This window comes from Malus sylvestris, chromosome 10, assembly GCF_916048215.2.
Source record: "Malus sylvestris chromosome 10, drMalSylv7.2, whole genome shotgun sequence".
Taxonomy (NCBI): Eukaryota; Viridiplantae; Streptophyta; class Magnoliopsida; order Rosales; family Rosaceae; genus Malus; species Malus sylvestris.
This window is the reverse complement of record NC_062269.1, coordinates 37,944,938-38,065,988: the sequence shown is the minus strand read 5'-3', so window position 1 is coordinate 38,065,988 and position 121,051 is coordinate 37,944,938. Positions and strand designations below refer to the sequence as shown.

Sequence of the window (121,051 nt, the reverse complement as noted above, 5' to 3'; positions counted from 1 at the left end):
CTATCGGTGCAAGTCAGATGAACACTATTTTCAATCAAGTTCCAGCGACAATATCGCTTTCTCTCGAGTTCCTTTTGAATGAAAAGGAACACCAAATGAGATCAAAGAAACTAATGAACTGATCCCTCAACAAACACCTCATATAATTTATAAAATTTAATCTAAATAATAAATATATCTGATACTACTTTTTAAGAAAAGCCAAATCAAAGCATAAATGCGTATAGTTAAACTTATATATTGTGAACATTGCGGAAGTCACTAGATGAAACACTGGATTATGGCAAAGTTGTTGCTGACGCGATACGTAATTATTTGTCTGCACTATAAACGACAAAACCATGTCAACGTAGTTTTATAGCTTTACTCGTTCTCTCTACTTGGTTGAAGGAAATTTTAAGTTAGACTCACATATATTTATATTCGATACCTAATTGTAATTAATTTTATTATAATTGTATAACTTATTATATGTGCATTATTCTATGCAATGGTGAAGTCAGAAATTATTCGGTAAATGAACTAAACTAAAATTATTACTATAAAATTTATAATTATATAGTAGTAAACATGAAAGTGGTAATTTAAATTTATAGTTCTGCGTAAATAAATTTTCAAATAGATTTAACAAAAGAAAACATTAAAAGTTATAACTGGTAATAAAAAGAAAACATATATCATCAATCTTGTTCATAACAACTTAACAAGTGAAAAAAAAAAAAAAAATTCTTCAAGTTGTGCCATTCAATTTGGAGTTGGATTGTTTGCTCTCTAATTTCCATACTCTTCCCATTCAATTCTTAATGGAATTTATCCTTTGTTTATTTCATCTGAGTGTCTCTATAGCGTGAGGCGTGGGCTACGTTTTCTAGATTCCAAAAATGTCTAGTCTTGTCTGTAATTATGTATAGAATTGAGGAACAACTTTCAAGAGTCATGAGTTAGTAAAGGAGTGGGATTATCTCCTCTTTTATTTTTATTTTCTTTTTTTCTATTTTCTCTTCTCATACATTATTTTTTATCTTATTTTTTTATAAAAAAATTAATATAAGATGTTGACATAACTTAATTATGACCGTTCAAATAGGAAGAGAGGGAACATGAAAGAGATTATGAGAAGAGAGAATCCTCCTCCGTGAGTAAATGGCCATTTATTACAATGGTGAAAAAATGTTGAGCCTTTGTATAACAGCGAGATTCAAATCTCGTCAGTAGCAAATCTAAGATCTAATCTAACAAAATATATTGTTTGACAATAAAAAAGTGATCAATTTTTTAGTATTTAAAATACTTTTATTGTTTTGTATTTTCTTAAAACAAATTTAGATTCTCATCAGAGATGAATTTAAATCACATTATTACTAGTTCATCATAAAACTAAACCCATCACATCACCTTAATGAAAATAGTATTATCTGTTAAAAAAACAAAAAACAAACAAAGTTCAGACTTTTCATTAGTCGGAAGGGCTAGGACAATAAACATTTATATAATAGCCCAACTAATCAGTATATTTAATGTAAAAGAACTCAAATCCTCCCTATGCTATAACCCACTGTTGTAAAATTATATCATTGAAACAATCTTAACGAAACATTTTTGATATTGTTTACTTTTAACGTTAAGGATATTTTTACTGTAAAAATTTATTTATAATACTATTTATTTACAATACATTTTGATTCTTACGGTTAAAACTCAAAATTTTCAATATATTTTCATTAGTTTTTATTTCAAAATAAACCATAAAAATGTTGAGATATATATCTGTTGGTGGCACGTCTAATCATGTTAGATGACAGAGGTGCGCACGTAACAATTATGACTCTGTGATATAATCATATAACTATAGCAAATCAGAGTTGCTTCTGAATTACTCAAATCCAACGGCTTTCACAAATAGAGGCAGATATTCTGCTCTCTTATTTTCCGTGCTCTTCTGTTTGTGTGATTATGATTAAGTCATTTTAACATTTTATATTACTATTTTTTTTATCTTATTATTTCTAATAAAAAAAAAATATATAATATTGACATAGCTTAACTATGACCACACAAAACAGGAGGGCACGAGAAGTAGAAGGCCAAAGAATCTGCCTCCTTCACAAATAGGTTTCATGCAATTGCATGGGTCAACATTTTGACATGCACTTGCAACCTAACAATTTGGTACAAGATTGTGTGCACCGATCAAGTTGTCTGTCCATATAGGGACTGTTTGTGGGAGCTTGAAGGAAAGTATGGTTCTGTTGGTTGGGCCAAAGAAAAAGGAAGCACATGGTCATGGGATTGACCACTCTTAGCACCATCTTTTTGGGGGATCGACGCTGCTTATGATCATGTGCCTGAAGCTTGATCTTCTCAGTACAATAATGTGATGTGTTATACTCATTCATGGATGTTAAACATAATGAACTAAAATTTAGTAAATTAGAAAAAACACAAACAACTATACGTTTTTTTATAAAAATAAAAAAACTGAGAATTATTCCTAAGTCATGTTCTAATTAATTTTTAATTACGACAATGTTTTGGTACATTTCCTCATTGTAAAGTCCACAATATTATAAATAAAAAAAGTTTGAAGTGTTATAATTTTTAAGTGCAATGTTATTGAGGTCTTATATGTGAAAATCCAATATATTTGTCCTATTGATTGATTAGATTCTAATGTGTAAATTTCAATCATGGAAAATAACTTATTAATTATTAAAGGCATACTTTAATCCACTTCATAGGTACATTGTACACCTCATTTGTAATTAAAGTATATTAACCGTAGAAATGTCTTGATTGAAAAATGTTCATTTTCTCATTCAAAATGTTATGTAATAATTTAATCAAATTAAAAGTCGTTTAGTTATCTATGTGTGTCCAACGAACTCATATGCTTGTAACTACTACTTGAAAATGAACCATTAGTGGATACATAGTGTTATTTATTATATGTTTAATAAAAGTAAGTATAGAAGATCCATGTTAGAGACGGACAAATCTTTATATGCACTCTTACTTGGAGACTCGCGTATGCATTTTTTGAAGGACAACAACCGCCATCTCTTTATTATGAAGACTTGATACAATTACTTCTTAAGTTGTACACACTCAAGGGGCAAATGTTATGAATAGCATTTTATAACTAGTGTGACCATGTAAACTTAAAGTAGTAATCCCAATAGGATTAGAGATCAAATCTTAATAGACTTTGTATTACTTGTTAGGCACCATGATGAGCATAAATAAATTCATTAGGCATGAAGACTAATACACATAATTCCTTTATGTCCTTCTCACTTTCTCTCTTTTCTAGCCAGCCCTCTCTTTATTCTCTCTCAATAATTGGTTTCACAACAATGTGAATTATTTGTTTAAATACAATGATATATTTATATGGATAATACTTGCATTTCCTCTTTGGGCAAACCTCATTCCCTTACTTGTAAACAATGTATCTTCATCTTAAAAATTTCACAATCATAATTGTTCAATTTTTTAACCTTCATGTGAAGATTGTCCTTACCAAAAATCATTCGAATCAAATGTCGTTTAGTCATCTGAATGTATCAAATAAATGAATGGTTCATCATTAATATGTTACTTGGTAACTCCTTTTGTTGATTTATTTGATACATCTGGATGACTAAATAATATTCGACTCAAATGTCTTTTGCATGGATGATATTTAAAGGAAGATTAAGAAATTCGACAGTTTGAATTATAAAATTTCTACAGTGAAAATATGTTATTTTTAAGTGGGGGCATGAGCTCATCTGACAAGGGAAAATGCAAGTATTATTCTATTCACATTAAGGGTCGTAATATTAAATGACGAGTTTATACATAGTTGGGCCATCTTTTATTATGGTGAATTAATTTTAAAAATAAAACTTACTCCTCACCCTAACAATTAAATATATTTCGTATCATTTAATATGATTATTTACGTATTTGACTTGAATCTCGTTACACATTAGCAGACCAATTAGTTCGAGAGTGTAAACTGAATTACATTTATTAATTAATAATATTTAAATCACCGTGAGGAGTACATGAGCAAATTTTAAAAGAATAATCCTCATACTGAGATGATCATAAACCCAGCTGACTAGGTCACGTTTTGACTAGATAATCCAAGTTTACACGTGCATCTTCCTCTCAACCAATTGGTGGTTCCCAAATGGCCAGTACTGATCCAGCGTTCACACTACACGTACTCCTAACCCTAAGGCTCCTTCTGCTGCACTAAGATTCTTTCTTAGCCTTTTTTATCTCATTCTCTCTCTTCCTATCATACTTTTTATTTTGTCTTTTTTTTAATATAATATTAATATAAGATGTTGACATAACTTAATCATGATCGTTCAAATAAAATAAAATTAAAAAAAAAAAAAAAAAAAGAGATAATCCTACTCCCCTCTTCTTCACCTTCTTTCTTCTTGTCTTTTTATTTTTCCTTGGCTGGTTTGTGCTGCAGCCCACCCGAGATTTGAGATGTTAGGCCATCTCTACCCGAAGGGTCCAGAGGGCCAAAGGGCCGAAAATAGCCCTAAAACCGTATCCAACCGAGGACTAGGCCAGAGGGCTCGGGAATCTGGGAGGGTCCCACGGGATCGGAGAGGGTTGGAGGGTCTTTTTTTTTTTTAATGTTTCTCATTTCTGTCGGTTATAACCGACAGAAATAACAATTTGAATTCAAACTTCCAACAGCTAGCGCCACTAGCCGTTGTAAACCTTTTTTTTTTGGGAACTTTAACGAAAAGCACCCGGTACTGTTCACTTTAACAAAAAACCACATTTTTACACTAAAAAGTCAATCCTGGTACTATTCACTTTACCCTTTATTTTGTCCTTATCATTAAAACTCAAAGTTTTCAAGCTCTTTTCATTAGTTTTCCTTTTTTTTTTCTTATTTTTTTCTATAACTTCCTATAACTTCTATTTTACAAAATTTGTTTCAATTTTTTTTAATTCTATTTTTTTCCTATAACTTATATTTTACAAAATTTGGTTCATATTTTTTTCATATAACTTCTATTTTACAAAATTTGTTTCATATATTTTTTTAAATTCCATTTTTTTCCTATAACTTCTATTTCACAAAAATTGTTTCATATTTTTTTTAAATTCTATTTTTTTTCTATAACTTCCTAACCCATTATACAACATTAAATTAAATTAAGTAACATGAAACAACATTAAACAATATGAAACAACATTAAATAACATTAACCAACATAAAAATTATACAACACTAACCAACATGATTTTTAAATAAAATTAAGTTGTAGTTTTTAAATAATAAATTATGTTTGGCCCTATGGCCCTTTGGCCCTCGGTTGGAGACGGTTTTTTGTGACAGGGCTAAAACAAGCCCTCTGGCCCTCTGGCCCTCGGTTGGAGACGGAGGCAAATATGGCCCTGTACTGTTCATTAAAATATTAATATCTTGGAGAATCTTGGAGGGCCAGAGAGCTAAAACGAGCCCTCTGGCCAGCCCTCGGTTAGAGATGGCCTTAGCAGTACGTTGAGGTTCAGCCATCTTGCTATACATGATACATCCACTGCCCACCCGATATCGATCTGACAGACCAGTTCGTCTCTTACTCTTCTATCATTGTTTTATACAAATAACTTTATATACGCCCGATGTATATTATATATGATTCTTCTTCTATGGCTGTTGAAGTTGAAGATGTAGAAATAAATAACACGAGGTTTCACAGGTTGTATAAAATTGAAAAAATTCGTAAAAACATGAGACTTTTTCAAAAGTTTAGACGAGGAAAAATTAACTAAAGGTTCAACTCACCCTATTTTTTAATCTTGCATTCGTGCCTGATTGGAGGTCACACTCATACTGAACTGTTTGTATAGATGTGAAAGAAGTATGTACATATTTATTTCCTTTGACTGATCGATGCTTAATTATTGATTAACATATAAATATTCTTGTAAAATACTGAAGAACGTGGCAACATCAAAGCCGGTCAAACCCCTGTTGTGATCATCATGCACCTAAATGAGTTATACAATAGCTTGTGAGTAAATTTTAGGAACTTTAACGAAAAACATTCGGTACTATTTATTTTAACGAAAAATTATATTTTTACATTAAAAAGTTAATTATGATACTATTCATTTTACCTTTTATTTTATCTTTATCGTTAAAACTCAAAGTTTTCAAACTATTTTCATTAATTTTCCTTAAATGTTATGCCACATGTACATTATTATAGTGACGTCATGAAGGCAAAATTTCTAGGCTACATAACCTATTAAAAAACCTAATAATATTGTTTCTCATCTCTTCGACTAAAATATACATTGGGCATAAATGAAACCTTTGTAAAAAAAAAATTAAAAAAATTAAAAAAACTCGACGGCAGGAGTAAATTTCATTAATAAATAACAAATATGTACCTGGTTAGAAGGACATAATTGAGCATCTTCAAAATGCATACAAAAACATACAACAAAAGCAAGAAACAAACATGCAATGCAAATATGTACAACATACTAAGTAAAATCTTAATAAAATGAGAATTCTTCAAAATACTCAACAATTGACAAAAAAAAGTTCAACAAACATAAACAACACAGTATAATCCTAATCACATAACCTAAATTAAGTGAAACACCTAACTTGGGCTGAGTTGTACTAAATCATTACAACTACAACTAATATTTTTAATTTCAAAATCTCACTTGGGTTGCAGCCTAAGGCTACCCTCAAAGCGTCCCTATGTTATGTGCAAGTTTTTCTTTGTATAATAACATTTTGCACAAAACGATACATTAAATGTGAACTCGTGTGAGTGTCATTCAAGCCTTCTCACTAAGTTAGATGATCAATCAAAACCCATGTGGTGCAACCAGACGCTTTTAATGATTTTTCTTTCAGGCTAGTTGATCAATTAAATTAAACACATGTGGTGCAATAAGAATATGAGCTAAGCCCTATATTTATACCAAGAACAAAAAGAAAGTCTTGTTTTATATTAATCTCTTCAATGTTTATGAGCTAATAAGCGATATATATCTTTATACATATTTATGCCAATCCACCGCTGCCGCATGCATATATACATAACGTATTGTCCTAGCGGGACTACTATATCCATACCTGTTGGGACGTCCTGTAGGAGTTGGAGACGACTCATGATCATGCATATATGACTGGGTTGGATATGAATTTAATTTGCACAGCTGATGAATTGCAGGACAAATCTCCTTTGGCAGTGAGCACAGACGACGTACGATTAATACAACCATACAAATATATATATATATATATATCACTATAGTATACATGCATGTAGTAGTCAAGTAGTCCACTACCAAAGGAGTAATTGTCCAGTAATGCATCCATATGATCTTTGACTACTGAATAGCTCGCTCTCTCTCTCTCTCTCTCTGACTATTTTTTTTTTAGGGGGAAGACATGATTGACGATGAACAGATTGGGGATTCAATATGATTATATAAACGGATTTGGATCATATGGACTAGGGAGAGTCTGGAACCGGCCATGCATAATAGCATATTCTGAGCATATCCAATTTTCTAGCCAGTTAGATAAGTTTGTTGAACAGTACAGTGAAGAGAATATGTGGTACTGTAGCTTTTATTCCATCGCCACCACAACCTTATAGTTTGCCTTTAATTCCCAGTATACTAGCTAATATGCACACACGTTTGAATAATAAGAAAAGATACATATGTGTGTGTGTGTGTGTGTGTGGGTATATGTATGTGTATGTGTGTGTGGATATGTGTATGTGTGTATATATGGATATATGTATGTAGTTTCAGTAATTTAATCAGACTCCGAACTCTTTCCTATTTGCATTGTTTGATTTGAATATCGCCAATTTACTAGCTAGTTAGATAAGTTCGTTGAATAGTGCGGCGAAGAGAATATGTGATCCTGTAGCCTTTATTCCATCGTCACCACAACCTTATAGTTTGCCTTTAATTCCCAGTATACTAGATAATATTCACAAATGTTTGAATAATAAGAAAATATCACTACTAGAAAATGTGCTACAGGACAACGTTTTGAGAATACCGTTCTTCATCGGTGGCCTTGTAAATTGGACTGTCACTGTTGTCAAAATTTGGTGTCTTTAACTTGCCTGACACCGATTATGGTGGCTTTAACCTGTGTAAACACCACTCATTAGTGTCAAACTATAAAATTTTTGCGATAAATCTCAATTTACTACCTTCAAGTTTTGTGGTGTTCAACATTTGGTACAAGAAATTTTTTTCGTTCAAGAATCATACTAAAGTGTTAATTTTAGGACAGTCTCATACATCCGTTAGTTTGACTCTTCCGTTAATTGATGATGTGGCACCTATGTGAACAATAATTGGATGCCACGTGTCATTAAGGATCCATGTGAAAATAAAAAATTCAAAAAATAATTATTTAAAGAAAAGTTCATAATAAAAAAAAAAATCCCCACCCGCGCCTACCTTCCCACCCCCCATCACCCGCAACCACTTCCCTTCTCACAGCGCCTCCATCCCACCTGAGCTTGCCCTCCTCCTCCCACTCCACCACCTATGGTCCCCTCCTATCCAGATCCCCCCTCAACTCCTCCATTGCCGCCTTTGACCTTCTGAACTCCCACATCAGAACCCCCGACCTCTTCCTGATCTGCCTGATTTCCGCCACAACCCACTCTGCAGCTTCACCGTCAATACCATGAACGACTCCTCCTCCGGCCAACAGAACACCAGCCCGTATAGTAGGATCATTAGCAGCAGTGAGCTCACGTTCCTCATTGCGTACAAGACTCCCCTGAACCCATTAAACCCATTGAGCTTCGATTCAATGGAGACCCTTTCGTCGAATTTGAGTGACAACGACTGAATTTTCGTCTCCATCAGCCCCCTGTTTTGTTAAGTGGGGAGGGAAGTGGTTGCGGGTGATAAAGGGATGGGGGAAGGGGTGGGTGATAAGGGGATGGGGGAAGGGGTGGGTGATAGGGGGTGGGAGAGTGGGCATGGATGGGGATTATGGGGGAGACGGGGGATATGAGTTTTTTTGTTTCTTTCTTTTACATAATTATTTTTTTGAATTTTTAATTTTCACGTGAATCTTTAATGACAGGGGGCGACCAATCATTATCTACATAGATGTCACATTATCAGTTAACGACAGATTTAACAGTCAGATTAATAGATGTAAGATAAAGTTTTAAATTTAACACTTTAGGTATGATTCTGAGATTAAAAAAATTTCATATACTAAATGTTAAAACCACAAAATTTGAGGGTGGTAAACTGAGATTTAGCTGACACCTAAGTTATTTTACATGTTTTTTCAACTTTGGAACCTGTTTTTTTAATTTCTTTTTCAGTCTTCTTGAGCTCAAGTCCTCGCCTCCTCCCTATCCCTCTCCCTCCCCTGAACCCCTCCCTCTGTCTCTCTCTACCCAAATTCTCTCTTTCTCAACCAAACAAAATCTATGCATCTCTCTTTACCTCTCTCACTTCTCTCAGATCTGAGATTTTCTTTCCTTTTTTTCTTGGAAAAACACCAACAATACCCGTGCATCAGATTTGAGAAACACCAACGCCTCCGCATCTCTCTCTGTCTCAATCGATCCGTCTCTCCCTCTCTTTGCATCTCACGCTCAGATCCCAACTGTCTGTCGTTCGAGAAAGAACTTGAAGAAATGCAAGAGAAGCTTCAGGCAACGAGGCTTTAGAAGGAGAAACCGAGAAGCTCCTGAAGAAGGAAGAGACCTTGAAGATCAAGAAGAAAGAGCTCCAAACAAAGGGCCAAGAGCAAGACAAGCTTCAGATGGAGTTGAAGATGCTGCAGGAGTTCAAACTCGTCGATTCGGTGAAGTCTGAGATCGGATCTGAGATTCTGAGGAAGCACCATCGTCTTCACTGTTCCTCAGATCAATTGTATAAGGAGGTAGTTGTTTTATATTTTTCCTAATTCCACAGTATTTTATTATCACTTTGGAGCAAATCGTGTAAAATTTGTAGTTTAGGGATTTTTGGAGGCAAAAGGGTTTAGATGGTTAAGGGGTTTGTTTTTGACCTTTGATGCCTTGTGATCGATCAACTGGAATTTCAAACTTGGATTGTCTGTATTTTTATTAGCTAGCTGTAGAGTTGTATGATAAGCATGGAGGTATTTGAGCTGATCTCAGTTAAATTTATACTTAATTATGTCCTCTAATTGTTTAAGTGTTGAAAACCTGAGAGAGACAGAGTTCATACCCCTCGGTTATTTGTACTTTTGTCTTTAATTGTGGTAGGAACTGGGCACTGTGTGGGAGCTGCATTAAATGTTCATGAGGGACCTCAAGGTTTTAGCTTTCGATTTGGAAATATGACTCCGTTGCACAAGGGCATGATTGTTAGATGAACCTGGCTATTATGAAGACCATACCTTTGGTAGCTTCCTGCTGTGCTTAACTTCTTTTGAAAAAATATTGAAAGAAAATCCATACGATTAGTTTGTAGTTAGGGAAACTTTTCTCTTGAAGCTAGAGATCTTACTCGTATATACGTGTATCTGAGACTCCGTAGATATGTCTGTGACCTTTGATTCTCTTCTTGCTTTAGTTGTCTAGAATATGGGAAATCTAAATATATATTGAGATCTTGAGACTTGTAACTAATGACAGATATTATAAAAGTTGTGATTTTTTCCTAGTTAATACATGCACTATATGTGGACACATGTGACCGTTGGATTTCATCAGTCACTTAGTTTAAGCCATAGGATCAAATCAAACAGTTAATTAAATAGGTGTAGGCACTGAGTACCTCTTAAGTACTAATTGCACAAGGTGAAGATATTACATGTGGTTCAAATCCCATATATGAAGAAGGAGATAGAGAAAAATTAAGTGTCATCATCAAGTGATTATTTGTCAGGTAAACTGTAAACATTTGTCAAGAATCCAACTAAATAAAGAATATAATGTTCTCTTCTAAATGGAAGAAAATAAGTGTGTATTCTTTGACTGCGTTCACCATTTCCATACATATAAAATCTGTAGGATAGACTGTCATCCAAACTTCATCTCTGTTGGTCATTTTCACTTGTTTGGGAAGTTTATGTATGAAGTTTCTTCTCGATTCACCAGACATACTTGTAAGCTTTAATGGTTCATGGAGTTTGACTAATATTCCTGGCTAGGCTATATATTATCTTCCTTATAACATTCCTCTCCTCTGATCCTGTGGCATGCTTGATCAGCTAGTACTAGTGGTGGCAATTTTGTTGGACTAGATAGATCTCCAGAAGAGGCTAATGCGATCAATGACATAGATCCTCAAGCTGAAGATAAAGAACTCAAAGTTCAGCTTTCGCACAAATGCAGTGGATATTTGGGCACTCTGAAGCAGGAGTTTATGAAGAAGAAAAAGAATGGAAAATTGCCAAAGGAAGCATGGCATCAGTTGCTTGACTGGTGGTGCAGACATTACAAGTCGCCCTATCCATTGGTATATTTTTCATACTCATCTATATCCTTGTTCATTTAGATCCTTACATTCTAAATGTACTGCAAATCCGGAACATTAATTATGTGGATTTTTGTTGTAGTTCCTATCCAGTCTAACAACATAATCAAACGTAGACATACATCATGTTGATTGTTGTCTTAGTTCATATTGATTCTAACAACATAAGCAAACATTATACCACGAATATTGGGTTTCTTGTTGTGGTAGCGCAATATATTATAAGGGGACCTTGTTTATTAAATGCAGGAGGCTCAGAAGCTAGCACTGGCAGAATCAACTGGTTTGGAACTTAAACAGATAAATAATTGGTTCATCAACCAAAGGAAACGCCATTGGAAACCTTCAGAAGACATGCAATTTGTTTTGATGGACCCAACTCTTCATCAACACCATCACTATCCCCACTTCTGTATGGACAATGCAATCTGCAATCCCTTCTCCATGGATTGCACATCTACTCTCCTTTGATCATCACATTTACATGCTAATTATTACTATCGATCATATAAGATAAAGGGCTTCTGTATGCATATGTATTATGTACGCATTTTAAGACTTCGGTGTTAATTTACATATCTAACTAGTTAACTTTTTAATTCGCCAACTCAATTATGTTGCAGTACCAACTTCTACTTTAGTCCTGCCTCTAGCTTCTCACAATTTCAAAAAGAGAAATGATTTACACACTTGTCTTAACCTGTTTTTTTCGTGTGGAAAATTATAGAGAATCATACTCGCAAGTATATGCTTTTTATGCAGGTTGTAGGAAACAATAAAACTGTAAAGGCATACTTTTTTGTATATTTTAGTCATTTGATCCATGTGCGTATGTGTTTGCAGGTAGAGATAGCAATTACTGAGGCTCAAACATTACGGGGAGCATGTCACTCTTAAAAAACAAGTTTGGAGGTGTTCAAGAAACTGTGAAGTCTTTTATGTGGCAATTTCCTTCCAATTTGTTGCCTGTTTGTACTTCTGATGGATAGTTTCATGTTTTGTAGTATAGCTCATTGTTTTTAGCCCTGATTTTAGGAATATGTGACTAGTTATGGAAGACTACAGCAAACATGCAATTTTGTGTAGTCTATTAATATATATATATATATATATATATATATATATATATATATATATATTTGGGTGCCCAGATTAATGGGTCCTTTTAAAAAAAAAACATATTACAACATGGCCACCGATGTATAATAATATTTCAAAGGTGTAACTATTCATTGTGCCACCGTTATCTAATTGGTGGTGATTGTAATAATAGACTTCTATTTAGTGGTTGTATGGTGGCAATTGAGGTTTGTCACCAATGTCAGTGCCCATTCTTTATAATAGACACCAACAAAAAGGATGTTCTTTAGCCAAAATTCTAGTAGTGGATACATGTGTGTGTGTTGTATGTGTGTATTTACGGATATGTGTATGTAGTTTCAGTAATTTAGTTAGACTCCTAACTCTTTCCTATTTGCATTGTTTGATTTGAATATCGCCACAAGTGAGGATTAATTTGGAGAATTGTTCATTGACAACAGAAAGTCTGACCCATAGAAACAGAGTATTCATACACGCTGTCCTAATATGCTTGATTACTTGTTTCGCATACGAATTAAAAGAAGGAAACAAAAAGGTCAAACAAGAAAACTCGAAAGGACTCATGGAGGAAGATCCAAATGTGCGTTACTGCTTCCGTAATGAAGGATGTAACATGCATATGAACTAAAGGAGAGACTGATAACCAGACCTCAAAGTGCAAAGATGGCCAAAAATATTGAGATGGACGGGAGAGGATATTTTGGGTTTGGACCACGATCACATGATGGAGAAAGGGAACCTATTGCTAGCTCCAGGAGGAATATATATTGACCCGCACGCAGCATATGCGACTGTTTACTTCAGCATATCCGATAAATTTTCATTTGTACCTATTTCTGATTTTGTTGTTTTCTTTCTGTTATTGACACTAGCATATGGGCACACACAGTGTGTCCGAGAAAATTTTTTATTTTTGTTTTTGAAATAGAAGAAGAGAGGAAGGGAGTGATAGAGAACCTGGGAGTAGGAAGTTTTTTTTTTAATTTTTTTTATTTTTATAATTAGAGATATGTTAGGATTACATGCAGGTAAAGTTTAAATATAAAAAACAGCAAAATTTGGTTGTGTGAAATTATATTTCTGCCCCATATTTCTTATTCATGTTCTGTTTTAATTAGAAGGTTAAACTGGTAATTTCATAGGGTTTTGGTTGACAATGAGTGTTTTATTAATTAGTAGAGATATTGTCCAAGAAGGTTAAACTGGTAATTTCATAGAGTTTTGGTTGACAATGAATGCTTTATTAATTAGTAGACATGAAGAAAGTTGAGGTTCCACCATAAAACCAATTAGCAATATAGGGAATAGCCAAACCTCTTATAAGCCCATTTAAGGTCATTCATCCCATCAATGTGGGACTCATTCTCAATATAATTTAGGCAGAAGCAAGAGGACTGGACAATATTAGTTAATCAAGACAGATGACTGCAAACATAATGTGAATAGATATTTGAATTAAACATATATAATGTTTGTGTACATATGTACGGGAAGAAATTACACAACAGCTTTGTTAAGGGAAGGGGGAGGGGAGGGGACCATGATAGCATTATATAGCAAGAAGAAAGACTCAGTAGAGAATGATGCCTCGGATATACTGATCGATCTCCCCAGAATATCCATGTCTAATGTGCGAATCACACGATTCATGCCCTAATAAAAACCATGGCAAGCAATTCAACTTCCTGCAGCAACTCACCTTAACAAGTACATATGCATGCATATGCAAGGTGCACAATGAATTAAAGGACTGTGCTGAGGGTAGGGATGAATAACAGTGCAAATCTCCTTTGGCAGAAATGATTCTGGTGCATTTACTCTTGAGTACTACCACTGGATATGCTTTCTGCCAAAGGAGAATTGCCCTGCAATTCAATAACTCTACCAATGAATATCCAAATATGTGTGTGTGTGTCCGCACCACTTGGTATTCATGCACTTCCATCTATCGGTTTCAAATACAGTAACCTAGCTAGCACATGTTTTTTTTTATCTTTATTTGTTGCTCACTGTTGCTGTTAATTAATATTTTATTGCTTTGGTATGAAGATGATGATTGTTTTGGCAACAAAAGTACTAGTAAATGAATAATACTCCGAGAAAAATATACATATTCGTGCCATTGAAGCGCAGAGGTGGAGATTAGATTGTGTGAAAGACAGATATGCCTTAATTACGTTTTTCAACTTCAACTTGAGAAACTCATCTACATTACCATGTCACAACAATGCGGATGAAAGCCTGATACAGATTGATAACTGCAAATTTGCAGTTTGATTTGTACTAAATTTTGTGCAGAGCTCAAGAACCCCAACTAGTCTTGATTCTTGGAAAGCTAGTGCTTTCAGATGATCTTGATACAAACGTTTGAAAAGTGATTACCAGATGATTCAAGGCAACAAACACAACGGATGAAAGAGAAGTACCACTAATCTAGCATTGACATAGTTAAGTCTTTGATAGTTTGTATACATTGTGGTGCTCTGAAAGCCTAAGGTTTAAAGAAAGAAGGAATTTTTTGGTTTCAATATTTATAGATGAAACTTTACTCAAGAAATTGTGAACAGTTTTGAACTTTCAGAGGATTAATTTCCTTCTCCACTTTCTGTTATTTTCCCTATGTATAGTTTTGCCACAGTTGTATGAAAACTAGCTAATCCACTTTGGTTTCTAAGTGGGCTACTAATCCACATTCGTTTCTGTGATAGAATACAAACCTAATTAGAATTTCTTCTTCCACAAAACTTGTAATTTACATACTCTTTAAACAATCCTATTCCTTCTAGCCTAAGTGCTTGTGATGTATATATTTTAAAGGGGTTCACCTCAATCACTACAAGAAAAGCACCCACTAGTTACATGATTTGCAATTGTCTCTGTTTGTGTTTATGAAGACAACATATGATTGTGGCCAAAATCTATAGAACAATATCGCCACAATTTGGTGATCAGATTGTTCTATTGGTGATCTGAGTGTTCTATTGGTGTTATTATTGATGTTTGACAATAAGGTATATCACCCAATTTTTCTATAAGCATGGTCACTACTCTCATTGATCAATAAAGCATCAAAATCCAATATATTCATCCTTTTTATTTTTATTGTATTTATTTATTGAAATCTGACGAAATTTTTGTGTGCCTAATTTTCCCCAAAAGTGCAATGGCATGACTCGAGTATTCAAAGTTTAAAATAAATTAACGATAAAGTTACCTACAAGTATATATTGCAAGAGGTTTTTAGTTCAATTAGTTAAAAGCATTTTCTTTTGCACTTTGCACCCAAAGTCTTGAGTTAGAATTCGGCCTCTCTCGATACCACTTGTATATAAAACCCTACAACGTTCCATTTGTGCGCATGTGTGGATTTTTTTATCCTTAATCATAAACTGCTAAATTTACCCTCAATTTTCAATGGCATGTCACAAGCTATAGTATATTTTTTATTTGTCCATACTCATCTTCCTTGCTAATAACTATCTTTAGTATTTTTATGATCTTGTGAAACATCTAATAACTATCTTATTTACTCTAAAAGTTTGTTACTCCATACACATATAGACTAATTGATTTTGCCATTTTTGTAATAGAAAATTGAATGACTCTACAAATCAAAACAACTATATCCAAGCAAATTATTAACAACAGAATTTTTGTGTGAAACAAAGCGGCAGGAGAATTGCTGGGCAAATATCCTTTGGCAGGAATGCATGAAGCCAACACATGCATCTCATAATTGCTGCCTGCCAATGGAGAACAGCCATGTAATGCAACTGCAGCCAGCTGATCTTCATTCAGTTCTGCGGAATGATGCCATGGAGACCAGTACAATTTATACTGTCCAAGATGAGCGTATACAATAGAACAATGCTTTCTTCTCTTGACTCTTGACCCTTGAGTGACTTGGAACGCTTTTCATCACTTGATTTCATAAGTACTAATTCCTCTTAATTTACATTGAAAAGGATTCTGTTTCGCAAATTATATATATTACAGGTTATTGATCCAAATTTTTTCTTGTGTTACAAATGACAGTTTTGATCCTTGGACTTCTAACCTAGCTAGTACCCATCACCTTACCCAGAATTTAGATTACTAGGGTTTCTGACACTTGTATTCCGTCATGCCATAAAACCATATGCTATATATCACATCAATTTAGTCAACAATTTATTACAAGGGTTTTAATTTTGTATCAATGCATATAATTATCATGTCCCTACCTCAACCTGAAACGTCACATATAGCTTTCACACAATAGAATCAAATTAACAATGCTTGATAGGGTTATCGAGAAAATGGGGAAAAGATGAAAAAAGAGAAAGAGAACAGATTTTTTGTGGATGCTTCGTTATGGAAGATCCATATTCCATAGGCATCTTCTCCAAAATCTTTATCTTTCAGGTACGTGTAAAGTTGCAATCTCAGTTCTCATGGCTGTCATCAGCAGCCAGCAGATGGACCCGAAAGTTATATTTGTGTGCAGAAACTCGAGCAAGGACGCACATATTAGCATAATGGATATTGATCACTCGGGCATGAATGATGTATGCATTAAGGATTTTCTACGGTGGTCCAGAGTACAGGAAACTCCGAGCTTTTTAACCGTTAGATTTTTGATCAAAAATATAAAAATCAATAGCTAAGTAGCTAACTGTTATTAAGTTTAGAAATATCCTATATTCTGGAGCACTGTAGAATTTTCGGTATGTATTAAGATATCACACCTCCATTTGTGTAACATGCATGTCCGTACACGTATGAATTTCTATACAAGAAATAGTATGTGTGCCAGATTGATGGTCCATACCCTCTTAGTGCCGAGAAGAAGACAAAGCAGAGGAAACCCTAGATGAACAAGTTGATAATTTACATCCTTACGGACAAACTCAACTTAAGCTAACATTAGAAGACAAAGAAGAGGAAACCCTAGAAGAACAAGTTGAAAAGTTTACATCCGTACAGACAAACTCAACTTAAATAAGCTTAGAAAACTAAAGCTAAAGCTTAAAACAGTTTAAAGGATCTGCATGTCAACAGTAGTAGGCATAATAGCATGGTGCTTATTTTTTGTTCATCAGTTGCTTTGAATTGAACTCCAAACGAGTTCAAATATTACATGTCTTAAGAATGATGCCACAAATTCTCTTCTGTCAAATATAAATTTTATTACAACAAATTTGTATGAATATCATATTAGTTGAAGAACATCGATGAACAAAAGTCCCTTGAGATGTAGCACTTAATTGGTCAACAGGCCGCAGTGCAAATGATTTGTTCTCTCCAAATTTTATTGCGTATCCATGTGTTTGAATATTCATTGAGCTATTGTACATAAATTCAGAGTAGTATCCCATTAGTAGAACTTGTCAATGTATATTGATTTGCTACTCTGTAAGGAGCTATTACTTAAAAAATACATGTATTTCACGGCCAAACCAAACAATCCTAACTGTTTCAGAGTGTGAATCCAATATCGGGGAGTTAAGGGATCTTGCATGTGTTTATAAAAAGTTGCTACTCATTATATTGACAATTGATTTTATGGTGAAACCTCAACTTTCTTCACTGATGTTCAAATTCAGATTCACCTTGAGGAGCCAATCTGCAATGATCCAGCAGCCTGTGGCAAACTACCTGTAATCATATGTACAAGTAGCCATTAGCACACATAATGAATGTGTATAGATTGGAAATTAAGAAGAGATTAACTTTACAGCATAAATATGAAATATATGCTACATAAACCAAGTAGAACGAATTCAAAGTCAAGTAACGGCGTTAATAATCGTATCTTGTTTCTGTTCATGTATAAGCACATTAGGAGTACGGTATGTTCATGCAAAATAGAAACTGCAGTAGAATTGCTGAGCAGATCTCCTTTGGCAGACAGCGTTTCTCAATTCTTATGTAGAAGATATAGGTAGTTTGCCAAGAGGAGGCTGCTCGGTAATTCACCTGCAGTGCATTAAAATGCTGTGGATTTTTATGATCAATAACCATGGAATTTATAGTCACAAGGAAATTAATTTATGCTATTGATTTTTAATAGCCAAAAACCATGGTATTTATACTCGAGCGCTTCAGGTATATGTATGCTCAAAGAACAATAATTTGAGTGGCACCAACTTTACTCCCTTATTTGCAATGCATAAACAATTATTTCATTTGAATTCTCAAAACTTGTGTCGCTCCAACCCGCAGGGGCAGAAAACCCATCGTTGTCTTGGCTGTGCTACCGGAGGTTCTGGGGAAGTAGGAATAAGAGAGCACTCATCTTGGGGTGGGCTTATTACTTAGATGCTTTCAGCAGTTATCTGCTCTGCACTTGGCTACCTAGCTTTTACCGTGGGCACGATAATTGGTACACCAAAGGTGCGTCATTCCCGATGAAAATTTGAGATTAAGAGCGTCCTTCCCGATGAAAATTTGAGATTAAGTTGCAAACTGTACAGAGATTAATGAGGTAGCGTTTAATTTTCAAATTTTATCACTATACTTCTACTTATGAGGAATGCATGCTCACTATACTTCTATTTATGAGGATTACATGTTTTTTGTATCATATTTACTAATCAACTAATTACGCACACTACACGTAGACAAATTCCTTATGTATGTGAATAAATGAATTTCTTTTATAGAATGATGTATGTATGAGAGACAGAGAGAGAGAGAGAGAGAGAGAGAGAGTGAGACGCATTTCTTTGTCTGCCATATAGTATTGTAAGGCAGTGGTCCAACATATGTGCATGTCCATCGTTGGAAAGCCCAACACATCCAAATGATCATTCAACAAACATCAGAGCAAACATTTTGCTTTTACCTAAAGAAAAAAAACAAATAGTACAATATATAGAAGAAGATAATGTTCGTACAATATAGAGAATGTGAAGAAAAAAAAACGAATATCCATTTTTTCTCTTTCTTAAGGTTTCTCTTGTTCGAAAATCGGTCATATAACAAAATAATATACAATTAATATATAAGAGTTTTTATACTTAATATATTAGTGATATTAGTGATGGACCATGCTGGATGGGTTTGAATTACTAGGCTCGAACATGCTTCCTGAAGTTGGGATTTAGTAGAGGAATGATCCTCAGCACCTGACAATTCTTGTAGTTATGGATATGCCTAGCTATTCCGAACATGTAAACCGTGTCGAATTGAAGTAGCAAATGCTACTGCTTTTTCGACACAAGCACATACCAACCTTTAGGGTTTGACAGACCGTTGCTTAGGGTTTACGACTACAATGAGATCGAAGAGAAAATCAACTCCAAAATTGAGAGACATATAGCAACATTTTAGATTAAGGCTTTTCTTCATGTCTGTCTCACTACAAAGGACCTAGGAGTTGAATTCATCTGCACGGTACTGCAGGCAATATTTACGGTATACAGGATCCAAGTTTGCAACTGTATGGTATTATTCGTGTCACATGTGGACTACTCAATACTCACACATGACAGATGCATGAGATTTAGGATAACTTCATGCATTGATGAATGGAAGGAGATGAGTTTATATATAACATTTCTTCTAAAAGAAGTCATATTGAGAATGAAATGCAGCTCTATACATTGGTATCAATGAAATAGTCCTGCAATACTGATTATCTTTAAACCCTATATTAAAATTTATTGCAACAAGTAATTGTGTACAACTTTCGAATTCACATGACCTTAATCATTGTATACAAAGGGTTTAGATTCAGAAAATTTTCAAGTGTGACTGAGCTTCAGGCTTCAGACAGCTCCTAAATTCACAGACAGCCGCTTGCACTTTCTGCCGATTCCCTTATTGAGGCTGTAAACTCCAGAAACACAGATCATCACTGAGAAGTTAAATGAGAAAGGAAAAAAATTGAGAAAGAAAATCATCATGCTCAATCAGTTTTCAAATCAATGTTAATACCAAAGTGAGAAAACAACTGGTATCTGAGGTATGCATGCAGAGTTTAATTCTCCTTAGATACATTAGTAATTGCTGAATAATCAAAAATTAAGGTTTTAGGTTTAATTCACACTTAACTCTAATATATACATATACCGACATCAATTATCATGGTATAGTAAAAAAGGTCGTACCCAGTGCACAAGGCTCCCGCTTTACGCAGGGTCTGGGAGAGGTGAATGTCGGCTAGCCTTACCCCCATTTATGGAGAGGTTGCTCCCAAGAATTATCATGGTATAGTACGTTGTAAAAAATTAACACACTGCTGTTGGGAAATGATGAATGAATGAATTTCAACTGCATGCCAATCCTAACAGAAAAGTGAAATATAGCAGGATCAGGGTTTGAACAATTGTGATTGTCTCACATCTCCTTATTCTCCAATAGAGCATGCAAAAGAGTGCAGAAGAATTGCCGAGCAAATCTCCTTTGGCATAAAGCACACTACAAAAGTAATGCAAGGCTGGCCAGCTTGCTCAGCCAGAATTAAGAATTTGTAATTTGTAAGTGGCTACATGCCAGAAGAGACTTTGCCCTGTAATTTATGCATCTGCACAACCGAAGGTTTAAGTTGCAGAGTAATGAAGTGGAGACGGTTATTTATAGCAACCGAGAGAGAGCATATGCCAGGGATCCTAAAAAACTATTCTTTTATTTGTTTGTTGAAAAGTACAAGCTTCAATGACTTTAATTATCCAGAAATTGCTCCGACTTTTACATGGTAGGAAAACCTTATCTGCACAGATTACTACTCTCTTTTTTTCGGTTACTTGCTGTAAAGACTTCATGAAGCTGATTATTCTGAATTGAATCGTGATGTTAAGTGGATTAAGTAATATGTTGCTGCACTAGAAGAGAAAAAAAAACTCTGATGATTCAACTTCACAGTACTAATATTCAGTGTCATACATGAGATTTTAATAGTCTAATGCTTTTTATCTAGGGTTCTTATACTTAATGATACATCCCCTAATAAATTAAGGAAAACTAATGAAAATGGCTTGAAAACTTTAAGTTTTAACGATAAGGACAAAATAAAGGGTAAAGTAAATTGTACTAGGTTTGACTTTTTAGTGTAAAAATGTGGTTTTTCGTTAAAGTGAACAGTACCGTGAACTTTTCGTTAAAACTTCCAATAAATTTGTCACCGTAGTATCAACAAGTCGTTTTACAAGCTTGCTAGGACGTGGAACATTAAAAGGTCAGAGTTGAAAATCGGGAAAAAGAATGTTTATGAGAGGGAAGATTCAGAGCATGTTCTCAATATATCTTTTTCTTCTACTTGTAGTCTTGTAATGTCACCTTCATTGCTTGCAGGACCAGCCAAATGGACCTAACAAAATCTGATCGTTGAGCAAAAACTGGAGGGTACTCATGTGGTGCATATATGCATTCGAACATACGGATTCATTTAATTTTCTTTTTTCATTATATATATTTCTAGAGGACTATGTTGGCAGGATCAGTTACCCTATTTTAGGGGATTTTATTTATTTCTTATTATATATAGCAGTCCCACTGTACTTAGCTAGGTTTTGCCTATTGTATTTTAATTACTTGTAAATTCCTATATATCTCTAACTTAGAGGGATAATAATTACATTAATTCCCCTCTTAAGGATGAGCTCTCCCCACTTGCAAATAACGTTATCACCATAGAAATTTCATAATAGGAACTATTCAATGTCTTAATCTTGATTTGAAGATCATTCCTACAAAAATTTATTCGAATCAGATATCGTTTAGTCATTTAAATACTGTTCATTATTTGATACATTTGATTTGAATGACTAAACGATTTCCGATTCGAATGATTTTTTGTAGGAATAATTCTCAAATGAAGATTAAGACATTGAACTTAACTATAAAAAAATTAAGACATTGAAATTTTTACAGTGAATATATGTTTGCAAGTAGGGGGATGAGACCATCCCCAAAATGGGGAATGCAAGTATTAATATATCAAAAATTCCATAACCTTAGCCTTTATAATGTAGCAAAGTATACAACTGCACCTTCCTGAAGAACTAAACTCAAACATATTGACTAAATTTTAAAGGGTATAATAATGAAACTTCTGATAGGCTTCTACGGTTCTACCAAAGAAAAATTAAAAAGAACGATGAATATGTTCATCAGCTGGAACACACAAGCTTGGTTATTGGATCTAAGTTAGTGCAAAATTTCTGCACAAACCTTCTGCTGGAACACATAAGCTTGAGTGACTTATGAGGCTGCAGCATATGCTCTAGAACTGAAGTATATCCTTAAACCAACACTACGAGGCGAAAATTAGAGGCTGTCCTTGTGTAACGTTTACACCAAATGCTGAATATGAATTGGACCTCCAATATGTTAAGTTCATGTCAGAATTATGATGGAAGATGCTGAAGCATATATGATATATGTGTGTTCTCATATATACTCTTTTTTCTTTTTCCACTCTCACGTCCCAATGTATGCGGAAGTTCGAGACTGCCATTTACAATTGTTCTTTCTGCATGCCATTATCTCAACATACATGCCATTTTTGTCGAATAGTAGAAGAAAAATTTTATTTGAACCTATATAACTTCATTTTACACCTAATTTATTCTGTACACTTATCTTATTTCTAATTAAACTATCAATATCTCTTTAAATATTAATTTACTACCTAAATTACCATCACAAACCTAATTCAATATGTAAATTTGTTTTTACATCAATTTAAAAAATAAACTCAAAATTAAAGCATATGTTCTCTTGTCCAACATTCTCTCCCTCCAACAGGGCCGTCATTTTTCCTTTCAATTTCTCATGATTTAATAGAAATTGAAATCGAAATTAATAAGGATGGGTGAGAATTAATTTATCGTTTAGGGTTAGCAGGAGGATGGCATAAAACCATCCTACCATGTTGTAAAAACTTGATCTTTGGAGGCTAAATTCCATAAAGGAGTGGGCGATTACCATGTTGGAAAAGTTTGATAACACCTTTATTGCCCACTTTTTGATGATTTTATGATCAAGTTAGGGTGCAATAAATTCAAGGCTATGGAATGAGAAGATTGATCAGGTCAACTTGGTTGTCTCTCGAACTCTGAAACTAAAAAGAAACAAACAAAAAAATTTGCATAACTCGATTCATACCTTAGTTGGAGGATCCAAAATATCAAAATCAACATCAATCCATAAAATAGAACTTGTTGAGTGTCTTAATGTACCGAATAGAACATTAGAGAAAGATTGCATGATGGTTAGGATTTGATTATTGGGAGTGTATTTATTGATAAATTTTGGTTTTTTTTACTAATTTTATTGTGCATTTGATGGTAATTATACAATAAGATAATAAAGACAATTCTCATTTAAAGATTAAGTTGCGTTTAGAGTGAAATTATATGGATTCAAATAAAATTGGTTAAAATATTCATCAAATTTCTAATTCTAATTCTAATTTAAAAAACATCCAATTTCAAATATGGACCTTCCCTCCGTACTTTATATATGTTGGCCCTCGAGGCATGGACCTTATATATGTAGGCCCATGATTTTGAGGCATGGACTTTAAGGCCCGTTTGATGGGTTGGGTGGGATATGTTATGATCAATTAAAATAGATTTGAGTCCAATCTTTGTTTGTTGTGTCAAAATGTGAGATGACGTGATTAGACATGATGGGTTATAGATCCACAATAGAGTGAGCTATATAACCTATCTTTATATATATGTTACAATTTATGTCTTACATGTCATTGCCAGTGTAATCTCATTCAACCCACCAAACGAGTCCTAAAGGACTTGTGATACATTAAGTTGAATTGTATCCAATCTCAAGTTAACATCTCCACAAAAGACCAAATATGAATAAATCAATTAAATTGAGGCTCAGCCCAATTGCAACACATTAGGGCATGCGTTGAGTCAAACTGAATATCAATATCCTCAAGTGTGCTCTGTTTAATTAATTATGAGCTCAAACTAAGTTTTGTTTGCTTCTTCTACCAGCCGAGTTCAATCAAGTTTAAAAAAAATTCAAGCTTGATACAGAGCTTAAGCAGTTTCGAGCTATTTACTATAATATGTTTGTCCAATCTTGTAACAGAAATTTGCAATTTGGCCGCACATTTCATGATAGAATATTGAACATAAACAATATAACACAAAATTTTCAAACATAATAATTTAAGATAGTCAGAAAAACGTCTTTTTCTGTTTTGATGGTTGGAACCCAGTGAGAAGTTAGGGCATCACAAGTTCACTGTTGAAACAACCAAGAGACCATGCTATGTCAGCAAAAATAATGCTTCTTCAACCTTGGCAAAATGGGATAAGTGAGAAACAAAATAATAGTGCAGTGAAGCACAATAATGTGTAAGGGGTAAAGTGAGATTTATGTAGAGTTATATGAGACATTGCTAATAATAAGCATATTAATAAAACATGTCATATAGTATAGATGAACTCTTTTTGTGTAGTTGCCATGGTAATCTATGGTATGAATGATTAGATACACATGTTGGTGGAGTAAAAAATCGACCCTTAATCGTGTGTGTGGAATTTTAGTCAATGAAAAAGGAGTTCTGGTAAATTATTCTCTAGTACATGCAAACTCCCGTCAAATTAATAAGCTATCTTTATTCCGGGGACAATCAATATTTGATTCACATCCATACAATTAAATAATGAGTATTATCCTTATTTTTTAAGAAATAAACACCAAATAAGATCATGTTTGTGACATGATTATTGATAAACAAACCTTAGTATCATATAAACCACCTAGTCTTGGCTACTTTTCAAAAATTGGATTGCGCTTTTGCCCATATGTGGCGGATTCCATGGACGAAGAGATAAAGTGCAAAAAAGTTTCACAAGCAAGCCTAGAAATCGAAAAGATGCATGAGATCAGATAAGCCATGCATTGAGCCTCCTTCCCCGTACAGCGTGAGAACTTGAGAGAGATATGTCAAACACAAATGGACAAAGAGAAATGGGAAGAACAAAAATAAGGAGACAGATAAGGACCTCTTGGTGATCCGTCTTCTAAAAAGCAGGGTAACACTAGCTCTGTGACTCTCTGGTAGCTCATACAAGAAACAAAATACAGATAGCAGCCAATAGCAACGCATACATTGGGAGTGGATTTGGTGTAATATTTTTATGCAACTGCATGCTAAAATCCAAATTGTGTTTTTGCCTTTTTGTTTTGTGCTTATGTGTTGTTGTAGACATATATATGCCTCTACAACATGAAGAATAATGAGAGAGATAATTGAGAAGTCGATGGACATGTCTTTTCACGGTACAGGCAAGGGACAGGGCTAGCTATATGCTGGAAGGGGTGTGCTATCCACACATCCCTTGTTAATTTCTATCCGTTGATCTTCTTCAATCCATCCGATCCGACGACCGAAAATCAAAAAGGTGTGGGAGAAGTAAAAAGGGATGTGTGGATATCACACCCCATGCTGGAATTTACTAGCATGCAAGAATGAGCTAACCGTCCACTGTTTGCAACTAGCTAACATCTTTCTAGATATTGATTCGTTACATACAATATCGTTACTATATTATACTAATTCGTTAATTTGAATTTGTAACCTTGTTATATATTTTGTTATTCTTCTGATAGATTGAATTTTGGGGCTAGTGGTTGTGTAATTGATATGATACTGGCGTATCCATTAAGGGGCAAGGGGGGTCAGCTGACCCATCGAACTTCGGTGAATGTCTATGGATACCTTGAGTGTTGTCCTTTTGAAGATTAGAGTTGAGTTCATACTTGCCCTCCAACCGACTTCAAGCCTACCAAAACCCGATGAATGTCCATGAATACCTTGGGTGCTGCCCCTTGCATACATTAACATGTCTGTAGTATGCATTTTCAAATGATTTCAGGTCTACCAAGACTCGATGAAATGACGATATGCATGCTATTTTTGGTATAAAAAAATTTAAGCATTGCGCGCACTATTGTTATTGACCCCCCTAATATTATTTCTTGGATCCGCCATTGATATCAGAGCTTTCTTTGTAAGTAATCCTAAGTTTAATTATTTTTGTTTCTTAATTCTATATTAATTTGCACTAAACTTAAAACGTTGTAGGATGCATAAGTAATTTTGATATACATTGTTTGCCATTTTATGATAGCTTAAGATTTTAATGTTAGTGATTGCCTATACATTAATAACACTTAAGTAATAATCCAATCGTCAACAACCACATCATTTAGTTTACAAAATTTAATTTAGAAATTTAGTCTTCCTAGCATTACCCATATTTTAATACTTACAATCAAATGCAAACCAACACGTATTGATAAATTTGAGCATTCTAGCATTTGAGGTTTCAAATTTCAAATATTTGAGTTTACAACTTAGCTCATATGTACTCTAAAATGCAGGTATCCCACATGTTTAGATTGAGTAGCTAGTTACATTAATTTGTGAAGGGAATTCGGTGACCCCTATTAAAGGGAAAGAACGATAAGGAATAAAACAGAATGTGTAGTATCAGAGCATGTGAGCTACGGCCAGTAGTAAAGCAATAAAGCCAACCAGCTGCATCTGCCAGCACTAATAATATATGCTTTAAGGGTATGGCCATACAGTGTGGTATAATACATTAGGGCAAGGGGAGACAAATCGATACCAGACGAGAGGCCCGTGAATTCGTAGTACCGTTAATGCATGTCTTATGCCTCTTCCTCCAGATTATTGACTGGCTCAGTGTCTGTGATGTACTCACATGTGTCTTTGTTCTGACAGATCAAACCCCATCTCTGCCGACTCATTTTCCATAAACCTAGCTATCCCAATGCAAATTTCCCAACTGGAAAAGTACATAATCCCGTTCCTTCTTGTGTTTTTGGCTTAAAATCGCTATTTAGCTTGAACTTAGCTAGCTTAGTCCCCACCTGCTTTCTATGGTCCTCTTAACTCTTTCAATCTTAATAATAGTGAAGAAGTTGTCTTAATCTTCATGTCTTGGCATGTACCAATTACTAGATCCCAACCCTATCCCATTTAGATAGTACTGATTTTCAATATTTGAGATGCTAAATTACAAATACCTAAAGCAAAGAAATAAGTTAGATCCATTTTTCTTGAACATAAATTGAAAATTGAATTACTAGAGTCCTTTATAGGTCGTTGATCGTTTATCAATATAGACAAGAAATTCCTATACTCAACAACGCCAATATCCCAGCAACCCATTAATATTGTGTTAAGAAGTCAAGTCAAAAAGCATGCCTAACATGACTGTTTAACACAATATTAATGGGTGACAACTCCCAAGTGTCGATGACATTCATGTAAGACTAGAATGAATTCACTCTATTGATTTTGTATATTTACAATACTTAGTAATATTATATTTATTTTATATCAATAATAAAAGGAAAAAAAGAACTTTTACCTTTTTCATTGGATTTGGACTTAATTTGGTGTCTTATATAACTATATACCATTTGATTTGTAGATTTATGCTTGGTTAAGTTGGCTAGGGTAATATTGTGCTTCCTCCTGTACATCAAGTTCACATCTCTATTGTCGCAACTTAGATAAACTTAGTGTAGAATAATTTAATGTCGGTAAAAAAACGAATGGTATGCCATTTGATTCATTTTAAGAACTTCTGATGGACATACAGATTTGCAGTACTTTTGCCTATTCAGATAAAAACAAGAGGAGAATAGTTTGGAAATTCAAAATTCCAAGACACACCCACTAATCAATTAAAGTGCTCTCCTTGCTCTTGGCAGCTATAAAAGCCATCCCATGCATGCTACAAAATTAACTCATCAAATATGAATACTAGCTAGTAAAAGACACGGAGAGAAACAGGCAAAACAAAGAAACATAGCTGATGAGAGCTATAGTCTCCGGGATGTGGAAGAGAGCAGCATTGCGCCGAAAGCTTCAAATTCTAAGGAGCCTTACCAAGACAAAATCCGTAATACAAAAGTTTTCATATCCTCTGTTCTTTTAATCTCTTACGGCTAGCTATTAGGGTTTACTTTCTTATGCTACTACTCGCTAGCTAACCTATTAAACATTGTGTATTTTTGTTGGATGTTTTATGTTTAAAGGTCAAGAGGAGCTCCATTATCATGGATGCTCTACTCCACATTTATATGCTGAAACTCAAGCTTGAAGCAGTCCAAATAGAGTACTTGCATCTCATGGCTATCAAAACAGATTACATAAACCTAATCAAACATCTTCAAGTCCCCAAGGTCTCTCTCTCTCTCTCTCTCTCTCTCTCTCTCTCTCTCTCTCTCTCTCACTCACACACACACACACACACGATATACATACATGTATATATATATACACACACACACATTTGGTGGATATTTATATGTGCATGGATGAGCAGGAAGTGAAGGTAGAGAAGATTAAGGAAGGGTTTCTTGTGAGAGTGAAGTGCGAGAAAGCGAAGGACACTCTGGTTTCGGTTTTGGAGGCATTTGAAGAAATGGGTCTTAATGTTGCGCAGGCTAGAGTTTCATGCAACAATTATTTTTCCATGGAAGCCATTGCAGCTGTAGCTGATGGCGAAAACAAAGACCAGATGGATGTGAGAGTCGTAACACAAGCAATACTAAGGGCCACCAAGATTAATCAAGATGGAAAGGAGACGCGTGAATGCATTGTAGTTCCCCAGGTTAATAACTCTTAATTAGTAGTGTTGAATCTTCTTATCAATGTAGTGAAGATATTAATTGATGCGTATGTAATATTAATGTATTTGGTGTCACTTCCACTTTCAACATCTGAAAAAAGGATTGAAATTAATGTCGTATCTCGAAAGGAGACCAAACATTGGAACTTTGTTGCGTTGCCCAAAAACACTGAAACTTCGTTGCCCAATTTTAATCACTTCATTGATTTCAAATCACTTTTATGCGTGTGGGAAGAATATATGCCACCAGTGACACTTCAAATTTCTTGTATTCTAAGTTCTTTACTCACAAGGAGTTTTGATGCAAGAGAACTAGCTTCCACATCTATACTAATGGATCAAAAGATTCAAAACCATTGTTGATTAGGCAGTGGGATTTATTCTATAAGTTTAGGCAAAAGGAGGCTTATAAGCTCTTGGGCCTTTCCAAGAAAAGAAGGCCTAATTGCAGTTGGTATTTTTTGGTTCTAAAACGGCAACTTCATTAATAGACAGAAACTATCGGACCGCTGGCTGAAACCACAAATGCACAAATGCGAGACTACCGTAGCAGCCAAACCCAAAAACAAAACCCTAAATTGCAAAACTCCCAAGCAGCAATCCATTTTCAAAGCCCCAAAAACTCAAACACAAAACCCTAATCGTAGAGCTGGCAAATGATTAGGTTCAGTTGGTTTAGGTTAGAACCAAATTTAAATCATTTTTTTTCTTTCTTTTTTCCGCGCTTGAACTAGATTAGAACCAAATTTTCCAAAAATCAGAGCAATTTTTTTTTTATTTTATACTTTTATGTTAATTGTGAATTAGGGTTTCAATTCTGGTTCGTTTAGTGCATTTGGATCCACAAGAAGGGATTTGGATCCTCTCCTGAGCTAATGGAGAGGATCCTCCTGACCAATCATCTTGGGCTGTTGGATTTTTATCCAACGGCTATAATTATTATAACTTTATAGGGACTTCCTTGTTTGTAGCCGTTGGATAAAAATCCAACGACCCAAGATGATTGGTCAGGAGGATCCTCTCCATTAGCTCAGGAGAGGATCCAAATCCCACTAGAAGGACAGTGTTGGCTCTACAATCGAGCTATAGTTCAAAAAAGATGTAGCCTTTGAAATTAATGGGTGATTGTGGGTTTTCTGGGCTCACTCAAAATCATTCCTTATCTAATGGGTTCATCCATTATTAATTCAAACAATTAAGCCTTCACCCGTCAAGGCCGGTCGTGAGATATTTTTAGGCCCGGGACGACGCCTAAAAAATGTGCCCTAACTTCATATAAGAAAACTGTTTGTTTTCACAAGTAAGACTTCGATAAAATTATACTTAGAAAACCATTTCAAACTCAATAATTTAGAAACACAGAAAAACAAATTAATTTTATTAAGAGAAGGGAACAAAAAAACTTGGGATTACAAGTAGATAGATAATGAGTAAAAATTGAAAAGAATAAACATGCACATAGCATTTCGAACTCTGGACCTTTCGTTAATTAAAAAAAAAAACCATTGCTTTTGATTAAACCTCTTGTCCATTTAGCCAAATTTTATAAATTTAAACTCTTATGAAAAGAATTTGTAAAAGTTAGAAATTAAAAAACAAGAGAAGGGAACAAAGAAACCTGGGATTACAAGTAGATAAATGATGAGTAAAAATTGAAAAGAATAAACATGCACATAGCATTTCGAACTTTGGACCTTTCATTAATTTTAAAAAACAAAAACCATTGATTTTGATTAAACCTCTTGACCATTTAGCCAAATTTTATAAATTTAAACTCTTATGAAAAGAATTTGTAAAAGTTAGAAGTTAAAAAACACACGTAGTGTTTCAAACCCAAGACCTCATTATTAATTTTAAACAAATTAAACCACCGCTTATAGACAAATATTTTAATTATTTAGCCAAATTTTATAAATTTATACTCTTATGAAAAGAAATTTATAAAAATTGGAAAGTAAATAAACACAAATGAAGTTTTGAACCCAAGGTCTCCTCATTAATTTCAAATAACAAAACTCACCAGTTCTACTTAAATTTCTTTGTCATTTAACCAAATTTAAAAAATCTATACTCTTATAAAAACATATATAAATATACCACTTCGATAATTTTGGTGCCCCTTTTTTTGAGCCTCGGACGGTTGCCCAGCTCGTACTTGGCCTGGGCCGGCCCTGTCACCCGATAGTTAAAAATTTATGAATGAATTGAATCGTGTTAACGGGTTGAGTTCATCTTTCCAGCTCTACCTAATCAACACTCAAAACACCTTGAAGATAACACACATGAAACAAGAGCCACTGATGTTGATTTGGCTGTATGTATATATATATATATATAGTGTTAATTAATGGGTTGAGTTCATCTTGCCAGCTCTACCTAATCAACACTCAAAACACCTTGAAGAGAACACACATAAAACAAGAGCCATAAAAATCAGAAGGTGTGGGTACTGATGTTGATTTGGCTGTATATATATATATATATATATATCAGTACTAGTTTTGGCGAAGCTACCGAACTGGCTAGGTTAGGGTATTTTGGCCCAGAGCTTGTCCACAAACCCTAAATTTTCCTTTAATGGGGATTGCAGGCGGAGATGGAGGTGGTTGTAACTAGTGTGGGGGTATTATGGTCCAGAGGTTATCTTTGATTTATGTAGTGTGTAGAGGTGCTTTATCAGTTCCGCTTGGTCCTTAGCTGATAGGTTGGTACTTGGTGGTGACATCTCTAACTAACAACCAAGCATTATATGGTACGAACTAGCAGGCAACTTGCAATGAGTCTCAACACATACACTCCATTATACGTTAGGAGATTGCATTGTTCAATTTATATAAGATTTGTTTTCATTAGATTATTATTATTATTATTGTTCATAATAACGTATCTAACGCTTAATTAAGTTATTTAGTACGTCTTTCATAATATACACTTTGAACATATAAATTACGACATGCATATATGATAAATAAACGAGCATATATAAACCACTAAGGTTAGTCTATTGATGAGGGTAACTTGTAGGGTGATTGATAAAAATAGATTATAAATCTAGTGTTAAAATTCATTTTTTGTAGGGAGTTTTAACGAAAAGTCCACGGTACTGTTCACTTTAACGAAAAACCACATTTTTACACTAAAAAGTCAAATCTGGTACTATTCACTTTACCCTTTATTTTGTCCTTATCATTAAAACTCAAAGTTTTCAAGTAATTTTCATTAGTTTTCTTTTTTTTGTAACTAAAAAAAGAAAAGAGCGTAAAGATCAAACTCAACTTCTGAATTGACGTTATACATAAGAGGAATTCTCATTTCTTCCTCTTTGATATAAAATTAGATCTTATATAATCCGATCCAACTTTACACTGCCAAAGGTTGCATATTATCACACATGTGCAATGTGCATGGCCGTACAAATCAAATTCATCAATAGAAGCTTCCATGCAATACAATTATCCAACTATTGTAAATGTCGACGTTACCGACTTTAACTTGCACCCTATCGATAATTACAGAGAAGGCCTGCAGCAGGCTGCAGCTTCAGTCTTGACCATTAATTATTAGTTTAATTATATGTGATCAGACTGATGTGACCCGCTTGATGAAGAAATGCTAGATTTCTTCTTTTAATATGCAGATTTAATTAGCTAAATCCTTGAGATTAGACAGGGTCCAGGTCCACTTCCATAGTTTCTTGTTAAAAGCGTTCACCCAAACGGTTAAATACGATTATTTCTCAAATTTCATCAACATACGTACAGTAACTAAAACTATTTCGAGATACATATGGAGAATGAGGATCCTCTCCAGATTCTTTTTGTGAGGATTCCAGAGATTCTTCAATAGTATTCGTTCATCGTATATCGTGCAGTAAAAAATTATTATAATTTTTTTAAATTTAAAATTGAATATAAACAGTACCTAACAAAAACTGATCACACGATATACGATAAACGGATACGATTGAAGGATTCCCGGGATCCTCACAAAGAGAATCTGTAAAGGATCCTCATTCATATATGGGACTGATTCGTAGGGTACCAGTTTTTCTTTACACAATTTTTTATAAACGTTCTTCTACACAATTTTAACGATTCAAACCATTTATCTTTTAAATTTTTTCTCAAATATTATATCTACCAAAGATTAATAAAATCTAAAACCATATGACCGTTGAATTAAGAGTTTCAGGTTTCTTTGTAGGATCATGTTCTTCCATTTTGTTCTCTACAAATAAATATCTTAATTGTTTTGGATTTGTCTAATCTTTTGAAAGGATAATCAATGAATTATGGTCTAAAAGATACGATTCAGATTGTTAAAATATATTACAAGTAAACTGCACAAAAACATGTGTAAAAAAAAATATATATAATGTCACGAATCTGTCCTTATATGTAGGGGTGGGTTCAAAAAACCGAAAACCGAAAAAAACCGAAAACCAAACCGAACCGAAACCGAAAAAACCGAACCGAACAAAAAAACCGAACCGAATTGAAAAAACCGAACCGAACCGAATTCTTTTGGTTCGGTTCGGTTTTAGTGATCTAGAAACCGAACCAAACCGAACCGAACCGAATTAATTAAATTAATTTTTTTATTTAATTATTTGTTTTGGATATTATTTTCTAAACCCAATTTGTAAGTTAAAATATGCTAAACCCAATGTGTTGCCAAACTTTAAGCTCAAAATATTAAAAAAAAGTCCTATAAAAACTTTAAACCCTAACCTATTATTTATCCCCCATATAAGGTTCCGGAGCCAAACCTCATCCTGAAGTACCTACATCCATCTCCATAGCACTGTCTACTTTTGTCTCAGCTTTCTTTTCCAAATCTACTCTCATATAACATGTAACAGAATCTATAAACATTTATTTCGGGTAGATTACTTAGGGAATTTGTGATGGAAAAGAATCCAACACACACTAAATAAATCCACCCACGCATTTCTTTTACTAATCAAGTTGTCAACATGCAGTTACAAGCAAACAACCCTGATCTTTGAACAACATCATACAATTTAACTTTTCTAAGTCATTTGTACGATTTTTGTGTTGTGATGTTGTTAGTTTGGACTTTGGAAGACTTGATTGATGATTTTAGTTCAACTTTAAATGTTTATTTTCATTGTCTTTGATTATAGTTAGAATGCTTGTGTTATGATTGTGTTGGATACGTTAAAATTTAAAATTTCAATGTTTTTCATTTTTTGAAAGAAAAAAAAAACAAAAAACCGAAACCGAACCGAAACCGAACCGAAAAAAACCGAACCGAAAAAAAACCGAACCGAAAAAAACCGAAAATAAAATGAACCGAACCGAACCGAAATTTCGGTTTGGTTTCGGTTTTGGCAAAAAACCGAACCGAATTAAACCGAACCCACCCCTACTTATATGTGTGTGTCTATATATATATTGTTTGAGAGTTATATTCTAACTATGGTTGGTACGAAAGAGGAAATGCATCACTCTCCCTCCCACAAAATCAAAAGTCAGAAACAAATCTAAAGTCAACCAAAAGTTAGTGTCCCTTCCGTTTTAGATATCGAATTGTTGCATTCAACATGTTGCGGCGACACATTCTTTAGCTTCTAGCAACCTTTAACAATAAACATCATCTCAAACTTATACCACTATGTCGTATTTATGATTGGTTATACTTTATGGATAAAAAAAATCTCGGATGTGATTTAAAAAAAAACATATATTTTTTTAACAAACGATAGTGTCTAGTGTCTACACTAATGGCGCGTTTACGTAACCGTAATCAAAATAGAGGAATTGGATTGATGAAGAATTGAATTGAGGAGGAATTGGATTGAAGAGGAGTCAGAATCGGATTCCTGTTAAAGCTATTTACTTAAATGTTTTGGAATCGGAGTAAAAAGGAAACAAAATTCATATAAGTTGTTTACTAGTTCACCTGAATCGTAATGAAAATTAATATGATTACTAAAATACCCTTAATCTAAATAATAGAAAAATTCATAAGTTTTTAATACAATTTCACACTCACACTCACACACACACACACACACACACACATATATATGTGTATGTATAGTTTTATTAAAATATTAACCATTCCCGTTGGAAAATATTGGAATATATTGGTTGGCACACCATCAGAGTACATCATTTTTTTTTTCTATTTTTTTCAGTCCCTTTTCGCTTCGTTCTCTCCGTCCGTTCTCTCTAGCTCTCTCTCTCTCAGTCTCTCTAGCTATTTCTCATTCTCTCCGTCTAAGCAGCATACCCAGAAGCATTCCCAGTTTCTTGCAGTTCGAAAGATCTGAGGGGCGGAATCCAGACTTTCAGTGGCGATTTCAAACGAGCCGAGGGGCGGCCACCCTTCCTTGTTCCTCTGTAGCTTCACTAGTGGGTGATAGGTCTTGGTAGTCTGGGAGGTGGTGCGGTGGTCTGCTTTGGTTAAGGGTGGGATGGGTGTGTGCTTTGGGTGGTTGAATCGTGGAAGGCAGATGGAAGGGGAAGGCAATTTTGGTAGAGAAGTTTGATTCCAGATGTTGGCTTTCTTCTGGAATTCAATTACCACCTTCAAGTCAGTATTTGGATTCTGGGAATATCAGGAATTCGATTACTGATTTTGGGTGGAGCCCACTAATTTTTTCATTCCCAAAATTTGGTAAACGCTGGAATCACTTGGATGGGAATTCAATTCCCTTTCTTCTACCTCCATTCCGGTTTGGTAAACACGCCATAAGACCATCTCCAATGGTTGGGCTAAAAGCCAAATATTTTAGCCCGGAAATTTTAGCTTTAGCCCAGAAACAGCTTTTCTGCTCCAACCGTTATGTCCTAAAATTTTAGCCCGGGATTATTAAATAATGAGCTTAGGCTATTTTTTTCTTAAATTATTATTATTATTTTTAAAAGTATGTAGACTATCATAAAATAATTTTATGAACATTTTAATCTAAAAAAATTTAAATTCCGATAAATATTGAAAAATCACTTGTTGATGCACAAAACCGGAGGGGTATTGGAACAACATAAATCCGACCGTGAATCTGCAAGAAAGTAAATAACACAAGATGTATCGTGGTTCACCCCAATATTTGGGCTACGTCCACACTGATTGTATTTCTCTGACTGTATGTATGGATTACAAGGATGAGGGGGAGTCCCCCAGAGAAGGAGAGAGTTTGAGAGGGCTCTCTGTTTGTGAGCATGAGAGCTTGAGAGAGATGAGCTTTGTGAGGGTGAGAGGGCTTCTCATGGCCTAGGAATTGGCCTCCCCTAATGAGGAAAGTGAGGGGTCATTTTATAGAATAAGGGCTCATCACTTATTACATATTTGCCTCTTCCTTTATTACATAATTACATTTAAGTCCCCCGAGTATTTATACGAGGTCTAAATACGGAGGCCCTAAGTATGGTACAAACAGTAGTCCCCCAAGTCGTCAGTCAAGAGAGTCTTTTAGCTGGAGACTTGAAATTCAGTCCATGTGTGGGTCGAAGTAACTAGATGTCGTCTAGGATTGATACTCAATATGAGGCGGTGCTCAATCTGAAATGATGCTCAACTAGAAGTAGCACATGTTGTGAGGCTGCTCTGCTTGTGGCTTAAGTTGCCTTGGTTGGCTTGGCTTGTGGCGTTGAAGGTGAGGGAGTCCCTTTTATAGAATAAGGGCTCGCTCCTCAATACATAAATGGTGGGCTAGAATTGATGCTCGCGGCTAGGTGGTTGCTCAGCAGGCGGTGATGTTGTCTAATGATGGTGAGGGAGTCCCTTTTATAGAATAAGGGCTCGCTCCTCAATGCATAAGTGATAGGTTAGAGTGATGCTCAACTAGATGGTGAGGGAGTCCCTTTTATAGAATAAGGGCTGGCTCCTCAATACATAAGTGATGGGTTAGGAGTGATGCTTGCGGCAAGTCGGTTGCTCAGCTGGCGGCGATGCTCTCTAATGATGGTGAGAGAGTCCCTTTTATAGAATAAGGGCTCGCTCCTCAATACATAAGTGATGGGTTAGGAGTGATGCTTGCGGCAAGTCGGTTGCTCAGCTGGCGGCGATGCTCTCTAATGAGGGTGAGGGAGTCCCTTTTATAGAATAAGGGCTCTCTCCTCAATACATAAGTAATGGGTGCTCTCTAATAAAAGTGAGGGAGTCCCTTTTATAGAATAAGGACTCGCTTCTCAATACATAAGTAATGGGTGCTCTTTAATAAAAGTGAGGGAGTCCCTTTTATAGAATAAGGGTTCGCTCCTCAGTACATAAATAATGGGCTAAGTCCCCCAAATATTTTTTATAAGGCTTAATATATGGTACATAGTGTAGTCTCCCAAGTCTTTAGTCAATAGAGTCTGTTGGCTGGAGACTTCAAATTGAATCTATGTATGGGCCGAAGATGCGATATTTGTATACCCTGCACTGAAGCTTTGTAGGTGAAGCTTTGCAAATGAAGCTTTGAAGCTAGAGCTCTATAAATGAAGCTTTCGAAACTGAAGCTTTCGAAACTGAAGCTTTTGTAAATGAAGCTTTCGAAGCTGGAGCTTTTGTAAATAAAGCTTTTGAAGCTGGAGCTTTTGTAAATGAAGCTTTCGAAGCTAGAGCTTTGTAAATGAAGCTTTTGAAGCTAGAGCTTTGTAAATGAAGCTTTTGAAGCTAGATTGACATGAGTGATGCTCATGAATGTTTATGTTGATTGACATGAGTGATGCTCATGGATGTTGACATGAGTGATGCTCATGAATGTTAACATGAGTGATGTTCATGAATGATGGTCATGAATGTTTATGTATAATTGTTATGAGTGATGCTCATGAATGTTTATGTATGAATGACATGAGTGATGCTCATGTATAATTTTGGAGTACTAGACGTTCTTTTGATCACCTAGTTGGTGATAAGAGCGGCAGGCTGCCGAATAATTTTGGAGTACTGGGCGTACTTTTGATCACATGGTTGGTGATAATAGCGGCATGATGCCGAATAATTATGGAGCCATAGGCCCTGGCTCTTTTGGGCATATGAGCCTTGGCCCTCCACATAACATTCCAGCCCATTATTTTGGTTTTTTTTTTTATTACCATCTGATGGGGTTATACAAATGTCTCCGAAAGATAAGGAAAATAAATTACATCATTCAAAAATAAATCTAACCCTCTGCTCAATGGGTCACGCCCATAATTCTCTTTTCTGCATGCCATTACTACCTCAATTATGTCTGCTTCTTTTTATCTTCTTTTGCTTTATGCTTTTACTTTCTCTTTTCCCTTTTGCAGATGGCAAACAAGGAAATCATGTGAAGTGTCTCTTTTCCTTTTGCAGATGGCAGACAAGGAAATCATGTGGAGCAGATGGCAGACAAGGAAATTATGTGGAGTGTCTCTTTTCCTTTTGCAGATGGCAGACAAGGAAATCATGTGGAGTGTCTCTTTTCCCTTTCTGCTTTTGCAGACAAAATCAGTGGAGACTTCAGATTGCAGATGGTTTTTACTTTCTCTTTTTCTGAAATATTCTTTCAACTTGTACAGCCCACTCATCCCTTGGTGAAGATCTAAAGCAAGAAGAAGACGAAGCCGGAGATGAAGGTGAGGGAGTCTTGAGCAAAAAGAAGACGGAGCCGGAGCCGAAGTCGAAATGGGCCCACCGAGTCGAAGAGCTGTCTGTGGTAGCAGCGCTGGCTGCCTTAGCACGAGATTCTTCCTGAGAATGCGGGTCCTCGACAGTCATGGAGATGATCTCTTCGCCGCGGAAGAGGACGAGACTTAGTGTCCTGCGATCGTCGTTCGCCGGCATCCCCTTGAGGTCGAAATGACGTGGTTCGATTACCGTCAAGCTTGGGAGCTTCCCCTTTTGAGCACCTTTCTTAAACTTTAAATCGTACCGGTGGAACTTTATGGCGCAGTCGAGCTTCCTTTTGAAGCTGCTACTTTGAGCTTCCCCTATATTGGGCTTCCCCTTGAAGTTGCTGCTTTGAGCTTCAAGGTTCACCTTCATGAAGACGCAAAGTCAAAAGTGGAGCATCCCGGCAAACCCGACCAGATTCTGATTCCAGTGAGAGACCCTCCATAGTAATAGGCAGAAAATGTGTAACCATTAGGTAGATAGCACGTAGATGGATCCATAAAATTCTTTCGCAATGGGGCCGTAGACCGATGATAAGACTTGCTCTTAGAAGTCACGACAACGGGCTTCCTGGTAGTGGTGGGGTTAGGGATATCATCAGGACCATTGGTCTGAGATTCCAAGGCCAAATTTTGCAGCAAGTTTGTAGCTTGATCCGCAGGTGGGGAAACGGTGGTCGCCATGACAAAGAGTGACACTTGAAAGAGCGGTCTCAGCTGTTGCTTGTTTAAAACGCGAAAGGGTTTTAGGGGTTTTCTGATGAGAAATTGAGAGTTGTAATAGTAAAAGAATGAAGCTTTAGTGTTGGAGTAGTCGTCGGAGGTGGAGAGTCTTTTGGCTGTGATTTGCTTGTGGAATTTGAGGCTATTAGTTAGCGGATTCAAGAGAGATGCACCTGAGTTTCTCTTTCTTTCTGTAGATTGAATGGGCGTGTCTCTGAGTGTGGGTGTTGGGTTTCTGCAGATTCACGGTGGAGGTATGAAAAATTGAGAAATAACCAACATAGCTTTTCGTGTCGATTTCCCACAGACGGCGCCAAATGTTGATGCACAAAACCGGAGGGGTCTTGGAACAACGTAAATCCGACCGTTAATCTGCAAGAAAGTAAATAACACAAGATGTATCGTGGTTCACCCCAATGTTTGGGCTACGTCCACACTGATTGTATTTCTCTGACTGTATGTATGGATTACAAGGATGAGGGGGAGTCCCCCAGAGAAAGAGAGAGTTTGAGAGGGCTCTCTGTTTGTGAGCATGAGAGCTTGAGGGAGATGAGCTTTGTGAGGGTGAGAGGGCTTCTCATGGTCTAGGAATTGGCCTCCCCTAATGAGGAGAGTGAGGGGTCCTTTTATAGAATAATGGTTTCTCACTTATTACATATTTGCCCCTTCTTTTATTACATAATTACATTTAAATCCCCCGAGTATTTATACAAGGTCTAAATATGGAGGCCCTAAATATGGTAGAAACATCACTAAATTTTCCACAAAGCAAGCCTTCAACTTTTACCAATCTTTCAACCTTGGGCTAACTTTCAATTCACCAACCGTTCAACACCAAATTTTCAATTCACCAACCGTTCAACACCAAACTTTCAACCTCTAATATGCTCTCTTGCCATGTTGAACAATTTGGAAATGGAAAGAAATGGTAGAAAGATAAATTGGAAGAATTGTAGGAGAAATTTGAGTTTTGTGTGGATGTTTAAACAAATATATAGGTATTTATAGAGTTTTTTGGTGAATTTTGAGTTAAATAAATTTTATTTAATTATTTTAGCCATTGGATTTAAATTTGGGCCGTTAGATTTTTTTTTTTTTTACCGTTAGATTTGATTATATTTGATCTCAGCCGTTGGATTCAATATATTTTAAAATAACATATTCTAAAAAAATTAAATTTGAATTTGGACCATTGGATCAACCAACGGTCCTTAAAGCCCAGCCATAGGATCAAAATTATAGCCGTTGGGTTTTTGTGGGTGGTCGACACACGCCTGACGGCGGGGTCCACCCTTGTTGAAAAACCTTTGCAAGTGCACCGCGTGGGGCGCGTTGGAGCGTGGGCGGGCCGAGACTGGCCCAACAACCTGCGAGTCCACTCGCATGGGGGGGGATTTGGGGGGGGGGGATTTGGCTCATCTTTGGCATTTGGCATTTAGCCCAAAGTTTTAGCATGGGTTGGAGAGTGTTTGGGGGGGGGGGAATTTAGCATTTAGCCCACCATTGGAGATGGTCTAAAGGGGTGGGGGAGTAGACTAAACTTTACAATGAGTTTGCCATAATAATGTGGTTCAACTTCGCTTTTGGTGAGAATCGAACCTATGACCTCTCACTTACAAATTAAGAGGAATAACACTAGACTGTCTGTAATACAATAGTATTAAGTGTAAGTGGCATAAAATATCATTTAAAGTACTCATTCATAGACAACCATTTCTCGCAACTAAAACATGTTGCATACAAGTTTTTTTTTTTTTTTTTGGGTCAATTGCTAGGATATTAGAAAGCCACTCTGGCATGTCTAACTCCGGCCGTCGATAACAACCTCTATTACTAATAATCAACGAAGCCACTGAGTGCTGCTCCATTGCTAGGTAAGTAACACCACAGTGCTAAGTTGATTGGCTAAGTTATGAATATATCAACAAGAGTTCCTTCTACGTTTAAGTTTAGGTGTGATTCCGTGCAGATGCCAAATTGGCTTCGGACAAAGTTTAAAAAGATGAATGCATCTCGTGCACACACCCAAACCCACAAATAAAATAATTGGACATAGTTACAGTTTACCTTTTCAGGGCCTAAAAAGACTTATATATGCATTTCAGTCTTCCATTACCCATGTTGTGTGATTCACCAGCGCTAAAAATCAAACCCAAAACGTACCGTGTGAAATACGAACCTATAATTCTTCCCCTCCACTAAACCACCCCAGCAATGATCGAGTGATATCTCTTCTGACCCTCTCAGTATTACACGGATCAGGATAACATGTGGGTTACATTCCGCTGGTTAATATTGCCTATTTTAATCGCTGGAAGATCACAAAGCTTTAATGCGACATATACTCACCCAAATATGGCGCTCTCTTATCATATCGCAGTCATAAATATGAACATAAATTAATAGTCATAATATTGCTTCTTATTTAACATTCATGTCGTGCGTAAAAAGCATGTGTTTGGCTCTTAGGAAAATATTTCAAATCGAAGATTCATTTCTAATTTTAAATATGACTAAGGAAAGCCAATAGGAACCTTCCCATCCCTTGAAAAATATACATAGGTGTGAGCTGTGACATATGTTTGAGAGAGTGGCCATGATGGATGCAGTGGGTGAAGGAATACGAAATTAATTAAATTATTACAATTAATATGTTGTATTATAAAATTAAATGAAAATATAAAAATAATTACAATAAAAATTAGGGTTAGTTTCCAACCTTAGAATTGAGAACTGTCATAGTAAAGTCACCATTTGATTTTTTTTTTATTTAAAAAAAAACCACTAGGGTTAGTAGATCTTAGAGTTGTACAATGTACAAATGAATAATATAAGTCGTATCCAAATGCATATACATTGCTTCACGGCACCCATAGGAGACTTGTATATATTTAGGGATTTTTGATAAATTTGATGTAACATATAGGCCAATTGGGCACTGCAACTGACTTGGTCAAATTCTGAGGCTCAACTTTAGACTCACGCCAAAAATTTTAATTTTGGGACCACGCCAAATGCCTCAGATTATCCAAATGTTATTTGAGATTCTTTCAAAAGGGCGACTCCTTATTAATTTTCTGTCACCTCATATTTTTGACACAATATTTTATAATATTAAAATAAAAATTAACGTAAAATTGTGAAATATCTGGAAATCCATAAAAAATCTTACTTTTAAAATAATTCCTTAGCATTCCTCATGAAGTTGGCCTTGTCTTCAGCCATGGCCCCTAAAAATGTACTCATTTTTAACTTTTCTGCAATTTATTATAAAAAAAATGATTATCTTCAACCTTTTGGGATTATCTATGGCAATGAAACCACCAACAAAAAATTGCTATAATTCGTTATGAATAGTTTTAGTATGTTCGTAACATTCTGTCATGTTTAATGTTTGTTTTGTTTTTCTCTTTAATGTTTAAAATTACTATAATTTGTAAGATTGAAAATCAAACTCAGATGTAAGGGAACAAGCACATTACCTAACAGACTAGTCTGACACTATAAAGAAAAGAAGTTTAATTTAATATAAAGTTTAATATATGTCATTGAGGTATTTGTTAACCTAGCTACAATAGGTGTAATTTGACTTTTCTTATATTAATTAATGGAAAATTGATTTGAATTAGATAGGGCTAAAACCATCTCCAATCCTGGGCTAAAAGCCAAATTACCCCCCCCCAAACACTCTTCAATCCATGCTAAAATTTTAGGCTAAATGCCAAATGCTATTTCTGGGCCAAATACCCCCAGCTTTCCCCCTGGGCTAAATGCGAAATGTTTATCGGAATTTAAATTTTTTTAGATTAAAATGTTCATAAAATTAATTTACAATAATCTACATATTTATTTTTTTTTTAAAAATTGATTTAAGAAAAAAATTGGCTAATTTCATTCTTTAATAATTCCGAGCTAAAATTTTAGGATAGAAGGGTTGGAGCAGAAAAAATGTTTCTGGGCTAAAAGCTAAATTTTCCGGGCTAAAAAATTTGACTTTTAGCCCAAGGGTTGGAGATGGTCTAAGAGCTAAGAACCCTTGATACACAAAAAGGACAAACAAATTTGGTGAGATCATCATGGTTAATATAATATGAGTCGATAAAATAACATTATCATGTTATTTAGATAATCATATTTTGAATGTTACTTGCCTCTATTCTATTCGTATCATCGGTTGGGGAGGAAAGGGAAAGGAAGTGTGAACTAAACAAAACCGGGTTTCCATTGAATTTAACGGGAAGAACATACTTAATATCTTTGTTTATTTATCATAATCACAAAGGGAATATTTTTGCTCACCACACTATTTTATCACGGCTACTTGCTTTCTAAGGTAAGGTACAAACTAGTGCTAGTAAGTGAAAGAACCTATGAATTCTTGCGGCAGGTATTCTCGAGGTCCTTGGTACCATACATGGATTTTGAAAGGTAAAATGTAATCGAATGAATCGATGCCACCCATGCCAATGATAGAGTACAACATATGAGCTCAGGCCCTTATGTGAACTTACTTGCCCTAGCCTCCACGCACGTGCCGATGTCCGTCTGCTCCTCTATTTTCTTTATGGCATATTTTACTAATTCCTCATTTTAATTAGGCAGCTCAAAGGAGGCTTGAGGGCTTATTAAGGAAGGCAGTGTGGGCCGAAGAAGGGGAGAAAACGAAAAAGTGTTTTTTGGTCTCTTGAGTTTAAATTTTGAGATATGTGTAGTGGATAGATACAAATCTCAAAATTTAAACTCATCCAACAATAATAAATATGGTGGTGAATATTACAACCACGTGAAGATGGTGAGCAAAAATACACCCAATCACAACGGAGTGGGTGTTGGCAAACTCACAAAACAATAGACAAACATATATAACAATGTACCTAAATACCAAGCATTAACTGAGCTCCAAACTTTAGCATGAGTACTCAAGATCATTAAAAACCATCCTGTGAATACCTAGTTGCGGCTAGTCCAATTGTAATACCATAGTATATTGTGTTTGTTCTGACTAACTGTTAAACGTATATACGTAAATATCTTTTGGATTGTAAAAAATTTAGATCAAAAGACGTACGCAACCTTTAAAAAGGAAACAAACAGAAATTCCTTTAAATTGGTAGAACTCATTCAACTGTCCCCAAAGATTTGGTTGGAAATTGGAAAAAAAAGAGAAAGGTCTCTTTCGTTTTGCAATGTGATTAGTTTGGGTAAGAAAAAGAAAGGAGAAAATGGAGATGGATAATAATTCATAAATCCAATTATTGGGGGGTTTAAATTAAAAAACAAACATTTGGTTGCACGTCCTTAATTCAACATAAACATTTAATTATAATCCAAACGCCCATTTGTCAATGTGACGGCCAATTTTTCAAGACCCCACCTTTACTCTTACACCTCCCTCCATTTGTTTCTTCTTCTAAACCCCCCTCATCAAACCACAAACTTCCATCTCCCTCTCGCTCTAACCTCTCTCTCTCTCTCTCTCCCCTCCATCTCTGCTCTGAGCAGCCGCTTTCTGTTTCTCTGCAAGCATCATCATCAAATTCAGAGCTCCAAAAGTTCCAAAAATGGACCCCACATTCTTCAGCAGCAACAGCAAACAGATTATGAGCGACCAGGAGGAGAATGACAACACCACCTCCTCCACGCCGGAAAACAGCTCAGACTCTCCCCCGCCGTCCACCAATTTCAGCGACTACTCCAAGATCACCACTTCCACCTCCTCCCCCAAAAAAAGGTTTGTAATTTACTCTTGTTCTCAATTCACAAGATAAACCCGATTTCAATTCAATTCCATGCACCAAACCAATGTTTGTAATGGGATTTTTAAGCTCACGTTAATTTACATGAATTCAATTGTTACAGTGCTCGGCGAGCTATACAGAAACGAGTGGTGTCGGTACCCATAAAAAACGAGAACAGCAACACTCCGCCGCCGTCAGATTCTTGGGCTTGGAGAAAGTACGGCCAGAAACCCATCAAGGGCTCCCCTTATCCCAGGTAATTCTACTAGTAATCAATCAACTTCTTAATTACATATTTAAGTTAAGCAAGTTTGGCCGAGAGACTGTGTTCGCCCTCTTACATCTAAGTGTGAATTTCACTTTCTATACCAATAATCATTTCCTAACCACATGTGTCCGGCTCCGTACACAAAATTAGAATCACTTGTAATGTACGTATATCAGAGCAGTTTAGAATATCGCAGAATTTGGCAGGTTTTTACAGACCTGGTGATCCGTGACTAATTATGTGTCTTTTTTGTTGGGATTTGGTTAATTTACCAAATTGGGCAGAGGATATTACAGGTGCAGTAGCTCAAAGGGATGCCCGGCGAGGAAACAAGTTGAAAGAAGCCGCGTGGACCCCACCATGCTGGTCATCACCTACTCCGCCGAACACAACCACCCTTGGCCCGCCTCTCGCAACCGCAACATTTCAAATCCCGCTGCCGGAACCAAACCCTGCCCCACCCCGGAGGCCCAGCAACCCGACCACCAAGACCAAGACCAAGACCCGAGGTTCGCGGATCTAAACAACGAGTCGCTTCTCGTAAACGACGAGTACGTCTGGTTCGCCGACATGGAGACGACGTCGTCGACGGTGCTCGAGAGCCCTATCTTCGCCGAGAGCGGCGGCTCCGATTCCGGGGACATGGCGGCAATGGTGTTCCCGATGGGAGAAGAGGACGAGTCTCTATTCGCCGATCTCGGCGAGCTGCCGGAGTATTCGCTCGTGTTTCGACACCGCGGCGTGGGACCACAAGCTCAGATCTGTTGACACGTGTCCTTCCTTCCCTATAAAACCCTCCAATTTTTATTGTTTTTTTACACACAACCTCTCTCCCCGTAAATACATGAGGTCTGTGTCAAGAAAGAAATTTTTCAGTGTGCTAAGAAAACGGTTTTCAAATCAAGTGTTATAATATAACTGGTTGAAATTTTTTTGAAATATTCAATCATTAATATTATAACACTTAATAAATCAGATCGTATTCTAACACTTTAAAAAATCTCTACGTTCAAACGAGTATCGTGCGCGCATAAGATACCGAATTTATTTAACATTTTTATGATTTTAGTTTTTCTTTTTTAGTAATAAAAAGTTTATTATATTTCCTTGCCTTAATTTTAGCTTAGTGAATGAATAAACACAATTTTTAATCTGGATCTGTCATGATGTTGGTGTAATTAGCATATTTTGGCCGTCCGTTTCCAACTTTTGCATAGAATAGAATATTCATAAGTGGGGCTCACAAGTCAATTATTGCTAATTTTATCTTTACATATAAAGTTGATGGCCCAATGAATAGTATTTTTTTGGTGTTATAAACTTCACCAAAAATAATTGGACAAAAATACTCCTCAAACAAAAAACATCAAAAGCAATCCAAAATAATGCATCAAATGTGGAGGGGTATTTTCATCATTTTAAAAGTGTTTTTTAATAATTAATTTCTTTTGTACAATTTCTTTTTAAAATAATTAGTACCTCACAATAGGCTAGCAATAATGTGATTCAATCAGTTTTTCATTAAATATTATTTTCTCTATTTTTAAACACGTTCAAAACATCTGAAAAAGAGGCGTGTAATGCCGATTATAAAAAAGTCTTTCGCACGTGGATAATAATGTGATTAAATTAGTTGTCAAATGATTGCTTTTTTTTTTTAACAAACAATATTATCTACACAAAGAGGAATGAACTTAGCCTCACAATGAGTTATCAATAATGTGATTCAACCAGTTGTTTATTAAATAGTATTTTCTCTATTCTTAATATAAATTCAATAGAGACCTATTTTATTATGTGGATTCAACTGCTTTAATTGGTTTATAAGAGGTTTCTTCTAGCATGATCTAAGATTATTCATTTACTTCAAATATTTGACTTTCCATTTGTCAATTTACGCATATAAATATATTTAAAACCTACAAGTCGCGTGTAGAACGCCATAATTAAAAAAATGTCTTATGTACACGCGTGAGCGCGTGCATGAAGGCTAGTATTTATAAATCACACGTTTGTGACATAATTTCTTAAAATATAGAAAACTTAGACAAAGTGATTAGGAACAAAAAATAAATTATATCTTCATAATTTTTCACGAGAGTCTCGTTTGGTGTCAAGGATTCAATTAGTAGAACTGAAGAAATTAATAAGGTGTTAATGTCATTGTGTGGGGATTGAAGCTAACTAGTTTTTTCACGAGTAATCTATCTTCTACCTTCCACTTGAATATAATTTCTTTACTTATTCTTGAGTTAAGTCATCTAAATATTTACCCAATCTTTAAGGGTGATTCCAAATTGGTTCTAACATTTTAAAACATTCCAATTAACCACCTAAAGTTTTGAAAAATGGACATCTGTTGGGTTCACTAGCGTTTAGTGATGATGTGAACAAATATTAAGCGGATTTTAACTCTCAAGTCATCTATGGAGATTTGAATCTCCAAATTGACATGTAATTTATGGTTTAACTTGACTAATATGGTTCAATTTGGAGGATTAGAACTTTGAAAACGTTGATTGGTGAACACTAGCTTTAGTATTTGTCCACTTCATCGTTTAGTTCTAGTAGCATCATCATTAATGTTGGTAAAGTCCCCCTTAACCTACCAATGTCTAATTTTTAAAATGCTATATAGTTATTTGTAGTGTTTTAAAAGATCAAGATTAATTAATTTGGAATCACCTCAAAAAGTTGGGTAGTTTTTTTGTAATTAACCCTTTATTCTTTCTATGTAGCTTGAACCAAATCAAACTTGGCTCAATTCAAAAGTCGGACTGTTAGCCAGCCCTTGGAGTTGGCTAGGTTAATTATATTATTAGAGAACTACTAGGATAGTTGGCAGCTCTATTCTTTTTAAACTAAACTATGACAAATAAAATAATCCAGCAACCATTGATTATCACATGGCCATTTGCTTCCTCTTTATGCTCTTTGATTTCCATCGATCTTATCTTGCACATTATATTTTCTCACCTTTTGTTTCCCGGAAGCAATCACACTGCATTTTCTTAAACATTTCTTTCATTTTTTGAATGATATATAGTAATATATTGACATGATACTAGGATAATTTTTTGTCTTAGAATCATCATCTATATATTATACAGTAATGTGTTTATCTTTCTTGTTAAATAATTAGTGGGATGAAAGAGATAACACGTAGCCGTAATAATTGGCTAAATATTGATTTCCTCCAATATATATGATTAATTTAAAAACATAAAATAATTCGATCAAACCAATCTTAGCATCTGTTAGATGGGCGACCAACGAGTTGGGCTGGGTAGAACACAACTCGAATCATAGAAGTGAGGAACTCAGAAACTAAGATTCTCATCTTTCGATTAGACGTCGAATGAAAATGTCTTTCTCGGCACATCATTTCCAAAGTTAAAGAAACCCAAAACCATTGACTTTTAGTTGATGATGGTATAGCTGGATCTTGACTTCGTTACCAATCACTTGGTAGCCTAAGCCTATGAAAAAGAAACACAACTAAAATATCTTGCATGTCACACTCTAAATCCAGATAATTTAAACTTCACCAGCTTACCTCAGTTTATTATAAACCCTAAATGCAGAGTGTTAATATATATATATATATATATATATATATATATATATATAATAGTTGTTAATGAAGACTAGAGAAGGGGACCAGTATAGTTCAAACCCTATCCATTTTTTTTTGGGACGAATAACCCTAATTATTTTAAACCCTACTTAGTCTCGTCGAATTTAAAAAATTAATATGATTGTTTAAAAAAACACTCATCTTTGCAATTGGCTTTTGTTTTTGCTATTTGATTTACAACACCAGCACAGCGGCTGGTTTGGTATTGTTGTACTTTGAAAAAAAACTGCTTCTGTTGTGCTGTAAGAATAAGCAGCTGTGAAATAAAGCAGCAGAATGTTTGGTAAATTTTTTGTAAATGTGCTTTTGAAAAGAAAAAAAAAAGCAGTATTATAGTGTGTAGTAAACTTTTATGCAAAACAAATGTGAAAAAAAGCCGGTTTTTCAAAGCTGGGTTTTGCAGCTTCCTGTTTTTGGCTTTTTTTCACCCAAAATTGTGAAAAAAAACTGAAGCTGAATGTTTACCAAACACAAAAAAGCTGTTAGCTTTTTTTGATACCAGCTTTTTTCAGAATCACTTCAGTACCAAGCCATGGCTTAGTACGTCATATAAATTATTGCAGAGTCATTGCCCATGTCATGAAATGAAACCATCCTTGGGATAAGTTGGACCGGATCTACGTCTTCCTTATCCGTTAAGGCATTGCACAGAGAGGGAGAGGGAGAGAGAGAGAGAGAGAGAGAGAGAGAGAGATGCACAAATTAAGGCAAATGACAGCTTAGCCACGAAGATTCACCATTTTATTAAAACCCTAATAACCTGCAAAGCCTGCATGTTTTGTCTCTGTATATAACATGCTTAATACCTTCCGCTGGTATTGCTGGAATCGAAGTTTAAATATGTCACACTTGTAGCAGCGGTAAAGTTAGAAATATTTTTTATGGTACGGTCTAAAATATTATGATGATAAACTGTGTCGATCACATATGAATCACGAGTTTCATTTTCTTAGACTTACAAGGGTTTAAGAAAATCATGGCCACCACCGTTTTCTTTTAATCCATTAGTAAGGAGAAAGTACGCAAGAAAATTAAATGACCACTTACCGTTGAATTAAGATTGAACGATAAGTGACCATAACTTTCCTGTTGTCAGGGGCAGAGCCATGAAGGGACCATAATGGTCCCGGGCTTACTTGACATTTTTTCACATAGAAAAAACTAGAGTTATCCCTCTGATTTCCAATAATTGTGAATATGTGATGACAAAGAAGGTTTTGACTATTCCCATATTCGTAAAATTCAACATCATCGTCACCAAGCAAACAAACATCAAAATCGGACCAAAAATCTAAAGTAGCAAATTAAGTACTAGCTGAGATGATGACCAAACGATAGATGAGATGATGGCTTAGAGATAGATTCGTGAGCGTGTTTGCAGCATTGTTGCATTGTTTTTTTACATTTTTGAGAGGCCTCTCCGAACCCGAAATTCTGAATCGGTCATTGCTTGCTGCCTAAAGTCTAGAAGGATAACTCTGTATGAATCACATTCATTTTGATTTGCATGTGTGATCAAATATAGCAGTACCACAGTAGATACGAGTTGCTTAAGAGACAACTGCACATGCAAGTCAGAAAAACTTATCTATATCGAAGATTTCAAATCACTCATTACATGTGTTTTAACTATCTCACATAATAATGCGTGATTGGCTTAAGACACTCGGTATTGTATCATCTTCTCGCGCTTTCACTGCGGGGTCCACACGGATCTAACGGCTTGCAGTTTCCTTAGCTTTCCTCAATGAATAATAGAACATGTTGTGCAATTTGTGCTGTTGTCGTAGGCTAATTTGTGGATAGCAGCCTACGTTACTGGAACTCCGGCGTTGCCTGTGGACAAGGAAAGTGTTTGAAATTGTTTAATTCATATTGGCAATGATATCCTTTCCCCAATGATTACGGACAGATCAGATCGTTGAAAAAGGACGTCCAAACTAAACTTTTTAAAATTGGCAAGAAGGATATTCCAAAACGACATGCCTTATTGTTTGCATGCATGATGCACCACCTTCACCAACTGTTTTGTTTTCTAGGAATCGACCTGCACTACAGCCTGTCTCGAGAGGGAACTACAGCCAGTCAGTGGGGAATTTAGATTCGAAAATTGGTTTCAGTGTTTAAAGATCTAATTTTTTAGTAGAAACAGAGCGTGAAGCGCGCAAAAAAAATAAAATTTGTTTACTCACTGAGGCATTTTGTCTAACACCATGGGTTTGTTGTCGTCACCCGAACTATGTTGCATATATTTCATTAGATGTCTGCAAATGCCAAAGCAATCTCTTAAGTGCTATCGAGATAATTTACTCTCAGCGGAACCTTCTGAATGCTGGCGAAATATGTCTAGCATATATTACAAAAACACTTGGTGGGCACAAGAAAAACTCATACCAAACTTTGAATGGTCCTCAGAAGACCTTAGCATGTGTATTTTTGAACTCTTCTGGACCACCTTGGTCCCAATGTACATTCATCACTGTGCACAGCCGCCATGAAACATAAGCGAATATAGGACAGATTAGAGAGAGAAGTTGAATAAACAATTTCAATTAATTAGTCTCAAGAATAACCTCGGAATACCGAAAAAATTCGGGTGAAAGTAAACCCCCCATTCAACACCTATGAAAAGTAAGAACATGTAATATCTTGTTACTAAACAAGCTCCTCTTGATCAGCTAAACATATCTGCCTTAGGGTAATTAATGATAATGACAATGGAAGTAAACACCGAACCCCGCCTTCCTATCTCCTAAAGCCGGCAGAATTTCCAAGATTTTTTTTTACACAACCCCGGTATAGGGAAAAACAGATGTGGCAAACACAAACCAGCTACATCCGGTGCAGATTCGGACTCTAGGTTGAGCAACACCCACCTTTCTTCACAGCTGAAACATCTTTACCAACATCGATTTTCTCCCCTTGAGGAACAGCTGAAGCAGCTCCTTCATTGCCAGACTCCATGGCTTTCCTGCTCACGACTCGAAAGATCTGAGTGAGGACTTCAGAAAATGCGTTATCCACGTTGGTCGCTTCGAGTGCAGAAGTTTCCATGAAGTAGAGAGACTCCCTCTCGGCAAAGGATTTTCCGTCCTCAGTTGAGACTGCCACAAGATGACGAAGATCTGATTTGTTACCAACAAGCATGACGACAATGTTGGGATCAGTGTGGTCTCTTAACTCCTTTAACCACCTTTCCACACTTTCAAAAGTTGAATTCCGAGTGACATCATACACAAGCAGTGCACCCACAGCCCCTCGATAGTAAGCACTTGTTATTGCCCGGTACCTACAAATACAAAAGGTAAACACATGCCTGATTGTGAAAGGAATCTAAAAAGTAGAACTTTTAACATCAAGTCCCAAACTATAGCAATTTAACAATACTAAATAATTATTACAACAATAACAATATAATACTAACACAATTAGTAGTGATTATAACAATAACAATATGAAACCCCAACACAATTAGGACATCAAACTACCAATAGCATATTCAAAATCCCATGTACAGCATTACTAGAAAGAAACAAATTATAAATAAACTATCAAGAGAGCATGTTGAAGTTCCACATTACAGTACATGTAGGTCGTCCAGATCAAGTGTCAATATCATCACAAAAAAGAAATGCTCTCAAATTATACATCGAGTATTTGATAAGATTATGATATAACCATACATAACCCATCATTATAGAGCCAAAAATTCACCATTTTTCTATACACAAAGGTACCTTCAGTCTCAGTACACAGACAACAAATGTTGTTATTGACAGGGTGGGTTGAGGTGGGTGGCTTGGGGTATCTTAGTGTCAGATATGGACCTGAAGTCATATGGTGGCTTTGCAATATGTTTGAGAAGAAAATTTGTGCATGTCGAATAACATAGTGAGGAGAGTTGTTATCACACATCCTCCATGGTTTAAAAAGTTTAATTGTAGTTGGATATGGAGGGTAGGATGGACTATTTAGTCTACCCTTACTCCTGTGTCGACATCTAACATGGGATTCAAAGAAAATAGTTCAATCAATCTTTTATTTGGTGTTAATAAAAAATCTCACTGTTGCTAAGAGGATGGCTTCGTTTTTACTGTTTTTTACAAGAGAAGGGTTAGTCCAGGGACAACTATGTTGACATAACATGAAGCACTCAACATATACTTTAGAAGATTTGTTTTGGTAGACACCGCACCCCTCTCATTCTAGAAAACAAAATGGGATTTGAATTCCAGGCTAATCGACATGTCTCCCAACTCATACAACTTCGCCAAAACAATAAAGGGAAGTAGATAATCCTCATCAGCTGTTTCTTTGGTGCTCAAACTATTATCCATTATTAAATATGCACAAATTTGAATCTGAACTGTTAATAGAAGAGAAAGCATGCCAGTGGCACAATAAACAGTTATGCAGAATACCCTGTTCAAAGTGAAAAGGCATGTGAATCAAGTTGAAACACAGATGACAATAGTGAATTTGGATTTCCGAAGGTAGTACTTGTTTGAATGGTAATAAATTAGAAAGGCTTTACTTCTCCAAATGCAAAAAGTTGCTATCTTGCTCATAGAAAGTCATTAGAATATAAAGACACATTTTGAATCATAGGTAAATCACATGCATTTCATGCTCAATCATAGGTAAATCATTCAAGAAAGCATAATATTAAAACTTAACTTAATTACATTACCTAAATGTCACATTTAACTCACCAATTTCTATTGAAACCGTGTCAAAGTTCAAACTCCGCACTTTAAAAAAAGCAGTTCAATTTCTCAATCTCAGTATGTACATGGATCAGCAATAAGAAATACAATTTCCTTGATAATTCTACAGTAGCGCAGATAAAACAATCATGTCCTACTAAGGTTAAACAATTTTCCCTTATTCTAACAAAAGACAGTAGCCTCATCCATAAGCTGTAAGAATACTCAGGGGGGAGACACCATATTGAATTTAAGGCCCAGATGAAAACTTGAAAGCGGATTTAATGAACGATCTCCACCAATATCTACCAACACAGTACCTGGAATCTCCAGAAAGTATTGACTTTGAAACTGATAAGGTTGGTTTGACTAGTACCACGTATTTTCAAGCCGAAACAGGCCATTAACAAAGCTTCACTATGTAATGATATCTAACAAATAGAATTTCATCACTGTACAATCAGCAGCAACCCACTGAGATTAAGTACCTTTTTTTCAAATAGTAATGCCAATCAACTAATTAAGCATTCTATCTGATGGATTATTGACGTTACACATAGCAACAAGCAACCACGAATTTCCAATTACCCTTTTCACACCAACCGGAAAGCATAAATTACAGAGACCTATAAACACAGCCTGCACATTTCATTTCATTTCTATCTAATAAGTCATATATAAAAGTTAAATAAATTGCAGAAGAAAGGCAGAATATGCACAACAACAATACAATGTTAATGCAGAAATTTCATTTGCACAATGAGTCAATGATTGATCTGTTATAACTTGGATTGCTACGAAAACAAAAAGAAACCCAGAAAATTCTGAGCATATATTCTTTGACTAGACTCAAGCATTTTCAGATCTACTATAACAAACCCAATTAAACCACCAAATCCAGGCACCAACCAAATTGCACAAAAGCGTAAATTTTTCATCACCAAAACCCCAAGAAACCCAGACCCATTTCATATCTTATAATCATCAACCAAAAGCTTCAATCCCACACAGAAACTCCAGAAAATAAGAAAAACCCAGATCACAGAAAAGAGAAGCAAGAAAGCCAACCAACCTTTCTTGGCCGGCAGTGTCCCAAATCTGAGCCTTGATGACTTTGCCGTCGACATCCAAGCTGCGGGTGGCGAACTCGACGCCGATGGTGGACTTAGACTCGAGGCTGAACTCGTTCCTGGTGAACCTCGACAGCAAGTTGGACTTGCCAACGCCGGAGTCGCCGATCAGCACCACCTTGAAAAGGTAGTCGTAGTCGTCCTCAGCTCTGTACCCAGCCATTACTACTGTGACCCCAAAGAAAAAAGTTTGAAGTTTCTTTCGCTTCTAAGAAGAAGGTGGCGATCTTGTCCTTCGGATCTCTCCCGCTGATTTGCTTTCGCTCTCTGAGATCTTTGTTTTTTATGTTTGTTTCGGTGGATTTTGCTTCCTTTCCCTTCGATCTTTCGGCTTTTCAGAGGCGTGTCAGACCGGTGCAAGACTGCTGTCTTCAAAGGAATGTGGAACTTGAAATGACGTTTACGTCCTTGCTCGATTAATGCGGTTTACAGTTGAGAAGTCTAGCGTGAGGCTGTTTTTGATATTTTGAAATGCTTTGTTTTTTTTTAAATAAACGATAGTAATAATAATATAGTTCAAATTCATTTTTAATGATAATTAAATCTAGTTTTGAGTCTTCTAATTTCTTCTGATCTTTGGGGCTAATTGGGCTTTCAAAAATGATTAGGAATAAGGTTATGAAAAGGTGGGGTCATTAAATCTTAATGAAAGATAATAATCTGGTGCAGCAAGAATGCAGGATGGAATGTAGCAGATTGGAGTGGAGTGAGATATTATGAATGTATTTATTTTATTTAAAATGGAAACCCTACTGGACAAGAGTTTTTTATTTTTTATTTTTTATTTTTATTTTTTATAATTTTCTAAACGTTTTTCTTTGTTGTTGGTTAAAATTCTAATTGGTAAACGTTATGATCCAATAAATGAAATTAATCTATTTTATAACGTTGTGATCTGAGCTCGATCTAAATATGAGAGAGAAATTTGAAATCAGATGCATAGTAAAAGCACATCGGTGTAACTAATGCACGGTAAAAATATACTAACCAGTATCGTAATCTATATATGACCAAATTACATTCTTCTGTCTTTCAAAACCCTAAAAGTCAAGACAATGTGGTTAATATTGCACCAACAATACAATTTAGGATCTTTTCTCACCAACAAGACAAACCTTTCACACCAACCATGAATTATACAAGCGTTGAGAAATTAATTGGGCGTTCCATGAAGTAGACCCACAAATGATTTATGTGTGCCACCATGTCCATTTGCACGGATTCAAATTTAGGTTGATTGATGTGGTATTAATAGGCAGGTTTGAATATGCTCTACAATACCTAAGAACGTTTTTTATAGTAAAAAACACTTTTAACACTATTTGACTTAAAAGAGTTTATGAGTATCAGCGTTTCTTACGCAGCGTGACAATCAACGAAAAAATATGAGAAAGCTCAAAATTATTTGACTCGTAATCACACAGTTCTCTCTAAATAGTATATTATATATGGGTTCACATCGAAACTCCAAAACGAATCTGTAAATCATGAATACTTTGATTTTGACATCTGTCAAGCTATTGTTCGATCCACTCTACCCCCGTCATACGTTCTACAATAGCTTCCTACATAATTATTTCCAAACGAACCCTACATGTATAAGCACCTCTATAGAACCAATTTTTATAGACCTCGTTTAATATGTGACTCCTCTAGTCTAGCATCTCTCCAAAGTAAACCTTTTCAAAGTTCCAGACTCTTTAGCTTGAAAAACAAAGAGTGCGCTGCCAGATATTGAATAACATAAAAATCATGTATTATATATAGCAGCCACGACGTCCCCCTATGATTGCATACAGCCATACACGTCCTTATCACACCTCTGACCTCCCCCTTATACACATACATTAGTTTTGTCAAGTTTTGCTTTCCCTTATCTTTTCAGCTCCATTATTCTGGATTCCATTTCGTCCAAATGCCTTCTGGGACAGAGTCTGAGCTCTCTTCTCCTTCTTCTTCTTCTTATTCTTCACCTGGGTTGCCTGACACTTGTCCTCCTCCCACTTCTCCAACTGTGCAGTTGGTCCCAAAATCCACTTCCGATCGACTTCTTCAGAAGTTCTTTGATGCCGCGGAGTTCGACTTTGATTACGAGCAGAGTGGACTGTGGTCTCCTCCAGTCCGGCGGACCGTGTTCGTGAGCTCTCAAGGTAAAATATTCACTGAACAAGAAATGCTTGCCAGACTTTCAACCCTAACGGAAGCTCCTCCTGCAAGACACGATAAAGCTTGTTTTGGGGTGAGTTGCTTAAGCTTCTTGTTTCGTTTGTGTGATTGGCTTACCTCTGTGCTTTTTTATTGCGCTTATATTGTTTCACACTTGGTTTTATATGTATTTATTTGTCTGATTTTTTGTAGGGATGCTGGTGTTATTGAAGGATATTGTGAAGCCATCAGAACTCCATTTATGAGGATTGCAGGTCAAGAAACCAATTCAAATCAAACAAGAAAAAAGAAATAGCTAGAGAACCTCATTTTTACTTCTCTTTTATTTTATCATGTAAATGTTCCTATTTTTACAGCCGAAAAAAGGAAAAAAGTATTTAGAGAAAATAAATAATTTGGCATCGACCCTTTTTATTCTTTGCGTTTCATTTTACTTTCTTTTTGGTCTTTAATTTCGTTTATAAAATTGGGAAGTTCTGTAATTTGCATATATATGCTTAGTTGTTCAATTGCAGTACTCAATTAGCCAGTGATTTCATATGCATAGATGTCATGAAAATGTTAATGTACCTAGGAATGGAAAACTATTGCTCATTTATTTGTATTCGGACTTGGAAGAGTGAAAGGTTGGATGGGGATTATCTCCCCTCCTTTTTTTCCTTTCCTCCCTCTCCTCCTTTCACAGTAATTTTTTTCTTCTCTCTCCATACAAGATGAAATCATGAGCCTTCAAACAGAAGGAAGGAAGGGGGAGGGAAAAAAAAAGGAGAGAATCCTTGTCCCTTCTAATTAGATGTTTAGAAACTATAATCTTTTATAAATTTTTTTTTAGCAAACGATATTATCTATATTAACGGAAGATGGTGGGTTTAGCCTCACAATGGGCTAGCAACAATGTGGTTCAAATTTGCTTTTGACAAGAATCGAATCTAAGATCTTTCACTTGCAAGTGAAGAGGAATACCACTAAACCGTAGTGTTAAATGGCCATAATCTTTAGCATTAAATATTTATCCTATCAATGTATTGTAATGTCCCTATTTAAAGGAATCCTTATGTACCAACAAATCAGTCAATTGAGTGAATTGCTGTGATTAGTGAGGTCATGAAACATATCCCAAAATCACAGCTCATTCAGACAAACTTGTAGGGTCCTCAAATTGCAGTTTTTGCATTCAATAGCAAAGGGAATAACTTCCTCCAGATCATGTCAGCATGTATATAATGTGGTGATGCAGCGCCCAAGGCTTTATTTTCCATGTGGCAGCAATGCTTGACAGTCACAGACATCTAAATTTGCTGCAGAAGCTCTGTTTTATATAAGCTTTGAACTTTTCCAGTTGTACAAAGAGATGTCTACTTTTAACATGACAAGGTCAGGAAACTTAAAAGGGAAGACTGAAGAGCCTTCATCAAATCTTACATTGTACAGAGAAAGATTGCTTTTCAAACTATGCGGCCACCCCCGTTCATACCTGAGGTGAATAGCTTACCTATAAATTAGGACACGGTTGTGATAATATTACAAACTAATTAAATATTGCAATGTGTTTTAACTTTCTCATGTAGCAATGTTTGATTGGTTGAGATACTGTCACAATGCATTCAAGATTTCCAATTATAGGTAAGTTATTGTACACGAGGTCTCACTTTGGAAAAAAATTTAGATATGGCAGCCTAATTAACTGGATGTTGAGGTACACTCACAACGAAATAAGCCCCCACTATGCATAAGCATTACTTCCGATATACAAAGACCCACCCTTTGTGAGAGTGACTTGACCAGCTAACTGAATTACTGAATATTTTCACATCTCCTCGTTCTCCTCAATTTAGGATGGTCTAGAGAGTCGAGACATTAGGGTTTTACGAGAGAATTAAAAAAGTATCCATTTTTCTAAATACTTATAATCTCATTGAATATCATTAGAAAACATTGTATAAGCTACTCATGTGTAGAAAGTAAACTGATGTTGCAAAAAAGGTTCAAACCTCCTGATATATAAGGAGATTTGGACCTCGTGATCAAAGGCTATAATTCCACAGTTACAGCAAATTTTGAAGTAAATTTTTCCCACAGAACGCTATAATCTTTGATTGCTTTGATGTTCCTAAAGAGTCGTCTGCCCTTCATCTGCTGCTATGAGTATTTACATACACATGCAATGAGAGAGACACGTGGTGGCCTCAAATTAAATGGGCGCCGCAGCAGTCCCAAGGAAATGCTATATCGAAAACGAAAATTCTAGCGTGCATCTATGTATAATATATATGACGGAATTTAATAGCTGGATGTAATTTATTTTAATATCTACAGATCAAAATTGTTAGCATATCAAGCTCCATTTTTTTCACTTACAGAGTTCAGGTTGATATGAGCACACTTTCTCATCTAGGAACTTTAGATCTTCAATCCAACCAGGTAGGTAGAATTTCATTTTTATATTTTTTCAGAAATGTGAAGATTGTCTTTCTTAAAACAATTGATGCCCACAAGATGTATTTATAAATGATTTTCTTGCATCTCACTTGATGCCCACAAGAGGTCGCACTTGGTGCGATGGCAAGTGCCTTCGCCCATGAGCGGTAGGTCTCGGGTTCGAGACTTGAGAGCAGCCTCTCCATAAAATGGGGGTAAGGCTAGCCGACATTCACCTCTCCCAAACCCTGCATAAAGCGGGAGCCTTGTGCACTGGGTACGACCTTTTTTTTTTTTACAGAGTTAAGGTTGATAACAGAACGCATGCAGCAATACACCGGTACAGTTCTTGTTCCAAGATTTCCTTTCCTGTAATTCCATCTTCCAAAGTTTTAAACTAAACATCGTAGTCCTTCTCGGGAGGCGGGCTTTCGGGATCCATGTAAATGACTGGCTAAATGGTGCAACACTCTTAACCTGCAAAGGAGTTATAACTATGTCATAATCTGCATAAGTTGATGAATGGTAAAACACAGTGTAGAAACAGCACTTTAAGGGGGAATGTCTTGCGGTTGCATACGGGCTTGATAGAAATTGGGTATTCATAGGATCGGAAACGGATGTTGTTAGACTATCGATCACAATATGGTGTGAAGGATATGAACAGAGAGTGAGTATGGAAATTGAATTGAATTTGACAGAAAGGGATTTGACAAATATATAGAGATGGAAGTAACATTTTTGGAGAAGTTGTGTTATTCAGGAGAAGTTATAGTTGGAATACAACTGTTCATATCATTTACACCATATTGTGATCGGTAGTCTAACGACATCCGTTTCCGATCATGTGAATACCCAATTTCTATCAAGCCCATATGCAACTACAATCATATGTATATTAGTACACCAATGTTATGGTGTACCTTCACATATAATTACACATATTGTGAAAACCATGTTATCATAATCATATTCCAACAGGGCTTTCTAAAGCAACAACGCAAATTTGAACAACCTTCTCTTTTGAAATCAGCCATGTATACATAATGTAAATCATAACATTCAGAAGGGAAGATGCCATCTACGATTATCTCCAAGAACCCAATTCCGGAAGTATTCTTTGAAGTACTATTACTCAGTGGCAGAGCCACATGGAGGCCAGATTAGGCCCAGACTTATCCTGAAATTTTACTAATATATATATGTATTGGTTGCTAGTTTTACAATAACATAGTGCATTGGTAAGTGGATTTTGACAATTCCATTGGCCATGGGTTGGAAGTTCTTTGAAGTCAAGAACCATTTTTAAAAATTTAAAAAAAAAACACTAAACCTTATAATTAGTCTTTTGTTTTACCATATAAAAATTAATTCTTTTTTTGTTATGTTTATATAAAATAAGGTCTATAAACCTTATGATTAGCCTTCTGTTTTACCATATAAAACTTGATTTCTTGTTTAACAATGCACCTTACTAATGCAAGTTGGAATAGACTTAATCAGTTGCACGTTATTCTCTAACCACAGTGAACCACACTGAGTCTGAGAAAAACATAAACCTTATTAGCAAACTATTGTTTGTGCCAGTCTGAAACCCTTTTGTCATGTAAAGCCAGCCCACTTCAAATCAATGACCCAGTCTTCAAGGCCCAGTTATCACACAGTTTAATGTGCATAACCATATATATTGTATTACAATTTTTTACTTCCCATGCCTGCTTCCTTACTCATAAAAATCAAACCATATGTGGTCTCACTTTAAAAATAGTAATCAAATATCTACAAATCTGGAATGAGATCAATTAGATGTCTAATTCAAAAGTAATTAGTCGAAAATGAGCATTTTGATAAGCTCACTTTAAAGAGAGTTTCAAAGACTCAAACTGATGAAATTGCAATTCAGTTAAATTTCTATCAAAGACATACAAATTTTTCTAAAACATATTTAATTTTCTAAGAGAATCAATTTCCATGATTAAATGTACTTCAATGTAGCCTCGATTTTCAGCATGAACGAGTTTTTAATGCTATAATTCAAAACAAAACTACAAAAATTCCCATTTGTTATCTTGGTGGAGGACTCAGGAAGGATTGAAGAGTATCCATGGAGTGACTTTAGAGTGCGTCCAACTTCTTCCACCAACCACCAACTACGCGTAGGTGGGCATCGCCACTGTTGTAACCGCGGTTGGAGGTGAGATTAATGTACAAATATTTGAACTTATTTGTTTAGAATCAAATCTTTTGGATTTAGTTAATTATCTCTTTAGATTTTGGCGTAAATCTCATAGCTAGAAAATAATTTTGTTAGCAGTTGTTGCTGGTACGCGGTTGTGTGGGACTGCTGCAGAATGCAGATGCCATGGAATATTATTATAACATATTGGGGTAGCTATCAAGTTTGTTGTGTTATTATGCAACCATAACCACCTAATCAAATTGTTTATGTTTAATATAATACACAAATAATAATTCAAAGAGTAAAGAATCTAATAATTCCATCGCAATGTCCTATCTTTTGTTAGCAGCCTAAGGTCAATGATATGTGCGAGACGTGGACTACAGTCTTTTGCAATTTAGACTCTTATTAGTGTAACATTATTAACAAAGTTTGACTTAATTAGTTAAGACCTAGGAGGCTACATGACTAAACAGAATCGTGAAAATTCTTTAGCATTATATTTAGTAGACGTGTTAAGATCATAGAAGAGTAATAACTATGTTATTTCTTAATAATTTTTCTTTGTTTGACCTTTTAGCATTTGTCTATTATATTCTCCATCTATTTTTTTTTTTTTTAATTGAAACGGTAGAGAATTTCATTGCTTTGAAGAACAAGTCAATACACGGAAGCAATGCAACAAAAGATTAAAACAATAGCTAAACTATTCAATACACTCTTTAAGAAGAAAACCAGTAATGAGGTCTGGCGGTTCCTCAAATCCTGAACAAAGAGAATCGCTGAAGAAGACAGTACAAGCTAAGCGTTGAACACGTTGCATTTGCATGGGTAATTGACCTCTTGCGTAATTCAGCCTCAAGTTGTGTTTTTTTTTTTTTTTTTTGTATAGATCGAAAGTCAGCAAACAACTCTCAAATTATCCACCATTAGATGGATCATCAGTTTAATTAAAATATATTCATCCAAACTTCAACTCTCAAGAGAAGGATATTCAAGATGTTAATACATTTTCTTGTGACAAACCCTTGTGGGTCTTACTTCTTTTTGCTCCCAAATAATTTGTATATCATATCCCATGAACCATTTATTTGGTTTTGTAGGACCCTTTTCCTTTGTTAATTTTCATGGGTTTTAGTTTTATATATTTTTATTTAAACAGATTGAAAATATAAACATATGCCAAGTATCATCACCTAATTTCGACACATACACATGGAGCAATTATTTTTTATGGCATGCATGATTCTCAATAAACAAAAATTATAGCAAATTTGGGTTTCGCAAGTAAATATTATCATAATTTGGATTTAATAATAAATAATTACCTCTCCAAATAGGTTTTTAATACATGAATACTTTCGCTCATTACACATTCACAAGATTTAACAAGCAATCGATATCAAAGATGTAGTACTATTTGTAGTAGTACAATTCCGCATCCATTCACAGTTCCTGGTACACAATAATATCAATTGCCTAAACCCTAATCTCAAAAATACGTATCGACATCGAATGGAAAAAAAACCCCATAAGAATATCATAAAATAAATTAAAATCAGAAACATAAGGAGGCCTCCCATGGCCAATTTGAGCATGCATGCCCATAACAGACAAAACCATGTCAATATTTTGACTTAATGCTAGCTACCATTACTATGCATAAAACAAATCCGCATAATACCGCGTATACACTCACTACGCAGAAAAACATAAGCCAAAAATGCAAGAGATGGAGAAGTCACAGAAGTATGGTGCTAAATTTCCAGCATTGTCGGCATTGAATGACGCAGCCGCCCAAGGAAGAAGAAATTAAGTGCATGTAGGGCACAATGTCAACAAAACAATCCTTAAATCATTCACCCATGTCAGCTGCTCAGGTATCTTCATTAGACAAGATTTATCTGCTTCGGCCAACAAAGTTTATTGTCTGACCATACATCATAAAGTTTCAGCACATGAAAAGAAAATAATATATGTGTGTGTGTACCCTTATTTTCACGTTTTTTTTTTTTTTTTTGTCGAAATCCTTATTTTTACATATTTAAATAAGCATTTTCTTCGTGACATTTATTAATTGATGGGAACACTTCTATGATTTGGTCTAGCTAGTAGAATGGTGTGACTCATAAGATATGAATGCCATTTAATAATATTCCATTTGCATTTGCTGAGATCAATTGAATTTCCTTCATAAAAGAAATTGAGAGAGAGCAAAAATTGCAAATACCATTTGACAAATGATATATGACAAATTGTTGTACTATTTCTCATGTTTGTCACGTTATAGATCCGTCAATATATGGTTGTTAGACTGGTTAACTTAACTTTTTCTTTACTTTTAAGTAGCAAATTGCTATCCAAAATGACTAAGGGACTTCAGAGTGCAAAACGTACAACTAAACGTGCCACATCGAGTCATAGCTGTTAAAAGGGGACTTGTACATGTGGTTAGTCCTTGTACTGGCTGTGAGAAAATTTTCATGCTCCAACCTGCAAATAAAGACTATTCACGAGTTAGGGTGTGAGTCATATCTTAGCAATAAAAATAAATTCTACAACCAAGATATGATGGAAAATAAAATTAAATTACAATGATTACACTATATAACAAATCTTTCGGAATAAAAGCTTGAGTTTACTACATATAATTTATTGACTACGCAGCGGAAATAAAATAGTAGTATACAAAATTAATTCATAACAAAAGTACCAACTAAATTGAAATGAGTAGCTCTTGCAAATACATAAAATGTATGCAATGAGATGCATGAATGTACTCACTCCCTTCTAATCCCGTCAACACATACCTAAGACACCCAAGCCTGCAAGTCTCATACCATGTTTATACCACTTGGCTCCGAATACCTTAGAATATGAGTTAACTCCCGTTCATCCCTTAACCCCAATTTTTGTAATTAAAGTCTCAGTTTCCACTTTATTAAACAGACACTTTCCCCGACGCCCAATTGTATATTCAAGCCATTCCCCCGACGATTGACATAAAACAAGATTTCATTATTTTTATAATCAACCAATTTGTATACTTAAGCCCTGCACCCTACACCTAACATACACAACAACAACAACAACAACAACAACAAAGCCTTTTCCCACTAAGTGGGGTCGGCTATATGAATCCTAGAACGCCATTGCGCTCGGTTTTGTGTCATGTCCTCCGTTAGATCCAAGTACTCTAAGTCTTTTCTTAGAGTCTCTTCCAAAGTTGTCCTAGGTCTTCCTCTACCCCTTCGGCCCTGAACCTCTGTCCCGTAGTCACATCTTCGAACCGGAGCGTCAGTCGGCCTTCTTTGCACATGTTCAAAATCACCGGAGCCGATTTTCTCTCATATTTCCTACAATTTCGGCTACTCCTACTTTACCTCGGATATCCTCATTCCCAATCTTATCATTTCTCGTGTGCCCACACATCCCACGAAGCATCCTCATCTCCGCTACACCCATTTTGTGTACATGTTGATGCTTCACCACCCAACATTCTGTGCCATACAACATCGCTAGCCTTATTGCCGTCCTATAAAATTTTCCCTTGAGCTTCAGTGGCCTACGACGGTCACACAACACGCCGGATGCACTCTTTCCATCCAGCTCGTATTCTATGGTTGAGATCTCCATCTAATTCTCCGTTCTCTTGCAAGATAGATCCTAGGTAGCGAAAACGATCGCTTTTTGTGATCTTCGCTAGATTGCTCCGGTCATTAGTGTGGATAAGTATATAAATGGATAGAGATAGGAAAGCAAACACAAGATGTACGTGGTTCACCCAGATTGGCTACGTCCACGGAATAGAAGAGTTCTCATTAATTGTGAAGGGTTTACACAAGTACATAGGTTCAAGCTCTCATTTAGTGAGTACAAGTGAATGATTTAGTACAAATGACATTAGGAAATATTGTGGGAGAATGATCTCGTAATCACGAAACTTCTAAGTATCGGAGTGTGGTGTCGTCTTGACTTGCCTTATCTGTCTCATAGGTAGATGTGGCATCTTCTCTGGAAGTACTCTTCCTCCATCCAGGGGTGGTATCTTTAACTGGTGGAGATGCACAAGGTAATGTATCAATTTCACTTGAAGCTTACTTGTAGTTTCAGGCTTGGTCAAGCGCGATACAAACCATGTAGTAGGAGTCCCCCAAGTCGCCGAGCTAGGGGGTCTGCTGAAAGAGGTGACAGACAAGGTAAGCAATCAGAGCTCCGACTGATTGTTCACCTTCTCCCCATCTTGCAGCAGCATGAAGGATAAAGAGAAGAAAAATGAGACGAGATGATATGAGATACTTTTGCTTTTGAAGAAGTAACTTTCCACAGGCTTATTCTTGAACTGAGCTGGAGGGTTTTCTGGTTTCCTCCAGAGTATAAGGCCGACTGAAGAATTTGAGGGTCAAAACAAGTCCATCAAATCTAGAGTACGTTCCACCCTGCTGATATGGGATACTTTTGCTTTTGACAAACTAATGAATGTATCGGCACGTGTGCTGTTACGCTTGTCTCCACATGCTTCCTTGTATCCTTCGCACTTGCCCTATCTGTTCCTCAAGCAGATGCGGAATCTTCCCTGGAAACATAAGATGTTGAAGATGAGTACTCGAGAGCAATGCCAGGTAAGTAATCAGGTAAGGGGTTCCAGGCAGTCAGTTCCTGGCTGGAAGCTTGATTCCAAGTGCTGACTGATTGCTCTCTTTCTCCTTGTCTTGCAGGTAAAAACAAGGCCAAAAGAAAAGACAGGGAAAAAGCATGATATGGGATACTCTTGCTTTTAACCCTGATGATATGAGATATTCTTGCTCTAGTATAGCTTGTTTGCAGAGGTATTATCGGGGGGAAAGAAAGCTGAATATTTCGAAAGGCTTCGTTGGGAGTGCCCTCTCAGATATGATGAAGGGTTGAGCATTTTTGCAGGTCTGCCTGTCCGTTGGGGATGGAGGTCGACATATATAGGAGTCTCCCTAACAACAAGTAGTAATGCTATTCCTTTACCCTGCTTGGTCATAGCACGGTAGTGGGAGCTGCCAGTTTCACATGTTTTAACTCTGTCAGAGCACTTTGAAAAAGTGGTCTGTGGTATCTGGGTCTCGAGATTCGGAGAATGATGCCTCTTCGATTTTTGAGAAAGCAATCATGCTGGGGGTATGACTCTCGAGATTCGGAGAGCAGTGTCTCTTCGATTTTTGAGGAAGTAATCATGTTGGGAGTCTGGCTCTCGAGATTCGGAGGGCGGTGCCTCTTCGATTTTGGAGCAAGCAATCTTGTTGGGAGTGTTGTCTCGAATGTGAGTAAAGGTTGGGCATGTTTGCTAGTCTACCTTGCCACGAAGCACAAAGGTTGACACACAGGGACTTTCCAATTATCCAGCAATGGTATTGTTCCTTTACCCTCTCTTCGATTTTGAGAAAGTAGTCATGTTGGGAGTCTGGCTCTCGAGATTCGGAGGACGGTGCCTCTTCGATTTTGGAGCAAGCAATCTTATTGGGAGTGTTTTCTCGAATGTGAGTAAAGGTTGGGCATGTTTGCTAGTCTACCTTGCCACGAAGCACAGAGGTTGACACACAGGGACTTTCCAATTATCCAGCAGTGGTACTGTTCCTTTACAGTTGTGGGTAATAATATGGTAGCTAGACCTTCAAAATTTATGTGTCTAAACTTTTGTTAGTGCTGTTTCTTTGCTATTCTTTTACTTTTCTTGGTCAGAGCGATGTAGTGGGAGTTGCAAGCTTCACGTGCTCAACTTTGGCAGAGAACTTTGGCAAAGTTATTTGTGGTACCCATGAGCTATTGTTGCGTGTGGGAAGTGGGTGATTGAACAGTAAGATTCATGTGCTTTCTACTTCACCAGAAGTCTTCGACAGAATGCCCATAATTTCTGCAAAGCTGAGTGTGCGTGTGACAGGTGCTGACAAGGCTAGAAAAGTAGGTGCCTCTTCGATTTCTGAGATCGGCCCTCGTGGTCTCTGAGCAGCCCAGCTCTTGAGAAAGCGAGCGCCTCTTCGATTGATTCGGAGAACGATGCCTCATCGATTTTTGAGAAAGCAATCATGCTGGGGGTCTGGCTCTCGAGATTCGGGGAGCAGTGTCTCTTCGATTTTTGAGAAAGTAATCATGTTGGGAGTCTGGCTCTCGAGATTCGGAGGGCGGTGCCTCTTCGATTTTGGAGCAAGCAATCTTGTTGGGAGTGTTTTCTCGAATGTGAGTAAAGGTTGGGCATGTTTGCTAGTCTACCTTGCCACGAAGCACAGAGGTTGACACACAGGGACTTTCCAATTATCCAGCAATGGTACTGTTCCTTTACCCTCTCTTCGATTTTTAAGAAAGTAGTCATGTTGGGAGTCTGGCTCTCGAGATTCGGAGGACGGTGCCTCTTCGATTTTGGAGCAAGCAATCTTATTGGGAGTGTTTTCTCGAATGTGAGTAAAGGTTGGGCATGTTTGCTAGTCTACCTTGCCACGAAGCACAGAGGTTGACACACAGGGACTTTCCAATTATCCAGCAGTTGTACTGTTCCTTTACCCTTGTGGGTAATAATATGGTAGTTAGACCTTCAAAATTTATGGGTCTAAACTTTGTTAGTGCTGTTTCTTTGCTATTCTTTTACCCTTCTTGGTCAGAGCGATGTAGTGGGAGCTGCAAGCTTCACGTGCTCAACTTTGGCAGAGAACTTTGGCAAAGTTATCTGTGGTACCCATGAGCTATTGTTGCGTGTGGGAAGTGGGTGATTGAACAGTAAGATTCATGTGTTTTCTACTTCCCCAGAAGTCTTTGACAGAATGCCCATAATTTCTGCAAAACTGAGTGTGCGTGTGACAGGTGCTGACAAGGCTGGAAAAGGCTGGAAAAGTAAGTGCCTCTTCGATTTCTGAGATCGGCCCTCGTGGTCTCTGGGGAGCCCAGCTTTTGAGAAAGCGAGCGCCTCTTCGATTTTTGAGATCGGCCTTCGTGGTCTTTGAGCAGCCCAACTTTTGAGAAAGCAAACGCCTCTTCGATTTCTGAGATCAACCCTCGTGATCTCTAAGCAGCCCAGCTTTTGAGAAAGCAAACGCCTCTTCGATTTCTGAGCAGGCGCCTCTTCGATTTCTGAAGCTTCGTCGAGTGCAGATTTTTATAGGGGCTGGCATTAAGTTCCAAAGCACACTTGAATCTCCACCAGTAGAAGCTTCATTCTTGCACTTCTAAGATCTTGATTTGTCCGACCTCTTCTCTCTTCAACACCTTTGAAAATGTCTGGCCCCTCCGACCGTCGTTTTGACTTGAACCTTGTTGAAGAGGCAGCCCCGCCTTCTCCAGACAACATATGGCGCCCATCCTTCGTCTCCCCTACTGGTCCTCTTACCGTTGGGGATTCCGTGATGAAGAATGATATGACCGCTGCGGTGGTGGCCAGGAACCTTCTCACTCCCAAAGATAACAGACTACTTTCCAAACGGTCTGATGAGTTAGCTGTTAAGGATTCGCTGGCTCTCAGTGTTCAGTGTGCAGGTTCTGTGTCTAATATGGCCCAACGCCTATTTGCTCGAACCCGCCAAGTTGAATCATTGGCGGCTGAAGTGATGAGTCTCAAACAGGAGATTAGAGGGCTCAAGCATGAGAATAAACAGTTGCACCGGCTCGCACATGACTATGCTACAAACATGAAGAGGAAGCTTGACCAGATGAAGGAAACTGATGGTCAGGTTTTACTTGATCATCAGAGATTTGTGGGTTTGTTCCAAAGGCATTTATTGCCTTCGTCTTCTGGGGCTGTACTGCGTAATGAAGCTCCAAATGATCAACCTCTGATGCCTCCTCCTTCTAGGGTTCTGTCCAGTACTGAGGCTCCAAATGATCCCCCTCCGGTGCCTTCTCTTTCTGGGGCTCTACCGACTGCTGAGACTTCTCCTAAGCAACCTTTGTGAAGGCTCCCTCTTGTGTGCTTATTTTGACTCATGTATATGTACATATTTGTAGCTTATCGGGGATATCAATAAATAAGCTTTCCTTCATTTCAACGTATTGTGTTAAATACACCAAAGCCTTTTTCGCTAAGTTCTTTGAATTTTCTTTTGTTAAAGCTTGTATGTTGAAGCTTTCTGAGTGGAGCATGTAGGTTGGGGTAGTGTTCCCTTAATTTCCCGAGTGAGGAAAATTTCTCGGTTGGAGACTTGGAAAATCCAAGTCACTGAGTGGGATCGGCTATATGAATCTTAGAACGCCATTGTGCTCGATCCTGTGTCATGTCCTTCGTTAGATCCAAGTACTCTAAGTCTTTTCTTAGAGTCTCTTCCAAAGTTTTCCTAGGTCTTCCTCTACCCCTTCGGCCCTGAACCTCTGTCCCATAGTCGCATCTTCTAATCGGAACGTCAGTAGGCCTTCTTTGCACATGTCCAAACCACCGTAACCGATTTTCTCTCATCTTTCCTTCAATTTCGGCTACTCCTACTTTACCCCGGATATCCTCATTCCTAATCTTATCCTTTCTCGTGTGCCCACACATCCAACGAAGCATCCTCATCTCCGCTACACCCATTTTGTGTACGTGTTGATGTTTCACCGCCCAACATTCTGTGCCATACAGCATCGCCGGCCTTATTGCCGTCCTATAAAATTTTCCCTTGAGCTTCAGTGGCATACGGCGGTCACACAACACGCCGGATGCACTCTTCCACTTCATCCATCCAGCTTGTATTCTATGGTTGAGATCTCCATCTAATTCTCCGTTCTTTTGCAAGATAGATCCTAGGTAACGAAAACGGTCGCTCTTTGGTATTTCTTGATCTCCGATCCTCACCCCTAACTCGTTTTGGCCTCCATTTGCACTGAACTTGCACTCCATATATTCTGTCTTTGATCGGCTTAGGCGAAGACCTTTAGATTCCAACACTTCTCTCCAAAGGTTAAGCTTTGCATTTACCCCTTCCTGAGTTTCATCTATCAACACTATATCGTCTGCGAAAAGCATACACCAAGGAATATCATCTTGAATATGTCGTGTTAACTCATCCATTACCAACGCAAAAAGGTAAGGACTTAAGGATGAGCCTTGATGTAATCCTACAGTTATGGGAAAGCTTTCGGTTTGTCCTTCATGAGTTCTTACGGCAGTCTTTGCTCCTTCATACATATCCTTTATAGCTTGGATATATGCTACTCGTACTCCTTTCTTCTCTAAAATCCTCCAAAGAATGTCTCTTGGGACCCTATCATACGCTTTTTCCAAATCTATAAAGACCATGTGTAAATCCTTTTTCCCATCTCTATATCTTTCCATCAATCTTCGTAAGAGATAGATTGCCTCCATGGTTGAGCGCCCTGGCATGAACCCGAATTGGTTGTCCGAAACCCGTGTCTCTTGCCTCAATCTATGCTCAATGACTCTCTCCCAGAGCTTCATTGTATGACTCATTAGCTTAATACCCCTATAGTTCATGCAATTTTGTACGTCGCCCTTATTCTTGTAGATAGGCACCAAAGTGCTCATTCGCCACTCATTTGGCATCTTCTTCGTTTTCAAAATCCTATTGAAAAGGTCAGTGAGCCATGTTATACCTGTCTCTCCCAAAAGTTTCCACACTTCGATTGGTATATCGTCTGGGCCTATTGCTTTTTTATGCTTCATCTTCTTCAAAGCTACAACGACTTCTTCCTTCCGGATTCGACGATAAAAAGAGTAGAAGGTTCATTATTTTATATTAAAGGCAAACTTCAACCCTTGAATATCCTCACAACTCAAACACTTTACACAAGTGAGCACTGGACACAACACAACTCTTTTTCTTACTTTGCAATGCATATGTATATGTCATGTGCACATAGATATCAATACTCACATTTTATCTAATAAGCTTGCAAGCTTCAACATAAATCAAATTGATTAGTGACAAGAGTAGTATAATCATAATATTAATAACAAAATAATAATCTTTAATATAAATGATAAGCAATATGTTACCATTTCCTCATTTAATTTGTCGATCCTCCTTTTCCATTATGTTTCTATTTAATAACTCAGTGTTTAAATGGTTTGCTCAACTCAAATCTATTGCAATTAGACAAAGGAACACGAAGATTTAAGTGGTTCACCAATTCGGCTACGTCCACTAGAGGTGGATATAGATTTGTATTTCACTATGTATGAAAGATTTACAAAATACAATGGAAATGGCTTCAAGCCTTGACATAATATGAAAGAAATGGATAGTGAAGGAGGGATTGGTCTAAGAAAGAAGACATTCTTCTTGCTCATGTGGTGGTGTTTCTATTCCTCCCTTTTTCTCCTTCGTTCTTCTCCATTTATAGAGAGTAAATCTGATCGAAGAAGCTGTACTACTGGATGTTAAAGATCTTCACTTACGTCTACTTTGCATTTCAAATCCACATGTGGTTATCTCATTGGAGAATTTGGAATGATAGACTGAAGCATTGAAGAGAAAATATAGACAAATAATTGAAATACAAATCTATGGCCCTATATAGACTCACACCTCTCCAATGTTCAGGGATGAATAATCACACTACATTAACTCAACTTGCCACCTCACCATTTGTTAAAAATATCACACCAATTCTAGTTAGATAATCCCCAATTCAAGCTCTCAGCTCTTTGTTCCTGATTGTGCTTCAAATTAAAGATCAATGAAGCTAGCAATGGTGATTTTCCATCAACAAGTCAAGAGATTAAGTTAAGGCCTAACAAAATAATATTATACGTATATATAACCTTTTTTTTATTTTTAAATACGGGTTATTACAAAAATAACCTTAAAAAATGAAAACTGATCTTTGAGCTGTATATATTTGACAATTGAAGAAAAAACTAACATATATTTTGAACGGTATATTGTTTATTGCCAAATGCAACCCTTTAAATTAAATTAAACGCGTGGTATTACTATTTTCAATGATCTTATGATCTACTATCTGGTAATTTTATTCCTGGAGTCTCTTTTTCCTGTGTGCACACGTCAGTTTGGTCTATCTTCCCAGAGCATCGAAAACTCTCAGTCAATATTTTGCACCCTTCATTTTCAGCATGCATGCATATGGCCAAAATATTCAAGAATAATAATGCATATTCTCTGCAGCTATGCTTTCAGGAATTATCATCTACGTGCGGAAAGTTGTCCCTTCGTCGAAATATGATTGTCTTATTAGAGAGGTTCAGACCTTAATTAATAGAAGAAATTAGTTGCTTTTCAAAAATAAGAGTAACAAGCTCAATAAAATTATAAACTTATGTTGTAATGTGATTTACGAGTGTGAGATTTTTGAATTTTCAGAAATTATCTACATGTGGAAAGTTGTCTCTTCTTTAAAATATGATCATCTTGAATTCTTATTAATTAAAGAGGTTTAGACCTTAATTAATTAATCGAAGAAATTTGTTGCTTTTTAAAAATAAGAGTAAAAAGCTCAATAAAATTACTTACGTCGTAATGTGATTTACGAGTGTGAGACCTTTGAATTAAAAAGATGGTTCCCGTTTTTCTTCTCTAAGATATCGTTCAATCAAAGTTCCACGTAAAAAAGAAAAAACTCGTCACTTTTATATTTTTGTTGCGTTATGATCAGGGACCACATGGATCTTGCTCTTGAGCTTCACGGCTGTGACTTTGCCCACCAATCCCCGATCTCCCACCTCCCCAAGTCCCAAAGCTTCAGCCCTCAGAAAACAAATGGCTTGGCTGCGCTTTGCAGGTCAAGCCGGGAGAATGCCATGTCCCATGCTTTTCACAACCTTCACTTTTATATTTTTCTTTCTGTTAATACCTAAATAAACAAATCGTATAGATTTTGGTTAAGTAGATTGTTTTCACACCTCAGCTAAAAGTGTAACTCTCCTCATGTAGGAACTTCCTTGCAATGCCTTTAAATTAGAGGCATGTTATTGTGCACCTAAGAAGGAGGTGTTGTGTCACCAACAAGGATTGGCCTTCACTATGACAGTTATGGTTGTTGTTTTTTTTCAAAGGAAAAAGCTTTAAATTTCAAGGAAATGAAAAAAAGATGTTTTGGGAATATATATTAGGCTCTATTGAAAAAGTTTAGCCTTTAATTAAAAGGTAAATCTCCAAAATGGTCCCTGAGATTTGCATAACTCATCACTTTGGTCCATGAGATTCCAAATCGATAAAAGATGTCATTGAGATTGTCCACCATCCATCATTTTGGTCATTCCGTTAAAAACTTCGTTAAGTGTCCCGGAGCTCTTGGCCGGAAATTTGGGTAATTTTCAAAGCTTCGTAACTCAATCGTTTCTTAACCAAATTCGACCCATAATATATCAAAATGAAGATAGGAAAGTGTAGAATAAAATTATACCTATTTCGAATCCCAATGGTTGCCGAAGATTGCCGGAAAATAGTTTCAAAGTTGATTGGTCAAAGTGAAAATTTGAAAACTCGCCGGAAACTGGGTAAACTTTAAACGTTCATAAATTCTTCAATACTAAATGAAATCAAGTGATTCAAAAACTAAAATCATACTTCTCGATTAGACAAAGAGAATTGTACCTTTTTTATGGCTAACTTGCGGTGGTTTGGCCGGAAAACGGCTCGAAAGTGGCTATCTTGGTCTCGAGTTAGTCACTTTCGAGCTGTTTTCCGGCCTAACCAAGACGATTTAGCAGTCGAAAAATGTTCCATTCTCTTTGTCTTGTTGAGAAGTATGATTTTCGTTTTTGAATCACTGATTTCGTTGAGTATTGAAGAAGTTACGAACATTTAAAGTTTACCCAGTTTCCGGCGAGTTTTCAAGTTTTCACTCGGACCAGTCAACTTTGAGGCTATTTTCTGGCCATCTCCGGCAACCATTAGGCTTTGAAATAGGTATAATCTTATTCTACACTTTCCTATTTTCATTTTGATATATTATGGGTCAAATTTGGTTAAGAAATAATTGAGTTACGAAGCTTTGAAAATTGCCCAAACTTCCGGTCAAGAGCTCCAGGACACTTAACGGAGTTTTTAACGGAATGACCAAAATGATGGATGGTGGACAATCTCAGGGACCACTTTTATCGATTTGGAATCTCAGGGACCAAAGTGATGAGTTATGCAAATCTCAGAGACCATTTTGGCTATTTATCCTTAATTAAAATTGGGTTGAGTTATGAAGAGCAAATGAATTTAGGTGTGAAAGAAAGTTGCCTTTAAGTGTTAAGCACAAGAGCAGATTATTATAAGACCAACATAAAAGAATGAGTTAATTATCCTTGCAACTTGAACGCCTTAATTCACTTTTAATTGAATTCATCACGAGCATAATCAAAAGATTATGTAAGTACTTATGAACTTAAATCTACTATTATTTACAAACGTGTGTGTATATATATTGCTTTTTTTTTTTTAAATAAGAAACTTGTTATCGAAGAGCATTTATTTGATACTTTAATAGTTTAATTTCTATATATACTTTTCAAATCTTTACATATTCTACCTCTATTTATTAACAAGTGACTTTCACATGCATTTTTATGCAATTTTGTCTTTTATCTTAGTTCGTTAATTTTTAGTTTATTTAATTTAAAAATTAAATTAAAAAAATGTACAAAACAAAAAAGATGAAAATGCGAAAATCAGATATCTCAAAAAAATTACACTATAAATATAAGATAAATTTAAAGGGAGCCCGGAGTGACAGCTGATTATAATTGAGCCAAGCCGAGGTGCATTAAATGGGAGGAAAGGTGTTGGTATTTGACGGTGCATGTGTTTTCATGAAGTGCAAATTACGAAGAAAAGGAAGAAAATATGGCCGGCGGCTTAGCTCACACCCACCAAAGCAAGCCTCCAATTCCTCCACGCGGCCTCCTCTCACACCCCCTGTAGTGTCCCACGGAAAGGAATCATCTCCGGATCCCTTCCTTCCAATCTACCAAATCAGAAGATTCGTACGGTTGAAAATTGATTTAACGGCTGAAGTTATTATAACTTTTAAACTGAACTTCTATTTGTAACCGTTGGATCAAATTTCAACAGCACAGATCCTCTAATTTACCAAATTAGAAAGCAGGTACCCCTCTCCGTCTCCCACATTATACGAAATGACATATTGCCAGAATTTCCTCTGACTAACCTGACTCTCTCTTCCAACTTGATCTTGACTTGGCCACCTCCTTGTGGACCGTGCTACCGTGATCCCCAAGCTCCTCTCTCTCTCTCTCTCGCCGCCACGCGGTACACGAACTTTCTTACTTACCCTACTACTACTATATATACACGGCCTAACCCAAGCCAAGCCCCCCCATCAGCATTTCTTTAACCTACACAAAACCCACAATTCCAAATCTCTCTCTCTCTCTGTCTCTCTCTCCATTCTTCACTGCTATGCCTCGTCTGAGCGCTTTCGCACTCATTTTCTTAGTGGTAATGGCCTCATTTGTGTCAATTCTAGAAAGCAGAAAGCTCTCGGATGTAAAGAAGGACGATGCCGAGTACAAGAAGAAAGAGGCTTCTCTGTTTCTAAGTGCCCTTCCGAAGGGCAACGTGCCTGCTTCTACCCCAAGCAAGAAGGGTCACGCCGTCGTCATCAACGAAAAGCTCATCGCACGCCATCTTAGCGTTGAACCAAATCGGATTCTGGCGCAGTCTGTTCCCAGCCCCGGCGTCGGCCATTGATCAGTATCAGTTATATATTCGCAATAACTATTCGTATTTTTTTCATTGGCTGTTAGATCTCTATAGTCACTACAGTTTTGGATTTTTTTAATTTTTAATTTTTATAGTGGAGTAGTTATTTAAGGAGTTGAAGAGAAATGTATAGACAGTAATTTGTTGGGATTCATTTTCATAATCTGCAACCCTTTAGATATTATAAAGACGGTGCTTTTACAAGACCTTATTGTACCATTGTTCAAATTCTTTATTATATTTGGGTTACCCTTTTTTCTTTTTGTTTAATATTATATCCTGTCAACGTTGAAAAATAGGGAAAGGGATCCTTTCCAATCTTTTTCATTAATTCGGACTCTTGAAATTTGATCAAACGGTTAAAGTTATTATAACGTTTAAATGAAACCCCTGTTTTTAGCCGTTAGATTAAATTTTAATGATCCGGATTAGTAGATTTTGTGGATTTAATGGAAGGAATCCGAAGATGATCCTTGTCCAAAAAATAGTTATGCGAATTTTAAAGAGAAAATAGAAGAATGATATAAAAGTAAAAGGTAAGAGAGGAACAAGGATTATTGTCCATTCTTGGGTGAGGACTGAGCATTTCAGAACCTTCGCTTGCATTTGGTTAAATTTGGCATCTCCTAATTAAGAGCTCTCCAAATTCCTGATGATTCCATAAGCTATAATTCTTTTTTCTTAAGTGGTTCATAGAGCTTCTAACGTCAATTGTTCATTTAAGTAGCAAAAGTGCTGAGCATTTGGAACATTTTGGCCTTTGTTAAAGTTCTACAAATAGATCATCACCCAAAAAGCAAAGTTCCTAAAAGAGAGATTTTCTTTTATATTAATTGGGTGGGAATGTCACTCAGTACTACGACTCGATCTGATGATATTTCCGTTCACTTATAAGTTAAAGGTTTTAGGTTTGAATCTTGTGAATGACAAATTCGATATCAAATTAGGTTGACCACTGTATGGCTTTGCCGAACTCTTCATCTCCTTAGTGTAAGAATATCAATGAATTAAAATAAAATATTTTCATTTAGTGTTGGACAGAACATAAACAAATAGAATAACAATGTTGAAGAGTATAGTGTATAAAATGGTAATGCCATTTGAGTCTGGGTAACTGTTATTAGCATTTCACAAATTTCATTCTACACTTCACACAAATGTTTTTTTCTTTCTAATTATATAAAATTTAGAGTAAAAAATTAGATTTTTGGAATGTCAATAACAATTCTCTGAGTCTAAAAGTTGTGAAAGATAAGTGCCAGAAAACGCAAAAGCATGTTTTTGGGACTTGTTTTTCGAGCAAGACCCTCATATGCCGACCACTTGTGTACTTAGTCGAACTACTGCGTCGCATGATTAGTTGAACAAATTACTCTTATAATCTTACAAACACGAAATCATATTGATTGGAGCGGTGACATCTGTATTGTGCCAATCAAAAGTTTTTTTACTTGCACTGTAAATGTCACGAATGACGTTGATCATCGTTTGAATTGTAATTAAAACGATGATATCATTCACTCATTTACATTAAGGCTATCTCCAATCAAATGGTTCATAGGGCCAGAGGGCCGAAAGTAGCCCTAAAACCGTCTCCAACCGAGGGCCAGGCCAAATGGCTCGTGGGCCTCACTGGACAAAAAAGGGCCAACCGGCCGGCCCAGATGAGCCAGCCAACCGTCCCCAGGCGGGGCTGGAATTCAAATGCAACGGTCAGCTAGCCGTTATTATTTATTTTTTATTTTTTACACAAAATTTGTTGAAAATTTTTTATAACTTTTTTTTTCCCTATACCTTCCTAAACCATTAAACATTACATAACATTAAGTAACATGAAACAACATTAAACAATACTAAACAATATTAAATAACATTAAATAAATTAAACAACATAAAAAAACATTTAACAACATAAAACCTAAACAACATTTTTAAAAACAGTTAACAACATAAAACTTAAACGCCTACTCCATGTTATTTTTGGCCCAAAGATGTGCAACAAGATCCTGTTGTAGGTACTTGTTTGTGGCATGGGAACATATCATTCTATAGCAAGAGTATCAAGGCATGTAGACTTAGACATACCATGGGTTTCATCCATCGAATCAGCTGGGGAGCTATAGGTCATCCTTCGGAGTGCAACAGTAACCTTCTGATGAGCTAAGAAACTAGGGCAGCCTACTATGTCCCGCTTTTGTGGAAAGTATATATTGACATGCTGAACATCACAAAGTAAACGCTTGAAGACATGACGTCTCATCCGGAAGCGACGTCTAAAATCCTCATCTGTGTATACCAAGTTAGGGTTGAAGTAGTTGCTCATCAGATTGGCATGCATCATCGATCTGTTTCGTGGTTTGTAAGAGCAACCAGCAACAGAGCCACCCCATTGAGGTTGTTCCTGAGTTGGTTGACACACCATGGCCATAGCCATGGTTGCTACTCTGTTTTGTGTGTTGCGCCATGCTTCATCTTCTTCATCAGACTCATCATCTTCTTGTCTCATCTGCGCCCATTTTTCTTCCAATTTGGAATTGGATGAGGACCCCCAGTTGGAATCTGAAAATGATCCAAAGTTGGAATTCATTGCAAACTTGAATTGAAAGAGATTGAATTGAAATAGATTGAATTCAAAGGTGTGTGAATTATAACCCAATATCCACCCTATTTATAGCAAAAAAAAATTCAAATCCAACGGCTAGCTGACGTCACTTAGCCGTTGGATTTGAATTTAAGTTGTAATTTTTAAATAATAAATTATGTTTGGCCCTCGGCTGGAGATGGTTTTTTGTGACAGGGCTAAAACGAGCCCTATGGCCCTTTGGCCCTCGGTTGGAGATGGTAAGAAATATGACCATGCATTGTTCATTAAAATATTAATTTCTTGGAGGGACAGAGGACTAAAACGAGCCATCTGGCTAGCCTTCAGTTGGAGATGGCCTAAGTAAAGAATAAGGGCGTGAACTCGAAAGACAATGTGTTTAAAAGAAAAGCTATAAACTCAAGACAATTCATCGCTTGCAGTTCCTTTCTCAAATTTAATTTGGAATATGCTAGTATTTATGAAGTTTTGTCTAGGAGTTCATGTGTCTTTTCTATTCTAGTGCGTCAAAAAATTCCAAAGCGGAGACATGTTCCTAAAATTAACATATCAATCACGCCCATAAGGAAGATATAATTACTGTTTAAGGGTGCCACTTGCAAAGAAACACATCCATCAGTTGAATGAGACATAAGTAGAAATACATATATGGTGCGTGGATATTATTCTAACCACCAGGATTGACCATGTAGCTAGGATCAGAGAAGCATGCACAGTATTAATTAGAGTCTACAACTTTCTTATTTTCTCCAAGAATATAATATCTATCAACTTTCAAAGTCATGGCCTGTTAAATTCTAAGATCAAGCAGGTTTCACTCATAAGTCTTTTCACATATCCGGCTTTCTTGGAAAGTGACCGAAGTGAAAAGGAAAAAAAGGGAACTTTGAAGAAACAAAATTCACAATTTGGCAGACTAATTTGTTGTCATGTATATGAAAGACTAGTCACTTATACACGAAGTAATTCAAAAAAGAAAAAAAGAAAGATGAAATATTTTAACTTTCAATATTTGTTTGTTTTGTTTTTGCATTTTATATAAGTGATATTGAAGGAGGAGACTCAAACTTAAAACTTCAGCCTTCAGGTGCATCGATAAATAATCTTAATTAGCCACTTAAGCTACACTCCTCTTGTTCAATTTCAATATAATTTTCTTTTTACACAAGCAATATTGAGGAAACATAAATCAAACTTAAAACTTGGGTGCATAAATAAATCTTCTCGAGTACTTGAGTTGCACACCCTCGCTTAATTTCAATTTGACTAGACAACGTCGTAAAAAATGACTAAACCAAGGCTCAAGAACATCGAACCAACTCAAGGGATCCACACAACCGTGCGCTCGTTCATTAATTTAGACCTGATCATAGCCATAGGACCAAAATGCCTCCACTTGGTTTGTGATTTTTGGCATTCAGATTAATTATGTTTCCATATCAATAATGCAGAAGTGCAGCTCAAGTTAAATCAATCACTGAAATATATAAGAGAAAACAAAAACTAAAGAAGAGTGTGGGTGCAAGCAAGTCTGGCTCCCATATTTGTCATGAAACAATTCACCAGCTGGCGGCCATTGACTAACCAGTGTCGACCTACATTGGGTAGCGCTACCTCTAGATATGTTGGCGGCTTGACTTTTAGTTTTGAGTGGAACTAACGTGTCGTGTAAGCGAAACTATTAAACAAAAGTAGGCATGTCGCACTTGTTAATAGCAAATCATGGACTATTTAATAACAAATGCCTTGAAGAATTAGGTGCCTTGTTGCTCCTATGGCTTGGACCCGAAGGTGGGATAGGACGCTTAGAAAGAACCACATGATGAAAAACAGCCACTAGCTAGCCTCTCCTTCAAATCTAACAGCACCAGCCGAGGCACAGCTGCAGGCGTCTCCGAAGCGCCTTGGCTTTTATAATCCGGTACATTTGGTGTCGGGTAGGTTCGAATTCCAGATGCTATGGGTGCCAAAACTAAGAGAACTATTAATATGATGTTTAAGAAGAAAGAAAAGGGTTTCCGACCGACGGAATGCATGATAGCCAGCATCTAGGGTTTTGGTAGTGACCCGAGTAGCATGCTATATATGGTGGCTTTTACATGCATGGAATGGCAGCAACTAAATGATATTGTACATAATGTGACTTATTGGATAGACGTTAGCAGAGAATATAAATGATGACAACTTTGGAAAATTTAAAAAACATAAACTAATTCGTCGCCGACGTTTTCTCTCCATGATAGTTCATGTTCTTGTTGTAACTTTTGACACTGAATTTAGACTATATAAAAGCTCATCTTTCACAATAATATACTAGTCGACGTGCATTTCTTTCTCATGATTTTGTCATTGATAAGATTTCAGCATCCTACTACCATCATTTTGGTTTTGAAATTAGCTCCGACTATTTTTCACGAGAAAGGTAAATGCAATGATTTTGCTGATAGATTGAGCTCCACGTTTCGTGAACGCAAGCTCTTAGAATATCACTTTTGAAAAAAAAGTAGCAAAGTGTGGTTATCCTCCTATTACATACTTTTTTGAGTACCCATCCTTCTTTTTGTTGTTTCATATATGGTAGGGACAAATATTACAGATTGATTTGATTCGTAATTGAAGTGCACTTTTGAAGATAGAAGTGCTTTTGGGATGAGTTGATGAGAGGCTTTTTTGAAACCAATAATTCAAGAACGAGTGCGGATTTAACAAAGAATATTTCATGCACCACATGCGTTTGGAGATTAGAATGCAACCAATCGAAGCACTAGCAGCAATAACAACCAACTACCCAAAACCATCGATCAGATCGTATCCAGTGGACAAGCTTTAGGAGACTTTCTAATCAAAAGGGTTGAAATTGTATGATTTAATAATTAAGTGACAAATTTGGAAATTTGGAAATTTCTAACGTTATTTCCAAAACCTTGTAGAATAAATTAATTAAAACCGAAGGGAATGCCAACTGGCCTATTAGCTCAGCTGGTTAGAGCGTCGTGCTAATAACGCGAAGGTCACAGGTTCGAGACCTGTATGGGCCACATTTTGTTTTCGCAATCAAGTTCGTTCCGTTTTTTTTTTTTTTTTTTTTTCCCTCTCCACCTGGATCTGCCTTTTAGAAGCGAGCTAAGTTTTTATTAGTTATGCGAAGAAATTGCCTTGACTTTTAGAGTTGTTGGTAACGGTTTTCGGGGTAACGAACGATCAGAGAATAGTCGCTGAAAACCTCGATTCGTTCGTTACCCCCATTGAAGAATTTGATCTGCTGAATTCTCTGCAAGGAAGAACAAGAGCCAATGTGCTATCACAAACATACATGTGCTTGTTGCACTGATACAACATAAATTTAGTAACCTAAGCCTTAAACACTGACTGACACACTCTACTTTCTTAATTTAACCTCCATACATTGCTTCCCGGGTAAAACACCGGCTTACCATCACAGGGTTCGTGGGAGTCGGATCTTCTATCCAGTGTTTATCAATGATCTCCAAAAGAAGACGTTGGTTGATTCACTCTTTCTTTAGACCTAACAGCCCAACTGGATTTTTATTCCTTATCATATGAACAAAGCTAGGCACACAGTGAGCTCGTCAAAATGGATGGCAAGAGAGGAAATGGTCGAGGAACAGGCATTACAACGGAAGGGGGTATCCGCGGAGATATGTGGAATCCACACCAGACTCCCGCTGTAACGCCACCCTCCCAGTCCGCGCAACCTTCAAGGAGGAAAAACAATGTTAAGACATGAGGACCAAAGCTCATGTGGAAACCTGAAATTTAAATGCTAAGTTAATTGTTCAGTACAAGACCAACAAAAGAATGAGAAAACAGACCTCGCAAATCCCATAGGGCTCTAGTAACTTCTGCAGTGCAACCATCTTATTTAAATCACCAGTCAGCTGAAAACAATCATGAGTAGATCGTATTAGTAAGATTGGCGATAATCGCATTCATTAATACAACTAAATACAAGAACCACGCTGACATTGATCCTGTTCGGAGGCAGAACTTCTCAACAGATTCCATAAGACTAGTAACTCACAAATTCTTGTTCTGTATGTGAGAATCCATGAATGGTATCGCCATCTATTGCTATTAGTCTTACTCAGGGAGATGAGTCATGGTCCAAACTCCAAGGACCAAAGGAAAGCAAGAACAACTACCCTGCTTCTAGAATTTTTGTGAAAGTATAACAAATAATAGGAGTGCGGGAAAAAGCCTCAACCTCAAGGGTAATTGTATGATCGGATACATCAACAGCTTTGGCACGGAAAATGCTGGCAATATCAAGAACATCCCTTCTAGCAGTAGTGTTCACAGCAATCTTTATCAACATCAACTCTCGCTCAGCAAACGGTAAGTGACTAATATCCCGAACCTGGAGGAACAACCAGCGTTATCATCCATGAAGGCATGAACAAATCTTATTTTGTGATTAACCTTGGAAAAACTTCATCATCTCAAAATTAACACTCATTAACTCATCAATGTTGAATTCGGTAGGATCTTATTATCAAGGCTGCCTCCTATCGATGACTGACAGATAACTGAGGAGCAGATTTTGATTAATCGAAATATGGAGAGGGGAAAAAAAAAGATCATGGGTCATAGAACTACTTTATATTTAGTCATCAACCCCAACCTACCACACCGACCAGATTGCGACCGAAACAATGGCATTTGACTTGCAAAAAGTGATTAGAATCGGAAATGCAGAGTTTCAAGTGTGTACGAGCTTTTTCAACACATTTTTTAATTTGCATATTTGAACATTGTAACCCTCACCTCATGAAGATCTATCAACTTGTGGAGTTGCTGAACCAACTTGGATATTGAATCGTCTGTACCGGGAACAACTGTTGTAATGCGAGAAAGCCCCTCCACTTCAGCGGGCCCCACAGCCAGGCTCTAGAAGTGTGAAATGAAATCCAATGACCACATGAGCAAAGGCCCAAGAAAACCAAATGTAAAAAGTGAGCGCGGATCAGAATCAACAAACCTGAATGTTATAACCTCTTCGGGACAGGACTCCTGTAACTGTGTTTAGAACTCCAGGATAGTCATTTACAATCATAGACAAAGTGTGTGATCGAACCCCACTTGACTGCATATTAGAATGAACGGCACAGGTAAGGTTTCAATGGCATTGGTTTGTAGAGTAAAGCAAACATGAATAAAGAGCCTACTTCCTAAGCAGATACATCGATTTTTCCACCTTGTACGTCTCATCATCAACAACAACAACAATAACAAAGCCTTTTTCACTGAGTGGGGTCGGCTATATGAATCCTAGAACACCATTGCGCTCGGTTCTGTGTCATGTCCTCCGTTAGATCCAAGTACTCTAAGTCTTTTCTTAGGGTCTCTTCCAAAGTTTTCCTAGGTCTTCCTCTACCCCATCGGCCCTGAACCTCTGTCCCGTAGTCACATCTTCGAACCGGAGCGTAAGTAGGCCTTCTTTGCACATGTCCAAACCACCGTAACCGATTTTCTCTCATCTTTCCTTCAATTTCGACTACTCCTACTTTACCTCGGATATCCTCATTCCTAATCTTATCCTTTCTCGTGTGCCCACACATCCAATGAAGCATCCTCATCTCCACTACACCCATTTTATGTACGTGTTGATGCTTCACCACCCAACATTCTGTGCCATACAGCATCGCCAGCCTTATTGCCGTCCTATAAAATTTGCCCTTGAGCTTCAGTGGCATACGATGGTCACACAACACGCCAGATGCACTCTTCCACTTCATCCATCTAGCTTGTATTCTATGGTTGAGGTCTCCATCTAATTCTCCGTTCTTTTGCCTCCTTGTACGTCTCATACAAGGCAATATTTGGACTTAAGTGAAACACAAAATGAATTGATTATTGTAAAGAAACTTACATCTTCATCATAGAGAACACCCCAATGCGCATCAAGAACTGTATTCAAACGGAAGTCATCATAGGGCTCCACGGGGTAAACGTCGCCCTGCAATAATGAAATGAGGTTCGCTTATGTTCAATCCAAAATGGCAAAGGCAAGAGTAAAAGCTGTGCACATACATGTTATCGTCGTAAATGATAACAGTTAATGATTTTATCAGAGGACAACACAGTTTGTTGTGCGACATATAAATAACTAAATATCTGGAATGTATTGTGAATGAGGCACCCATTATATGATAGGAGAACCCCTTTCAGCGTTACTAAAAAGGATTCCATATAAATAAGAATTAGATAACTATGCGTGCATGTAGAGAAATTAACCGCACATATGAAATCTGCTCGATAGAAAAAGAACAACAAAAAAACATACCCTTGAGGCAGTAACAGCATCACCATTGAGCGTACGATTTGCTTTCACTGCAAGAGCACCATCAGACGTGGACTTCTCAAGATCTGGATAAGAATCTGCAGAAAATCTCCAGAAAGGAGCTGTTGCACCCATCTTTTCTCGTCTCAAAGCAATCTGTCGGACGAGTCAAATTGAACACCTCACTTAGATGATACTTGCATAACGTATAAAAGATTGAAGGGAAAAAAAAGTGTGTCAACATCTAGACGGGTTGCATGACCACCCTAACTTAATTTGCATCATTGATTGCAAGTTCAAAATGCATTTTGGGAGAACATATGCAACAGAGAAATCAAGAATTATGGGAAGTACAAAGGAAGCGGTTGACAAATATCATCCATTACTCATCAATGCCAGTGCACAACGATGTTCAACTCCCATAGAAAATTGTCTTAGCATCTCCATGACAACAATAAGTATCTTCCTGATTGGGAATACTATTCCAAATTGTTAGTCGTGAACATCTTGACAGTTCAAGTTCTTTGGCCACTCATGAACCGTTTAATTATTGGATATCCTACACATATGACTCGTTGCATGCGTTGTTTAAGACGGTTGCAGCCATTAACACATGCATAAATGGACATCAACATCAGAATGCAAAATATAGAACTTGCCTTTCCAGTTCTTGCAAGCTCTTTGATCCCAAACTTGCTTAAGTTTCTTTGAACAGCAACCACCTTCCCAGGGTCCCCAGTAATCTGAGATGAACTGATTTTGTAAGTATGGATGGATTTGGTACCAGTATGACTATAAGAGGCCATAAAGGAAATTGCAAGTCGGCACACTCTTTGTATGGCAAGAGGATATTGGCTAAAGCAACTTATAAAAGTTCCAAGATTTACAAATGCGGGTTGAGCAAACTAAACAACTAAAGGAGGCATAAGCATTAAAATTCACCTCAACTGTTAGTGACTGTTCAGAGATATCAACAATTTTTGCTCTGAAGATGTCCACTAACCACATTATCTGAAAATCAGATCACACAAACAAGATCAGGTAAAATGATAACTAAAATGATAAAAGAGCATCTTAAACAGTGTTGATAACCATCAAACAAGAAGTTAACCAGCCTGCAATACCAATGCAGAACACAACAACATCCTAGTACACACGCAAAAGAGGGCCGAAAACACAGAAATACAATAGAATGCAACATGACGTATAACAAATCAACATGTTCTGTGGCGAAAATTACATTTTAAAATTATCTATAGAGAATTATACAGATGAATTAAAACCACATATTACTGATGATTATTCTTAGGGGTGGATCATTTAAACATATCAGAACGATTATCCAAATATTGGTTGGATGATCCAAAAATTTACCTCTGCACGGGTACTTGGATCTGCATTAAGTTTGATAAGCATCAGTTCACGTTCTACTTGTGGCTCCCTTGAGATGTCTTCGACCTGATAAAGCAGAATTATAAGTGAAGATAATGCAGAAACTACCAAAAGGTTTTACACGAAATACTAAAGACGTCCACCAACCTTTATCACATTCACCAACTTGTTCAGCTGTTCAACAACCTGCCTCAACACCTTTTCAGTCCCAGACACAACTATGGTAAAGAGAGCCTTGTCCTTGTTCAAACCAACAGCAAGAGACTCGATATTGTAACCTCTCCTGGCGAAAACCCCTGCTATTCGGTTTATGATTCCACTCTCATCCCCAACAAACACTGAAATAGTATGGCGTTTTACCCTGAAATGATTATAGAACCAGAATTGAAAACTTGAAATCACCTTGAAGTCTTTCCAGATAAAAAATTTCTTGCACATTCATGACAAAAAAGGAAATAGTCTTCCAGGCCCATGACCTGGGATTCCGAATCATCGCTACAAAAGCTTTAGAAATGATGAACTAATTATGCCTCATTGACACAGCCATCGCCTATATCTTTTACTTTTGCTACACTTGCCATAAAAGTATTAACTCCCACATCAGTTTTTCACTCCCTTGGTCCATTGAGAGCAAGGATACTTTAGTTTGGTCGTGTATCCCGTATCCGATACTTCAACTGATACGATACTCATCATATACTCCGGATACTTGCCAGATAAAAGTATTCAGCTTTTAGGATACCGTTACACTTTCAAATGAGAAATTAAGATGAGAAATTTAATAGGAAACAAAGATTTAGCTGAAAGTTGATGAATACAAAGAGCTTGCCTCTAATTGAAACAAGGAATATAACTCCCACACTTGAATGAACTTTTGAACGTTTTCATGTTAAAATATGTTTCAAATTATATATTTTTATTGTTGTATCCATGATGTATAGTATTCTAGTTTTTAGAGATTTTACGTATCACCATATCCATGATGTATAGTATTCTAGTTTTTAGAGATTTTACGTATCACCGTATTGTGTTGTATCCTTATCCATGCTTCAAAGTTACATTCTTTTTAACTGAAGTTCCAAAATTGAACAGTAAATATAAATTTGGCTGTGGTCACCATCAAAGTCGATTTACCCGAACTTAAAAAAAAAATTATTGGTTGGAACAATTAAATTATCAAAGCCAATTACCCAATGATAAAATTATTGGTTGGAACAATTAAATTATCAAAGCCAATTACCCAATGATGAAAATAAAATTTATGTTACTCGCTAAATATTAATAAATAAAGACAAAAATAACAATGTTAAAACAGTTCTATGCAAAAGCACTAAATCCAGCAGCTAAAATAACAAAAACCCCACAAATATTCAGCGAGACCCAAGAAACAAAGCAAGTAAATTTCAACCAAAAAGTGCACAAAAATACCAAAAAATGAAACTTTATTGCATGCAAAGCAAACCCAGAAAGAGTCGAAACGTAAATTAGAGGGGGAAAAAAGCAAATTTAATCACGAGAAGTACTCACTTAGAAGTCAATGAAGGCACAGAATCACTGACAGAAACAGCATTGCCAGTGCTAGCAGAGATCACCAGCTTCTTCAGCTCGGAACTCTTCCCTTTGAGCGGCCTCTGGCGGCCAAGATCGAAGCTTGTGGAAAACCCATGCCGGAAATCCACTGGGAAACTCGGTTTCTGGGCCACTAGTGAAGTGGAGAATGGTGATGACACAGCCGCCATTGGTGGGTTATTTGGAGAGAGGGATCCTGACAGTGTCTTATGAAGAGAGAGAATCAGAAGGCGCGACCTGAGATACTAAAGAAAGAAGACCTCGGGAGCCATTTGGCAAATTTTGGCACGTGAGAGATTCTGAATCTCTTTGATGAACGGTCATCGACGATGGCCTTTCGCCACGTGAGATTCTGAATCTCTTTGATGAACGGTGATTGTTGATGCGAATCGACGATGGCCCTTCGCCACACAACACAATGATCAAACGTGTTTCGTGAAAACCTAAACATATTAGCAATTGGACTAATCACTTTTTTAGTAAAACATTGTGGATTAATCTGTCACCTTCTTTTTTAGTGTTGCAAAATATATACTTCACTAAAATTAAAGGGGTGTGATAGTCACACACCCAAATTTACTTCTTACACATATTTTTAATTTTCGACCGTCGGATCAGATGAATTGAAGAAGATCAACGGACATAAATTATCAAGGATGTGTGAGAAGTAAAATGGGGTATGTGGATAGCACATCTCAAATTAAATTACACAAACACAAAAGCGTGCTCTAGTATCTTTGATCTCTCCAAAAAAAAAAATATCATGGAAACGATAGTACTCGTATCGTACTCAACCAGAAAAAGAGTATAAAAGAGCGGCAAAAGCCGACTTAAGTTTGGTTACAATCTTCAGAGAGTAGGTCAAGAATAGATCTTGGAGGAGAGTCCGTTCAAATGCAAAAAAAAATCGACTGTGAAACTGTAACAGGCAAGATGATGGGCTACCCCGTTAACTTGGCAGCGAACATAAGTATAATTGACCTCAGTGATCAAAGGAAGCAATGATTTCATATACTCCATAATTTGTTCAATGGAAGATGAATTGGTAAAAGGATAATTCAAAGCTCCAATAATTTGAAGTGAATCACTCTCGATATAAATTTTTTGAAAGCCCTAGCTACCGCCCAAACTAAGCCTTCATGAAACGCCAAAGAAGTCATTGAAATTCCTCGAATGCCTTTAGGAAGCAACATGCATGTATCTATTTTAGAAAATGGCTTTGTACTTATTTTGACCAATTATCTTATGACTTGGACAGGAAAATGTTAAGACAAAAACGGAGAAAGTTGGAGAATCGTCAACGCAATTCTTACGCGAAGTTATATTGATGTTGTGAAGTCGTAGAAATGCCTTTAAAGAAGGGCTTAATTATGTGACTTGTGATGCTCTTTCACAAAAAAAGTCATAAAAAATGATGGAGGTGGTACATTCACACTAAATAAATCAATCATTAATATTGGTAAATTGTCAAATAAACATCTTTAGGCTGTATTTATTACTGTAAATAAATACAGCGATAAACTAAATAAATATGTATGTGTATGTATTACACAAATGTGTCATAATGTCACGTAAAAAAACAGAAGTTTTTCCAAAAATGACTAATCAGAAATTTGACTATTTGAGTGTTACACATCAACAACAACAATAATGTATTATCTCAGTAAATGGGGTCGGCTTTATGAATTAAAAAATAAAAATAATATATATATACACACACATATAGAGGAATGGAATAAAAAAAAGAAAAGAAAAGAAAATGAACAAAATGGATTGTTGATGGAACAATTGGAGAGAGATTAGGGCACCACATAGGCTGGGGAGTGTATAGACACTGAGAAGATGACATAAGCAATCCCAGTGCAAAAAAGAATGGTGAGCACCCACCCACATATGAACTTGAACAGGAGCTTCCAGTTAACATTCTGCAAAAAAAACGAAAACATTAAGGGTCTGACTGAACGTTTTCCTATAACTTATCGTTAAAATGTTCTTGGTGTGTGATGACGAGAAACGAACTTGTATTTTGAAGGAATCTCACCCGAGCGTCGTCTGCGACCCCAACTCCTACTAACGATCCAACAAAAACATGAACACTTGAAACCGGAAGCTTAATCTTATGAACCAGAATCATTGCTGCTACAGTGGACAGTTGCGCTGCTAAGCCTCTTGAGTTGCTTATATAAGTGAGCTTCCCACCTAGGCACTGTGTCAGCCTCCTGCCACAGATCAAGAAACCAACTGCTGCACCAAATCCGCCAATCGCCTTAAACCACCAGTTCACATGGATGGATTCCTACAAGAATCTCATATTGATTGGTCAAGAGGATAAGATATGGAAAATAGAGGTAGACGCGTGATTGTATACAGTCGTTAACTCACCACAGATTCCCCATTTCCGGAGTATTTCACCCTGTGTTGAAATACATCAAGAATAGCTCCATATGGACTCACAATGGCAGCTACTTCATTAGCAGATTGAATAAGCCTGCAATGCCATGTGTCAATATCTTCACTATACGTTATATCAAATGAATTTTTGTTTTTCTGGCAGAAATGAACTTACGCGAAGATACACGAAGCTATAATCTGTGGGAAAATGAACAAGCCTTCAACATCATCATATTTTTCAGCTAGAGCATGGCGAACAAGGGTCTGTCTGTCATACTCGTTCGCCTATTCAATTACATAAGCACAAGGTGTTAGTGTAATGTAAGGTAATGTGACCGAACATTCAGGCAAGTACGAAATACATATATAGGACTCACATGAGAAAAAGCTGATTTGGATGAGCCTCTTATGAACCGAAGGGCATTCTCAACCGGTGTTGTAATTTTGTCAATCTTGTGAAAGTGCCTTGATTGACCCTGGTTTGGAGAAGATTCAAGCAACTGCCTAAATGACCTAGATTTCTCCGTGTTAGACTGATCTTCGGAAACTGAGTGACTATGAGCAGGCGTAGGTTCGGGTTCAGGTTCCTTTATTGAGTCCGGTGAAGCCCAGCTCCTCTCATCCTCTTCTTCGTACACGGTATCAAGGACTCTCATCTGCATGAAATCTTTCAAGGCTTCTTCAAACTGCGCTTCGTCATCCAAAGATTTTGTACTAATGCATGTTTGTTCTTGGCTTTCGATGCACTTTTGGTCTATGGATTTAGACATGTTTCTCTTCTTGGTCTTGTAATTTCTGTCTACATTGACTTTCTTCATGGCCAAAGGAATCACCAAACCCTATTTTGTAGAGATCCCAATTAAGGTTGAACATAAATATGGGCAAGGAAGGTTTAAAAAAAAAAAAATCTTATTTTGTTACAAATGTTACCAAAGATAATAGTGCTCCAGTCATGGTGGCCGTGGCAACTGCAGCAATGGTAACCCAACTGTGAACCGCTGTTATAGACGGAATGACCTGCCATATGGACAACAAAGAAGGAAGATATTGATGCAGATAACGGTGTTGGAGAAAAAAATCTCACATCGGAAAATCGACAAAAGTAAAATGTAATATATAATAAAGTTCTACTACTAATTGCACTCAAGGAAATTTACCTGAAACATGAAAAAGAGGCAAAGCAGTCCAGCAGATATTCCATAGGCAAATGGGAGAAAAACAAGAACCCATTTTTCAGCATGTTCACGACGAAGCAGAGAAGCCTTCATTACGCTGAAGAGTATGAGTGCACAAGCGAAGGCAATGAGTGGAGCCACAGTCCATTCAAGAAATATCCAAAGAATTCCTCCGCCATTGAAATTGTGATTTGCGTTCTGTATTTCACAATTGCTCGAGAGTAAGAAACAAAAGAATAATAGCGAAAGACAAGACAAGCGTAAGCATTTGACATCAAAGGTTTACATGTTTTCGGAATGAATAGCACAAAGAGAATGTTGAGTTACCGAAGAGAAGTGAAATTATTTTCATTTTTCATTCTCTTGTAAGGTTTTCGCTGCAACGTCCTAATCAAGCAATTGAATCTGTATATCACCTTAATTACCTTATTCCACAAGGGTAAGTAGCTAAAACCTTCAGTAACAAGTATAGTTCCCAGTAGAGCACCTTGCATCGATTGCTGCGGTGAGACTGGCAGCTGCAAGTATGTAGCCAAAGCAAGCCAAGTTGCTGTCCAAAAAATTACAGGCATGAGAAAATTAACATACAAAAAATTGCATACAGCAACATGCTAATGTTGTAGTATACCTGCAGTGATGAGAACAACTACCATACTCCACATCAAGAAACCTTCACTTGGTTGATTTTCCTTGAGAAACTGGGAATATAGAAAACTCTATTAGCTATTTATACGTTACAGCCCTTCTACGAGTGCAGTTAACTACATTTTTTCAGTTAAGTTTATCGACAACATATTGATAATCATATCGTCACACATCGACAACTATAAGGTCAGAAGCTTCAACACTATCAATAATATGAATGAAATACACAATTTCAAAAGTGCAGTTAACCACGTTGTAGAAAAATCCATGTTATAGCGACCAATTTCTTTGGAGGTAAAATAGAATTGAATTGGAGCAACATAGAGTGTTTTAATCCATACATCAGAAAACAAGTCATTCACAGAACAGCCGCAACTTGCAAAGGCTGCTCCAGGAACGTAGATCACACAAGCCACAACAAATGCCTTTAGAAGTGTCAGACTCCCTGACTCAATTGGTGTCGAAAACTGATAAACATCAAACAAACCAAAAACAAATTTCAGATGCTATAAAATGGGCCATCAAATATCTATGAACATGAACATGTGCATAACAAATGTGACTAGCCATTAACTATGAACATGAACCCTAATCAAAAAACACAAACCGGAGCCGGAAGATTGTTTCCACCAGTCAAAAAAGCCGCAGCAATTGCAGCAACAGCTCCAAATATTGGTATCCATCTATAGGTCTCCTTCCACTGCCTCACAACATTGATGGCTATATCCACCGGACCACTATCGTTCCCCGATGACATTTTTTCGTCTGTCCGAGTTTCGATTCTTACGTATTATGCCATGGAGAGGGATGGTAATGTCATATAGGCTAGTGATCGATACTGTTAGTGACATTGGATTAATCGCCAGAGTGCATAGGTTGTGCTGTTTTTTCTTATGTTGTGTAGTGTTTCTTGTTTCGGTTGGAATTCTATGACTTGGACGTGTGTGTCGTTCCCCTTGTAATTCACTGGGAAACGGATAGGCACATTTTTGTTTATTTTTTGCTCTCCAATATTTTAGTTTTATCCACAGCATCTTTGACACTTTCATTTTGGCTACCTATTATTCTGTTATGTGGGTTGAAATTGGTAGGAAAAAACTTGTCCAATTCTTTTCGTATTGTTATTGTGATCTTCAAAAAAGTTATCCTATGTCCCTTTTTTCTTTATATTTTCCACAAAGAATGGACTTTTTAGTCTTTTCAAAGTGCAGATAGCAACTCATTTTCATTTTTATAATTAATAATCAATTAAGCAAAAGCATGTCTTATTGTTCAAGCAAAACCAAGTCAAAATATATTAAAATAGGACATTTTGAACTTGAGCCAATAATATGTTCATTGAGGATTCTCTCCAGATCCTCTTTGTGAGGATCCTGAAGATCTTCCAATCACGTCGGTTCATAATAGATCATACGGCCAATTTTTATCAAATACTATTTATATTTAATCTTAAATGAAAAATTTTACAATGATTTCTAACGGCACAATATACGATAAACGGAAGAGATTGGAGGATCTTCGGGATCCTCACAAAAAGGATCCGGAGAGGATCCTAATTCTAAGTTGTTGGAGGAATTTTCGAGGTCAGGTCACATGGAAGGACGATATAGGTTGATCAATTGAAAAATAATAAGATAGGGACTCAAAAGTGGGCTTCTCTATAGATTTTCTACTATTCTATAGTTTAATGTTAATTTCCGTGCTAAAATTATAAAATATTTTATCAAAAACATGAGTTAGCAGAGAGTCGGAGAGTCCAGCTATTGAGATAGTCCCCTTAGTATTCTCAAAGAATAAACAGTTGAATCAGTTGACATAAAATTTGTAAAAAAAAAAAAACACGATTGATAAAAAAGGAGCACACAAAAGAATTTTTGAGTGAATAAATTTTACGATACTAAAATAAGGGAAGGATTTGAACTCAAAACCAGTAAATTGAATACGAGTATGATTTGAACTCGAAATTAATAAATTGAACAGAAAGATCCTATTATGATTAAAAATCTAAATGAAAAAGTGTATCAACAAATAACATTTGAGGCTTGATTGTATAGCAATATTATCTTGTTCCAAAGGAGTCCACACTCACCCTCTCTCTCCTCACCTTCTCCATGCAGGAAAAATTAGGTAAGCAAGTCAAAGCATATTCTAATATTGTAAGCTAGTCAAAGGAGAAAAAGAGTACAAATAGAATGCCCCTCAATCCTTGTTTATTTACAATAGCAACCCAATTATTATTCCAGCGAATAAACCAAATCCTGCAGGGATGATAACGACATTGCATTTGCTTCCCCCACTTTCCATCCTTTCAACCCCAACCATGCAAAATATATATTTGCGTTTTGCGGACTTTAATATCTCCACCATTTAAGCACGATATTTATTTATTTACTTATTTTTTGTTGACAGCCGGGCAGAAACTCGAAAGAAAATAAAGATTATATAAGAATATCAAGAGGGTATGAGACATCACTAAATAATCGATGACAAGAAAATGAACTTGCATAAAAAAAAACTAAACCCAAACTACATGACAAACTCAAACAAACCAAATCATCAGTAACAAAAAAAATTCAAATAATTATAAGAATTTCAAAGACTAATTTTAATGCATAATAGCACGATAATTCAGTACTAAACTTCTAAAAAATAATTACTTTCACAAGATATTTTATTACTTCACGAACTCTATATTGTTTGTCATATTATAATAAAAACTGGCCATAAGTTAACATATTTTTAAGGCCAGATCTATTTTATAAAATCTATCAATTCGAGTTCTTGAAATTTGATTCAACGGTTAAAATTATCACAAATTTTAAAATGATCCCCTATTTTTAGCCGTTTGATGAAATTTCAAATGTCCGAATTGATGGATTTGATGGATTTGGTGGAAGAGATCCGGAGATGATTTCTTTCTTATTTTTAATCCAACCAAATTATCTAAAGACTTGTTCAAATAAACAAAATTTGAAATGACCACCACCCAACCACCGACTAGTATTAAATTGCCCAATCCATGACCAAAACCACGTGCCTGACGTTACTGACGGCGTCATCACCAAATTGGAATTGGCATCTACTTATCCGTATTTTTGTATTGGCACCACGTGCCAAATTGTAGTCGGCGAGCTCCGCACTTATCGCTCAACCAATCACCAAACGTTACTCCCCCAACCAATCACCAAACGTTATTCCCAATTCTCCGGGGACGACCCTTGCCACCAACCAAATGCTCCTTTGTATCCACCGTTTGATCAAGTTGCCCACAACTACCTTATAAAAAGACACAAGTATTAGTTCTCCATTTTGGTTTGGTGTTTAGTATTCCTGAAAGGGAGTTAATTTCATCATTTGCCTTCATCAAGATTGAAATATGACTGAGTTATTCGTTCTAGTTCAATCATATAGACCAAACAAGGGTTGAACATCCTGAATTTAATATACGTATATTAAAAATTGGGAATAAGGTACAAATATTAATTAGAGCACATTTAGCTTATTGAGTGATACATAACAATCATATAGACCAACACAAGGGCTGAAAGTCTTAAATTTAATGTACGTACTTCAAAAATTAAAATACATGTATTAATATAGCACATTTAGCTTATTGAGTGATACATTTGATGTACTAAGTGTGGTACCATTTCAATAATTTATTATGCCATATGTTTGGTTTTGTCATGGGCATTTATTAGTGTTAGTGTTCAATATATATTCACGCTTAATACATGTTTGTGTCTTAAGAAAACTACTTGTATATGTACAAGTTAAGTAACTACGAAAACTAGCGATTAAGTCTTTTTATGTTTTGGTTGGTGAAGTGATTAGAATTAAGTGATGATTAGGAGTACTGCTACACGTATTATATTTTTTCATACCACATCACCTCTCCAATAGAGATAGGTTCCACCAAAACATGTGAGTTTCATTTCTATTAGCGAGATGATATAAATATGGTATAGAAAATAAGGTAAGTGTAGCATTTTTGGATGATTAAAGGTATACAAAGAACGTAGGAGGAGTAGGTGGGAGCATTTTTATTCACCATCATAAATAGGGTGCACCATACACCTAATTATCTGCATCTTTTTACCTAATTCTAGTTAACTTTCACATTAAACATTACTTTTTAAATTTTGAAAAAAAATAAACCAAGATAAGTGAAAGACACGTGACAGATGTTTAGGTGCATACACTATAGTTTTTGGTGGTGAGAAAATGTGCTCCTAGAGAAGGTGATGGAATGATTGGTAACAATTTCAAAAAGAGAAATGCTAATAAGTCAACTCCTTCCCCATACTACTAGTGAAAGGGAAAACATAAAGACAATCATTAAAGCCAATCACTAATGGAGAAATATGTGCTTCTAAATGTACCACGGATTCCTATCAAAAAGGGTTTGTAACTAATCGTGTCAGGAGTTTTTTGGTTTATTATTAGGAATTTTGGAACTATCTCAAAATTGAAACTCTCTATGTCATCTCATGTTTTTGAAGTAATATTTTATAACATTTGCACGATAATTATGTTAAAAACATAAAATGACGAATAATTCATAAAAAGTTCCCGTGTCTCCTGATCATTTCTAATTTCAGAAAAAAAAAAAAAAAAAAAAAAAACCGATTGAGAAAATTAAGGCTATTAGATTGGTCAAATGAAAACGTGCCGAAAAACTCCAAGTCGCTACGTGTCATGAAAGCAATTGTCGAGCGCAGTTATTTAAACAGGAACGCGAAAACACGGGATCATTTAATCGAGTGGATATATATCCACCGACGCTAGGGCCCGGGCAGTGGGCTACGAACGTACAAAGTCGACGTGTCCCCTCCCCTTTTCAAACGGTGCGTCTGATGCCAACGCAAGTGCAGGACTTCGCCACGTCACCAAATTATTCGCACGCGGGAGTGGGTGCGCGTGGGGGAGGATTTCAAACATTTAGGCCAGTTGGCATGACTGAGTAGTCTACTGGCCAACCTTATCCTCTTATTTTTTTATTTATTTTTTCGAATTTAGAAATTTACTCCGAAAATATATAAATAAACAAATTTATTCATTTTGTTCCACCGGAAAGAGGGAAGCACAAAATATTTGTTTTTATGTTTGTCTGGGGAGAGAGAGAGATTTTCGAAGACCAAACCAAACCCTAGATTTCTTTTCCTGCTGATATCACCCCCAATTCATTTTTGTATTTGAATTTTCTGATCGAAATTTTTCCTGCGAAAGATTCAAAATTTGTTCTTTCAAACCTCTGAAAGGTATCAATTTTTTCATTTTTTGGAAATATAGTCATTGCATTCAATTCACCCTCTAGGGTCTGCTTTGTTTTTTGGATATTAATTGAAAGCTTGAGATTTTATGATGTTTTGTTTTTTGTTGCAATTTTTGGTACATGGGAATGTTATTAATCAATGCTTAGTTTGCTACGAATTGAAATTGATGCCTGTTTATTTGGTGTTATTGCAGATCCTGCTTAATTTTGGTTATTTCAAGAGGGCAAAGAATCTTGGGTCAGGTTTATATTTGTGAGATCTTGTCTGTGATTTTTGAGTTGGATTGGGAGAAACCCAGATAAATTCTGTTCAAGATGATGTCCAAATCGTATACCAATCTTTTAGATCTTGCTTCCGGAAACTTTCCGGTAATGGGTCGCGAAAGACGGCGGCTTCCGCGTGTAATGACCGTCGCCGGTGTTATATCGGAGCTCGATGATGATCAGGCGGGTAGTGTGTCGTCGGATGTTCCGTCGTCGATCATTCAGGACCGGATAATTATTGTTGCCAACCAGCTCCCTGTGAAAGCAAAGCGGAGACCGGATAACAAAGGATGGAGCTTTAGTTGGGATGAGGACTCATTGGTATTGCAGTTGAAGGACGGTCTACCGGAAGATATGGAGGTTTTGTATGTAGGTTCTTTGAGCGTCGAAGTGGATTCCAATGAACAAGACGATGTATCAGCACTCCTGTTGGATAGATTCAAGTGCGTTCCGGCCTTTTTGCCGCCCGACATTTTGTCCAAGTTCTATCATGGGTTTTGCAAGCAGCATTTGTGGCCTCTGTTTCATTACATGCTTCCTTTCTCAGCAACTCATGGGGGGCGGTTCGATCGGTCTTTGTGGGAGGCGTATGTGGCCGCAAATAAGATTTTCTCGCAAAGGGTGATCGAGGTGATAAATCCGGAGGATGACTATGTGTGGATTCATGATTACCATCTAATGGTGCTGCCTACCTTCTTGAGGAGGATGTTCAATAGATTGAGAATGGGGTTTTTTCTCCATAGCCCATTCCCTTCGTCCGAAATATATAGGACTCTACCGGTCAGGGAAGAGATTTTAAAGGCACTTCTAAATGCGGACCTTATTGGTTTCCACACATTTGATTACGCTCGGCATTTCTTGTCTTGTTGTAGTCGGATGTTGGGTTTGGAGTATCAGTCGAAGCGGGGTTATATTGGGTTGGATTATTTCGGAAGGACAGTTGGGATAAAGATCATGCCTGTTGGGATTCACATGGGGCAGATTGAGTCAGTGTTGAAGCTTGCGGATAAGGAATGGAGGGTAGGAGAACTTAAGCAACAGTTTGAAGGAAAGACGGTGCTACTTGGTGTTGATGATATGGACATCTTTAAAGGTGTCAACTTGAAGCTCTTGGCAATGGAACAGATGCTGAAGCAGCATCCAAAGTGGCAGGGGAAAGCGGTTCTGGTTCAGATAGCGAACCCTGCTAGGGGAAGAGGGAAAGATCTTGAGGAAACACAGGCTGAAATACAGGCAAGCATCAAAAGAATTAATGAAAATTTTGGTCGGACTGGATATGAACCTATCGTGTTCATTGATAGACCAGTTTCTCTTAGTGAAAGAGTTGCATATTACACAATTGCAGAGTGTGTAGTAGTCACAGCTGTGAGAGATGGGATGAATCTTATTCCATACGAGTACATTGTGTGCAGGCAAGGAAACTCTCTATCAGATTCTAATTCAGAACACAGTGGGCCGAAGAAGAGCATGCTCGTAGTATCAGAGTTTATTGGATGTTCCCCTTCACTAAGTGGTGCAATTCGGGTTAACCCATGGAATATTGAATCAACGGCGGAGGCAATGAACGAGGCAATTTCAATGGTTGAACCCGAGAAGCAGTTGCGGCATGAGAAACATTATAGGTATGTTAGTACACATGATGTGGCATACTGGTCGCGAAGTGTTTTCCAAGATATGGAGAGAACTTGCAAAGAACATTTCAGAAGGCGTTGCTGGGGTATTGGTTTGGGCTTCGGCTTCAGGGTTATAGCACTTGATCCCAACTTCAGAAAGCTGACTATTGATCGCATCGTTTCTGCTTACTTGAGATCTAAAAATAGGGCAATTCTGTTGGATTATGATGGCACTGTGATGCCTCAAACATCTATAAATAAGAGCCCGAGTCAAGAGGTCATCTCCCTCATTAATACGCTTTGTGGTGATGTTAAAAACACTGTTTTTGTGGTCAGTGGAAGAGGAAGGGATAGTTTAAGTAAGTGGTTTTCTCCTTGCAAGAAACTCGGAATTGCTGCCGAACATGGTTATTTTGTGAGGTATATTCAATATATATTTGTCCTTTACAGATATCCTTGTTTTCTTTTGGTTTTAATATAAATCTTTTTTGTTAGGTGGTCTGCTGACAAGGACTGGGAAGTTTGCGGGCAGAGCAATGACTTTGGTTGGATACAGATAGCTGAACCAGTTATGAAGCTCTACACAGAAGCCACCGATGGTTCCAGCATTGAAACCAAGGAGAGCGCCTTGGTTTGGCACCATAGAGATGCAGATCCTGGTTTTGGATCCAGCCAGGCTAAAGAGTTACTGGATCATTTAGAAAGTGTGCTAGCAAATGAACCAGTTGCTGTAAAGAGTGGTCAATACATTGTAGAAGTGAAGCCACAGGTGAATGTCTTAACTCTGTCTCAGTTTTTAATTCTCTAGGATCGGCTACCTAGTCCTATTTATCACAGAAGGAGCTCCAAGTTCCTGCCTTACCATTGTTAGAATTCATAGAAGACACACCAGTTATTTCCCTCATCTTTCCTTTTAGTCTCTTTACTGGTCTTTTGCATATCGTAAATCAACTTTCAGAATATGCGTGTAAGACTATGCTTGCGTACATCTTAAGAAAATAGAATGCCTGAAGTGCGATGAGGGTTTGTTTTATATCGTCACGAGAATTGTATCTAAAGATTAAACTGTGAAGTATGGCAATGCTTAGACATTAGTTCATAAAAGTCTGACTAGCAAAGTTGGAGACTATAGTAAAGTTTGAGACGAGTAGTTTGCTTGCTGATGATAAAAGTATATATCTACATTAAATTGCTTGGGGATTGTTACATGCCAATTGATTTTTCAAAGCGAATATGATGATATGAATCCTAATTTTTGCTGTGCCTTACAGGGTGTCAGTAAAGGCGTGGTTGCAGAAAAGATCTTCACATCAATGCATCAGACAGGGAAGCAGGCCGATTTTGTACTGTGTGTTGGCGACGATAGATCTGATGAGGATATGTTTGAGATCATTGGTAGTGCTAGGACAAATGGTGTCCTCTCTTCCAATACCAGTGTTTTCGCTTGCACTGTTGGACAGAAGCCCAGTAAAGCCAAGTACTATTTGGATGACCCTGGTGATGTTATTGCAATGCTTTACGCTCTTGCAGATGCTTCAGACTCTCCGCCTTCCTCGGATGGTGAACCAGGCTCTGCTTGAAATCTTCCTCGATGACTTTGTTAGATACCAGCGTCTTTTCTTGGAGTCGATGATGATGAAGCACATGATGGGCTTTGATTGAAGAAAGTAATCATTTTTCAGCTTTTCTGGATCTGAATTGTTGGAGGAAAATTTTCATGTTCTTGACCTTCTGACTGATAATTTTCAGGGAGTTCTGGAAAATCGGTAGCTTGGATTTCTTCTGTGATATAATCAATCAATCAATGCAGAGTTTGGATTATAGTGGGTTTACATGGTAGAAAAACACAACTAGACATCAGCTCAAACCGAAGATCTGGTGGAACTGACAATGTTTATTCGTGGAGAACGACTTGGACTGAAAAAGGAAACGGGAAATGGATTGTTGAAAATTGCATCGTATACGCTAAGGTTAACAAGTCTGACTAAGGCGTGCAGGCGACATGCATTCTAGAGACATTAGGTTATGGTAATATATGGTGGGGGAAATGCTATTCAAATCCCCATTTGAAACAGTATACAGGTCTTTCTTCTTCTTTGTTCTGAGTGAATTTTCTTTGGCATTCGTTTGTTGGATCAAGTCCTTGTCTTATTGAATCTGTAAATTATATAGCAACATTTGCAAGAAATGATCACATCTTCGAAGATGCCATCTTTCAGATTACTGATACCTGAGGAGAGTCACTTTGATGGGTTAAAATGCTGAGTCCTTCTATCAATGTATGGTATACATACCGTGTTTTGTCACATCCCGACCCAGGCTCTATCACATCCCAAGCTCAACTTCGCCGTAGCATGATATTGCCCGTTTTGGGCTTTGAAAACGCCCTCACGGTTTTGTTTTTGGGAACTCATGCGAGCATAACTTCCCAGTGGGTCATCCATCCTGGAAATGCTATGGCCCCTTTCTCACTGAACTTTGGAATTTTTACGAAACCCGAAGCTAGTGAACTCCCAAAAGACCTCATGCTAATTGGAGGTGAGCATGTACATATAAGGTATAGAGGATAGATCTACCCCACTGGACGATGTGGGATCTAACAATCCACCCTCCTTAGATGTCCGACGTCCTCGTCAGCACACTTCCCACACCTGGGGTGTGACATGTTACGCGAGCCACATTCACCCGTTAAATTTTCTTTGATTCATCAACGCACTTCCAGCCGTTAATTAGCCGTTAAATTAATGCGTTTGGAGGGAAGTCTGGACAGCTTACAACCAAACAGACAGGCTCTCTTGCGGTTCGCATTGAGACCCATATTGCAGGTTTCCAAGCAGCTTCATGGTTTTTACAACTCCAGAGCTCGAGTACCAACTGTTATCTCACCAAGTGTGACTTACTTAATGTCGAAGATGCATATGATTATTTGGTCGAGCGGCGTTCAATTTTCATTTGGTCATGCTTATATTTTCTTTGGTCTTTAGATTATTCTTTGATTTATTTAATTCAAAGACTAAAAATAAACAAAGGTATACATAAAGAGAAAATGTATGCGCGGAAATCACTTCTTGTACAAAAATGCCGGATATCGAAGAGGCACGCTGCAAAGTTAGTATGGGAAACAGCAATCGATCTTTGTCGATACATGCTTCGAATGGAACCAAAAGTTTTGGAGTTGCTAGATCAAGACACACAAACAAAACAAATGCTGAAGTGCAGGGGATGTTAAAGTCCCACATCAGTGTGTGCAAAAAAATCAAAGGGGTTTAAATATGATTATCCTACTCTAATTAATACCGAAGCTTTTTGTGATAAAACTCTAGACTTGACGGATTGGATATGTGGTAAAGTTGAGGATAGTATCGGTATCGTTAGAATTGAGCAGACCCGACGATCTAAAAATTCAATAGGAAAAAGGCCCGTGAACCAAATGCTCGGAATTGTAGGGTTGTCCCTCCCCATAACCCTAATAATATGGTACGATGGGAGACCAAAACAAAAATATGACCAATAAACTTTAGAATCTACAGAGGCCTACATACAATATGTTATTCGCACTAGTTTTTACTTCTAACACATATCTTTTAATTTTCTGCCGTCGAATTGAATGATTGAAGATGATCAGTGATCTAAAATTAATAATGATGTGTGAAAGATATAAATGGGCGTGTGAATAACACTTCCAACCATTGATCAGAATAACAACCAAATATCGTAGTCCTTAATATTTACCTTATCCAGATGCATACAATTGTGTACAAATTAAAGCTTGTTTTGAAAGTGCCATACGCCAATGTATATATTAGTACGACTTTTGTTTGGAGTTAATCGTTCATACACATGTGAGCGACTAACAATTTATACAATGCATCAACGGCTTTTAAGTCTTTCGAAATGAGACTCTGAGCAGCTAATAATTAATGCACGGATGAGTGACTGATGATTTACATAAAGAATCAATGACTTACAGTCCTTCACAGTGAGACTGTGAGCCGTTGATGTGTTGCCTAAATGATTTGCACCAACGGCTACTAATGTTTATAGCCCCCCTGGTCGGCTGGTCGTACACAGCCTAGCTTCTCTCTCTCTCTCTCTCTCTCTCTCTCTCTCTCACATCCAATAATATGATCCCAATCTAGATCATATCTTCTCTGGGCCACTTTCACATGTAGTTCAGGATGCCATTGCTGCTTGCTCCTGCTCCCCCACTCCCACTTCTAAGTTTTAACATCTATCACACAGCAGAAACTCACATATCCGGCATTCCAGGGCTGTATACCTCTTTTTCTCGTCTCTTTCGTCACGTGATCAGGAAGACAACGAGAAAGAAGTATACAACATGAGATATGCCAGGATTTATCTACTGTACGCCCCAAAAAAACATGACACCCACCAAACAACCTCATTAGTCCATGCAGCTACAACGTTATGTTAGTATTCTCTCTAAATCAAATCAGTCATTGCATTTTAACATTCTTATTGGCTTAAAATACCGATGTATTTTGACGTTCGCATATAACAATACGTAATTGATTAAGATACTAAAAGTAAATTATTCATTCTGCACATTTCTAAGTGAAAATTGAGTCCATGTTATACAGCAAGGAACACAATTGTATTCATAGTATACACCTTTATACTACCACCTACACTACACCTACCACTTTGGCCCCACACCACAACCAACGGCTCTGATGCATTATTTACATTTCCTATCACCATCCGATCTTAAGTTCCCGCCGGAGAAGGGACCGGAGACAAGTAAACCAGGCTCTGCACCACCGTCTTCCCAATCTTAAACCCGGGAACAACCGTGAAACTCACCAACGGCTCCATGTCGACGTCGTCCGCAGTCACTGACTCCATGAACACCTCCGAAAATCTCGACCCTTTCTTCACCTGAAAAATCGAAACTTGCTGCCCAAACGAGAACGCCAAGCAATGCAGAAGCCAAACCCGCATAGCAGCATCTGCAAACGCCGCGAAAAAAGCAGAGTCCGGAACTCCGCCGGAGCTCACGACCTTCCTCATGTTCAAATTTCCAAAAAGCGAGCACTCCATCTTCGCATGAACGAGCTGGAGGTACTTTGCCTTGGTGAACTTGCAAAACGAAGAACTCGGGTTCTGGGTGAGGAAATTTTTTGGGTTTTCGGATACGAGTTTCTTGAATTTCTGGAAAAACAGAAGGTGGGTTTTGTTGCTTGGGGATAAAGAATCACTGGGTAGGCCGAAGTTTGGATTGTTGAATCCTTCGAGCAATGTTTTGGAAACGAAGGATTCGAATGCGAAGCATCGATGGCTCTGTTTTTCGAAAACAGAACCGGGTTCAATGAATCCGACCGCTATGGAGAGATCCCAGTTGGCGGATTCCATTTCCCGGATCATCAATCTCACAAAGCTTTTGATGGATTTCAAAGCCTGCTGCTGGAATTGAACGAAATGCGTCGGATTCAGCTCCGAATGCCGAATGTTGTCGAAAATGGAGAGAGACGAAGAGCCGCTGTCGTTTAGCCTTTTCTCCGAGCACTTGTTGGACAAGACCAAATCTTGAAGCTTTTTCTGGAGGGACGAAATGTCGGAATCCTTCTTTTCGGATTCGGACTCCAGTTTCTTGATTGTAATCTCGTACGTTTTCATCATCGCCTGCTGCTCCTGAATCTCCGCGAGCATCAGAGTGACCTGCGGCGAGAGATCGAGCTCCTTTTTCAAAAAGCTGCGTTTCAACTCCGATATCGATTTCAGCTCGTTCACCACGGACTGGTCGGCCGTCTGAATCGCTTCGTTGTTGTACGGATCCTGCGCCATTTGGAGCTCCGCGTAAGCTGCTTTTATGGAAGTGATTCCGGCGAAGAGCTTGGCCAGAAGCGCTTCCATAACCGCTCTATTCCTGACTCTGAACTCTTCTTCCTTCTTGTCATCCTTCCGCCGGTCGAGATTGTCCTTGAACTTTCCGTTCAACGCAAGTAGGCAAATGCCATTGCTGGAAGCGATTCTGCTCGTGGCGGTGCGGAGGTTGATGACCTTGCTGAAAGTTCTGGATAATCTGCTCTGTTTTGGTCTCATGGCGATGTCCATCTGCAAATGGTGGAAAATCAGAGGACCGCTGAGCAAGGAGAGTTCAAATTGCTGGTTGGAGGCATAAAACTTTGGGTTTGATTTGTGGGGATGAGGGGAATAAAAGGTGTCTGAAAGGGCAGGGATTTAGTGCGGAAAGCAGAGGCGTAAACTTTGACTATAGGATTTTGGGGAGGGCGGAGGAGATGGAGGAGGTCAGGAAAAAGTGGGGGCGTTTTAAAGCGCGGGAAAAGGGAAAAAGTCGACAGTGTAAATACTGTGTATAGTTACTCATAAGTGAGTACACAACAAGTAATGTACATTCAGTTATAAAACTCGTCGAGTCCGGCTATGAAACGCGCGTCTGTTATTTTGTTAAAAGTAAAATATTGTTGATATATATGTTATCGATAACCTGTTGATATTATAGTAGCTTATGAAATGAATTGGCAATACTTTTTTTAAAGAAATGATTTTTGCACTTTCTTTTTTACCTTGTGCATTTCATTTTTTTATTCTTCCGGTCGAATGAAACGTATAAAAAAGAATAAGAAAACATAATTACGAAGAAAGCGCAGAAGGTAAAATATAGAGCGTTAAAATCACTTTTCTTTTAATGATACTATTATAATATCAATGCAAATTCGTACATTAGATAATTCATATAGAATAATGATTTCCACAATTTCGTTAGTTTCTTTAACGCTCCTTCTCTTATTTTTGTGTTTTAAATCTCTTAATTTAATGTTAAATAAATACAAAATTTTAAAAATGAGAGTGGAAAATATTTTCTTTTAATCCTTTTAATTGAATATTTTGGGTGGGAATTTATAATGGTGGTATACAGAGGTATGATGTGAGTGAGTGATTGATTGCTACCATCTACTCATTGACCCTACCTAGTTGCATCCATAATCGATGGCAGGAGACGAGGAGGAGGATAATTTACCACAGTGGCAAGGCGGTGTTAAGATTTTCAAATAATAGAGTCGTAATATGAATAAAATAAAATTTATTGAATCATTTCGTCAAGCATATATCTGTCAATTTTTGCTAATATATGTCGATAACTATTATTATTCGTAGAGATTTGTTGATGGTGCATGCATGATATTGTGGAGTATTAAAGACTGTCAATACTTGTCAACTAAGGTATTTCATCGAACACATGATGCGCACAATAGGCTCGCACACAAGAAGAGAAAAAATGAAGATAAATATGATAGAGGAAAATAGAAAAGTAGAAGGAGGTTGTAATTTAGTTTATCTTAGTTGTTTATAGGGGTTAAATACAATACACAAACAAATATATATGTCATTTTTTAAGTTGTTAGACCTAAGAACAAGCAATGATCCCATACTGGTTCTGTCACCGATTAACGACCTTATCAATATTCATATGTAGGAATTTGACAGATGCCAAAAAATACATGTATGTACATTGATAATAATACTTCTCTTAATTATCCAACGGATCGGGATAATGTATAATTAGTCTCCATCAATAATTTATTTTAATAATGTAGTTAATGGATGATGATTAGCAGAACAGGGTTTTAGGGTTGATGGGTTAGGGTTGGGACAAGCTTAGAATAAATACACGTTATTGTAATCCTTATGCAATAGTCAATACAATTGTTTGATGATAGGAAATTAGACCAATGAATTTCATAATTGGGGTTTGGATTGCAATTAGATGGAGCTAATCACATTCTTACTCTATCATTAAGAATTCCTACAGTAAAACAACTCTGCAATTTCAGAAGTTAGCGAAAGCAACACACATGTATACATGAATTTTTTGTGCATGAAGTAAAGAACGGAAGCATGCATTGATATTGTTACATATGTGTTCGATAATATGTCAGTATTATTTGTTCTTGATAATATCAGCTCAATACGAATAACATATTTTTGAAAAAGAACGGACGTTAAACTATAGTCGGACTAACTACTATTAATCTAAGAACGAAAATTTGGATAAAAACAACAACTAACCTCATTCTTCGACTCAAGTAAAGCATACTGCATGAACTCAAGATCCATGAACGGCAAGGATAATGGCTGCAACTTAGAACGATTTAACCAAACGAAGCACTTAAAACCGTTACGCAATTTTGGTTCCAACAACTCTTTCACTTCTTTGGTTCTTCTGCAAAACCCTAGTTGTTAAACTCTCTTTATGTTAGCGTCTCTCTCCTCTCTAGAGTTCATATACAGGTTAGGTTATTCCTTTGGCGAATATAACCTATTAAAAATAGGCAAAACTAGGAAAAGGAAATAAAATAAACCGGAATCCAATTCACCCTACAAACCAAATTCAACTAGGACCAACTTTTGCAAAAACAGATCGCAAGACAACAAGAAAATTCCATCCTTTTTTCTTGAATTTTTTTACCGTGGCGCATTTAATATTTTTCTATCCTCTTGTACGGTTTTCTTTACTTCGTAAGGAATATCATACTTCGTCCCAAAAAAAAAAACAAAATTGTTCCACTTATTCTGAACAAGCATAAGAAATTCCCTCATTTAGTTATGTGTTTCTTGAAAATTAGAATGTGCAAATTGCAAGACAAATACAAAATTTGGGTTTTATAAATTAATTTGTTACACAAATTAACAATTTACGTTGCATTGTTATATGCTCTTCTTTTCCTCTCTTTTGGTTAAATTGTTTTGGATTAATTTTTGTTTTTTGAAAATTTACTCTAGCGTTTTCCTCTTGAAGTGTGTTATCTACACACCTGTTTTTACTTATCACACATCCTCTCAATTTTTTACCATTGAAATGAGTGAATTTCAGAAAATCAAAGAACATAAATAACAAAAAGTGTTAAAAATGGATGAACAATACCATCCTTACTCCTTTGAGCGAGAGATTATTTCATATTCCGGATACACTGAATTTTTTTTCTAGAAGTGAATATTGATAAGATTGTGGGACCATGTGGGAGATAATATTTCAAAAGAGACAGAGCCGAAAGAAGATTGTGACGACATCACAGTCCACTGCATGCAGATTGACTACCCAGTTGTGGACTCCACACTAATTGCTACACCCTGCTTCAATCAATTGATTTTCTTCTAGTACAAGAATCGTAACAAATAAAAAAACATAATTAAGAGTATTATCTCGAACTCAAAGTTTTGTATTCGATTTTTCTTTTTACTAACGTCGAAAGGAATGCTAGCAATTTTTTTTATTTTTTAATTTTATCATTACATTTTATCGATTATTTTTCTTATTCTGCAATATTACATGATGATTTGAAATGTTTTTTTTTTCTAAGGCATTATTTAACGATCAACCCTAACACACAAATTTGACAATTTCAATGAAATTGTTGAACGATTTTTAATTTAATTGATTTTCTACATAACTAATCTTTAAATAGTGAACTAGAGTAAATCGTTTCAATCAATGTACAACTTTTTTAGATGAAAAAATAGACCAAAGAAGTTGAAATGAGAAGATCGGTATCATTCCCTCGTAAAAAATGTGTTGGATCTCCCTCTTTCTGTATGGTCAAAACAATAAGGAAAACTCGAAGATAGTACTCACACTGCATGTGACAATGAATGGACCAACATGTTTCAATACAACATGTGATCAATCAACTAGTCCATTTTCAGTATGGGTTTCATTCTTGCTTTAACACTTGAACATGTCCCACTAGAGCTAACATGTGCACTGGATTATTGATCCAAATACTACTCTTTAAGATTAGTATAATTCTTTATTTTGGTTCCTGATAATGAAAATCGATAAAAGTGGTTCTTAAGTTTGTCCATAATAAATTATTTTGGTCATTCTTGAAAAATCTGTCAATATGTTCATTACATTGTCACGTGAACGACCACGCGACCACCAAGGTACTTTTGTCAAACCCACTTAACAAGAACTTTGACGGATCTTTCATAGAGTGACCAAAATAACTTACAGTGTACAAACTCATGAACCAATTCTATCAATTTTTAATGTCAAAAACTAAAATAAGAAGTTATATCAATCTCATAAACCACTTCAACTAAAAATTCTTCGAAGTAACTAAGGTACTCATAAAAGATAGAGAGTGGATAATAGATATGTTTCAAAATTCAAATTAGTGGCCTTCGTGGACATTATTGACAGACAATAGGAGTAGGACAAAAGTTGTCTACATAACCAAAGGTTAATTATATAAAATAAGGCGCATCCCTACACAAAAGTTGCTTGGTCCATAGAAAAAACTACCCACTCTGAAATATGACCCATAACCGAACACATCCATTTGACTTAAAGGAGGATGATAGCTAGTGTGGTGGATTTGCATATTTTATGATAGAAAATTGAACTCTATAAATAGTATTATAATGGCATTTACAAACTTATAATTAGAGTTGGAGAAACTCCTAAACTCGAATGAAACGATAAAGTAATATTCAGAATCACACTTACAAAAACTTCAAATACAAATCTACATGCACAAAAGCAAACAAATCGATCCAGATATACAATGAAAATCATATCCAATCTTTCATAATTACATACACTTTTCCGGGTTTTTAATTGTCGTAGACCCGAGTTTTGTATTAAAATAAATAAGAATGATGAGTTGTGAATGGTCGGGACAACTCAATTCAACGCCTAAAACAAAAATAAGTAAAAGTACTTGGCCTTTTTTTTAACCACATAGACGTTAAGTAGACGTCTTATTTCTCTCTTCTTGTATCATTATATCTGACTAACCAAATCATGGTTGTGAATATTAGATCGTGCATTTCTCATTATCATGGCAATTTTTCTAATTAATTAATAGGATTATACATAATGAACCTTCATTAAGAATAAACCTTGTACTACACTAAAGTTGTCATGTGGTCAATCATGGGACCACGACCTCAACAACTCCCCAAGTTGCCAACACAAGTGGCAAGCAAAACTATTTTCCACGCAATAATATATAATTTCTTGAATTTTGCATGGCAGACCAAATTGCATGTTTCTTGAAATACAACATTATTTTGTTATATATCTAATCTAGCAGTTGGTAATAAATCTATAACATGAACATAATCTTTTCTTTCTTTTTTGGCATGCGACGTTAGTATATCATTACGGTGGATTGAACAGAATTATAACAAATTTTTTAGTTGAATTTGTAATCATCTTTAGCTTCTGGGTGTATTTTTCCTTACCACTATCAAGTGGTGGTTACTGTCATCACCCTATTTACCATCATTGTATGAGTTTAAATTTTGAGATTTATATATATCCATAACACATATCTCGAAATTTAAATCTATCTAAAAGTTATAAGTATGGTGGTGAGCGTCACCACTAGTTGAGGGTGGTGAGCAAAAATTTTCACATAGCCTTCTCTTCAATATTATATTATGAAAAACATAATAGTTTATATACGTATCATGACTTCTAATTCTTCTTTTTTAGCGTGGCCATTTCGAATTACAAATTAAGACTAAAAATATGAGAGAAATATGAAATGAGATTGTAAATCAATTGAATTATTTGCATTCAATTAGCTTTTTGGTAAAGAAAATGAAGAAAATTTGTTAGAGAAGTGTGTTTCTCAAACAAGGCACGCGAGCATATAAGCAGCAAGCCATAAGTACGTTGCATATATATAGATTAATATAGAACTACATGATGTGATTAGGTACGCAGAGTTTGGTGATTAGGGTTTGCTAATGGCAAACAAATTGAGAATCCGTAACCCCATCCCTTGTTGCCTAATAATTGGTTTTTCCAAACGGATATATACTACCTTTTGTTTTCCCCTAATTAATTTCCATATCGATTTACATTTGGTTGATTTCCGATCTTCCCAAACCCATATATGCTAACAAGCTTAACTTTCCCAGATCTGCATCTTTTGCTTTGTTTTGGCTTGTTGCTTTAGTTTGTGCTTTGTAGTTAAAAGTCTCCCAATCCCCCTCCCTCCCTCCCTCCCTGCATCTTGTGCTGTCTAATCACATTACATATTCACAATGGCCACCGAAATTTCATAGTGCTACTGAGAACCAGCTAGTGCAGTACTATTTCACGTTTGTCGCAATTAATCTTTGTTCAAAAAATATTTGACTTCTTACATGCAAAGTTTTTTCCAATTGTCGACATTATCATAGTTTCACACACATGAAAAGAAATTTAGTTTTGTTCAAGTAACTTTGGCTATATATTGTGATTTGGAGAAGAGAAATGCTAAGGAGGCCCTCTCAAAGTGAGATTCTTCATGAACTCTTCACTTCTCGTGTTTTCAACATGATGTTTTATAATATTGACACAAGAATTATGTAAAAAATACGAGATGACGAAGAGTCCATGAAGAGTCTCACTTTTGAAAGAATCTCTTAGCATTTCTCATTGAGAAATACTTTTTAACTCACCATATATACAGATGATATTTCATGGCCAAGTGCAAAGTGGGAGTTACTGTAGGGCATTCAACATTCACATTGCATACCAGTTGCTGTAAATTTTCAATGGCATATCAAAGGGGTTGAGACCTTCAACTTCGTACTCGTAATTGAGATCGGAGGGGACTTGTGGTGCAGTGGAATCTGGACCTTTGTCCTTGGTGCGGTGGTTCAGTGACTCGGTGCAGCAGAATCAGCTTTCCAGGCTATACATTTTGGCAAAAGCCAACCTGTCTAATCCATCATCTGTACGATATTCCTTTTCTTGGTCTCAATCTATAAGATTCGGAATACAACGTTTGTACAGTGAACTAGTGCAGAGGTAGGTTATAGGCTAAATGTCCACTGGGCGGCTTTGTGTCCCTCTATAGGCTAATAGTAAGAGAATGTCGCAAAGTAGTAGGAGAAAGTTTTAGGCCTAAAGATAAATTCCATTTCCAAGTACAATTGCTATATTCTCTAGTGTCTTTAGTTTGATTTTGCTTGTATCATTCAATGATACGAAAATTAAATTCAACACTTAAAACACTTGTATCATTGAAGCCAAGCCCTAGTTTAGAACTACTTCTCTTTTGCGCGCAAAGTTTGTGCATGGGTTGCGCATGATCCAGTTGTCTATTGACGCCATAGCTATAACAACAACAACAACAATCTGATGTCATAATGACATTGTAACAACAATAAAATCGGCTGTGTGCTTACAGTGTCGTTGGATTATCATTAGATTGTTGGAGTATTGTTATAGTGTCATTAAGACATCAGAGTGAACCGAGTCATGCACAAACCATGAGCACACAAACTGGTGCACAGGAAAGAAGAAGGGATGATAGAGTTAGTGGTGTTGATTTCTAATCCGCTTTAATATTTGGCCGGATTTCTTACTTGTTCACTTAATGGTAAATTCTTATATCAACGGGTTTTTCTATAATACTCATCACATTATGTATGAAAGCAATACGTTACCATAAAATATAACACTGATCACATGACTATGTATAACACTCATCGCATGACCTAAACATGAGAATATATCGTCGAATCTTCACAATAATCTCCCCGAGCCACTTTAGCACACCAAATTTTCACCTTCTGCAAACCCCCTTTATCTCCTTTTATATATTTAATCTAATTTCACAAAAAGAAGAAGTGTACCCAATCAATCTTTCATGGCTTCTTTATGCCTTGCATGACAACTTGAACTTATTAAAACCTTGAACTCCATCCTAAAAAGCATGATTACCTAGGTTTTTTTTTTTTTTTTTAAGCTTAACAAAGAAAACACCCCTATTAAGCTTAGCATAACTTTGAGAGGGACATGAGTGTTGAGCAAGCGTCTGTGCTTTGCTTTGCGACCAAAAAATCTAATCATACGACTCATACCTAATCTAGTGCAAATTGGGGCTCAATTTTTGCAGCCGAATGTACAAAAAATAAGGCCAAAAGTTGCAACGAATAGAATCCATCCTTCCAAAGTTTGAAGTCTGTCCAATTACCAGGAAGCACCATGACTGCTCACTTCATAAAAACACTAACACAAACCAGACACACTCACTAATCACCAAATAATTACAAAGTAAATCGTACGTATACTCTTGACTTGAGTAGCTTAAAGGAGAAGAGGAAATACAGTGAAAACACAAAAAACGTAAAATAGTGTGATATGGGCGAGTGGTTTGCAGTTCAATTGCTTCAAAATGCTTTCAATATTGTTTTGTGTATAAAAAAGAAAATACTGGTATATTGGACTTCCAACCCGACCCCATCCGGTTTTTTGCCCTTTATTGGACTGACCCAAGGTCATGGGCAGGGTAGGCCCAATATTAGAGACTGGGTTGGGTGTGAACCAATACTTTTCCCTACAACTCACCAAATATGTCACACTAGTTCATAGTCCGTTGGTCATGGCAGTGTACCGCTCCATTCAACCCGGGTTCGAGAATCCCTCTTCCCGTGGATTAAGAGTAATTTCGAATATTATCGTGTCAAAAACAAACTACTGCGTGCAAGGCTATCCATAAAAGACGATGTAACAAGTAAAAAACCGTAACCAAACTACAAATTCGACCTCAATTGTATCCCTAGTGTTGTCCAAGGTCGGACGTAATTACAGCTCTCAACTATCTTACCTTTCATTAGGGCTTAAAGGCCGAAAAAGCCAAGTTGGCTTTCCCTCTCTTTCTCAAATGTCTCAAAGTACTGATAGATGATTGTGACAGCAAGCAAAATCCCAGTCCCTGAGCCAATTGCTCCCATGAAATCTGCCAGAACAGTCAAGGCACCAATGCACAAACCTCCGAATGCAGCCGCAGTAGGTATGTAGCGGTTTAGTTCCTTCTGTAAGTTTGAATCTCTATGTCCAGGCATCACCATTTGTTGTTCCTGCAGAATTAAGCAACATAAATGTCAATCATCAACCATAAATGTATTAGTTCGTGACGTTAAGTTGTTTGAGAATCATAAATTTAATCCTAGAAATCTCATGTCTTCACATTAACAATCATGCTACGAGATCTCCAAAATGTCTTTGTTTTTGTGACATCAATTTGAGGAATCCAAAGGTTTATTTCAAAAGAAAAATCATAGAACTAGAATGAGGAAGGCAAATAATACCTTGAGCTGCTTCGCTACATCTCGGGCAGAAGAACCAGAAACTTCAATCCAAGTTTTTGAGAAGAGTGCACAGGCTGAAAGCATGAACACTAGATAGAACAGAGCATGGAATGGATTGGCAGCCATATCCGCCAAGCTGCAATTAAAACCACATTGACAAAGAAAAAGAACCAACGCTATTAATACATGCTTTCGCACACGAAACATGATAAAAATGGCAGGAGACTTCAAAGGTTAAACAATAAAATGTGCTGGATCACCTTCCTGGAGCCGTGATATAGTAGGCAAGACCACCAACTGGAATAGATTGGCCAGAATATTCAGAATCCTGCCACTTTCCAAGAATATTCACGAAGAAATTCCCACTGAACTTCCTGTAAAGCAACTGTACGAAGAAAACAAGTTTCATGTGAATTAATTAACAACTGCAGTAAAGAGCCCTTAGTTTTTACTGCCTAGTAACTTACTTGAGAGATGAAATAAAGATTGGAGACAAGAGCAGACTGGAGAATGATGGGCATGTTAGAGGTGTAGAAAAGCTTAATAGGATATGATCCCTGCTGTCCACGGGCATTCTTTGATCTCACCGGTAAAACAACACGAAAACCTTGGAAGTAGACGACAATGAGAAAGATCAAGACTGTAGCAAGCAGATTAGTAACATTTGGCAGGTTTTGCCTGTAGAAAGCTTCGCGAAGAGCACGAACTTTGTCGTTCCTGGTGATCAAGAGATGGAACAGTGCAATGATGGCACCTTCAAATTCAGCTCCCCGTCCGCTATTGATAGTTGTAGGGCTAAAGGACTTCCAGATGATGCTTTCACTGCATAATCAAACCAAAAGTCAAGTATGGCAAGACCATAGATTATATATATAATGCTAAAAGGTAAAAGAAATACAGGTTTCTAGCGTACCAGATGTTGGTAGCTATAAAAAGGGAAATCCCGGATCCCAAACCATATCCCTTCTGAAGAAGTTCATCTAGGCAAATAACAATAATTGCAGCAAAGCAGAGCTGAACAATGATAAGAATCGCATTCCCGACACCAAGTTGAGCGACACTACCATACATTCCTGAAACCACATAAGCAACAGCCTGACCAACAGCAATGAGGATGGCCAACAACTTTTGTGCCCCATTTCTGCAAATTAGAAGCCGATAAAATTCAAGAGATTAGAATACTAGCAAAGCCACCCAATTAAGTCATAAGACTCATAACTGAAGGATCATTGTCTCAATGACTAGCAACGTAAGGAAGGAACAAGCTGAACAATTTTACATAAACCACTAATTTACTGTTGAAACAAATTAAACCAAGATTATACCAGGAAGTAGGAAGGACCAAAGGAGAACTGAGCATAGTTTGAAAACTAACAAAAAGAGCAACTTCTGAAGTAAATTTCTTAATAACATGCAACTAGCGTAGCAGGGCAAGGAAGGAACAAGCAGAAGTTGAAAAGTATCAAAATATGCAACTCCAAAAGCAAAGTTCTTCATATCATTCAATAATCGAAGCAAGGAAAACTGTTTAAAGCAAACAATTAGAGTAAAAATCCTCACAATAGAGCACGATCCTCACGGACATTGTTGTCGACTTCAATGATCTTTGAACCGGCCAAGAGCTGCACGACCATCCCAGATGTCACAATGGGGGTTATTCCGAGCTCCATCACAGTCCCACGGCTTGATGCAAGAATAACGCGCATCCAATAAAATGGATCAGCGCCAGTGGTAGAGTGAATGCCATAAAGGGGAAGCTGGCTGCACACCAGAAAGATGAACAGGGAAATCACAGTGTATATAATCTTCTCTCTGAAGGGGATCCTTCTGTCAGCGCTTTGAACTTCCGGTAGAAAAGAAAGAAACGGCCTCACCAAATGCAAAACTCGAAAACCTCCTCCCATTTTAAGCACTACAAATTAAACCGAAAATGTTTAGAACCATAACATTGATTAAGCACTGGATAACTAAAATCAAGAACAAATTAGCAGTCCGAAAAAGGAATTCCCCGCCATTTATACAAAATAAACTGCTACCAGCAATCAATTGCTAACTCCACAAGTTATAGCATAATAAAGGCAGATCAGCTAAGAATTAACTGAAATGCAACGTACACATAATATAATTTAGCTTCGGATTTTAGAAACGAAAACTACGGGGCCGTTTGGTAACCATTTCGTTAAAGCAAAGTAATAATCAATCGTCGTTAAGCAAAGTAATAATCGGTAATCAACACATATAGGTTCAGATTTCACAGTTTCAAGCGTTGATTTCTTGTTGCATGCTGTATAAATCACATAATCTACAATCTAATCGCATCAACTTAAGCAAATCAGTTCAGAAATCTCAACTATCCAATTGTTTTCTACTAAAAATCGCTTGGAAAAACCTCAAGAGATCATCAAAATTCCAGAACGATAATCCAAATTAATCATGTAAAAAAGGAGAAAGGCGTTTACCTGAGAGAGCTCCAAACGCAGAGCTAAAGAGAGAGAGAGAGAGAGAGAGAGAGGCAAGGGGAAGGCGACGCCCTGAAAAATCTAACACACAATTGTGACTTAGCCGCCGCGTTATCGTATTTGACGTGGCGCACGCACAGTCAGCGTCCCGGCACAAACTTCAATGACCAGTGACGACGAAGAATGAGTCAATCGTGCGACGCCATGTGTGACGTGTTTGTTGATTTTTCTTGTTCCGCATGTGAGCTGCGTGACGTGCTTGTTTGATCCGCTTCGTTTCAACTCTTCTGACATTTGATATTTTTTTTAGGATGTGATATCCAAACATCCTATATTATTTCTCACACATTTTTTTTTAATTTTTTGGCTGTTGGATTGGATGAATTGAAGAAGATCAACGAACAGAAATTATCAAAATGTATGTGAGAAGTAAAATAGAATGCGTGGATAGTACACTCTTTTTCTCTTTTGCTGATTTTTCTTTCTAACTGGGCCTTGTTTAATCTCTAATTGGCCCAATCATGGAGAAACTCTTGGGTCGGACACTCTTGGTGCCCAATCCGGACAGTCCACATAAATGTCCCACCGCACACAAAAATTTCTTATCTCTATATATTTTGGTCTCACCCGCTTCTGTTCCAGTTTGGCAACCTTATATGGGTGTCCAGACTGAAGAAAATCTCCTTACACAGGCGCCCGGAGTCCCGACACATGACTTTTCTTGTACGGACTTTCCCAACCACGGCGATGGGAAGCGGTACTCTTTGATACTCTTTAACAGTCGATGCAACCGCGTCGAGGGTTATAGGGTTTTTGATTATGAAAGGGAATTTAAGAGATTAATTGTTTGGAGATATAAAAATACGTTTGTTTTGGTCGCAAGAGAAATAAAGGCACCATATGTTGATTTCAGATAGTGATGGTTATCTAATATCAACCTACTACTAAAGGTGCCTATGATGCATAATATGAGATAGACTTACACGGCATGAGTACACTGCTACGATGACATCACTTGCCATGTAAGTTGTTCTCACGCAACATTACAAAAACATTCTGTAGACGTGGAATACACATCCACCAAAAAGAAAGGAAAAATAGGAGTTATACCGTATGCCTGGGGTTCCATTAATCCTTCCAACATCCAACATCTTTACAAGGTGACCATATGAGATTTCGATATTATCAACTCGAAATTAACGGGAGTATTAATCTGACCTTAACGGGAGTGTTAATCTGACCTGCAAGTGCCTATAAGAACAAAAACACACTTCCTTGGCTTACGCTGGCAGCTGAAGCTTTGCGTTGTTTTTCCAGCTGAAAAACAAACAGCTTTTCATGTTAACCATCTAAGAGAGTGAACAAGGATCATTAGCAAGGTGTCATATTAGCTACCTGAGAGAGTAGTAGTAGAAAAAATCTGCATATAAAGCTGTCTGAACCAGACCGGCGATGCAAGCTACAAAAAATACCATACAGTTGAGAATGTACATCGACGGTTCTCACATAGCTTACCTATCCATCGACTGAAATGTGGTTCTGTGAAGTAGCGGTAGATCCAGTTGAGAATGTACAATGCACGATAGGCCCTGCAATAAGAAACTTAACTTGTATCCCCAGATTTTTTTCTGAAAAGATGTCACCATATAAGATGAACTTGGAACATAAATGCGTACAAGTATACCATCTATCAATCTAATCTGGTCTAAGCTGCTGTATCTGTTTGTTTACCTGATTTCAAATTTTCAATACATTCAGCATTCAATCAAGGAAGCAAGAATCAAAATCACACTTCCTCTTTAGTAACCACACACTAACTTGGGGACCACTATTAACACCGCGTATGTGTAAAGGAAATGTTGTGGTGTGAAGCAATATATGTATTTGCATCGATGTCTCGGAATTTAACTTCTATATAGTATTCCCACATGCCCAAGTCCCGACCATAGAAGTTGGATTCTGAGACATCAATGAGCAAATTCATCTTGTACGTAAAACGAACAAGCTACCACTACTAACCAGTTAGAAACTTCTTCACCAGTCCGATTGCCTCTTCTCCTTCTATCTTTCCTAAGAAGGGCCAACTTCATAACTTTCCGAAAAGAAGGAAGACACATGGTAAGGCCCTCTTTGCCAGAGTCCGTAAAGACAATTTGCTTCACTAGCAAACAAGTCACGTACTTCATTCCTATACGTTGTCCCGATTACAACCTTCCCCTAAAGTTGAGGTCAGCATCCAATAAATGAAATAGCATACACCCTATAGTCTTTTCCGCAACAGGGATTGCTTTCTCAAATGGCATATGCCTCGCCTCTCTTATGTGATAAAGTAGCTCTTCATTCTTCACACCACATATATTCTCAGATTTCGGCAGAGTTAATGCATACAAACACTGGCATAGATTTCACTAATGTGTTCATCTTGGTTTAAGATTAAATCTATACGACAGCGACTTAAAGGAAACCTATTGAGTAACAAAATCAATTAAACTTCACATCATCAACAGCAATCAAATATTGAAACCTAACCACAAGATATTACCGAGTGTATGGCAAGTTAGGGACGGTACAGAGGAAAGAAATATACTTACCCAAGAAGGAACACATATTGCCCTGTCAAATTGTCCACATTTCCACTTCGTTGTAGCAAAACTAACTGCGGAATAATAGAAACCGCCTCCGAGTATATAGAAAATGCCCAGAGGACCTGAAAGTAGTTCCAATTCACCATTACAATCATACCCTGGTCCAGGCAAACCAATTTCAAACGAGACTAGATGCATCCAACAAGACGAGAATGTCGAAAAATTTGTCTCTCCTCTTGAAACTTGAACTTCTCATTGACAAGCAGGGCAGGCAAAAAGCAGCCTGCTATAAGAAAATAATGGCGGAATGTATCGAGCTCTTGATCGTAAGAACGCTTCACCATTTTGTGCATCCGCATACATCAAACAATGGCAAGCGAGCTTCCAATAAACACAAGCTTCATCACAGTGTTATACACCGAAATAAAGTCCGTAAACAGGTCCAGGTACCGAGCCAGAAACACTAGAGCATAGCATAGAGCTCCTGAGTCTTAAGCGAAATCCCTAATCACAATTAAGCAACTAATCAATTTACCAAACTAATAATCGCTAATGCATACAAATTTAATGGAAATTAACTTCGAAATCGATCCGGTCCCGAACATAAGGAAATCACAAAGTTGTTCTCTTTAACACTAAACAGATCAAAATAAAATCTGGGTTTGCATTACCGAGTAAAGTTCTCCACATTGAGCAATATTTAGGTGGGAACAATGAAATTCAATTTTCCATCAAATTTTCCAGCGTTTTCTCAGGAAACAAACAGGGGTTTAGGAAAAATGGGAAATGGAAAACGAGTAGGGATGAGGTGTGTAACCTGAGCATGATTTGGTAGCAATGATTGGAAAAAAAAAATATGCACTCATGCCCGTTCATGATCATCGGCGGCCTCGCCGAGCTGCTGGCGATGAATTCATTTGATTCACCGCCTGCTAAGTGCTGACTGACCTGATTAACCACCAAGTAATGTAAGAATTGGACGTTACTCTGTTGATTGATTAGATTCAAATGACGTTGTTAATCTGGTTTGAAAATGGAAACTTTAAAGCTCTGGTACTGTTCATTTTAACGAAAAACTATATTTTTACACTAAAAAGTCAATTCTGGTACTATTCACTTTATCCTTTATTTTGTCTTTATCATTAAAACTCAAAGTTTTCAAACCCTTTTCATTAGTTTTCCTTTTGAAAATACATATATTGTGCGCTGTTGTCCAGGTGTTTTATATTGACCTACGTAACTCAGTGGCTACAGTTGAAGAATCATGCGATTGTAGACATTGTTTTTTA

The 121,051-nt window shown here is 36.8% G+C and overlaps 10 protein-coding genes, 1 long non-coding RNA gene, 1 other non-coding gene and 1 pseudogene across 12 annotated transcripts; 7 read left to right on the top strand and 6 right to left on the bottom strand.

The window, feature by feature from the left end:
- The first annotated feature begins 9,057 nt into the window (after nucleotides 1-9,057).
- On the top strand, nucleotides 9,058-12,818 carry LOC126586748 (uncharacterized). The gene is made up of 3 exons (XR_007610891.1): nucleotides 9,058-9,934; nucleotides 11,234-11,481; nucleotides 12,343-12,818. It is a non-coding gene; the product is annotated as an uncharacterized LOC126586748 (long non-coding RNA).
- Nucleotides 12,819-28,335: 15,517 nt separating this feature from the next.
- Nucleotides 28,336-29,380, top strand: LOC126586747 (uncharacterized). Its single transcript, XM_050251688.1, has 3 exons — nucleotides 28,336-28,502; nucleotides 28,639-28,785; nucleotides 28,929-29,380. Exons 1-3 carry the CDS (start codon nucleotides 28,416-28,418, stop codon nucleotides 29,229-29,231), a joined length of 537 nt encoding a protein of 178 aa, XP_050107645.1. The 5' UTR covers nucleotides 28,336-28,415; the 3' UTR covers nucleotides 29,232-29,380.
- Nucleotides 29,381-44,921: 15,541 nt separating this feature from the next.
- Nucleotides 44,922-46,715, top strand: LOC126584772 (probable WRKY transcription factor 65). The gene is made up of 3 exons (XM_050249111.1): nucleotides 44,922-45,281; nucleotides 45,410-45,544; nucleotides 45,841-46,715. The coding sequence occupies exons 1-3, from the start codon at nucleotides 45,112-45,114 to the stop codon at nucleotides 46,322-46,324; spliced, it is 789 nt and encodes a 262-aa protein (XP_050105068.1). The 5' UTR covers nucleotides 44,922-45,111; the 3' UTR covers nucleotides 46,325-46,715.
- A 5,012-nt stretch (nucleotides 46,716-51,727) lies between these two features.
- Nucleotides 51,728-55,422, bottom strand: LOC126587309 (ras-related protein RIC2-like). Its single transcript, XM_050252347.1, has 2 exons — nucleotides 54,972-55,422; nucleotides 51,728-52,482 (listed from the first exon to the last, which is right to left on the bottom strand). Exons 1-2 carry the CDS (start codon nucleotides 55,190-55,192, stop codon nucleotides 52,050-52,052), a joined length of 654 nt encoding a protein of 217 aa, XP_050108304.1. The 5' UTR covers nucleotides 55,193-55,422; the 3' UTR covers nucleotides 51,728-52,049.
- Nucleotides 55,423-56,852: 1,430 nt separating this feature from the next.
- On the top strand, nucleotides 56,853-57,609 carry LOC126587310 (uncharacterized). Its single transcript, XM_050252348.1, has 2 exons — nucleotides 56,853-57,268; nucleotides 57,388-57,609. Exons 1-2 carry the CDS (start codon nucleotides 56,945-56,947, stop codon nucleotides 57,403-57,405), a joined length of 342 nt encoding a protein of 113 aa, XP_050108305.1. The 5' UTR covers nucleotides 56,853-56,944; the 3' UTR covers nucleotides 57,406-57,609.
- Nucleotides 57,610-76,013: 18,404 nt separating this feature from the next.
- Nucleotides 76,014-76,667, top strand: LOC126587326 (precursor of CEP14-like). Its single transcript, XM_050252364.1, has one exon. It carries the CDS (start codon nucleotides 76,108-76,110, stop codon nucleotides 76,396-76,398), a length of 291 nt encoding a protein of 96 aa, XP_050108321.1. The 5' UTR covers nucleotides 76,014-76,107; the 3' UTR covers nucleotides 76,399-76,667.
- Nucleotides 76,668-81,976: 5,309 nt separating this feature from the next.
- Nucleotides 81,977-82,050, top strand: TRNAI-AAU (transfer RNA isoleucine (anticodon AAU)). Its single transcript has one exon. It is a non-coding gene; the product is annotated as a tRNA-Ile (tRNA).
- Nucleotides 82,051-82,279: 229 nt separating this feature from the next.
- LOC126587325 (acetolactate synthase small subunit 1, chloroplastic-like) lies at nucleotides 82,280-88,527 on the bottom strand. The gene is made up of 12 exons (XM_050252363.1): nucleotides 88,233-88,527; nucleotides 86,853-87,066; nucleotides 86,688-86,771; nucleotides 86,256-86,324; nucleotides 85,973-86,056; nucleotides 85,317-85,469; nucleotides 84,903-84,989; nucleotides 84,012-84,116; nucleotides 83,798-83,920; nucleotides 83,238-83,390; nucleotides 82,846-82,911; nucleotides 82,280-82,728 (listed from the first exon to the last, which is right to left on the bottom strand). Exons 1-12 carry the CDS (start codon nucleotides 88,442-88,444, stop codon nucleotides 82,645-82,647), a joined length of 1,434 nt encoding a protein of 477 aa, XP_050108320.1. The 5' UTR covers nucleotides 88,445-88,527; the 3' UTR covers nucleotides 82,280-82,644.
- A 1,345-nt stretch (nucleotides 88,528-89,872) lies between these two features.
- LOC126586943 (uncharacterized) lies at nucleotides 89,873-93,370 on the bottom strand. Its single transcript, XM_050251905.1, has 11 exons — nucleotides 93,093-93,370; nucleotides 92,827-92,952; nucleotides 92,469-92,538; nucleotides 92,266-92,390; nucleotides 91,823-92,038; nucleotides 91,596-91,682; nucleotides 91,043-91,504; nucleotides 90,841-90,950; nucleotides 90,657-90,762; nucleotides 90,316-90,570; nucleotides 89,873-90,199 (listed from the first exon to the last, which is right to left on the bottom strand). The coding sequence occupies exons 1-11, from the start codon at nucleotides 93,240-93,242 to the stop codon at nucleotides 90,074-90,076; spliced, it is 1,833 nt and encodes a 610-aa protein (XP_050107862.1). The 5' UTR covers nucleotides 93,243-93,370; the 3' UTR covers nucleotides 89,873-90,073.
- Nucleotides 93,371-97,543: 4,173 nt separating this feature from the next.
- Nucleotides 97,544-101,855, top strand: LOC126586151 (probable alpha,alpha-trehalose-phosphate synthase [UDP-forming] 7; annotated as a pseudogene).
- A 2,324-nt stretch (nucleotides 101,856-104,179) lies between these two features.
- Nucleotides 104,180-105,977, bottom strand: LOC126584809 (IRK-interacting protein-like). Its single transcript, XM_050249162.1, has one exon. It carries the CDS (start codon nucleotides 105,710-105,712, stop codon nucleotides 104,366-104,368), a length of 1,347 nt encoding a protein of 448 aa, XP_050105119.1. The 5' UTR covers nucleotides 105,713-105,977; the 3' UTR covers nucleotides 104,180-104,365.
- Nucleotides 105,978-114,007: 8,030 nt separating this feature from the next.
- LOC126586214 (uncharacterized) lies at nucleotides 114,008-117,325 on the bottom strand. Its single transcript, XM_050250944.1, has 7 exons — nucleotides 117,178-117,325; nucleotides 116,279-116,630; nucleotides 115,632-115,859; nucleotides 115,186-115,540; nucleotides 114,979-115,103; nucleotides 114,719-114,854; nucleotides 114,008-114,487 (listed from the first exon to the last, which is right to left on the bottom strand). Exons 2-7 carry the CDS (start codon nucleotides 116,620-116,622, stop codon nucleotides 114,248-114,250), a joined length of 1,428 nt encoding a protein of 475 aa, XP_050106901.1. The 5' UTR covers nucleotides 116,623-116,630; nucleotides 117,178-117,325; the 3' UTR covers nucleotides 114,008-114,247.
- Nucleotides 117,326-118,134: 809 nt separating this feature from the next.
- On the bottom strand, nucleotides 118,135-120,729 carry LOC126586215 (ER lumen protein-retaining receptor A-like). The gene is made up of 5 exons (XM_050250945.1): nucleotides 120,580-120,729; nucleotides 119,769-120,266; nucleotides 118,693-118,766; nucleotides 118,573-118,636; nucleotides 118,135-118,494 (listed from the first exon to the last, which is right to left on the bottom strand). Exons 2-5 carry the CDS (start codon nucleotides 119,915-119,917, stop codon nucleotides 118,458-118,460), a joined length of 324 nt encoding a protein of 107 aa, XP_050106902.1. The 5' UTR covers nucleotides 119,918-120,266; nucleotides 120,580-120,729; the 3' UTR covers nucleotides 118,135-118,457.
- Nucleotides 120,730-121,051: the final 322 nt, after the last annotated feature.

What these genes read in the sequence shown, in the direction of transcription:
- LOC126587309 (XM_050252347.1), bottom strand. Translation starts at nt 55,192, where the DNA reads ATGGCTGGGTACAGAGCTGAGGACGACTACGACTACCTTTTCAAGGTG. An exon ending in GACACTGCCGGCCAAGAAAG is followed by an intron (nt 52,483 to 54,971) that starts GTTGGTTGGCTT and finishes TTGTATTTGTAG; the next exon opens with GTACCGGGCAATAACAAGTG.
- LOC126587325 (XM_050252363.1), bottom strand. Translation starts at nt 88,444, where the DNA reads ATGGCGGCTGTGTCATCACCATTCTCCACTTCACTAGTGGCCCAGAAA. An exon ending in AGTTGGTGAATGTGATAAAG is followed by an intron (nt 86,772 to 86,852) that starts GTTGGTGGACGT and finishes CTGCTTTATCAG; the next exon opens with GTCGAAGACATCTCAAGGGA. An exon ending in AGTTGATAGATCTTCATGAG is followed by an intron (nt 83,391 to 83,797) that starts GTGAGGGTTACA and finishes TTGTTCCTCCAG; the next exon opens with GTTCGGGATATTAGTCACTT.
- LOC126584772 (XM_050249111.1), top strand. Translation starts at nt 45,112, where the DNA reads ATGGACCCCACATTCTTCAGCAGCAACAGCAAACAGATTATGAGCGAC. An exon ending in ACCTCCTCCCCCAAAAAAAG is followed by an intron (nt 45,282 to 45,409) that starts GTTTGTAATTTA and finishes CAATTGTTACAG; the next exon opens with TGCTCGGCGAGCTATACAGA. An exon ending in AAGGGCTCCCCTTATCCCAG is followed by an intron (nt 45,545 to 45,840) that starts GTAATTCTACTA and finishes CAAATTGGGCAG; the next exon opens with AGGATATTACAGGTGCAGTA.
- LOC126586214 (XM_050250944.1), bottom strand. Translation starts at nt 116,622, where the DNA reads ATGGGAGGAGGTTTTCGAGTTTTGCATTTGGTGAGGCCGTTTCTTTCT. An exon ending in ATCTTTATTTCATCTCTCAA is followed by an intron (nt 115,104 to 115,185) that starts GTAAGTTACTAG and finishes TTCTTCGTACAG; the next exon opens with TTGCTTTACAGGAAGTTCAG. An exon ending in TATATCACGGCTCCAGGAAG is followed by an intron (nt 114,855 to 114,978) that starts GTGATCCAGCAC and finishes TTTTAATTGCAG; the next exon opens with CTTGGCGGATATGGCTGCCA.
- LOC126586943 (XM_050251905.1), bottom strand. Translation starts at nt 93,242, where the DNA reads ATGTCATCGGGGAACGATAGTGGTCCGGTGGATATAGCCATCAATGTT. An exon ending in AGTTGTTCTCATCACTGCAG is followed by an intron (nt 92,391 to 92,468) that starts GTATACTACAAC and finishes TTTTTTGGACAG; the next exon opens with CAACTTGGCTTGCTTTGGCT. An exon ending in CCGGAAATGGGGAATCTGTG is followed by an intron (nt 90,571 to 90,656) that starts GTGAGTTAACGA and finishes AGATTCTTGTAG; the next exon opens with GAATCCATCCATGTGAACTG.
- LOC126584809 (XM_050249162.1), bottom strand. Translation starts at nt 105,712, where the DNA reads ATGGACATCGCCATGAGACCAAAACAGAGCAGATTATCCAGAACTTTC.
- LOC126586747 (XM_050251688.1), top strand. Translation starts at nt 28,416, where the DNA reads ATGAGAGCTATAGTCTCCGGGATGTGGAAGAGAGCAGCATTGCGCCGA. An exon ending in GCCTTACCAAGACAAAATCC is followed by an intron (nt 28,503 to 28,638) that starts GTAATACAAAAG and finishes TTATGTTTAAAG; the next exon opens with GTCAAGAGGAGCTCCATTAT. An exon ending in AACATCTTCAAGTCCCCAAG is followed by an intron (nt 28,786 to 28,928) that starts GTCTCTCTCTCT and finishes ATGGATGAGCAG; the next exon opens with GAAGTGAAGGTAGAGAAGAT.
- LOC126587310 (XM_050252348.1), top strand. Translation starts at nt 56,945, where the DNA reads ATGCCTTCTGGGACAGAGTCTGAGCTCTCTTCTCCTTCTTCTTCTTCT.
- LOC126587326 (XM_050252364.1), top strand. Translation starts at nt 76,108, where the DNA reads ATGCCTCGTCTGAGCGCTTTCGCACTCATTTTCTTAGTGGTAATGGCC.
- LOC126586215 (XM_050250945.1), bottom strand. Translation starts at nt 119,917, where the DNA reads ATGATTGTAATGGTGAATTGGAACTACTTTCAGGTCCTCTGGGCATTT. An exon ending in CAATATGTGTTCCTTCTTGG is followed by an intron (nt 118,767 to 119,768) that starts GTAAGTATATTT and finishes TTCTTATTGCAG; the next exon opens with GGCCTATCGTGCATTGTACA. An exon ending in TTCTACTACTACTCTCTCAG is followed by an intron (nt 118,495 to 118,572) that starts GTAGCTAATATG and finishes TTTGTTTTTCAG; the next exon opens with CTGGAAAAACAACGCAAAGC.